Source organism: Dermacentor andersoni, chromosome 2 (genome assembly GCF_023375885.2).
Source record: "Dermacentor andersoni chromosome 2, qqDerAnde1_hic_scaffold, whole genome shotgun sequence".
NCBI lineage: Eukaryota > Metazoa > Arthropoda > Arachnida > Ixodida > Ixodidae > Dermacentor > Dermacentor andersoni.
Genome location: NC_092815.1, coordinates 210,552,007 through 210,696,185, shown reverse-complemented (window position 1 = coordinate 210,696,185; position 144,179 = coordinate 210,552,007).

The following is a 144,179-nucleotide window of genomic DNA, read 5'->3' as shown; positions in this document are numbered from 1 at the left end:
GATTCATTTTATCAAATTGTTCGCGTCATTCCAGCGTTACAGCAATGAAAAATACCCTAAACTTACCCCATCTTTCATCCCGTAAAAGATGCGCTCGACTTTCGCTATTTCATAAAATTTTCCAATTCAACCCTGTAATAAAAGAGCAGCTTCTCACATAGCCATTTTATGTTTCATCTCGTTCAGATCATAGCTTTAAAGTAGGCGTGCCGTCATGTAAGACTAATCTTTACGGTGATTCTTTCATTCCTCGAGCAAGGACGGAATGGAACCATCTTCCCACTGTCATCGCCGCCATCACAGACCCTGCTAACTTCAAGAACGCCATTCAACATACCTTTGATCAAATTCAATGTTATTTGCACAACTTGGTTATCTTTCCCCCACTCTTTTCTGTAGTGCCCCCGAGCCCTGAAAGTAAATAAATAAATAAATAAATAAATAAATAAATAAATAAATAAATAAATAAATAAATAAATAAATAAACCGATTTCCGGCAACTGACTAGGACGAAGTAAGTCAACAGCAGCAATAGCCCAGTATCCTAAAACGCTAGCATCATCGGCGGAAATAGGCACAATACAATTTTTATTTATTTATTTATTTATTTATTTCATTTATTTACTGATTTCATTAAACAAATACTGCAGCCCAGATGTGGCTAATAGCAGTAGGACAGTAAAAAAAAATTAACCATGTTATTTTTTTCATTACGAACTCTGTTCAGAAAGATGTTCTTACATTGCTAGAGATAGGTTTAGTCAGGAACATCTGCCGATACGCCAAGTTCAGAAGAATCAACCAAACTGCGTTTTAGGCCGGCGTAATAAGTATTGAGAACTTGTATAAACGCTCATTTTCCCTGTTTCTATTATTCAGCAGGACAAATCCCAAGCACCTGACTGGCCGACGTGTTGGAAGCGGGGCACTTGACATGTAGTTATTTATTAAACATTCTTATAACATTTATTAAAGCCCAGTGCTCTTGTGAACAAGGAAGTGGCTGTGGTAAAATATTCTTGTTTTCAGCCTTCAAAGCCGTGTTAGAGGCCCCATCCGGCGATTAATCAATTTTGAGACCAAAACTTTTACTACAACTGATGTCTCCAGCGAGATGACGCAGTGCCATCTACGAGATTTGAGCGAATCTTTTCGAATCCTATGAGCTACTCTGTAAAGCACGCGCCGTTATCGCAGCGACATCTTTCCTGAGAGATTCGCGCCGTACAATGCTGAAAAAAATATGGCAGTGGCTTAGCTCGGCTATGCCAGGATATACGTAGCGAAAGCTAAGGTTAGCCTTGGTTAATCTTAATTGCAAGTCCAGGTTAGTCTGGTTGTCTAGCTACGTTGCGGCGTTTAGCCAGTCGTTCGGCGCGCTGTTCGCCTACTCCTGGGCGATTCGTTTCCTCTTCATCTCGTTCCGATGTCGATTCCAGGCCTCCTCCTGCTTATCAGAATTGCCGCCGTCCATACTGCCGTCTCAAGTCTGGTTGCGGCGCACGCGACTTCTCCTTTTCAGTCTTCCGACATGCTATCAGGCATGCGACGACGCTGGCGAAGCGAGCGGAGGCGAGCGCAATGACGAGGAACGCGGTGTGACGTCATACCAAACGGGGGCGGTGGAAAGGCGCGGCGCTGCGCTGCGGCGGAACACCTGTGGTTCGGTGCTACTAGTGGCGCATGCGCAGTAGTGACTAGGGAGCGAGATAGAGAAAAATATCCGCGGCGAGGCGCGCGTTGTGACGTCATGTGCCTCCTCGGAGCATCGCCCCGGCGAAATCGCAAGTTCGCGGCCAGTAAAGCTTTCGTATTAAAAAGTTGCTCGATAACGCCGTGGTTAGCGCCCCCCTACCCCGAAATACACATTGCTCCAGTAAGATGGGCTCGAATCCAAACGGTGGCGGATAGGTTTTCCTTTAGTTCGCCCTGTGACAATGGTAGAGCTGGCAAAGACGAAGTGGCTTGACGACGACAGAAATCGTCGTTATGTGCCGTCGATGACGACAGAGGTCGTCCTCTGTGCAGTGGAACGGACAGACAACGCACAAGTGAAAAGAACTAAACAAAAATTCCCCGACTGTAACGATACCCTCGTATGCGAAATTTGAGCGCCGCTCTTTAGGTGATCTGAATTCCACCGGTTGGGGGGGGGGGGGGGGGGTGCGCAGCTCAGTGTTGAGAAAGAAAGCGTGAACAGCGGAACCCGTGGCTCTCGCGGTGCCAATACTATAGCGGCGGCGGCGCCGCAGGCGATGTAGCGCATGCGCAGTGGGTCCGAAGGCTACGCCAGTGCTCTGTTTCCATATAAGGTATCGGTGGACGTGCTCGCCGCATGCCTTAGTTTTGCCTAAGCTTCGTCCCTGTGGCTTTGAATGGTCCTGCAACTCCGACCTCCACTCGGACTTCCTCGACGTGAAGCTGCGCTTCTCTGCCGCCTTTGGTTAGGAGTGGCCTTCACAAAGGCATACTCTACATTAATTGGAGTGACTGACAGTGCAGCATGCGAGGTCTGTGACACCGAAGAAAACGTCGACCACCTGCTGTGCCACCGTCCAAGATATGCCCCAGAGAGACAAGAACTTGCCAAAGCTTTCCGAAAACTGGACAATCGGCCGCTTTCTGTGCAGGTGCTGCTGGAACACCGCCCCCATTGCCCGTTGGCCCATAAAGCGGTGAAGGTGCTTTTGTGTTTCTTAAGGACGACGGGTTTGTGCGACCATCTGTGACTATTAATTCAATTTCTGTAAGACCACACGCGTCAGCGAACTCGCTGCAATTTTCTTCTTCTTCTTTCCTTCCCTCCTCTCTCTCCCTGTGATCTTTGTTCTCTCCTTTCCCATTCCCCGGTGTAGGGTAGCCAACCGGACGTTATTCTGGTTAACCTCCCTGCCTTCTACTTTTCTCTTTCCTCCTCCTCCCCTCGTGACTTTGCAAAGTGATCATTTTTACGAATGCACTGCCTCATAAAAAATTTTAAAACATATTAAAATTGTCCGACGGCAGGATTAGAACAAAGGACATCCAGTACAGAAGGCCGGTAGTGAAACCAATTCAGCACGAACGCATAGACTAGCGGAATCACTGCAATTAGCAGTGATTATGCGTGCTTGCCGAGTCTTATTGCCTTCGGAATTAAAAACAAAGGAAGCAAAATCGCTTTCACGTTTAGGCCATTTTAAGCCCAGATAAAGGGCAATAGACGAGCCACAACAACATCCGAGTCCCTAAGCATGAAGATAAGACAAATCCATGTACTACTCCTCATTCCCAAGGCGGCTCTCTCTTTAAAGTCGCGTAGCGTTACTACGCACTTCCAGGAGTCGCCGTCCGAAGAGCGCGAACGCGTTGCCGTCATATTTACTATTCCGCTGCTTTCAATGACATTAGGCCATTCAATTCAGCCACCATCCAAATCGTTTTCCCTCCCTGTACATAAATGTGGCCAACCTAAAGGTAAAAGACAATGTATTGCCAAAATTTAAGACGCGCATGACCTGCAGTAAGTATGAATTAATAAACATATACAACGTCTGGCGAGTGCAGGCTACGGGAGAGTTGGTGAATGACTTGACAGAAGAGCGTAGCAGCGTGACCACTGCAGCCATAGTCTATCTGAAGAAGATCTCGATAACTCCGAGCTTTTCATAGTTTTAAATACATCGCCACAGGCGGCCCACCTCTTGATGTCTCACCGGTGGAGCTTGGACAGTCTACGTGCCTCAAGTTGTCTCGTGCATGCAGATGCGAAACACATCGATCCCCCTCGAAAGTATAGGGTGCGAAATTTCTCTTTACTATGAGAAAACCTAGTACAACTCGAACGAACATGCACCGTTTTATAGTATTTGAATCCTCGAAAATAGAAAGCTCAGTTAAAGACGGTAGACTACGTCAATGTATTTAATAAGCTAAATAAGTTAAACTATACGAAATACCCTGCACCGTACGGCTCACCAGAGAAGTGCGCACGTCACGAAGAAACAAACGCTTCAGATGGCTTAATAGCGATACGTCTCGACAGTTTTGATTCTACCTCCTCGTGTCGATAACAGATGGCTCACTGATGTCCCCCTAATAGCAGAATAAACAAAGAAAACAAAAAGGAGCCCCATGCATTGGGAATACCCAGAAAGGGAAAACGGGCGAAATAGAACAAGCAGTCAAAGATAAGCGTGTGCCATAGCCACGCTAAACTGAGCGCCAGTGAGCTCGCGCCTCGCATGGGCGACATCGAGTGCGCGACAATACTTGGCGGCTGCCGAACCAAAGCAGCGCCGAAAGTAGGGACGCGAACGCGCGCGAATACGGCGCTCCTAACTGGCACGGAACACAAACTTTTACGACAGCTGGGGCTCGGCCGGCGCGGGCGGTTACACTGCGCTAGCGCGCCGAGGCTGCGACCCGTAGTGGAACCCTCTTTAAGCGGAAACGGGATCGGCAACTGCTACCCCGTCCTCCGCGCTCGCCCTACGCCTTCCTCTCGAGCGGTCATAAGGGGCCCGAGCCGGCTCGGCTTGCACCGAGCAAGCAGAGGCAGTGGATCCAGGGAGCGAGCAACTGTCCCCGGGTGCAGGAAACAATAACGGCTCCCGTCGTCGTCACCGCCGACAGACTCATCGTTTTGCGAAGCGAGGGGACGGCGAAGGGAGCCAGCCCGAGGGGAGACGACGACATCGTCTCATAAATGTCCGGCCCCGTCTTGTAAGCAGGCAGCTTCTAATGAGCAGATCCTCCTTCTCGGCAGTCGAGGAGGCATCGCGAGGCTCTCTCCTCAAACCGGCCCGTGCTCGTCTCGTCCACTTCCGCGCCATCCCGATTCTCCGCGCGAACGACGCCGGCGTAATCACTTCCCCGACTTGGTTCCTTGCATTCGCGCGACTCCGAAACCCAGAGCCGGAATTCGCCCGTCGCCACCGCGCTCACGGTAGCTACGCGAGCGACAGGACGGTCTTTCTCCGCCATGCGCGCTTCGGCACCGCGGCCTCCTAGAACGCTCGCGCGAGAGGCTGGGCGGGCAGCCTCTCCTGCGCCAGCCCGTTCGTTCGGGCTGGCGGAATAAATCCCTGGCTAATCGCAGCGGACGAGAGCGCGCGGCCCGTATTTCTTCCGAACTGTTAAACTCTCGCAGCCGGGCAAAGAAAAAAACGAAATTGACAAGAAGTAGAGAAAGAGGGCCAAACACGAGGCAAGCTCTGGCGCCGAGCGCATCGATTGGCCATCGGCAGTAAAGTCACCCCACCGGCCGACTCTCCCTCGCTCTCAATCCGCAGCTCTTGGCCCGCTTCCCTTCTTCTTGGCCGTTGCTGTCCCTGCACGCTGCTGGCCGTCTATCCCGCCTTCCCTGTGGCTCTACTTCCCCCGCTCGGGCCCAACAGCACCGAGACCTTACACGACCGCTGCAGCCACGGTCCACGCCGCCTGGGGAGAATCCCGGAAACTTGAGCCAACGGCTTCACTCCAATGCGAGCACGCAGTCTCTGGTGAATTGGGAAAACGGCGAGAAATGTAGCCAGGGGACAGGAACAGCTAGAATGTGACTCTGAGGTTTCAACAGGTTGAACAAAAAAAAAAAAACAGAGAAAAGAGAGAGAAAAAAAAAAAGCGATGTATGTGGTTGGTCGAGCAGCGCAGACACGTGACGACCTCCCTGATTTGAACTGCTCCCAGTTCCTCGCGTGGTTCGAATCGATGCAGTAGTATCTCACGAACCACCCACGGTGCGCGTTACTTACTCACATGGATCCTTAATTCAATCGAAGCGGGCTAGGCAAAGTTGCTTCTTCATTCGTGCTTACGAAATCTGTTTCGTGCAGAGCTCTATACGTGGCATTCGAGGAGTGACGCTGTGTCCAGAAGGCGAGGGTCATTGCAGGGGACATTGTGGAAAGGGGGTTCGAGGGTCCCTTCCTCACTGACTCACTAGTGTCAACAGACTTCCTAGATGCAGAAGAGGCATGGATCGGTGGTTGACCACTTCACAAGTAGAGGAGAAGAAGAGGCAGGGGGACTGGAGGGCTTGTTAGGAAGCTGCACAGTGGCGTAGAATCTACATCTCTGAGGAGACCGGGAGACAGGAGGAGAGAGAGAGGGGAGTTGGTAAGAGGGAATGCAAGACAGTCAGTTCAGCGGACAAAAGCTCGCCCGCGGGTTTGCGCGTTCAAATCGGAAACGCTAAGTGCCCAGCCACGAGAAGTTTTTCCCGTCCCCCTTTAGCAGTGAGCGCGGAATCTCCTCCACGCTTTCCCGGTATAGTTTTATTGCGCGAGACGCGGAGACAAAAAAGAAATAAAGAAAGCAAACACACGAACGCACTTCGCACGCACGATATCCGCGATTAGGGTTGAGTGGCGTCTAGTTTGAGAGCAGCGCGGGCGAGGAGGGCGATGAAGACGATGGGGACCCAGCGAGAAAGAGCCCCGACGTGGCCAGGAAGAGACAAGGAAAACCATTGGCGACCAAGAGGCGGCACCGAGCGGCCTTGTCCGCGTAACGACTCCGGCCGGGGCGCCGAGCCGGAAGGGACGGAACGAGCGGACCGAGGAGTAGGGGAACGCTTCTCGCGTTAATTGCTGACGCGTCTCGAAGGAAACTCGCCGGCTGCCGACTTTATTATATGGACCAGCCCTACAGCGCGGGGAGCGGGAAAATACTAGCAATAGTTTCTGCGACCGGTCTTATTTAGTAGAGATGTGATAACAGTGGTCACTGAGAGAATAAAAAAGAAAGGTGTTGAAGAGAGCGGAGCAGCGTTTAGTATCAGTTCGTTATGCCATGGTCAAGGCAGTGCTTCAGTAACTCCTAAGCAAATGAATTTTCTTATGCCCAAATTTTGACGCACTACACGAGCGGCATGGCCGTTCGATTGTGAAAGAAACTACTTCTTTGACAGAAACATTGATAATACGAATGCTTACGATAAGCACGCCCTGTATTCACAAAATCTTTCTTACGCTAGAACTGTTCACAACAAGTGCCAGCCAATCGCGCTGTAGGATATATTATTAGTGAGAGCGGCCGGTCATAGCCAAAACGGACAAAGATATTTTATGAATTCGGCCCCAGAAGTTGAACTAACCTGCAAGCGATGGCGCAATAAAGCTCTTTAAAGGCTTCAAGGGTTGTGTCAAAGGTGAATGATTGAGCTCAGAGAAAGAAGTAAAACATGTTACACTTAACAGAAACTTTTTTTTTTAAGTAAGTATGTGCGTAGGAGATGTAGGCATCATGGGTGATACCCCATACTCCTTCTCTCTTAGACAAAACATTGTACAGCAACGATAGGCCGGCTCAACAGAAACTTCTTTTTAGCGCAGATTTCATCGCGATCGCACCGATTGCCTGCAGAGTAGATTTCCCAAAATTAAAAAAGAAACGGTAAGCGACCTTAATCTTTGACTTAGATGTCTTTTAGTGGCACTCGCACCTCGACGTTGGTGTTCTTCAGGTTAACTTTAGGCGAACGCAACGCACGAACCGAACTCGTAAGCAACTCTTTTCCATTAATTAGCCGGTTAAATATCATGGCACCTTCTTGCGTGTGACGTCATTAGTGACGTCATTACTTCCGCTTTCGAATTCCGGGTGTCCAGGAGTTTCGCCTAAGTCGTGCTCCCGTGGCAGGTGTCTAAAGTCTACGATTATGTGCTTTGGTGTGCCGTAATCAGAGATATTTAATAAATTCTTATTATTCCAGACACTTCAGTAACTCAACTTGTGACTAAACTTATGCTTTGATGTCATACCTATAATGAAACCTATGAATTTTGTACTGCACAATTTTTTTCTGATTTGCTTTGAATTTCCTCCCCGGTCGTCTCGGGAGGTGAAACGGAAGTGCTGCTAAGAAACAAGAGTGCCACTCGGTGCTCGTGCCACTAAAAAAGTGCGCCTACTTAAGTTAAACAACCACGTCCGCAATAACCGAAAAACAGCAACGCACTGCCGGAGTCGAACAAAACATGCCTGCCGTCTTGGGCATAATGGTTCAGTATGAGCTGCTTCGGCGGAATTTGAGCTGTCGTAGGCAGTGTGCGCCAAGCAGTATGAACTCCGCCAAAAGAAAGTAGCAACGAAAGACGAAAGGTCATGCAAGTGAAACGGCTCGCGGAAACAGAGTACGCATGAATGATCCCCAAAGGAAAATCCTGAGCAGAAATTTAGCGTCTTTATTTTTTTTTCCTGCACTCGAATTATACAACTGACCAAAAGAAAGAAAATATGAATAAAAGAAAGAGGGCGAGGGTAGATAGGGAAATGAGATAGCAACGTGCATTGCGCAAATCATACGGAGTCGCCTACTTCAGCATCCTTATCCGCTTTCCTACGAGGTAAGCAAGCCCTGCAGCACATCGATTAAAGGTACGCCGTACCTGCACACACGGATTACGCCGCAGCACAAGTAATGTCGGAAAACGAGGTGGAAAAACTAACGATAAAAGATAAGCCGTCGGTGGGAGCGAAGGGGCGAGTGGACGTAGAAGAGGAAAGGCAGGGGCTGCACGAAAAGAGACGGCGAAAATGTCCCGCGCACACGACCGCGCTCGCGAAGGCACAACCGAGCGGAAAACGAAGGAACTAAAGCGCGGTTCCCTTTCTTCGCCGGCGCATGCATAAGCGCGGGAACACTGAGCGCGTGCCCTTTTATCTGGCAATAAATACCTACACGACGGGGGGAGGAGGAGGGGCAGGTCTCGGGATGATTAATAGGAGAGGAGAGAGAAGCGCTCACGGAGGCCTCTCCTTCTTCTCCCCAAAAGGGAGGCTTCGGAGGCCGCCGCGATCCTGTTCTCGACGGGCGGTCGACTACGGTCGCGCAGACGTCGGGCACCCGGAGATGAAAGAAGTCAATTACTGTGCTTCCACATGGCGGCTAAGAAGAAGGAACGGCACGTAGGAGCAACGATGGCCCGGGGTGGGAGGGGCGTCGAAATCGAATGAGCTAAAAATAGATTACAGGCGTTCGGGCCGGCCCAATGCTGGGAACATAAGAGAGATACGGAGGAGGACAGCTGGCATATTCAGTGCTCGGCACTTGCGAAAGAAATGGCGAACAGATTACGCGACAGCCCGCCCACGGTTTTTCTTCTTCTTTTTTTTTTTGCGGTTCGGAGGCCGCTGGTTGTCCGGGGTCGCGGTGTCGTCAAGCACCGGACGAAAGCGCAGAAGAAAAGCGCTCGCACCATCGTCAGCGGCGTAGCGGTGCAGAAGCCCTGACCTTGCAAGCCAGAAGGTGCCTGGCAGTCCCTTCTGCTGACTTCAAGCATGGTTGCTTTTTATGCTTACAAACCACTTCTCACTACGCATACAACGACAGCAAGCTGAGCAAGTTGGTAGGGATCGATGGCACGGAAAAAAAAGAGGATAACGTATTAGGGAAACGCAGATAGGTAGCATCCTCTTGCCTGCTACTCTGCTCAAAGCGGAGGGGAAGAGAAGAAAAAGAGAGGTGATGAGGATACGCAAAGTAGGATGCGATTGTAGGAGCGTAAGAAAAAGAGGGGTGACGAGGATGCGCATAGTAGGATGCGATTGTAGGAGCGTACAGATTCGAGTCCCAAGGGTCCGCCTTGAATGTAGGCCTGTGTCGTCTAAAAATCCTCATAGTACTTTAATGGCTCGCTTCGTCGACATTATGTGTGACCATGAACCCGGAAATAGGTTTTCACTTTACGGCGTATTATTAAATGGCGCAAGCAAAGTGAATGCCCGCCTTTCACAGTCACATTTAGGACAGGAAACAAGTATGTGCTGCCCTGTCTCAGGTACATTAAACGTATCACAATCTGCTAAGTCCGCGCGTCGAATGCGATACAAATATTCCCGCGTAATGGAAACATCTAGTCTAAGCCTGAGGAGAATATTCGCAAGGCTGCGTTGGTAGGCACACGGCATCCGAAGGACGACGTGCGAAGCATACACACCAGGACCCGCATTCACATAAAGCTCTTGCACTAGAACTGTTCGTAAGAGCAAATTTCACCGAATCTTGATATTTAGCAAATTATAGCACACCTCTTAGGCGCCCGTTCCTGCGGCGAGCGTCGGCGTTGTCCCTCGTAACCGAGCGAACGAACACTGCGAAGGATGAAAGCGAACGCGGAGCGCTCGATGAAAGACATCGATCGCTTGTGAGCGCGAGGAGGAAAGTGGAAGAGGAGGGTGCAACGGCACTATTGGGAGCGAGATACACCACTGGAAAAGCTCGCGCCGCCGTCGGCATGACGTGGCATGACGTATCACGTGGGCACAGCGGCCGCGTCGGCTGCTTCAGAAGCGCCAAAACGAGCTGAAAACGAAAGTTTAAAGTCCCACCTGCGCCGCGGTTCTGATTAGGTGGTTAGGCCTTACCGCCTCGGGTGTCTGCTTGACAACATTTGAAAGTACTATAATAGGTAGGTGGCGGCCCTTAGAGGCGTGCAGCATGGTAGGCTAGTGCTCGGTACTGCAGTGCCGGCCGTACCCAACGGAGCCCGATATCAGCCTTATTCACACGTAGCCGTAGGGCAAGGAGCTGCGTGAAGCTTGGCTGGCCAAACTTAGAACCGGCGGACAGCCATCGGCTACAACTCGGGTATGCAGCGAACACAGACGCGAGGAAGATTTCTGCTACGGCACCGGGACTGCGCGATGTTCGTTGAGTAGCAGAAAACGCGCACTGAGATGCTCGCCCGCGTCTGGCAGCCCGGCTAATGTCGTGACGGTTTGGTCTATGAACTTCTTGGTGCTAGATACTGGCAAGTTCACTGGAACGGAAAGGGAGCGGTAAGAGGCACATTACAGAAAGGCATGAATATGGTCATGTTTGTGTTATGAAACAATGCACTGGATTACGAAAAAGAAGCAGAGGGAAATCGCACGCTGCGAAGACCGATAAACATACAGTGCGACGGAAGTTGAGAAATAATATTTATATGTCCAAGAATTTAGAAGACAGAAAAAGAATGAATCGTCGCGACGGCACATCACAAGTCGTTGTAGGCGTCGAAGTCTCTATAACAAAATTATTTTTCAACAGTTCTGATAGCGTCCACGCATCAATGGTTGCTAGTGTACTATCAAATTCTCACATGCTGCGGGCTAAAACCTCACAGCACGGTGCTAAAACGCGCTCACAGCGAAAGCAAAACATTGTGCGCGGACATGCATGCAGACGCGCAGTCGGTCGCCGCGAACCCGTGTGATCGCTGTGTTAAGGCTTCATTCTGTTAAGCCCCATTTGGTTATGGAGACAGCCCACGATTAGAGCATATTTCACATAGTTTACTCTCAGCGTTTGCCTACCTTTCACGCAAGAAGCCAGTTCGGGAGACTCCATCGCGGCGACCACGCGCAATGGCGTTCACTGTACGTATTCGATAAACAGATAGCGTCTGTAAACCATTCTGTGCTTTCAGTTCGCCCAAGATTATTATATGTATAGTCAAAAATATTCCTCGTTTTGAGAGTATTTACATAAGTGTCCACGAGGGCTGCCGCGTGGTGTTTTTATTGAGTGCCGTAAGAGAAACCTATGAGGAGCGCGCCGCGTGATCCCTCATACTACGCAAGGGAGGTGCTTCCAACAGATGGCGACTCCGTAACTCCGCGCCCCCAATGAGGCGGAACGCGGAGGACGATATGGCAAAAGAGTGAGAAGGAAAGGTAGTGCCGCGCAAGACGGGCTTTGGCGTCAACGATGCTGAAAGGATGGCGCCAGAGTAGCATGCGTCGTCTGTATGGAAACAGCGCTCCATGAGCGGAGGTTTGTCTGCAGCCCCTGCTGTTATTCGCGCCCACGCGTCACCCACGCGCCGCCTCTTAAGCGGGAGACACATGGTGCGATTTTCCGTGCGATCTGTCGTGCGGCGCGTCGTGTGCGACTTGCCGCATGCGGCGATTCGGGACACATGGTACGAATGACCGAGCGGCGGGTAGCTCCGCCCAGAACCGGCGCCCCTGCGTGGAAGCTCGGAATGCTGCGTAACTTCGAACGGAAAGTGAAAGCAAACGTATTTGCACAGCTCTCTTGTTTGAAACAAACGATGACAATATAAACACGCCTATGCAAGCACTGTAGACGTGTTTCCGCAAGGCCGCGTCAGCAGTAACGGCTCCTTTGACAGCCGCCGATGGCTATAGGAGCCGGCAGGCACAGCTCGCTCGGCCATCGAATCCGACACCGGTGGCGCTTGTGACACGATCGCTTGCAGCTCGTATAACGAAGCGTCTATGTTAGTCGCCACAACGTGTACACAGTTATCGTACGCTTAATTTGCAGCACATTTGATTTCATTGGCGCCGACGGAAGCGAACGAGCATGCCAGGCGAGCTTGCGATCGCTGGGAGACTGTAGGCCTAGCTCGCCGGCCGGCTATCCGAGGACGAGGGCCCATGCCGATGCGTCCGCAGCACGTAATAAAGCGCCTAAATTCATCAGCACAATCAATGCCTGAACATTTATGTTTCTCTTAAGTGAAAATACGGTTAGTTTTCTGGGTGCCGTTAGTAGCGATGAGTAAACACGCCAGTCAGGCGAGCCGCATCGTATAGACGATTGCTGGCGCATCTGCGCTGACCGCGTCCGATTGCAAATCGCGCTAACTATTTACTATATCGCACAACGTTTTATAACATGCACTCTTTCGAGGCCACTTTATTCTATCAGTTATTTCGTGTCAGAAACAAATTGCAGCTTATGTATTATTATGGGCGGGGCCGGCGAGCGAGCGCCTCGCAGCTCCGATTATGTCTGTTTTGTTTGTTTTTTTTGCTCCCTGGTCGAAACGAAGGCCTCTTTCGCCGGTGACGGCGGCACATAAATAAGCTGCAATTTGTTTCTGACACGAAATAACTGATAGAATAAAGTGGCCTCGAAAGAGTGCATGTTATAAAACGTTGTGCGATATAGTAAATAGTTGGCGTGATTTGTAATCGGACGCGGTCAGCGCAGATGCGCCAGCAATCGTCTATACGAAGCGGCTCGCCTGACTGGCGTGTTTACTCGTCGGTACTAACGGCACCGAGAAAACTAACCGTATTTTCACTTAAGAGAAACATAAATGTTCAGGCATTGATTGTGCTGATGAATTTAGGCGCTTTATTACGAGCTGCGGACGCATCGGCATGGGCCCTCGTCCTCGGATAGATGGCCGGCGAGCTAGGCCTACACAGTCTCCCAGCGATCGCAAGCTCGCCTGGCATGCTCATTCGCTTCTGTCGGCGCCAATGAAATCAAATGTGCTGCAAATTAAGCGTACGATAACTGTGTACACGTTGTGCCGACTAACATAGACGCTTCGTTATACGAGCCGCAAGCGATCGTGTCACAAGCGCCACCGGTGTCGGGTTCGATGGCCGAGCGAGCTGTGCCTGCCGGCTCCTATAGCCATCGGCGGCTGTCAAAGGAGCCGTTACTGCTAACGCGGCCTTGCGGAAACACGTCTACAGTGCTTGCATAGGCGTGTTTATATTGTCATCGTTTGTTTCAAACAAGAGAGCTGTGCAAATACGTTTGCTTTCACTTTCTGTTCGAAGTTACGCAGCATTCCGAGCTTCCACGCAGGGGCGCCGGTTCTGGGCGGAGCTACCCGCCGCTCGGTCATTCTTACCATGTGTCCCGAATCGCCGCATGCGGCAAGTCGCACACGACGCGCCGTACGAGAGATCGCACGGAAAATCACACCATGTGTCTCCCGCTTTACGATCTCCCGATTAGCCAGGCAGCCGCATTACATTTCGCTTCGATTGCAACGTGCCGCACGAGACATATTGTCCGCGTCAACCAACGTATTGTCGCGAAGAGTATAGCGCGGGCGTCTTTGCTTGCTTTCCGGGAAATTTGTGGGCTCCTCGACGCGGGGGGAAACCTTTGTACCCCAAATAACGCGGCGGCGCTGGGCATGTACTGCCGCCCGGCCGCCGCGCCTGACGTCACACGTGCACCTGACGCGTCTTCGTCCCACGCTCGGCTGTCAAAAGCTGATTAGTTATGGTCAGAGTGCTTTTGTGTACGGAGTGTTGACGCGACCATTTCTTGACCCCTTGAACTCTGCCGCTTATTGGATGATGTCGGCTTGCCTGATTGGTCGGAGTAACGAAGTAGCCCAATGGTGGAGAAAAGTGTCTCTTGGATGCTGTGTAAACTTATTTAAGGAGTAGTTCGAGTAGTTTTTGAGTGAGCAAGTAGACAGCAGCGGACGGCGCAACATCACCAGGAGAGACCAGGCCGGTTAGGCAGGCCGACGACGACGGGTATGACACCGTTTTGTTTGTAGATATTTTGTACAGTTTAAACTTACGGCAAATGCCAAGTGAATAAACCTAGTTGTGCAAATGCTACTCTCGTCGTCGTACCTGCGGATTTGGACTGACCCCTGCCAGAGCTCATCCCCATTCATCTTCGTCTCCCTGGTGAGCTGATGCGTCAGGCATCTAACGGCTGCGTCACCTCGCTACAGTATCGCGGAATGAAAACACGTATATAGATCCGCTCAAATTTCGCATTAGGGAATATCGTAATTGCCGGTGAACTTTATTTTCAGCGAAGGCAGTCGTAAATGGCTGAGAGAACTTACGAACAAGAAGCTTTGTGAATTCGGCAACAGAGAAACGACAAGGAAGATGCTTGTTTTGTCGTTTTCGTACTTCCCGTGTGCGTGTTGCGCATGACAACTTCACCGTACTATACCGCATACTGCGAATGTTGGGCCGAAGGATTGACCATAATCTGCAGGCGTTCGAACTCTAAGTAAAACAAATCGCATATAATTATTGCTCAATTTTATCCTTCCAACCATGCGCACTGGGCTGTGGAGGGCGCCATCTTTCTGCGTTTCGTATTACGCGGAAGCTTCAGTTCAACTACTATGCTGCCTATCCGAATACATGCAATATTGCAGAATCATCATTTCACATAAACCTCGGAAAGCAACCAAAACGCATCCGCCGACATGCACCTGCCGCTGCAGGTGTCGAACCCACCACCAATTGCATAGCAGCACAACGCTATTCGCGTAGTGCACCGCCTATAAGAGGCGCCGCTGATAGCGACCTAGCGGGTTCTTCCAAAAGTACGCTCGGGAGCAGTAGCAGATGACAACCCTTTGTAGGAAGGATGGCTGAAGTTCGCGGCTGCGATTTCTCCTTGGTTCGGGTGCCAGACCGCTTCTTCTACGGTGACAGCTGCAGGGAAGACGCTGGCCTCTGCGGGAGCGGGCATGAAAACGATGTTACCAGTGTTTGTGACAACTCGGTTCACATACGTGCCAGTTGGGTCCCGCGGACAAACGCAATGAATCCCATTTACACGATGTGGAGCTAATGTTAACTAGCCGCTAAGGGTTGAATAATGCGATGTCTCGATCACTCTTTTGAGCGCAGCTCTTTGGCGCCCGTTCCTGCGCTTCGCGTCGCCGTTCAACCTCTCCGTCGGCCTCGCCGCAACCAAGGTCCCGCGCTGCTCTAGCTGCGCGCATTCCTGCTGGCATCTCTCGCGCGCAGCGCGAGTCTTGCTCTCCCCTTGTCCCCGAAAGCCGGATCGCGAGTTCTCGCCTATCCTCTCGCTCCCTTCCTCCGCGCAGCTCCGTTGCGGTGACTCTCGCCGCTACCGTCTACTCCGCCCTCGCCGTCCCTTCTTCCGCTGTCGCGGCACTGCCGCGGTGGCGGCGGCAGGTGCTCCTTGCCGCCTCGCGCGTGATTTACGGCTCTCCGCTCCTCCGTCTTCGTGTCGCGTGGTTGTACGGCTCTCAGCCTTGACTCTCGCTTCCCCACTTGCGGGGTGTGCTCCTCAGTGGCATTTGTCGCCTCTGGGAGTGCTTGCGCCTGGCTGTCCGTGTTAAACGCGTAGCGAAGTACGTTTCCGCTACATTTCTTCTGCGCGTCGCACGCACGCAGAGCCATCTTGCGGCAAACACAGAAGGCCCCCTCCTCGCAGTGCATAGCGCTGCCTCGACAGCTGGCGCGCCACTCCCCCGCTTCTAGAGGACGATCCCATCGAAACGTCAGCCCCATGATCACGTCCGCCTTCATGGCGCGTCGTGGCTCGGCTGTCCGTGCCGATCACGGCGTTTGGCTCGCGTAGATCGTTTCTCCCTCCGAGACACCGAGTTCTTCGGTTCGTTCCGCTTGCTCAGGCGAACGTTAAGTCGTTGTGTGACTCAAGAGCATGCCGAGCGAATGAGTGGGCGGTGCTAACTGAGTGCGATAACGCTATCGCGTTCCACTTTTGAAGGCGAAGCTTAAACGTCCTCCAATTTTTTTATCTCATTAATTCTACCCTTGCCGTAATACTGCTTCTGTACCTCAAAAATAGCCATACCTCGTTAGTGAAGATTTATATCTCAAACGAATTCGCGCGGTGCGATGTCTACACATGTCACTGTGATCTTTCTGTAGATGAATACATGTGACATCGCCGAATAAGTGCCGTCAAAGCCACCTAAAGAGGAATAATTGCGAATTTATTGGTGGAAACACGTACACTAGTCAACGAAGTCACCAAACGAACGCGTTAATAAGAGCGCGAGTTAGCGCTGTACTGACGATGCAATTCTGCTGCATACGCCGATAAACTGCCGTTCCGCTGCAGTTATTACAATTTTGAATTCATTAAGGCAGCTGCTTGGAAACGTACAAAGCTAAAGTCTCACCAAGTTTTGAGTAAGTTCTTTTTTTCTCGAATGTTGCTAGAGAGATGCCACATGATATATTCAAAGGCACAGCAGCGCTAGCCAAAGTAGATGGGGGCTGGCGGCAAGTCCGGGTTTAGTCCTCTGTGGCGTAAGCATAATAAGAAAGAATTCAGTTGAGTACAACATTCAAATGCAAAAATAGACTACGTTGTGAAAAAAAAAAGTCACTCGGCGTGGTAAGTCTACTCAGACAGCATCGAGATGCGATGACTACCCAAACGTGACGTATACTGTTCAGTGAAGATGAAACAGAAATAACAGATGCAGGAACTATTAGCAATTCTCGCCCTGAATTACTTACTTTCTTAGCACATTTCCCAAGATACCACAATATCTGAGATGCCCTCGTGCGAAAGGAATAAAGCTGTTAAAGAAGCACTTGCCTGGTATCATTCCGATAAGACACAGCGTGATTTAGACCCTTTACAAAAGAGGTAGGGTGAAAATGTGGCACTTCAAAAAAATCAACAACAGTTATGCATGAAGCAACTGGCAACAGTTCAACATGCGCGCAGCCGCGCATAAAATAAATGCAAAAGCATGGGGTGCTTGACAGCTGGTGCGAAGATTTACCGGGCCGCATAAAACCAACAATTTCAGTTATTTCAAGTTTCGATAGCCTTAACAAACAAAACGATGGACTCGTTCAGTCGTGCTGCCCAGCTAGCGCAACGTGGTAAAGAAACGGTAAACGGTTGAACCGGCAAACGGCATCGACAACTTTAGCGAAATGCCTTTCAACAGCTTGCTGCACTAGACGAACTTCGTCGCTTACCCGTATAAATATGATCGAGTGGAAAAAACACCGGCGCCACAAAAGAAAGGATGAAAAAAAATCCCACCGAATGGCAGCGATCCATCCCGTACAAAATTGACTGTTGATTAACCATTGGTATATTGTTGGGCAATTGTTGAAACAACGGACTACAACAAATTTTCAAAAGCAGTTGAGTTCGCTCAACACTTGAACAACAATATTACCGTTGTGTGTTCTCAATAAACCATTTGTTGGGTAATTTGTGTTGATTTTTGTCGTTTTGTTGTGTAGCAGTTGAGTTTAGTATACAATAATTAGGACTCGCATATGAAGACATTCCAAAAATTCAATGCGAAGCGTTTTAACCTCATTCCTGTCACTTTGCGGCAGGTAGGTTCTTTCGACTCACTTTCATAAAAAGAACATAATGTGTGACCGATGGGGTGGCATTGAACGTCGGCCGTCGAGCCCGGGGCTCTAACCATTAGGCCACGAACGCGCGCATGCTCCTCTCGTTCGAAAGCCAGTAAGCTCTGAAATGCTTGGCGCGTGCGCCGCGTGCCACTTCCTCGTGCTGTCGCTACAGCTGGCGCTTTCAAGCGCCTATCTCCGGGACCGCCCCACTTTCGTAGCAGTTTTCGCGCTGTAGAAACTGCAGCTTAGACTAGCTTCATGATCGCCCAAGTTCATAACAATTTATTTCTTCGCCAGTATACAAATGCCATTGTCGTTTTGACATACACTAGATCGCATAGCAATTGGTACGATCCAAAATGAGCACGTTTCGGGGTGCAGAAGAATGCGAAGTTCACTCGCAAACACGGCGACTACGCGCATGTGGAGTTCCCCAAAAGTAGACACGGCGGCAGCGCGGCCGGCGATGAGACAGGCGCCGAAACGCGACGACGCTACCTTCGAGCATCCGACGCGCTCTGGGAACCGTAGGATGCAAGCGCGCACACGCTGCAAACATACACGTGAGAGATCTTCGAATTTCCTGCGACGCACCATCGGTCCGGAAAGTAAATATAGTTTTTTATCCAACGGCCGTGGTACTAGAGATCAAACAACGAACACGCTTTGAGATCGCAGCGCGCAGCCGCTATAACCATTGACAACGGTAACAGTATCACAGCTAATCGCTGTATCTGCGGCTGCTCCCGACTCTCGCTTTGCAAGAAGCGTGCGATTTATTTGAGCCTCGCGGAACTGTCGTCCTCTCGTCTCCCAAGCCTGCAGGTCCCGTATGTTCAGTTAAATATAAGAATACCAAAGGGAAATGAAAGAAATACAAATAACGGACTCTTATCATACCTTACTTGTCACCTCGTCATCTGCAAACGTGCTATAAACTATTCTATTAGCGTTACTTTTGTAAAAACAACAAATTAGAAGTAATTTTTATTTCTAGATGGCGCTACGAACGTCAAGGTAGCGTTCGGGTGTGTTTTTGTGTGCGCCCGCGGTTGCAACCATTGTAGCTTCGTATTGAGCACACTTTTGCAACAGTACACATCGTTACCGCTAGTTTCGTAGTAGCATATTTTGGTCGTAGTATTTGTTGTTTACGCTACAAATTAGGTTGTTCTTGAAACTTTATGAAGGTTAGTGGATGAAAAATTATTACTAATTAATTAGCGGTTTTTCAGTGCGGTTATTTTGTGTTTGGAAGGTTTTTATAACTAGTGAAGCTGTGAACGGCTTTCGGAGTCAGTTACTTGGTTGCAGTTGTGTGGTGGTTCACGCCTCGTGCATTTTGATGAAAGTATTTTTTTTTTTCTTTTCGGGCATCGTGACGCACATTTTAGTGAAATGCTTTAACGACGATAAGTGGGGCGTTTATCTGTTGAAGTCGTTGGCTGACGCACCTACTAGTCTTCGAATGATGTGCGAGCCTGGCTGTTTTGGTGAGCTGCGCGGCAGAGGTCATGATGCCTGTTGGAGAGAAGGCACCCCGAAACAGTCGCAGCCGAACTTCTGCAGATAGGTAAGTAACCTCGTTTTCTTGAGCACGTAGCCTTTTTTTCTATTTTGACATTGACAAGCGTGAGATGTTAAGCACAACGTTCACTTTCTTCAACCAAACCGTATGCCCAGCAAGCGATACTAACGCTCGCTGCTGCCGTCACTTCGTTTGAAACAATGGTAGGCGATGAGGCAGCGGCGCCCCACGTGCGTAAAATTGCATTGCTTCATTTGTTCCTGTCTAATGACGTTTCCTTAATTTGTATGAGAGAACACAATTGGAACATAAGGATCAGCTTCTCTGCGCAGTGATAATTTTGTACAGTGGCCACGCCATCTTTCGTGGGGGCTCACGTGGGCCGTCTAAGCGCTTGTTATCGCGTTCCGATTCGTGAGAGGCGCGCTGCCTTTCAAGGTACTTAGGCAGACACTACGAGCTCAGGAGAAGCGCAAAAATTATTGTGCAGCAGGTGTGCAGCTGTGCTACGCTTGTACCACGCTCGTACCGGAAGGCGGTGTTCCACGTCACGCTTACGCATTTCGTAAATTGCTACGGCGGCCGCCGTAGCAATTTAGGGCTCGAGGTCATGGATACGATCCCTGCAGCAGCCGCATTCCAATGGAGCGGAATGCAAAAACGCTCGTGCATTGTGCATTGTATGCACGCAAAAATTTCCAGGAAGTCAAAATTAATACGGAGTCCCCAACTACGGCCTGCATCATAATCAGATCGTTGGTTTCGCACGTAGGACATCAGAATTATTTTTTTTGTATCTGTAGTGGCTCATCGTATACCATACGGTTAGTGTGATCACTTTTTGAGCCGTAGCGGTTAAGCACGCCTCGATTTAGGTTGCGCCTAATGAAGCGGCGCACCGCAAAATATATTTCGCCTCTTTGTGATTTGCGGAGAACGGCCAAGCGATAAGTCGCAGCTTCCGCGCGGTGACTGTACACGGATACACATCGCAGATGAACAGAGGTGTGGTGACGACGTCGGCAAAGAACAAAGCCGCCGACGGGCTCGCCTTTTCGCCTGTCACCGCCAGAACTACCGCAGTAAGCATCTTTATCTAGCGCGGCGCGTTTCTGTTGAAGGCGTACTGTACAATTTTAATTGGCGATAACCGAAACATGCCACCGTTAACTGCTGCGTCTTTGAGCTGGGCCGATCCGAATGTGCGTTGCTTGGAGAAGCGAAAGGAGCGCCAATTGGCGCGTTGTCGCATCGAGCTAAGCGTCGCACTCGAGCACCGTTTGCGCGGTGAAGAATGACGCGTGCATGAAGCTAGCTCACGGCGCAGACGCTGCCGCGCAAAACGCGCAAGGGCGTGTGCGCAACGTTCTGCAAACAAATCGCATGGGATGATCGGAGACACGCCGGAGCGGCTAGCTTCAAAGAAGCGGTGCATGTTCTCACTCGTACAGGCACGCTCACGCTCGCATCAATCTCGGCGTATCTTTAGCTCATTCCTGCTGCTGGATTTCTACTCAAAGATTCGATATCTGCTTGGTATCGGCTATGCACTGTCGCGTGGTCTTTGGTTCTGCGAAAGAGCCGGGAATATTTCTCTCTGCTGTGAAACATCGCCGTGCGTGTCTTAGCTAACATTTACCGTAGTAACCAGTTTCTTCCTTTCCTCGGCGGCACTCCTAAAGAGTCGCAAATTTTTACTTGCCAGTATAGTGTGTACTTCTGTTTTGTGCGTAGTTATGTGCAGTGGTGCAGTGTGTGGCAGATTCTGAATCCGCGCAATCTCATTTTCTGTCCGCATTCCCTTCTCGCAGATTACGCATGCAGCGAATGTCCAGGTGCTAAAGTATTCTACGTCAAGAGCAGCTTGGCGTCGTGCACGAGACACCCTTTGATATGTAGCTGATTCACTATCTCTGTTGCGACTCTCCGTCAAGTGGAATTTTTAAATACTTTTTTGCTACTCTGTGGTGTACTAGCTGCCGCATGGACGCTGTGAAGGCTTACTTTCGATTCGATCTGGATTTTAGTAGTGAAGGATGATCTACCTTTTGAGGGGAGGTATTTCTTTTTGTTTGCGAGAATGTTTACCAGCCTAATCAAGTGGTACGTGCTTACTGGAAACAGCAGCGCGAACAGAGGCGGACGACGGACGACGAAATAGGTAGGAGCACACACGAGCGCAAGCTCAACTAAACGTCTACTTTTGATGACAGAGGTATTAAAGACACTGGTCAACTTGACAAAGGTAAAGAGCCGTGCATGCGTGGCAGAAACAGCCACGAGCGACCAGAAAAAAAATATGAAGAAGCCATGTCATGTAGAATAAACGAGCGTGAAAAACTAGAACTATCAGACAAATCTTTCGAAAAAGCGATATACTTGTCCGATGAGTGATACTACCCAACGAGAAATACTCTTGAGAACTGCAAGTCTTTCCCACTAAGCGCCACAGACAACTTGGTTATGCGTTTGTTTCATTTGTGATCAATAAATATTGCTTCTCGAACTCCTCTGGTGTTGCGGTATAGATAAGAAAGAACGATTGTTTCATCACAAAGACCAGAACACAAGACGACTTATGGAAGAATTATTTATTGATCGCGAAGAAAAATTCATAAGCAAGATTTCTTTGACCCTTAGTGGGAAAGAGTTGCTGCAGTATTTATCGTTAATATCACCTACACGACAAACCTTTCAGTTTTCATATGTATTTTGCTTTTGACGCACGTTTGTTCTGCAGGACATGTCTATCGGTCCTTTTTTGTTGTGCCGGGCTGTTTCTGCTGCGCATCCATGGCTTTTTCTTTGTGAAGTTAGTCAGTGTGTTTAAAATCTTTGTCTTCACGAATAAACTTCTAGTTGAGTCAGCGTTAATGTGTGTTCCTACCTTAATTCATCTTTCTTGTCTCTGTTTGTGTGGTTGTCAAATTTTAATGTACACCGAATTGGCGAAGTGTCTATAGAATTAATAAATGAAGTATTTGCGCTGTTTATTTCAGGAAGAACGCTATAGGGTCTTATCTTCTCTGTTTTCAACACTGATGTATATATTTCTAGTTCAACTTCAAGGAATCCCCTGAGGAAGCCAATAAGAGTGATAAAGTGATGATAACTTCATTTGTGTGACATTTATGAATTTTATCCATTCAAGGCATGACTTGTCACATGCCTGTAGGTATGGAAGCATTCGTAGTTTTTAAACATACTAAGCTCTACTTTTCAGTTCTCATGACGCTCCTTTGTACTGTGCTGCATTCTCCAGGTGCAGGAACCTTTTTTATGCCGTCAGTGCATGTGTTGTTCTTGTACATATTGGAGAAAAAATTGTCTTGAGCTTAAATATGCAGGTATATCACTTGTAACTTCTTTTCAACACGGGTGCTGTATCTTGCTCCGTCTTAGTTACTGCTTTGTCCCAATTTTTATGCAACTTTTATGTATCTTATGCAATAAAATTCTGGTAGCATTTTAATTACATTTTACCTGTGCCATTGAGATCATTCGTGTTTCGTATACGAATTTATTGGCGTTTTTTCCTGTCTCACCAATATGGCTGTCCAGTCACTGCAGCCTTTTCTCATCCTTTATGACTATTTCTGGTGTACTTGATACTGCAAGTGCAGGTGACCATCTATTTGGCTCTTTGGAATTGTGTTAGCCGTGTTACTACCATATTTCTGTGCTAAATAATTATTTTTTCTCTTATCGTTCAAGGTATTAACCTTGCCTTATCTCTTTATTGACTGAGGTACCCCTTAGTTGCTGGGTATAGTGAAAAAGGCCCCAAAAAGTGCTCTAATTAGCTTTGTACAAGTCCAGAAAAATTTACTGAAAGTGAGCTCACTAAATCGAGGAAATACCACCAACAAACTCTTCTGTACCTCAATTTAACATAATCAAATGGTGTACTATTCTTGACTTGTGCCAGGGAGATAAGCTGCATTCACTACACAAAAGCTTTACAACTTTATTTATGCAGAAAGCAAACCTGGCTCGTCAGAAACATGATTAAGGTGTTCACCACGCCCGACAACTTTCTAAATGATGTCTCATCAATTTGGCTAAGTTGAGTGATGTTATTTTATAAAATAATTGGACAACATGAAAATATTTATATCTCGAAGACAAGCCTACTTTGGTACTTCATTAAATCTTAATCGCGGTGAAAGACGTGTGCTAAAGCTTGTATATATTTACGTGAAGTCATTTGTTTCAAGTCTGTTATTTTGCCTTCTCACAGTCAGCCGCAACTGTTCCTGTGATGTGTTAGTGTGCGAAACATTTTAATGTAACGTATTCAGATGTCTTGTGTGTATTCACACGCAAGCAGCTTCAAGTGTTCATGTGTTGAAAGTTGGTTGTTAAAAGGGTATGCTTAAGCCCTGCCTTTTGAGTCGCTTTGCCTTCTAGTCACAACCTTAAGTCACAAGTGAAGACCACAATGATAGTTTTGATTGAAAATCATATGTATAGTTTTTTCATATGTATTTACACTGTTAAGTGCTGTAGGTACTAGCCTATGTCTCCAGGTTCGATGTAGTGATGCCTTATGTACTGTAATAATGTTTCATGGGCATGCATCTTTAGTGTAAATCAAGGTACTTCAAACTGGTCAGTCTCTCCTTTGGTTTTGTTTGTGAAAGTTATAAGCAGGCACCGGGGCATGCAAGTGTGAATAGCAAAGCAATTTCAATATATGAATAAAAATCTACTAGCCCAACGAAATGTCAATCATATTTCAATGGCGACTTCTGAAATCTCAATGCCATCTCAACTGGGCCAGAATGTTCTTTTCTGTGCTGTGACAACAATAACTCAACAGCAGGTCAACAGAACTACCACAACGTCAGTTCAATGCAGCATCAATGGTAACCCCACAAACATTCAACAAAACGAACACAAGGAGCCGTCTAACCACAATGGTATTTCAATGGTAACTTAACAATTATTCAACATTGAGACACCCAATGGTGTTTCAATTAAATTTCAGTGGCCAATATTCAAGATCCCTCAACACTCAACCCAACAATTCTCCAACAACCTTTCCATAATTCCTCAATAAAACACTCAACATTGACCAATGATAATTCAATGCCTTCTCAACAATTTTTTTGGACGGGATTGCTACCGTTGCTTTCGCTGATGAGGTTTTGCGGGGAATGATTACAACCGGACGCCGGCACATTTTTAGCGGTATTTCAGCACCCCACTGTACAATTCTTCGACATTCCTTGAAGCTTTGGCCAGTACACACATGCGAAGGGTGCTGCTTATTTCACTCTGAAAACTTGAATAAGACAGAGAAGTGCGACTAACTACGCAGAAAACTACCGCGCGCGGCTGGCTCCTTTCCCTAGTGCCCTGCGGAAGGTCACCACCAGGGACGTGTCCATCGGCGCGCACTACAATTTATAACTCAGAGGGAAGCTCATTACTTTTCGAAGCGAGATCGGGATGCCTTAGAAGACGCACCTATAAAGCGAGATATAAGACGGAAGATGAAGCATGTGCTTGCTGCGGTAAAGCTAGGGAGACTATGGAGCATGTTTTATTGGAATGTGAAGACTTCTACCTAGCGGTCGATTTAGGTGCCACTGGCCTCCTTGAAGCACTCAGCGAGGGTAGTGGAAAAGTAAACATATCCGCAGTAGGCAATAGTAAGAGGCGATTGGAGGATTGGTGGAAGAAAATGAGGGAAACGACAAAAAACGGAGACGTACAAAAGCACAGTTTGAAATAGGGGATCAGAAAATTTGGGTGGTTTAGTTCAGTGTTTTTTTTTCGTTTTTTATTATTTAACCTAGGTAGGACATTAGGCAGTATAATAGCAAAAGCTGGGTGGCGCAAACCACCACCCCGTTCCAAAGGGAACGCTCATAACATCCATCCATCCATCCATCCATCCATCCACTACGCGCATAGCCACTGAGCTACCGCGGCTTATCTGATATTATTTCAAAGGCTGCTGACGTCTATCTAGGCCGCTCGTTCCATTCCTGCTGGCGCGTCAACAAGGAAGATCGGTGCGGCACTGCCAACAATGCAACGAGAGAGCGAGACGCGGGTAACTGTAACAAAAAACGCAGACACACTTAAGTACGGGCGCTGACAGGACAAGAAAGTTGGTGACGTTTTCCTTCGTGAACGCGGGTTAGGCGCAAACGTATGGGTGGTATTCCTTTTAGTGCCTTGAGCGTAGAATGCTTTAGAAATGCTTTGATTGCGTGTACGTGTGGTTAGGCTTATGTTTTATTTTTTGTTTTATGGTCCGTTTTTCGATTTTTATAAAGTGTGAAGTGCCTTTAAAAAAGATGGTAAGGCACTGCAAGGAAATCGCACAGTCTATATAGTTTCAAGCAATTTGGTAACATACTACGCACACTATTCATCTTCCCCTTCTCCTATTTCGTCTTGTGGAGTCTCCTGGGCGCGCCAAGCCCGCGCCTTTTGCTGGACATGTTCAGTTCGTGCCCGGCCCTTGGTGACGTCTTCGGGGTTGGTCGAGGCGCGCTCGGCCTGCCGCCGCTTGCGTTGCTGCTCCGTCCTTCTCTCTCGGCGCTCGGCCCCTCGATCAGGAGACGAAGCCGGTGCGTCCATATCGCACACGGAACCCGTAGCAACTGCCAGAGGAGGTCAACCCAGCGCGCCTACTCCTACCCTCCACCTCCTCCGCGATGCTTCGCCTTCTTTCTCCTTACTCGCTTCCTTCAATTAAGGAGCGCGTTGAACCAACACCCCCTAGACAAGAAGGCCTGAGTGCTCGGCGATTGACGCTACGGAGAAGATGCCGGCGGTGCACTTGGGGATGCGGGTTGAATGAAGGGATCGCGGCTTGGTTAGCCTAGCAGCAGTATGCTTCAATTGACCACTCCACACTTTTTCTTCAGTCGAAACTGCGGAATCAGCAGCAGACACCTCACAAAGCATTTATTTAGAGGCACAGATACAAAGCAGCCTTGTAAAGCTTGTGCAAGTATTGATGCCACCAGCTTCTTATAGCGTCATATTTTGTCGTCTTTGTAATGTACGTGTTTTGTGCATTATTATTATAATTTATATATAGCCCTTACTACCATACCTATTACTTCAAGTAAATTGAATCCATAAAAACTTTTCATTCCGTGTCTTTGTACTTATGGTTTTTATGGCACGGCAATGATGAATGTAACGCACTCGATTAGCTTCATAACTGCCTATGAACAATTTTATTGGGGACACATGTACTTATTCCAATCTATATTCTGCTTAAACGAATAATTTCGCTTTCGGCACATTAATTACCGCAGTTCACTAATTTACAACAACTCAAATAAGTTTAGAAATGGGATATAAAACATTCGTGCAGCTATATACAAAGAAACAGCTACCATATTGCGCAGTTTCAGCTTTTCTCTTCCTTGCCTTAGCATTGGCATCCAACATTTTGTTATTCATCTTGCAGCAGTAGTCCTTCAATAAAATATTCGGGCTACACCACAAAAAGTGCCTTAACACAAATTCAGATTTATGTCAATCCTCGCAGGCGTCGAACTCTGAGGAATCATCACTGACGAGCAGTTCAAGCCTGAGGTCAGTGATTAAACGACGTTGGTTCGGCAGATGAATAAATTGCCCTTTCGCTTATAGTTGCTTAATAACCACGTAGTTGTGTGCAACGGCGTTGACGGCAAATATGGCTGGATAGACAAGTCCTCCCCTGTGAAGTTGTTTTACGAGGTCGTACTGTGAAACAACTAATTCTAACATTGCTGATTTAAAGGCACTTTCTCTAATTGAGCAATTAACCTTCCTGTATTTTTCAAAAGTAACTATTTAAAGAAGTACATAACATCATACCCTGGAGTGCGATGATAAAATGAAGTCTGCACGTGGTATCGCCCTAATCAGGTACTCTGGGCTTCTTGATCTTGCGGGAACTTGAATACCCCTTTTGCAAAAACCAGCGTCTTCCAGTGTGAAACCAGCGCGCTTTTTGGCGCTGGGTCGCACTGGGTACGCTGGCACTCGCTGGGACTCACTGGGACACCAGTGAGAACGCTGGATAAGAGCTGGGTCACACTGGAAGAGACGCTGGTTCCACTGCCATAACGCTGGGGCGCACTGGTTTTTACGGTACCGGCGCTGGTTCTCGCTGCAGTTCGCTGGTTCGCACTGGAAACTGCGCTGGTTGCGTTTGTGCCGCGCTGGTTCCAGTACGCAAGGACGAGCGCTGCTGAATATTAAATGCTTCATACAATTTCATCGCTTGATACTAGTCTCTTGTCCTAAATAACGCTATATTTTGGGGTTATAAAACCCTATTTCGTGTCACAGCTTGGAATAAATGTGCGTGAGCTGCCCTGTTTATTCATGCACATTTGAAACTGAAAATCACTTTCGTTTCTTTTTCATTTTCCCTTTTGACTGGGCGGATAGCTAAATTCTTGAACGAAACCACGCAAACGCAGAAGACGCCGCGTTTTTTAGTAGTTCGCACGTAACGTATGACTGGTATTTGTCGCCGTTGTCGCAGTGTTGTGGAGTGGACATGAAATGCAGAAGTTCAGACGCGCGCGAACGGACCCCGAGTTCGAAGCCCATGGCTGACTGATATTATCGCACCGATAACAAAGCTGAGGTGATTCGTGCGCTTCCACTTTCCCTATTGTACTAAAAACAGTTCTGAGGCTCAAATACACACATTTTAGCTTTCGCCAGCTATATACCCGCGCCGTGGTCGGTCCCCACCGAAGCTTAGGCCTAGCGTACCCTCCGAGTCCGTCCTCACGCTATCGGCGCGTCAAGGCTCAGGAATCAAGAACTCTAAGAAGGATAAATCACTCTATATTTCAGCTTTCGCATCGATGTTCTTAAATAAACAATTTTTTCAATTCTACAGTGCCAGCACAAGAAGCGATGACCGCCGATGTGACGCGTCATAAACACAGGTATATGTGCTATCGCCGAAGGCTCCCAGCACTAGCCTGCGCTTCTCTGACGAAGATATATGACTAGACAGGCGTGTTGACTGAAAGGCATCACTGAACTAAGGAAACGTTGCATATGCTTTGCGTGAAGAACAAAAAACGCCTATCGAAATCGGCAGTAACAGCCCATACACCGTCCCGGGTCGGCGGTTCATGTAGGACTTTTTTTCGAAGTTAAAATAGCAATCGCAAGTGAAAATCGATGTTGTGGCACTTCCAAGCATACTGCTGAATACGGACAGCAACTTTTTCTTTCTGGTGCAGGCGTGAGATTTAGTTGCTGGGCGATACCGCATCAACCGTGCCTGTACGAGACGTAGCTGTGCGAAACAAAATGCTTCTCGGCCTTGACATGGCAAATTATCCGTCCACTTTCGCCTGTTCGCGTGGCGTAGCGGTAGAGTGCCGGGTTTGGGATATGTAGGTGGACGATCGAATCCTGATCGGAGCGTTTTTTTTTTTTTCGTTTTTTTTTATTGCACTAAAACGGTCTTTGTTGCTTTCTGTATTCAAAAAAAATATATACGGCGTCCAGGCACCGCATATTTAACGCACTAGAGCTGTTTTTCGCGCGAGTAGCCAGTGCCTCCCAGCACGCTGCGCCTTCCCAGCGCCCCAGCATCCAGCGCACTGCACTGGGCCCATAATCCGGCGCACTGGGTCCCAGTGGCACTGGGTTTTGCAATAGGGACATGATTTTTCTGCCCCGATTTGTAATTGCTCCGGCAATTGAGCACGCAGGCACTTATTAGGCATATCTTGGCATGGCATTCCACATTCCGGGGCAATGAAGACTCGCGGTACACACAATCGCAAGCACAGCACAAAGGTGGAAACTACATGCGCTGGTCACGTCCAGAAAAAAAAAAAAAAATGTGCGTTCGGAAGCATGCAACAGCATGTCGAGCATGCCGGGAGTCATTTAACCCCGAAGCTCTTCAAGGAGCGGCAGTGCTCCTGGAACTAATCGAATTGTTGTTGCCATCGTCGCCCACTCGGTCTTCTCCGATTGGCCGGAGTTAACCATTGTATATCTTCCGCGCTTCATTTGCAACACATGTTCTCCGCTAGTGGCTTCGCAGCGCGCTGCACGGAACTTCTATGTAGGCTTCTTCTGCGTGACGTAGTTCAGGTATTCAGCTAGTAGTTCAGCTAGAAGGCGTTAAGTTCTCTACAGCGTGTTGGTTGAACGCGCGGCAAAGGTGGCGCTTCTTTGCCGCGCGTTCCACGCACTGCCCATGCCCATTTCATTTTCCGCACAATTGTATGACCGCGTGCCATAACCGGCGAACAATTCTTTTCTCCTTCACCTCCAGGCGCCTTCCTCCTACGGCGCTCGGTTCCCTCGCGGCGACACACATAATCTTGCCGATTTCACAGACGGGAGATGCATCCTTGAGCATAAAAATAAAAAAATCTCAGTGCCCTTCCCCTCTGTGAAGAAGGATAACCAGCGAAGCTGTGTATGTGGGCCTCTTGATGCTGAATTGCACCTCCGCCGCGGGTCGGCCCGGCACTGCACTATCTTCGGGATCGGCACAAATATGGGGAGTGATTAACGCCTGCTTCACCTCCACCGCGGGTCGGGCCGATATGTCACAATCTTCTGGATCGGTCCACGTATGGGGAGTGCTTAACACCTGCTTCACCTCCGCCGCGGGTCGGCCCGGCATTGCACCATCTTCGGGATCGGCCCACGTATGGGGAGTGCTTTACTCCTGCTGCACCTCCGCCGCTGATCGCGCCAGTATTGCACCAGCTTCGGGCCCACGTATGGGGAGTGCTTAACGCCTGCTTCACCTACGCCGTGGGTCGTCCCGGCATCGCAATATCTTCGGGAGCGGCTCACGTATGGGGAGTGAGTGCGTAACGCCTGCTTCACCTCCACCGCGGGTCAGGCCGGAATTGCACTATCTTCGGGTTCGGCCCACGTATGGGGAGTGCTTAACGCCTGCTTCACCTCCGAAGCAGGTCGGCCTGGCATTGAACTATCTTCGGTATCAGCCCACGCATGGAATGTTTTTTTCTTAAGACAAGATAATTTTCTTGGACGGTAGAGGTATACAGCTTCGCTGTAAAAGAGTTGGCAATTTCGCATGACAGGCGTAGCACTAACAGCAATACCAAAGTTTTGGATTGCGCTTCGACTCCTTGCACAGTGCTAATTTTTACTACTTGCGGATACGACATGCTGACGGAATGCAGCAGGCAAGACAACTTCTTCTGGGCAGAAGAGACAGCATCCTGGTAGCTACAAGGCGTTTGAAAACACTAGCGTCAGGTTGCAGGCGGCGCACGTCGACGCTGCACGAGATGAAAATGGATAAGAGCGACTAGAAACCGATGACGTTAGTAGGAGACTACATAACTATTTGATGCGTAAATTTCCCTGGTAGTGGGGGAACGTTAGTATTTTTGGTGGTGTAGGATAAAAGGCATACACGGCGAATGAGCTGTTTTATGACTGTTCTTTGGAATCTGCAATTGCCTAAGTTCTCACGCATAAATCGTTCAAGACCATAAAACCTGGTCAGAGCAACTTCAGCGTTTGAATAATATATAATCTAACATATCGTACAATCCATATGGACCGCCACACCAGTGCGACGGCGAAAACTCGCCAGGTGTGTCCACATGATTGCCGTCGCAATAGAAAAAGACTATATTCTCCTGATCGCCAGCCTTTCCATGTGATATTTTCGACGAAGGCCGTCATGACCGCGTCATGAGGCAAGGGTGCGGCTTTCTAGCTCTAGATCATAGTCCGTAAAGAAGGCTTGCCCACACGAACTTTTCACTTGCTGAAAAGCACCCTTTGAAGGGCGCGGAAGAGTAATGCGCTCTGAGTGGAGCTATTTGCCCCTCTTGGACCAAGATGCCATCCATGCAACTCATCCAAACTACGTGGCGCGTTATTACACAAAAATCGTTTTGACGGCAAACACACATTACGTAGTTCCTGATATTTGTCAATATGAACAGAAATATGGATACGAAAACGTACACTCCGGTACCGTGCACCAGTACCGGAGCTCATGTTGACTTTACAGATTAAAAAGCGCGCATCATTCCTCAAACAACCGCGGTGATTCCCGGGAGCGGTTCCGCGATTTCGATACATCCTTCGAAACACGACGGAAAAACCAGCGGGTCACGGGATAGCGGTCATGAAAAGAACGAAATAAACTACGGTGCGAGCAGCAAATAGAGCGAACCACCAATTCCTGGGCAGCAGGGCACCGTAACAGCTACGCGCAGTCAGGTCGTGGCGACGCCAAGCAATGCACGTTCAGAGAATGGGGAAAAAAAAACAATGGAGGAGTGAAGTTGGAGGGCCGATAATTTATGTTAAATAATCCGTCTTCGACCACGCGCTCTTCTTCTTTGTTACTGTCAGGGAAGGCCGTTTCAGAACGTGGAGGGAGGGGGCTGGATCGTAGCGGACGAATACGGCAAAAACCACGGGAGAGGGAAAAAAACGAATAAAAGAAAGAAGAGGTCTAGTGCGTGAATCGAAAGACAAGTCGGCTGGCCGGAGAGGCAGGCGTTCGTTTATGCAAAACCATAAGGCAGTCAAAAACGCATTACTCCCGGGAGTCGAGACCCGGCCGCGAGAACGAACCAGACGGCGATTTGATTTGCAACACCAGCGTGCCGGCGCGTGTGCTGGGACAGAAAGAGAGAGAGTGTGTGCGAAACAACGGGCAGTAGAGGGGGGGGGGGGGGGGGGGGTGAAAGAGGTAAGTCAAATAAATGTGCTCAAGCGAAGAAGGAAAGAAAAATGTAGCAGGCTAGAAGTTGAGTACACGGCCGAGCATGCGCGAGGAGTCAATACAGGAAGGAAGAACGCAAGGAAGACGAAGAACGCGAGAAAAGAAATCCCAAGAGAAGGAGGTGGTAGAAGAAGAAACTTCCCGACATGGAACGAGTCGAGAAACAGTCGGAACGGCAAACAGTCCGGAAAGAGGACCGTAAAAGAAGCGGGGCCAAAAATACGGATTCTACGGGGCAAACGAAGAGAACGAGATAGGAAAATAAAAAAAAAAAAAACGCATACATGCATATTAGTGGACAATGTAGCTTCAAGGCTACAGCGTTCAGGAACGAACGAGCGTGAGATACAGAAGGAAACACAACAGGCGGGACTCCGCCTCACGTTCCCGTAGGATGCACTTCGATTATTCCTCGGCCGCTTGCGTGCGTATCACTGTAGTCTGTATATATATATATATATATATATATATATATATATATATATATATATATATATATATATATATATATATATATATATATATATATATATAATGTTCTCCACGCTTCCGATATTCAAGCTGAGCGCCTCGCGTGACGACCGGAGTGTTTTAAGGAAGAGCGGCATTGCGCGTGTCTGGCTTGCACCCGAAGACCAATTCGAAACAGATGGGTTCTCGCAGGCAGAGGCCCGGACGTTTTGGTAATATGTAAAACAGCTAAGGCTATGGGCGAAAAAAAAAAAGAACACGTAGAGGAAGAAAACGAGACAACGACGAAGAAAGAAATATAACAATGCGATGCCGTAACCTTTTTTTAAAGAAAAGAAAATGTACGTAGTCTTGGCTAGGGAAGAAGAGTAAATATACGGCAGGACTAGGACACCATCAATAAAAAAATAATACCGTTATTCGTTATTCCAAACAAAAGCAAAAGGACATTGAAACATTTTGTTCTTCCGTGGTTTCTTGCTGTCCTAGTATTCTTAGACGCTTGCTCTTCATGCGTGTAACTCTTGAACAGACAAATAAGAAACGCTCGCAGCACCCTTAGAAAAACGTATGTTTCAATAATAAACTTAACCACGTTCGAGCAAGCTTCATCTCACACGGGAGCAATGGGGCTAAATCCAGAACCGTTACACAGTTTGTTGTTGCCTTTGCTAAACTGAAACTCGACATTGTGTCCTTTCACGACCACGCGGTCGTGCGCTTCTCGTATCTTCAACCCGAGTTGTATACAGAAACCGCGACAAATAACTGCCAAAAGACAATGTATGGCTGCCTTTCAGGGGCAGAATGTTGCCCAGCGATTAGTCGGTTGTTGGTTAATATAATTGACGACGTCTCGGAGTACAACGGCCTCGCCGGCGAAGCAAGTGGAAAAACACGCCAAGGAACACATTTCTTAAAGCGTAGTACGTGGCTACAGGTTGCTGCTGCTGCCTTACCGAATAGGTCAGAAGCAAAAAAAAAAAAAAAGAGATATAAAGAATTACGTGCCCGATGGCTGGATCGAAACGCCGCTCCCGATCACAGCAGCCCAACCCTGCAACCGTTAGACCGCCGTCGTACGTAAACTTCGGTCGTGTCAGCGCCAGCTATCCTTTTGAGCCGATCGCCGCGTGTGTCACATTGCGACATACGCAGCCCAGCACACAAGCAAGCGAGCGCACGACATTACAGAAGTGGCACGCCTCCTCATTTGACTCGCCATCGGTTGCATTCGCGCGACGCTTCTGCGCAACTGCGAGCGCCTGTTGACGGGTTCTTGTCCGAAGTGAAGAAACAATGCTTCGTGCTATAGCGCCGAATGGAACGCCTGTGGCGGCGAAGAAATTGAAGAACGCTTTCTGCGCTGGTGCCCGTTCTTTGAAAACGGAAGGCTCGCCCACTGCACCGCTCTGGCCCAGCTGGACGTAAGGCCTTTCTCGACGCACACGCTCTTGGGAAGCAAGAAAGTCGAAAGCTTGAGCATTTGATACATTGTTAAAGGTGAAAAAAGCCGCAAAAACACAACGTAACCAGGAAAACAAGACGACGGGACAACGCTCGACTAAGGACTGAATTTGTACTTCGGGAAAACAAAATAAGTAACGTCTGGCAGTCCTCCTCCTTCACGATGGTTCTCGCGCACACGGCGGGGGACTGGCAGAAGTTATTCATTTGTTTATGGCGAAATGAAATGCGTTGTTAGTCCGCCTTTGTCCCGTAGTCTTGTATAGCTGCGTATGTGGCGCTTTCGCTGGTCTTTCACCTTCACGATCTTGCCGCCATGGTCACGCATATCACAACTGCGGAAGGACAGAGAGACGCTGCTGCGATTTACAAAGCCAGTCGGACTGAGCGACTGTCTCTGATACAGCGCCGATAATTTGTAGTACGTCGGCGACATCAACGCTCGACTCTCTCTCCTTCTCCTTGTCGTTCCTTCCCTTCTCCTCTTCCTTCCTTACAGGATGGCCCACCGGGCTCAGTCCTGGGTAACCTCCCTGTCTGTGATTTATCTGTCTCGCTCTGTCTTTCTTCTGTGTTAGATCGCTTCAACACAGATGCTAAAACCACGGAGCACGATGTTGCGAGAGGCATAGCATTATAGCAGGAGGTCCTGGCGGGCTAGTTGGTTCATAGCTTAAGACGTTTCCTTTAATTGCGCAAAAAAAACGAGGACCCCCCAAAAAAAAACACACACCACACCACGAGCTCGGACTTTTAGCCAGTCAGAATAGAGTCATAGGTTTTTCCAGCATTCAGACTTCAGTATCTTGGATATTTTTCGGACGTGGCCCCATGACGGAACCAGAATCCTGAATAGCGCTTGAACTTGTGGAGGGACCATCCTGCGCTTCAGGCAAAAAGCCAGGACGCGGGACTGGCAAGTGGACACTGCGATGAAGTTACCACATGACTGATGCTTCTTGAAGCAGCAATTCATCATGTATGCAGCGTTTGCGAGGTTTACGTGTTAGGAGGAGTCACAGCGTCACCGTCAACCCAAAACCGCGTCGTTTAGTGGATGAGTTTGCCGGCTAGCAGAGACATAAAGTGGTAATAGTTAGTGAGCAGCACGAACTGGCGTTCAAGCCAAGAAAAATCTTGATCGTTGCTTCTGCAAATATTCGTCAGGTTTCATGACTGTAGTTAGAAGACCATGCCAAGGGCTGTGTGGTATTGCAGCTGCTTAGCGCAGTCATCCACCCTAGGTTGCTAGGTTTTCGTGACTCCTTGCTATTGTAGAAGCGCAACTTACTATTGCAGCTTCACTTAACGCAAACGTTCAGTATCCCGCTATTACGAAATTTTCGTTGGTTTAGCATTGTTATGCAGAAGTCCTTAACGCGGGGACTCATCATACAAGCGAAAAGGCATCAGACGCAATTGAAGAGCTGACAATGTAATATGGCCATATAAAATCAATTTGTCGCAACAAATAACGCGGCAATGCAAATTTTGATTTACCGTGCTTTCTTAATTTTTTTTTTTGTGTGTGGGTGGTTCTTTCCTCTATCATCCAGCAGTGACATCCGCGTAAAATGTACATATCAAGGTTGCCGCTAGACATCGGAAGCAAACGAGGTTGACTCTCTAACATGAAATCAAAAAGATATTTAAAAAAATAATAAAAAGCGATAAGAAATCTACAACACGAACATGTTTCGCGTATAAGCGTCTGTTAGCAAGAGGCAACTACACAAGATAAAACACGTGTATATTGCTCTAGAGGAAGGAAACGTCATGCGTTAGTGTACGTTTTGTGCGGTCTGATTTGATGAAAGAAAGAAAGAAAGAAAGAAAACAGGCCGCATTACTTTCTCACCCCCTGGATTCGTTCCGAACTAGAAAACAGGCTCGCGGGAAGCGAGTGCCGATGGAGCGAGACGGGAAGTCCCGATTCTGACGTTTCGTTTGAAATGCAAAATCACCGCGCTCGCTTGCTACGCGTCTCCGCGAATTTTCGATCGCCGCGTTACAGAGTGTATGAAAGTGCTTGTTTTGTTTCCTCTCTCTCTCTTTCTGTCTCTGTTTTTTTTTTTATTTCCTGCGCGTCGGCTTCGGGAAGTGGATGGCGGAACGTTGGATAGGCTAAGTAGAAACATTTGGACAGCGAGTGAAATAATAAGACCGAGAGAAAACCGATCGTTAATCTCCCGCGTCCCCAGTGTTTTGTTTTCTTTTTTCAGGAAAGGAGAACTAGTATGAAAGAAATAATATGTACACATAATTTCACCTGTGACTAAAAAAAAGAAACGAGAGAAAAACAACTTAAACCACGGACCAACAGGAAACCTTAGGTACTATTTTGTTTCTGATTTGATCAATTTACCTAAAGGACCTTCGAACGCCAGATTTCAAACGACCGTTTCCGTTATAGCGATGTATCTCATGAAGAAGACGTTCCCCGCACAATGTGATTTCTGAGAGCAGAGCAATTTTTTTTCCAATTCATAGAGTTTTCATACTGATATCATACTGATATATATCTAATACTGATTACACACACACACACACACACACACACACACACACACACACACACACACATATATATATATATATATATATATATATATATATATATATATATATATCGCCCACCTATTTGATGTTCACTGCAGGACGAAGGCCTCTCCCTAAGCTGCGCCAACCGATTCCAACTAGCGCCCTCGAATTTCCTAATTTCATCGCCCCACCTAGTCTTCTGCCATCCTCGAATGCACTTCCCTTCTCTTGGTACCCGTTCTCTAAGCATAATTGTCCAAAGGTTATCTAACCTGCGCATTACATGAGCTGCTCAGATCCATTTCTTTCTCTTAATGTCCATTAGAACACCGCCTATACGCGTTTTCTCTCTTATCCAAACCGCGCTCTTCCTTGCTCTCAACGTTATGCGTAGCATTCTTCGTTCCATCGCTCTTTGCGCGGTCCTTAACTTGTTCTCAAGCTTCCTTGTCAGACTCGCAAGTTTCTGCCCCATAAGTCAGCACCGGTGAAATGCACTGATTGTACACCTTCCTTTTCAATAATAATGGTAAGCTTCCAGTCAGGATCTGACAATGTTTGCCCTATTTTTATTCTTCTGTGAATTTCCTTCTCATGATCAAGGTTCCCTGAGACTAATTGACTTAGGTAAACGTACTCGTCCTTCACAGACACTAGAGGCTGACTGGCGATCCTGAACTCTTGTTCCCTTGCCCGGATATTCATCATTATATTTGTCTTCTGCATATTAATTTTCAACCGCACTCTTACACTCTCTTGGTTAAGGTTCTCGATCATTTGTTGTAACCCGTCTGCAGTGTTGCTGAATAGCACAATGTCATCAGCAAAGGAAAGGTTGCTGATATATTAGCCGTCGATACTTACTCTTAAGCCTTTCCAATTTAAAGCTGGAATACTTTTTCCAAGCATGCAGTGAATAACATTGGAGAGACAGTGTCTCCTTGTCTGACCCATTTCTTCATATGTATCTTCCTACTTTTCTTGTGTAGAATTAGGGTAGCTCTAGAACCTCTGCAGATACCTTCCAAGATATTTACGTAAGCGGTCTGTACTCCTCGGTTACGTAATGCCTCTATGACTGCTGGCATCTCAACTGAATCGAATGCCTTTTTCTAATCTACGAAAGAGATATAGAGAGGCTGGCTGTACTCTGCGGATTTCTCGATTACCTTATTAATAACATGAATGTGATCCATTGTAGAGTATCCGTTCCTGAAGCCAGTCTGTTCCCTTGGTTGAATAAAGTCCAGTGTTGCCCTTATTCTATCGCAAATTATCTTGGTGAATATTTTATATAATACTGGGAATCAGCTAAGGGGCCTGTAATTTTTCAATTATTTAACATCGCCCTTTTTGTGGATTAGTATAATGTTTGCATTCTTCCAGCTTTCTGGGACCCTTGCAGTCGATAGACACTTCGTATAGAGAGCCGCCAATTTTCCTAGCATTATGTCTCCTCCATCTTTGATTAAATCGACCGTTATTCCATCCTCCACTGCCACATTTCCCTGTTCCATGCTTTGCAAGGCCCTTCTAACCTCAACTCTAGGTATAGGAGGAGTTTGTGTTTAATGTTCATTAGTGTTTCGAATGGAGTTATCTTAAGTCCTCTGGGTACTGTACAGGTCAGTATAGGATTCTTCCGCTGCTTTTATATACCTTAGAGATTGCTGGTGATATTACCCTGTTTATCTTTCGGCGCATACATATTGGTTTGTCCTATGCCAAGTTTCCTTCTCACTTACTTTAGGCTGCGTCCATTTTTTACTGCTTCTTTATTCTTTCTTAGGTTATAATGTCGATAATCCCTTATTTTCGCTTTGTTGATCAGTTTTGACAGTTCAGTGAATTCTATCTTATCTCTTCAGTTGGACACTTCCATTTTTTGTCATTTCTTTATTAGGTCTTTTTTTACTTGGGAAAGCTTGCCTACTGGCTGCCTTGGTGCCTTGCCTCCCACTTCAATTGCTGCCTCTGAAGCCAGTCTCGTTATGGTCTCATTCATTACCTCTATGTCATCATCATCATGATCTCTCTCTTCTAAGACTGCATATTTGTTTGCAAGTACCAGCCTAAATTTGTCTGCTTTTACCGTTACTGCCTCTAAGTTGACCTGTTTCTTGACCAATTTTACTCTTTCTATCTTCAAATTGAGGTGAATCCTAGTCCTCGCTAACCTATGATCACTGCACTTTACCCTACCTAACACTTCTACATCCTTCACTATACTGGGATCGATAGAAAGTACGAAATCAATTTCATTCCTTGTTTCACCATTAGTGCTTTTCCAGATCCACTTTCTGTTGCTACGTTTCCTGAAAAAGGTGTTCATTATTATCAGATTATTCCTTTCTACGAATTCTACCAGCCTGTCTCCTCTAGCGTTCCTAGAATCGACGCCGTAGTTGGCAATTGTTTGTTCACCAGCCTGCTTTTTCCCCACCTTTGCATTGAAGTCAGCCATTACTACAGTATGTTGAGTTTGCACTTTTCTCACCGCGAATTCAACATCGTCATAAAACTGATATACTTCCTCATCATCGTGACTGGATGTTGGAGCGTAGGCTTGTACTACATTTAATCTATAGCTCTTATTAAGTTTGATTACGACTACAGCTACCCTTTCACTAATGCTGTAGAATTCGTCAATATTGCCCGGTATGTCCTTATGGATTAGGAATCCTACCCCGTATTGCTTCTTATCTAGGAGGCCTTTGTAGCAGATGACATGGCCGTTATTCAGCACTGTATAAGGCCTACCAGTTATTCTAATATCACTAAGGCCAATGATATCCCAGACAATGTCTGAGAGTTCCTCAAAGAGTCCTGCTAAACTAGCCTCTCTCGACAGAGTTTGGGTATTAAAGGTTATATATTGATGCTTATTTTTGATATTGATTCTTGAGTACCGAATAAGACAGTACTCAAGTATGCGCTAGGAGGTTAGGAATTAACGTTACGGATGCGGGACTCATTCACATGTCTTCGATCTGGTGCTATGCCATTTGGCATTGCATTCCAATAGCCAAGTCAAACCACAACCAAGATTTTCGGTATCCCTTCGCACAGAAAGGCCTTTCATTGCGAAACCTCTTCAGTGCCGCAAATGCATGAAACTGGGGCACCTGAGCAGCGTCTGCGAAGATCAGGAAGCATGCCCCCGTTGCGCCGAGCCCCACGCTGTAGATAAATGTGGCGCGACTGTACTGAACTGTTCAAACTGCGGAGGGTCACACGAAGCTTCATCGAAGAAATGCCCGCATATTAAGAAGCAAATGGCTATCTTGAAAGAGATGGCGAGAGATCATTCATCTCACCGCGAAGCCGCCGATAAAATCAGGAAGCGACGTTCCCGTCGCCGACGCTCCTCAAGGAAGGGTGTTGTCCCTGCGACGCGCATGCCACTTCCTACAACACCACCTGCTCCTCTGCCGCCCAAGCCAGACACTGTGGAAAGGACCGCGAAGAACAGGGCCACTGAGAAGACCACATCTGCAGAGTCTTGGCCGGTTCTACCGAAACGACAGCATCCACCGACAGAATCGCAGCAAAATTTTGCTGGACAACCCCCGACGTCTACTTTCAGTGATTTATGCTACCAAGACAGGAAGGTGGCTGATATGCTGCACTCGCCAATTAATACAATGCGCATCATACTGAACAAGCTGCAAACCCCAGCAGCTCGAAGTGCTCTGCAAATACTGGATGCACTAAACCCAGTGCTTGCTAGCATCGTTTAAGACAACTAAAGTGCTAGCATCATGGCTCGTAAATAGTCCCCTTCCGCACTGAAGTTAAAAGTGTTTCGCCAATTCATTTTTACAAATCGCTTTCCCATACTGGTCATTTGCGAACAAAATACATCAACTCCCCTCAGACTGTCCGGTTACGAATCTTTCGTCTCGTCCACATGCAGTGCGAGCACGAAAGTAATCTTCTACATCCGCACGGACTTTACATATGTCGCTAACGCGGTAGATCCTCATGACGACAACCAATATGCCTGTCTGAATATCCAAAAGAAGGATGTGTCATTTACACGAATTCGAGCCTACATATGCCCAGCGGGTCACTTTGACGGCGAACGACTCAAGAAAATATTACTGATGAACAATGGCCCCTGGGTTATCACAGGTGACTTCAACGCGCATCACCAGCTATGGGGAAGCACTAGAATTGATTCCAAAGGCAGGAGTCTCGCCTCCTTAGCTGCCGACCATGATTTGTGCTGTGTGAATGACGCCAGCCCTACGTTTTTGCGAGGCACGACCTATAGCAGCCGCTTGGACTTAACTTTGGTGTCACGGCGCTTTGCCTCGAGCGTCCACTGGTTTACGGACATTGAAACACATGGAAACGATCATATTACAACATACATAAAGATTAGAGGAGTTGAGCAACACTCCTCTACTCTCTTGCGTACAGTTGATTGAACAAAGGTTAAGAAGGATATGAATGACGCATGTCGGGAAGGCCTCCACACACTATCGAAGGTGCAATCGCAGAGGCATTGAAAACATCCATCTGCTCACTCACAAGGTCAGCAAGGCAAACAGACTTGGATATGGAACTGGAGAGGGTGCGTGCGGCACGCCGACAGGCGGAGAGGAGGTATCCGCGTACGAGGTGCGTCTTGGATCTGAGGGCTTCACGACGCATACAGAAGAAAGTCCAGCGTCGTATGGATAAATTGGAAGACAAGCGATGAAAAATTTTCTGTCAGTCGCTTGATCCCCGAAAATCGCTCTCGCACATATGGAGAACGGTTAGGGATCTGCGCTCATCTCCGCATCAAAGGACGCCCTTTGCTGCTCTAGCCCTCTACCAACTCCGCTCGGAACTTCAAGTAGCTGAAGAGTTCTGTGCACGGGTTGCTGGGTCCGTGGCCATCATTACTGACACAGCATTGAATGACATCCCTGAGGCACATGTACCAGAAATGAACGTGCCCTTTTCAGTCGAAGAGCTCGATGCTGCGTTGGCCACCTGCAGGCGTTCATCGTCACCAGGACCTGATGGCATCACATATGCTGCCCTATGCCACCTTGGACATGACGCACGCGATGTGCTGCTCAGCTACTACAAATAGTCTTGGCAGAACGGCACCGTTCCTAGACAATGGAAAACGAGGCGCTTGTTCCCCTTTCTGAAACCTGGAAAGCCTCCGCTTGAGCTCTCATCATATCGTCCCATTGCGCTTCCGAGCTGCGTCGGTAAAGTGATGGAAAGAATGATTCTTGCTCGCTTGGAATGGTACCTAGAGCGATTCAACATCTATCCGGACGCCATGACGGGCTTTCGTCAAGGTCGCTCGTCCATTGACAACGTCATTGACATCGTAACCTGGGTCCAAATCAAAAAAGCCTAAAACACCTATCAGTGGGACTTTTTCTAGATATAAAAGGAGCATACGACAACGTCGCCCATGAGGCCATACTGGACTCACTTGAGGCTGTTGGAGTTGGTTGCCGGATGTATCAATGGAATCGGGGCTATTTGACTGAGAGGTGCTTTTTCTTACAGACTGAAGACGGCCTAACTTCGGAACATTACATCTGCCGTGGTGTGCCGCAAGGTGGAGTGTTGAGTCCCATTCTGTTCAACCTCGTCTTGGTAGGACTAGCGGAGTACCTACCGCGGTCAGTTCACGCCTCAATATACGCCGACGACATTTGCATCTGGGCTTCTGCGGTGACTCGACCTCAGGTACGAGCCAGGCTTCAGCGGGCGGCAACCATGGCAGCGTCTTATCTCCAAGAACAAGGCCTCAGCGTGTCTATTGAAAAGTGCGCACTGGTTGGCTTTACGTGCAAACAAATCTCATCGTATCCTGTTTCAATCAATGGTCAAGCTGCATCCTATGCTAAGACACATCGCTTTCTGGGTATAATCATTGACCGCAACCTCTCGTGGAGCCCTCACTGCGTCTATCTAAAGAAGTTAGTTGCCATTGCTCGGGTCTTTAAATTTCTCTGCGGGAAAAAATGGGATACACCAATCCGTTCTATGATGCAGCTCTACAGGGTACTGTTTCTCGGACTCCTACGTTACAATATCCCAGTGTTGTCAAATGCGTGCAAGACGAACTTTCGCGCATTGGAGAGCATACAAGGTCAAGCCCTACGCACGTGTTTAGGGCTGCCTCGGTGCACGTCAACAGTAGAAACAATTGCCATCGCTGTGGACCATATGATACAGATACACGTAGCTGTCGACTCTCTCAGAGCGCACATTCGCCATCTGTCAAAGATCCCCGACCATCATTTGGCCTCCCTACCAGCTGAGAGACCTCAAGCAACCTTTTCAAAAGTGATTAAAGCTCATAAAGAGTGCATACCGTCATATTTTACACCGGCGACAAAGCCTTCATCTTTCCTGTGGTGCCTACGACAACCTCAAGTGAATTTTGCTATTCCTGGAATTACAAAAAAGTCCGATCATCCAACGCCGGCTCTGAAGCAACTTACGCTCCTATTACTGCACCAGACATATCATGACCACATACACATATATACCGATGGTTCGACCTCCCGTACTAGCTCAACTGCCGCATTCGTCGTTCCAGCCAAGAAGGTTACAGTTAAATCTAAATTGTCGCATACGACTACATCTACATCGGTAGAGCTTGCAGCTCTCCATGCCGCTATGATGTACGTCAGCGAAGAGCCAACAGAGAAATGGGTCGTATTTTGTGACTCTAAGGCAGCCCTTCACAGCATCAAGTCTGCATTACGTCACAGAACTTACGAGCAGATGACATCTGACATCAGGGAAGCGCACCACCATGCTCTGGAAAGAGGGCACACCATCATATTTCAATGGGTTCCTGCTCACTGTGGCATCGTCGGCAACAACCTAGCTGACAAGGCTGCCCGGTCTGCCCACGAAGATACCCACACGCGTTCAATACCTTTGGCGAGGTCGGACGCTGCCAGGGAACTTCGCCTACATGCACGCAAAAAGTCGCAAGATCTCTGGAGTTCAAGTGCTTTCAATTGCCGATTATATAAACTGGACCCCACGCTACGGCTGCAACTGCCACCTATACTTTCCCGTGGTGACGCAACCTTGCTCTACCGCTTGTGGCTGGAAGTAGCGTTCACGAACTCGTACTCCTATCGTTTGGGAATGGCCGAGAGCCCGATGTGCGATTCCTGTGGGTGCGAGGAGACCATCGAGCACCTATTGTGTACCTGCCCCCGCTACGATGTACAACGCCTCTCTCTGCCGGAAACATAACACCGACTGGACTTAAGACCGTTCACCGAGTCAAAGATACCCGGACCGTGGCCACACCCGTCACTGGCACGAAAAGCGAATCGTGCATTAGTGCAATACTTGAAGTGCACCGGCTTAAGAGACCGTTTATAGTGTCCCTGTGCATAGTGTCCCGCCCACATGCACTCAGTGCTCACTTTTTTCCCCTTTTCCTCTTTCTATTTCCCTTTCCCCACCCCCAGTGTAGGGTTGCAAACCGGATGCTCTTCTGGTTGACCTCCCTGCCTTTCTTGTCCTTGCTTTCTCTCTCTCTCTCTTTTCGCACAGAAACGAACAGCCCAGCTCCTATGCGCATAATTCGGAGATGATCTCACATCGAGCTATTTATGTCGCTAGTACGAAATGTCGCCCGATCCCGAGCCCAAAAAATTACAGAGCACAAACCTGGGAGTAACAGATACAAGCGCTGTGTATCCCCTTTGTGACGATGATCACGCGCCTTTAAAAGATGTCATGTGCACACATTGAGGGACTGGTTAAAAATCGGGTGAACGTAGGCAGAGTTATTCGGGAAAACTAACCTGGAATGGTATAACTGCGAATAAAAGAGTACTGTGTAACTAAGAAGTGAGACCAGATGAATCGATGATTATGTTAGAAAGAAATAAACTTCTTCCACCTTATCCATCCTCCTCTTGTTTGCGCCCCAAATTCTGTGCGTCGATATCGCATCTATTGAAAGCGTTGTCGGTCTTAATATGCCCATTGCTGCCCTCGTGGCACGCTGCATTCTTATTAGAGGAGAACTCGCACACTTGACTCGTCGACGTCTGTGTTAAATGAAAATCGGAACCATATAAACAGTAGACAACAATACGGGCAAGCGGCAGACCACCCTAAATAATTTATTGCAATGCTTACTAGTACGATCGAGTCTAGATTTCGCCACACAAGCCACTGATGCGTCATAACGTCATGATACACTGGATGCAGGAGCACACCCTCGGAAACCGCTGATCACCGCTAAAAATGAAAATAACAAAGAAAGAGGAAAAAAAGGACAAACGCCAGAACTCAGCGCCACTAATTTTCTGAGTATGGGACAGCCTATTTAGAAAATTCGGGTCAATGTTGCCGTGTTATCCGGATTAGTGTTGCCGTCTGACACGCCGCGGCAGGCACTCAGTCTCGATATTGCCTGGATTTGGCCTTCAATTTCGATTACGAATATCTCAAATTACCTGCGACATTTTTGAAAAAAACGGGTAAGCCATAAATTTCGGCATAGCTCACCCTGTTCGTGAGGGCTCATATGGTGCTAAAATATCACAGCGCTCTTTTCAGCAAAAATAAAAAATAAAAAAAATGCAGACTTGCGTCACTTTTCAGAGCTTAATTTCCAGCGAAGCTGTGTCCTTCCAGCAGTTGAAATAAACACTTCAGTTGCCTGTAGTTAAATCACACACTTTAAAACGTTGCCCATAGTGACAGGGCCGTTTGAAACCTTGCCAGTATAGAACGTTTACAATCATTTGGCAAAGAATGGTTGGAATTGCAGCAATTCATCCACAGGCATTTTTACACTGCGAGAATACTGGTCATATTATTTTACCATTTTGTGAAGATGTGATTTTTTAGGAGTTCGCAGTTCCTTGAAGCCAGCATGATACATTCAACGTTGTTCCTAAAACACAGTTATAACGCTCCGGATAGCCAGCTTATGTAATTTACTCCCGTAAAACACTGACAAGGGTCCGGAGCGCTTGAATGCGCAATTTATTTCAAAAGCCGCAATACACCCACCCACTTTGATCTTTGTCTCTACACATTACCTATTACGCGGTCCTCAGTTTCGCCAAATAGGAACAAGGTGCTTCTTTTAGTTCACCGAGAACAGCGGGCGAACGTCTTATCACGTATAGAAATACCGTAACAGCGAGGGCTCCTTAAGTTTTTGTAAAGGTCTTAATGATTTCAAAGTTTCAGGAAACCCTTTGCTTAAATTTCTGCTCATTTCTGTTAAATATGAAGACTGTTTAACGCAGAGTTCCTAAATTGCAGGACACATTTTACTTAATCTTCCCTCCATTTCTGTTACATATGAAGATTGTGTAAGGCAGATTTAATCTGTCCGGGCATTAGGAAACGTAGCTAATAAGGGCAGGATGACATTTGGTAACACATCTTTTAGAACTTTTTGGGGTGAACACTATTTAAAGCAGGCGGACTAATATAGTCCGCCTATATTATTGCTAAATTTGACCTTGCTGGTATTTATAATTACGCAACCGCTACTTGCAAAATTTTTCGACGCTCGTAAATGTCACTTAAATATGCTCTGGAGCGCTTGATTAGGCAATTTATTGCAGAGAACGTAATCAAGCGAAACACCATGAATTTTGTGCACACGTTACCCATGGCGTGCCCCATATTTTCACTAAATGTAAACTTTGTGTAACATCGCGTTCACTTCAGACACTGGGAAACATAGCGTAAAATGTTCACATAACACTTTCAAGCACATGTTTAAAGATCTTTTTTTCATCAAAAGTTGTTTCGTCCACGGGCATTTCAGTTCGCACAATACTGAGGCGCGAAGCGTTTCCTACATATTTGATAAATCTGATCTTGGTGGCGTTCGTAGTTGCGTCAGGGCAGCGCGCTAAATTTGGCGCCGCTCGTAAGATATTCTCATAACGCTGGAGAGCGCTTGCAAAAGTAATTTGTTCAAAAAGCCGAAATAAACCCACCAACTTTGACTGTTACCTACACGTTACCCATTACCCATTACATCGGGCGAACGTCGTATCGCGCATGCAAATACCGAAAGAAACGAGGATTAAGGAATTATTCTTAACACGCCAGATTAAGCCAGTAACGTTAAAACGTTGGGGCACATTGCACATAAGGTCCCTTCTGAGTTGTGTTAAATAAGAGAAATATGTGACGGAGAGTTCTTTCCGGGCATTGGCAAACGGCAGCTTAACAACAGCGTGACAGTTGGAAACAGTTCTTTTTGAAATTTATAGCAAAAACTGCATGCGATCCACACGCATTGAACTGCGCAAAGTTGTTTTTCATAGTTGTCTGCCCATTTTTACTGAGTTTGATCATGGTGGCGTATGCAGCTATGTCATCGCCGCGAGCTAAAATTTTGAGCCGCACCTAAAATCCAGTCATGATTTTTCCGAGCACCTACGTAAGTGATTTACTAGGAATTCTACAATCCCCACTACTTAGCGCACATTTTTGGCTTATCCTGTCCTTTACTTTAACGAAATATAAACAAGATAGGTATAGTCGGGTACAACTTTAGAAAGAAGGCGGAGCTCCGCCCAGACGACCGAAGCCGATCGCCTCCACGACTAAACTAGTCCGGCTCAAAAAACCATGCTCTTAAAACGTGTAATTCTCGGTATAAATACTTATTGGGATTGCTGACTGCTTAGGTTGAGCTCTCGTGATTGGAATGCTATATAGCGCATGCCGGATCGTGAGAGGTAAATAACCCCGTGTCTTCTATAACGCTGCCCGTCGTCTGCTTTTTAGCTTCATTGCAACGGACAAAACTGGAAAGAGCAGCTCTTCCTGGCTTTAGCGCTGGTTTACATGTACACGGCGTACTTACTACTTGTTTTCCGAGCTTAAAATGAATCAGTTGCTACTTAAAAAAAGTTCTAAGAAATGCATTTATCGAAACCATTACATACCTGGGGCGAGAAGACGATCGAAGCAGGAAAGGTGCAAAAATGCTTCATTCATCGTTTTAAATAAATATTCTTGGTTAAAAATAGCATAAGATTTATATTTTCTTTTGGTTTTGTGTTTTCACAAACCTTTTTTCAAGGATGTGATAGGTTTCTTTTTGTCCCCCCTTATTTTTTTTTGGTACCCTGACACAGTACACGAACATGCCCGCCGCTAACAGTAGGCACCAGACTTCGGCAAACTGTCCCCGTCGTAACTTCAATTTGGAGCAAAACAAAACACCATGGAACAAACAAGCAGGACGTTTGTTTGTAGCGGTGTGTCACCGCGGTATCCTGTTTTCAGATGAAGCGTCAGCGATGCTCGATGCAATCTTTTGTCGCCGGATCACGGCTCAGAAAAAACGCATGCGGCGCGAATGGTGCATCGGAAGCTCGCAATAATATTTCCGGCACGGTAGACCACCGCAAACAATTTGGGAATTCACTCTGACGAGGGGCAGACGCGCGCGACTGACGCGACTCGGCCTAGTTCGAAGCGCGGGCGGCCATTTTCTCCTCCGGCGGGGTCACCGGCCGTCCGGCTCATGACGTCAGTCTAGAGTGCACGCCCATTGGTGGAAGCTCGTGTGCATCCGCCTTGGAGGAGTAAACGCCCCTTTTTTCTAATGTTGCCGCCGACTATAGTATAGGTCACCGAGGACACTGGAGAAACCAATTGCAAACCTGGTATGCCACATGAAAAGAAGGAAAGAACGAGGATTGAAGAATTCTTCGAAACGCTTCTATTCATACCAGAAACACGATACTTACGCCACACATTACACTTGACATTCGCACTATTTTCACCGAACGTGAAGATGGCCTTTTGTGCAGCTGCTTTAAGACGTTTGGAAATATAGCAAATAACGCAGTACGACACTCTGGAACACTCGAATAAGTAACTTTCTACAAAGATTGCAGTTAAGCAACAGAGATGAAACATTCATCATTCGTCGCTCACAACACGCCTCCCAACGTTGACAAAACATAGGCATTGTGCTTTGCATAGTTCACAAGGGAGATCGGGGAACCTCAACAACATGCCCCGTATAAAGAATAAAAATTGGGGGAAGGCGAGCATTCGGTAATTACATTAAAGCACATCATTGCCCTTGACACCTCTATCTTTGGTACACGTCACGCATAGAGTGGTCTCCATTTGTCTTAAATATGAAATCTCTTACGTTTACGGCTGTCCCGCGCAAGAAGGAAATCTCTTTAGGCGTTTCATATAACGCCTTTATGCGGGCCGAAAACGAGGGGATAAGAATTTTCATTTATCCCTAATTGAGAAATACATTTCAAGATTTATCTGATTGTTGCACTTAGGAATGCTCACACTTCGTCAAAATATACATTTCGTAAGTAATCTTCTTTCTTCATAAAACCACGAAAACTGCCAAATTACTTTTTTAACGGTTATACAGTCGCTATACAGCTTCGCTGTAAAGAGAACGCCTGTACGCGACTACAGTGTAAAGTAATTTACACACTTGAAAGCGAATAAGAGTGCATATCAATCTATAATTCACAACTTTACACGTAAAAGTAGTGTAAGGGTTTGAGTTATAGATCGACTTGGGCACCATTCTGCGCATTTAAGTGTGTAAATTATTTTGCAGTGTACAGAGGTGGCTTTGCAAAGCGTCACACCCGTATTTCGACGCGTGAGGCAAAGGCGCACCTATTTACTCCATGTTTTGGGGGCGCTGCGACAGATGGAGCACGGGTCGATTACAAGCTCCGCTGTACGGAGCCTAAAATTGGGGGGGGGGGGACCGGTGGCAACTTATTTCCCGACGTTTCCCGACCAATAATTAGTTGATATTTCAGCGCAGGGGCGACTCACCGAGCGACTGAGCTGACGAAGTGTGAGCACCTTTGGTGCAACGTTTAACTAAACGGCTCGGATGGTTAGACCGCGCAACAGCTTCCGGTTTGTACCGGTCACGGTAGGGCGCCAGGCGCGGTTCGTTTTCTGGCGGCGGCTGCCGGATTCCGATGGAGGCGACATGCAAACACGGCCTCTTGCAAAGCTTGCGGTCCACGTGCTGTCTTGCTCGCGCATCCTTTCTAGCGAATTCTGCCCTCGCTACTTTCCTGACAACAATGCTATGTCACACTGACAACGGGCATGCCATTCGTACACCTGGGGCACCGGTAGCGGAACGTTCAAGATAGAAGAGGAACGCAAGATAGGTCACGAATATAGCTTGGGGACAAGATAAATCCCAAAGGCTGCAAACTTCTTGTGTGACTAAACTTATTCGGAAGTCATTCGCCAACGCTGTCATACGTAAGTCACAACTGACTTAAACCCCGCGATTTATTTAGTCTAGTTCATCGCGCCGCCTATAAGAAAAACAACAACGAAAGGAAAAGAGAAACCGTCAATTGCAGGGGAGTCACAGAGCAAAGTCATTCCCCATAAACGAACTAGCCGGGCCGAATGAAAATGGACCACTCGGCCAGAGAACTCATGAAAAGCACTCTCTCCCCCTGTCTTGCGAACTCTAACGTTCGCTCGCGAACAAAACTGTCACGAGCCGACGCACCAAAACTCCAACCTAAGCGCCGCACGCTACGTGATGCGCCACACGTAAACGCTGCGACAAGGCATTAAGATAACGTAAGCGCTACAGGAGCATTCGCACAAAACTGGCTTCATTCAGCACTGACCGAAAAATTCTCAGCGCACTTTCCTGGCTTCGTTTCTTCCAGCAAGCCCGTTTCGTTATATAAGGTCTCCCCAGCTGTCGTTATGCAATCGGTAACAAGGTTCAATTTATATTCATTCACAACGATATATAACACTGCATAGTGCAAACACCGACAAGCGTTACGGTTCTCAGCGAACAGCTATACGACGTAGGCGCCCGTTATATCTCACAACGGATGAAAGTGCAGCGACGGAATCCCTAGTACACAAAGCGTCTGCCATCGTGAAGCGCTCACTTCCGTGCGCTCGACTCTAGCTCCCATCGCGATATCATCGACGGCCGTGCACTTCCTTGGAAGCAAAGTCTCGCTTCATTTGAAGCCTTCAACTGGCGCTCTGTTCTCTTCCGTTCCTCTTCCTTTCGGACAAACCAACTCGTCCGTGTCACGCTGGCGCCGACGGCGCGCGAGCACACTCGATTAGCTCTGGTCGGCATACTTTACCTCGTTTCAGTAGTTCCGTGCACTATGGCCACAGCTCCGTTCGAGCACGGCATCATGACAGCAAAGTCATCACTATGCTGCAGTGCTCCCTCTGACACGCACGGCGTTCCTGGGAGTTAGAAGGGCTCTAAGCTGCCATAAATACACCTTTAGCACTGACATACACCCCCCCCCCCTCCACACATACACTTCGTAGAACAAAGGCGAGCGGATGCGCTTTTGAGCTGTGTTCTCGCTTTCTCTGGTACTGCCCGCAACTGGTGGCAAGCGGCCTAGATCGTTCCGCATCCTGCCACCCCTCACCCACTTCTCCTGCCAGCGCAGGATCAGTTCGGCGACGAGGCGTCTATCACCATGGCGACGACCCGGACCTCCAAGCAGACGGCAGTGGCTGCCACTTCGTCCGCTACCGCTGGTTGACCGGCTCCTGCCTTGGAAAAACGGGTACCTTGCCTAGGGCGCTCTAAACCACCGAGAGTTGCTGATGCCAAATTGAAATTATGAGAACAGTTCGGGGCACACAGGCGCGTTGTCTGGATTGGCAACATCATTACTACTTTCACCGCTTAGGTATCGTTCGGTGGCATATGAAACCTAACCGAAATTCATTTGCTCAGACCTTTAGGTATAGCTCAGGCTCAATTAACACGAAGACGGTTTTTAGAAAGTTAGCCTAGTTAGTGCACTATCGGTACAGTATAAAGAAGAAATGCAGACATGGAAGGTAGGTAAGCTCATAGACTCGACCCATTCTCCAGGCTACTCGAAGAAACTAACTTTGGTGTGCTTCTGCCCAGGGGTGCGATTTTGTAGAGATGCATTCCACGTATTTCTATTCCACTCTTATTCACCCTTCACAGCCGGCTCATCCCATTGATTACGGGGGCGGAGCGTCGCTCTGACCACTGATTAAGCGCGAAAAGCATGAAAAGGAATACCGCCGGATAAGACATTCGTACAATATGGTGGCCCTGTTACCATTAAAACAGCAAGACGAACATATTTCACGCACCCATGAAGTCGTTATTTACTGCCGCCAGCTCTAACTCGCCGTTCTTAGGCGACAGTTTCAGAAACAGGCAATTCCATTCCTACACCACATTAACAAGCTGGAGCGAGACGAAGTGTTGCAGCTTTGTAATTCCTTCTTACCCTTTCCCTCCTGTCCCCGCTCTCCTGCACATGCCTCTGCCCATTCTAAGCCGCTAAACACATCAGCGCTTGAAGCACTCCTACAGGCTACGACGCTACACGCCGTCTTTGAGTAACGAAGCAAAAAGTCTAACTTTCGGTTGCCGAATATTTGGAAGCGCCTGCTCGTTACAAGAACATCAAGAAGTAGCTCAGTTCATAATAACCATATCGTGAAATACGGGCGTGTATAAGTCTAGGTAGTTACACGCCCGTACGTACATTATCCATGAGTAATTACGTATTCATAAAGTGAACGCTAGCACAAAGTGAACGTGATAGCCGTGGCTATGGCCGTATACATGCTAAGCTTGAGGTCGCAGGTTCGATTACCTGTGCAGGCGGCCGCCTCCTGATATAGAAAGACTCGTGCACCGAGCTTCGAGTGCACGTCGTATATGAAATAGCCACATTTTCATCTTCAGCCTCCCCCAACGATGTCTCTTATAACCTCTGCGTTGCATTGGGAGGTTTAACTCCATCAACCTACCAATCAGAGAAGACGCATCGTTGCGGACATAATGTAGAAACCGTAGGAGCTGCTCAAGAACACTGGGAAACAAAGCCCGAAGCATTTTTGTACGCGTTAGTATTACCGTGCAGTAACTGATGTAACCATTGTAACCGTAATCGAGAAGTGAGACCTGATGAATATATGATTAGATTGAAAATAAATAAAAAGAAGATTAATTAAACAGCTTAGAGCTAAATAAATTTAGACGGACCATAAAGGTCGCAGTCTCGCCCGAAAGGTGAAGCATCGTTTGCGAAAGTAAATTTGTAGAGAGGTTTACGAAATAAGGATAGTTGTTTTATCGGCGTTTAAACGTGTAGACATTCGCTTACTAACTAAATTAAAGAGCATGGTGTCACGTGCGCACAAGCTAACATCGCACTCGATGACCGAAGAGACTCGCTGTCGAAACGCTGGAGGGAGGAAGGGCGGCAGCAACAGCGAGCGAATTGACCATCGTGATGCTTCAACGCAAACTAAGCGGCAAAAATAGTGCACACGGAGCTAGCAGCACTGTCCCCGTCGCCGATCGCTTTTAAGATCCGCGCAACACGCAGCAGCAGCCGGAGTACAACGCCCCCTCCCCCTCCCACCGGGACCCCCCGCGCGACGGAAAACCCTCGCTTACTCTCCGTTGCCCTGCCCACGGCCGGTCTCTAGGGGAGCGCGCGCTTTCCTCGAGACCGGCCGTGCCCTGCCCCACAGAGTTTCCTACGAGAATTACTAGAGGGAACTCTGGCGCTAGTGTCTACGGGAGCTGCAATGGGAGCGGTTGTCCTAGCATGGGAATTATGGGAAGTACATGGATTTGCCTAAACTTCATCCTTTTGGCTTCAAACCGGCTTTGCGACTTTGTAATCTCGTCATTTTCAACAGTATATTGCGTAATAAATAACTAAATAAACATAATTAAAATTGCCCGACGGGAGGATTCGAACACAGGGACTCTAGCACAGAAGCCTGATATTGAAATCATTAAGCCCCGGTCACATGTATCGACAAGCGAATGAAACGCCCTTATGAATTTATCGCGGGCATGCCAGTGCCTTGAGACGCTTGGCGCGTTTCGATTTGGCCACCTGGACAAGCTCAATCGTTGCAAATAATAGCAATTGTACGCGTTCCCGGCGTCTTCTGCACTTCGAAGAATATAGATTGCGCTGAAATATACGACGATAAGATTTATACAGCGTCATATACAAAGCCACAAGAACGTTTGAATCCACAAGCACGAAGATCAGACAAATCCATGTACTTCCCAACATTCCCATGGTAGGACAACGACTGCAGCGCCAGAGTTCCCTCTAGTAATTTTTGTAGGAAACTCTATGCCCTGCTCTGAGCGCGCGAGATCGAGCCGCCATCTTCGGCCCACCGTCGCACGCTTTCTTTGCACATACAGCATACGGCGCGCCGCGACGGCGTTATCGTCCTCGGACTTTTTATACGGAACATCAGGTCAACGGCCGAAATGAGGCTGGAGTATCCTTATAATTGCTATCACAATAATATGAATAGTAAGGAAAGTAGCAATTAGCAAGGCACATATATTGTTTGTTTGTTTGTTTGTTTGTTTGTTTGTTTGCTTGCTTGCTCCAATAATATACATTTTGCTGAGCCGCCACGTTTTCATCTTCTTTCATTTTTTGTGTTTTTAAGAAGATCTTTGTCACGTGTGAATATCATTTTATCCTCGCTCTTCGGGGTTCGTTTTCTTTTGCGAATTATCAAAAATTAACAAACATTTAGTTTAAAAGAATTTCTTACGAAGCGGCGAAAACGTAGTGCTCACGAACATTCCACTACTGAGAAGGCACGTGCGCACATTATCTTTTCCGCGCGCAGATAAGGTAAAATACTCGCAAGCGTTTCGCCGTGCGTGCCATCCTGATGATACTAGCACGGCACTCAACTTTCTTTCAAAGAAACAAAGAGATACATTGCGAAACAAAGCATCACGTCAAAGGGCAAAACGCGGATTCTCAAAGGGGCCCATCCTCGTATGAGACGCAGCGGCAGTGATAGGAAAATTTACCCGCGAAATCCCTCGGGATTGCGACCCTCGGAATACAGGAAAACACCGAGGGCGCCAGCTCGTGCTTTCCGTGGCACACATAGGAACAGCTCGCGAGTCAGCAGCGTATAGAAAAAAAAAAAAAAAAAGGACGGCAGGAACATGGTCCATGATCGATCGAACACGCCAGTCGTTCAGAACTCGCGCAGAAGCAAAGCGCGCTGTCACGCCACGCTTGCCACGAACGCCGACGCAACGGCTAATTGCCGACCCGCGGATCTACAGCAAACAAACAAACAAACAAAATGCCGAAAACAAACGCGATCGTCGACTCTCTCGCTCATCACACGCCTCGCCCCACCCACCCCTATGAGACAGCCGAAAGCGGGACATTCTGCTACAGGAAGCGGATATGTACCACGTGGGACTCCGGTGCGGTTTTTCCTCGGAGTAATCAACGATCGAGCCAGGAGCGTGCGATACACAAGGATGGCAGAGAGTCTCCTGACAAAAGTGCTGTGACCGGAGGGCGCGTCAGCGCAGTCCCACACTAAACCTGCGAAATGCGGCGCCGTTTCAGAACACGCGAGTTGGCTAATGACTCGCACGCGTTTGCAATCAGAAACCTCGCAAGGGACCAAGATCAGTTAAAAAATAAAGGAAAAAGAATGCGCCCGCTAGTGTCTCAAACTATTATCCGTGCTTTGTGCTTAAACAAACTATTTATATATTTTTTTCTGTTTTTCTTACATGCAGCCTTGAAAAAGAGGAAGTAAGAAACCATCATCCCCGGTTCGATTCGGTTCAGTGTCGAAGAATAGGAAAAGAGCGGTACAAGCCTAATTTATCAACCCGGCCATGGGGGAGGAACGTCTACAGCGTTCGCACACTTGTAGAAAAAGTTTTATTGGTTTTCTGTGTCGTTTGGTAGCTACTATAGTAGAGAATAGGATAGAGCGGGAAAGATCGGCCTCCAAGCGGCAATCAAGCGAAACGACATCTGCACCGAGGATGTTAACATAACCGAATACCCACCTAACGCTCGATTCGCTGTCTCCGGTCCGTAATGACCTTTCGCTGAATTGTAACCTGCTAAACCCACCGCTTCGCCGAAAACAGTAGTCAAGCTTCGCCGGACATTACGCCTGTTCGAAACGACGACGACGCCAGCGGTGTTTGTCATGCTTCCGGCGGAGAACAGGCTCGGCGCCTTTCACGCTAGAGTGTTCGATCTATAAAGCCCACAGCTATGGCGAAGGTACAAATGCTGTAGCCGTACCATTCGGTGAGTGGTGTCATTTTTTTTTACTCTAGACACGGCAGCAGAGTGGACCACTTGCATACTGTCACTTAACGAATTTAGCTGTGTACGCCGTCATGTCTCTGTTACAGTAAACAGGTAGTCACATAATGGGTATTGAAGCGCGCGGACTGGCAGCGAGTTATATATGAAGCACGGAGGAGTGGGTACGGACCCTTTGACTGGAATTAAATTAAATAAATATAAATTAGAAATGTGAGGTCTCAGGAAGAAGACAATTGTGGTGCGGCTCAAGGTCCACCGTAGCAGGTTTCGCTTGAATGGGCGCCCCTTGTCGTGCGGCTGACACAACCGCGGTCAGACCATTTATGTAGTCCAGCGGAGTTGCGATTACAAGTTTGAACGAAATTTATCTTGCGAGCGCGGGCGGGGGAGGGGCGTACTCTGTAAGTGTCCACCTAATATACTGCCCACTTTGACCACCGCTGATTGATTGGAGCTGAACCAGCGAGAAGCAAACTGGCCGTGGGCACCTGTTTCTTTCTCGCTGGTACCCCAGCCCAACCAATCATCACTTCAGCAGCAAGCGAAATCAACAAGTCAACTAGGTGGACATTTACAGAAAACCCTCTGGCTTGCACTTTTAGGCGCAATTTCCTTGAGCTTGAAGGCAACGAAATTTACTCAGCAATGTGGCGTTGGAGACAGCTTCATCAGCCGCGGCGCAGATAAAAGAACAGGTGTTTCTTTTTCTTTTTCTGCTTTTACTACAGACCTAGCAAACAAGCTATTGCACTGCGGGAAGAACGTTCAGGTGCGTTTTATTTAATATATACGAAAAATGTGTGTCGCATGAGTGATGCCTTCTGGGTCTCCCCTATTTCCGCACTAAAAGAGCGGGACAAAGAATTTTCAGGCGCAATTCATCCTTTGGGGATGTTAATCGTCGTTAATGCCATTATCATTTGATTGGTGGCGCAAATGTAAATTTCTGGAAGGAGATTCGTTATTGAGACAATTGGAAAAGATTCGTACTGTGTTAGGCAACTGCGAAACTCGTCTGCAGGGTTCGCACTGAACATTCGACTCGATATGCAACGACAATTCCAGGACATTGTTACGCGAACGAGGTTGGCATTCCCCCGCCCTCGTCACGGAGCTCCCCAGTGGCCGTACCGTCCAGCTTTCCACCATGAATCCCGGTGAGGACACCTCGACTGCATGTACGCAGCACCTCCACCAACATGAACGCGAACAAGGAATGAAACACGGAAGACTATTTACAATGGATATTTACAAAAACAATTGCAGTGCTGGCCAGTTCAGCCGACAGTTCGAGACCCAGGAGCAGTTCGTCTTTTTCGTCCGGGGCACCCGTGCGCATCGTCCAAAAGAAACGCGCAATATGCACGTAGCTATATGAAGGATGACAAAGGCCACATTTCAAGGAGGAGGAAAGAAATCTTATTCATACACATGCACTGGAAAATAGTTTATATTTCTGTTAAAGATAACACGAGCAGTGGCATGGTCAGGTGGCTGTTGGGGACTCGGTGTTGACGCCCGTTATTGCGAATGGGTCGCAAGCCCCAAGGGTAGCGTTGGCCTGGCGGCCTGGGGCACTGGAAGCATCCGAAGGTCCCGGCAAAGCAAGAGAAGACTGGTAACAGAACAACTTGTTTATTCTAACATAGCAAAAGAGCGGCCGGTCAGGTCGACCGAAGTGAGAGACGGGAGAGCACGTAACTCAACAGAAGAAATCGGAGCCTCTCTCCTGGCGTCCGGGGGCAGCTGCTCTTATACTCTCGGCGTCGCGGGCCAGAAGGAAGGTCACGGGATGAGCCCACGCGACGGCGGAGCATGAGCCCACGCGACGGCGCGCACGGTCGAGCCGAGAGACATGTTGAGCCGAGTGTAGTGACGCATCGCCAACCCGCCGACGGACAGACCTCCTGGCTCCTCACTTGGGGAGCTCCGCTCCCCGGCTGCCGCGCTTTGACAAGCGTGGGCACACACACACACACGCACACACGAAGACACGTGGCACTGAAACACGCCTGGACACGCTTGGCGGGGAGGCGTTGCGGCGGCGTCGAACGGGCCAAAATGTCCGCCGCTTTGAACGAAGCCCCGGCGTCCGTTGCATACGCGCCGGCATTACCGCGCGTTGTAGGCGAAACGTAACAGACCGCCCCGCCGGGGGAAGGAGATCCCGATGGTCAGGGGACTGCATCCGCTGTCCGGAGGGATGTCGCTCGATGATGCTCATAACCGAAGTCGGGCGTCCTTTGGCGTTTCTTGAGCGCAGCGCACAGAGAAGGCCTCGTTCTCACAGGACACTGCAAAGTGACTTCGGGAGAGTGGACATTTTTGTTCTCGTTTCCGGCAAGCGTTAGAACTACGCCGAAAGTCAACCGCTCAGTCAGCAAGCATGGCACAACCCTCACTAAGCCCTGCCAGGCTCTTCCCCCTTTTATACTGCTGCCTAGTTCCTTACAGTAGTTTAGCAGCACTCAGAACGCGTCCACAAATCGGAAAATTGCACTAGAAAGCACATCATCACTTTGAAACACTACACAAAAGCAATAAGTTAAAAAAAATCCTGCCTCAGGAAGAAAAACATCCGTAACAAGCAATTTTGAGGCTGATTCCCACGTTAGGGGCTTCGACTTAAGCCATCGGCGTTACCGTTGAGACTCCCCTTTTTGTAACGCACCTCAAAGGAATATTGTTGCAAAGCGAGGCTCCAGCGCAGGAGGCGGCCATTTTTGGGAGAGATGGTCTGCAGCCATTGGAGAGCGCAGTGATCCGTTTCAATGATAAACCTCGAGCCGGCTAGGTAACATGACAATTTCTGAACGGCCCACACGATACACGCACACTCTTTCTCGGTGGCGCTATACGCCTGCTCACGACTCGTCAGCTTACGACTAGCATACAGGACGGGGTGTTCTACTTCTCCATTTTCCCGTTGGCACAGTACAACGCCCATGCCTCGCTCACTAGCATCACACTGAACAACGAACCCTTTTGTGTAGTCGGGCGATCGTAGCACAGGCTGGCTTGTTAGGGCGCTCTTTAGGGCGCTAAAAGCTCTTTCCTTTGTCTCATCCCAGACGACTGTTTGCGGCTCTGTCTTTCTTAGAGCATCCGTTAGGGGAGCCGCGATATCAGAGTACCTGGGGATGTACCTCTGATAGTAGCCGGCGACACCTAAGAACGACCGAATATCGGTCTTCGTGCGCGGTAGCGGGAAGTCTCGCACAGCGGCCACCTTTATTTCAGAGGGGCGGCGACGACCCCGGCCAATCACGTGACCGAGGTAGACAACCTCGGCCTGTGCTAACTGGCACTTGGGAGCCTTGACTGTCAAGCCCGCATCGCGCAGGCGGGTTAGCACTGCCCGCAAGTGCGCCATATGCTCAGGCCAGGATGCGGAGAATATCGCTACGTCGTCTAGATACGGTAAAGCGAATTCTTGCTGTCCCCGCAACACTTTATCCATGAGGCTTGAAAAGCAGTATGGCGCGTTCTTCAAACCAAAACTCAAAACTTTAGGACGGAATGTCCCCATTGGTGAAATGAACGCCGCATACCTACTAGCCTCTTCTGTAAGTGGAACCTGCCAATAACCCCTGACAAGATCTAGGGTGGAAATAAACTGAGCGCTACTCACTCTCTCAAGGCGCTCCTCGATGTTAGGGATCGGATAAATTTGATCCTTAGTGATGGAATTAAGCCTGCGGTAGTCGACGCAAGGACGAGGTTCCTTGCCCGGTACCTCAACTAAAATCAAAGGGGAGGTATAATCACTCTCACCCGCTTCAATAACACCGAGCTGTAGCATTTTCGTTACCTCAGCCTCCATAATATCGCTCTGGCGGGGTGACACCCGGTACGCCTTGGATCGTACTGGCTCTGGGGAGGTAAGTTCTATGTCATGAGTAAGGACAGAAGTCCTACCAGGCCTCTCAGAGAACAGACCTTGAAACTCTTGTAAGAGCTGGTGTAGTTCGGTTTTCTGCTCAGGCGACAGCGATGCTTTACTTATTAAGTCACTAATGACTTGATCGGTGTCTTTCCTGTTCGTCACTGAGCCTAGTCCCGGAAGCTCGACCGGAAGCTCTTCTAACTTTCCCGCATCGGGAATTTCCTCTCCAGTATCTGGTGCCTTTAACGCTACAGGCTCAATTTTATTCAGTTCGGGCGTGCTCTGAATACCAGCTTGCTGCGCCTCTGACCCTTTCTCATCGTTCAATAACGTCGGCCCCGCAACTACCGCCTTTGCAGCGAGCTCCCGAACCTTCGATCTGGTTAAGGCCTGAACGCTAGCCTCACCAAACAAAAGCCCCTTCTCGCGCAGGAGGTGATCGGACCTGTTCGAAAATAGGTACGGGTACTGGGGGGGCAGCATAGATGACACTGCGGCCTCCGTCTCAAGTGCTCCGAAAGGTCCTTCAATAAGCACTTTTGCTACCGGCAGACACACGCTATGAGCTTCCACTGCTTGCTTGATCCATGCGCACTCGCCCGTGAACATATCGGGTTCTACGTAAGAGGGGTGAACTACATCCATTGTAGCTGCGGAATCGCGAAGCACTCGGCACTCTTTCCCGTTCACGAGGAGGTCTCGCATGTAAGGCTCGAGAAGCTTCATGTTCTCGTCAGTGCTGCATAAAGACAAAAACACGACTTTTGTTTTGGTTTCTGGACACTGCGCCGAAAAGTGACCCGGCTTCTGGCACGTATAACAAATGCGCGCTTGCCTCGTCTCGAACCGCTTTCTGCGTTCGGCTTCGGTTGCCGCCGTCTCCTTACGTTCGGTCGGACTGCTTTCACTTGCATCCGAACTACGTGTGTCCCCCTTTGCTCTCATGGGTGTGAACTTCGGCCTCTCAAACTTGGAGCCAAATTCACCCTTTTGACCGTCCTTAGCTCCGCGAGCCCGACGCGTCACAAACTCCTCGGCTAGCTCAGCGGCTCGAGCCACCGTACTAACGTCTGGCCTATCCAAGACCCAGTACCGCACGTTCTCAGGTAACCGACTATAAAACTGTTCTAGCCCGAAACACTGCAGAACTTTCTCGTGGTCACCAAACGCTTTCTCTTCTTTGAGCCACTCCTGCATGTTTGACATAAGCCTGTACGCAAACTCTGTATATGACTCACTTTTGCCTTTCTCATTTTCCCGAAACTTCCGACGGAACGCCTCCGCTGACAGCCGGTACTTTTTTAGCAGACTCGATTTCACTTTGTTGAAATCCTCTGCCTCCTCTCTCTCCAAGCGAGCGACTACGTCGGCCGCCTCGCCGGGTAGCAAAGTGAGCAAGCGCTGTGGCCACGTTTCCCGAGAGAACCCCTGCTTCTCGCACGTTCGCTCAAAGTTAACCAGGAACAAACCAATGTCCTCTCCAAGCTTAAACGGCCGCATCAGGTCAGTCATTTTGAACAATACTCGTTCTCCTGCACCGTGTGCCTGACTTCCATTACGAGCGCGTTCCATCTCTAACTCGAGACGCTTCATTTCCAAAGCGTGTTGACGGTCGCGCTCTCTTTCTTTCTCTTGTTGCTCTCGTTCTATCTGTTCTTTACGTTCGCGCTCATCTTTCTCTTTCTGTTCTTTAAGTTCACGCTCCTGTCTTTTTGCCGTCTCCCTCTCCTCAATGGTCTCAAGGCATTCCGACAGCTCGTCATCCTCAGCTTCTAACTCAAGAATAGCCCTTAGCAGTTCTGGTTTTCTGAGTTTGTCTGAGACATCCAGACCCAACTCTCTTGCAAGCTCCAGCAATTTCGGTTTGCGCAACGACTTCAAATCCATGGCTGCTCTGAATGCTGCTTTCTCTACTGCCTACTATTGTCTTGCCGCAAACTAACCCGGCAGCAACGACAACCACAATTACCAGCTCTGTTTCTGACACTAACACAAGCCTGGCAAAACTCAGAAGAAGAAAGTCCCGCACTCACCAAACCTCGCAGCCAAGACTTCAGCGCAGTCGTTCCGCTGCAGGCAACCAGTCATCACACAGGGCTCGTTGCACTGCTCCCGGATGGTCGTTGTGCTGCTCAGCATACATTCAACCGCATCTCTTCGCTGCTGGCCTCCGTTGTCGCGATCTCACCGCTGGCAACCAGCTGTTGGGGACTCGGTGTTGACGCCCGTTATTGCGAATGGGTCGCAAGCCCCAAGGGTAGCGTTGGCCTGGCGGCCTGGGGCACTGGAAGCATCCGAAGGTCCCGGCAAAGCAAGAGAAGACTGGTAACAGAACAACTTGTTTATTCTAACATAGCAAAAGAGCGGCCGGTCAGGTCGACCGAAGTGAGAGACGGGAGAGCACGTAACTCAACAGAAGAAATCGGAGCCTCTCTCCTGGCGTCCGGGGGCAGCTGCTCTTATACTCTCGGCGTCGCGGGCCAGAAGGAAGGTCACGGGATGAGCCCACGCGACGGCGGAGCATGAGCCCACGCGACGGCGCGCACGGTCGAGCCGAGAGACATGTTGAGCCGAGTGTAGTGACGCATCGCCAACCCGCCGACGGACAGACCTCCTGGCTCCTCACTTGGGGAGCTCCGCTCCCCGGCTGCCGCGCTTTGACAAGCGTGGGCACACACACACACACGCACACACGAAGACACGTGGCACTGAAACACGCCTGGACACGCTTGGCGGGGAGGCGTTGCGGCGGCGTCGAACGGGCCAAAATGTCCGCCGCTTTGAACGAAGCCCCGGCGTCCGTTGCATCCGCGCCGGCATTACCGCGCGTTGTAGGCGAAACGTAACATGGCGTACGATCGTTGGGCTACCCGAACAGAGAGAATCACAAAGCACGGAGCGCCGGACGGAAGGAACGAAATGGACGCTTTGGACGTTTGTTGTGCGACTCCCGGTCAGCCACATGATCCCTTTTTATTACATAGACCAGTGACGTCACTGTGACGTAGAAGTTACTTAACGTGACTCAAAGTGGCCAGACGAAAGTGCTGGCATGAGCAGAAGCGAAACTGGAACTGATACACCACGACACAACATCATTTTCCTGAGCTGCAATATCTCACAGCTAAACAATCGCTGAGCATGACACACGCTTCGAGCTCTTCAAATGGCTTTTCAAACTTTGCCTTACCATTGTAATGATGTCATTCAGCTTCTAGCATGACTGCAAATACCGTACGGCGTCAGCCGACATACTCGCCAAATTAAAGCCAAATGGCACAAACTTACTTACCGCTAGGCGTTCTAGAGCTTAAGGCTCGAAAATGGCGCCACGGTGGCTGCTGTGTCAACTAAGTTGCCAAACAGCAATTATAGTTGTACAGCTCGGTCGCTTCATCTAGCTTTGTCTAGCTCCACGATGGAAATGACAATTTAAGCATTCCTGTCGTTGGTGGCTGGGTACATGCCACATCGCACCGCTTGGCGACAATCTGGAAAGACAATATCTAGCATAATTTCCCGATAGACAGTGTCCGTGGCAAAGCCCCGATGCAGACTTTGTTACTTTGAATGTTCGAAAAGTCGCCCCCAACCACAGTTTTCAAGAAATTCAAGGTGCAGCACATTTGTATTCAACGAGTTTTAAGAACCCTTGAATCTCGTTTTCTAAATTCAAAGGTGCGCAAAGATTTGAAGGTTTACGAGCTTTGAGTCGATATGGTATGAAGGGTGAGAGATGTGAGAATTACACATTATATATACATATATATATATATATATATATATATATATATATATATATATAGAGAGAGAGAGAGAGAGAGAGAGAGAGAGAGAGGCGAAATTTATGAGGTCCCACGTGATACAGTTTAAAGATTAACTGAGAGAACTAAGAGCAACTACGGAAACGCGTCATGTGTGAGCCCCGTACTGCAGCCGGGCTCCTCTAGTGCTTCACTCTGGACAAGCTGAACCATCTAGCGGCGCGCGTGTGAAGTTGTCCTCCTTTTGCGTGGCCTCCGAGATTGCAGGCGTGGCGCAGGTGCGTGCTAACATTGTGTTGAGGCTCACGGCTATGAATGTAAAATTAGCGTACTGAGCGCTAAGTGTGATGATGAATATTGCGGGACACAATTTCGAAGTATCGAATAAAATGAGAACTTCCAGTACAATTGTTCTTATTTTCCATTATAAACATAAGCATAATCGTTAATTATGTACTAACTGACTTCACTTGCTCGCCAAAATTGTGTCCGCTATAGGGAACAAACTGTTTCTGCCAGTACGATTTGCGTAGCTATAGCATAGTGTTTCTATAAATATTACGAACAGTTCAAATCTGAGGACCCTGTATAGGTGGCAATTGTACAGAGGCTCGCACTATGCAACAGCTGAACCTTTTAAGCATATTAGTTACTTAAGTTGATTACAGCAGGAATAGCATTTGTTTTCTTTGCGTCGACTTTACGCACGCACAATGTCGCAAAAATAGTTTTTTGAACTACACATTGCCGCAGGTCACAAAGCACAGTGTCTTTATGCGGCAAGTAGCAGTACCGCGTTGTACTCGAGAAGGACGTGCATGAAGCAGGCAAGCACAAAAGAACGCCTCTTTCTTTTCTTTAGGGTGCTCGTACTCTCGAGCGGCCCGGTCATCGTCTTTGTCGTTGTCAGGGCGTAGTTGGCACAAACCATGACGCGGCATTACCCTTCCTCCAGAGCGAGCATCGTCCCGATGCTCATCAAACGGTAGTTGTTAGACTCGATAAACAGCTTGTCAGTGTCCACATTATTCAGAAAGACACGGCTTCATGCGCACCACGTGCACTACTTCAGCACATGTTGACGGCGTTTGGAGCACCACGAACCGTCACGCACGACCTCGTAATTCACGTCGCTAATAGGCGCAGAACCTTGCATGGTCCGAAGTATCAGCGACTAAGTTTCTCAGAAAGGCCTCTTCGTCGTACCGGATACCAAGCCCAGACCCTTTACCCGTGTGCATAGGCGACGAATTGGTGGCGGAGATTGTATCGTCGGGCGTCACGTTCTTGCTGTGTAGCGATTCTGAGGCGCGTGAGCTGTCGTGCTTCCTCGGCGCGCTCAGTGAATTCTGCGGCGTCTGCATCTGAATCATTGCAATCATGAGGCAGCATAGCACCAAGCATGGTAGTGACTTCTCCACCATGGATCAAACCAAACGACGTCATTTTGGTTGTTTCCTGGCGTGCCGTATAATATGCGAATGTGACGTACGGCAATATTTTGTCCCAATTCTTGTGCTCCTTATCGAAGTACATGCAAAGCATGTACGCGATAGTCTTGTTGAGGCGTCCTGTAAGCCCATTAGTTTGTGGGTGATAGGCTGTCGTCCTCCTATGCGCTATGCCACTGAGCGCAAGCACAATGCGCAAAAGGTCAGCTGTGAATATGGTTCCTATGTCGGTTATGACGACCGCCGGAGCACCGTGTCTCTGGAGAATGTTCTGAATAAAGAACTGTGCCGCTTCAGCTGCAGTGCTGCTCGGAATCGCCTTGGTTTCTGCGTATCAAGTAAGATAGTCCGTCGCGACTATGACCCATCTTTGCCGCTGTGAGATATTGGAACGGGGCCAACAAGGTCCATTCCAATTTGAGCAAACGGCGTCCATGGTACTGCAACGGGTTGCAATAGTCGAGCGGGTTTAGTAGGTGGTACTTTGCATCGCTGGCACTCAAGGCAAGTTGTAACAAAGTTTCACTTCTGCTGCGAGCATTGGCCAGTAACACCTTTCTTTGATTCGTGCCAATGTTCACTTGTAGCCGAGGTGGCCCAAGGGGGCTTCGACATGGCAGGCTCGCAAGATTTCGTGGCGGAGATTTTTGGGAACTACCAGCAGATAGCTCTTCCCTGTTGAGAGAAGTTCTTCCTGTAGAGAATTCCATTACGCAAACATAATGAAGTGTTACGTTTGACCGGCGGGGGCTGGCGATCTTCCAGGAAGCGACCAACGGAAAGGCGCCACCATGTCTGCTGCGGCGACAACTTGCTTTGTGAAGACAAGGATGAGCCGCGTCAACCGGGGGACGGCGCCGAGATGTCTGGACGCAGTCGGCGGAGCAAGTATTGTTAATGTCTACGCCGATACCGTCATGGTCTGATTGGAGCAGGGGAATTCCTGGAACGAAATGCTTTGCGGTGCCGTCTCACGCACTTAGAAGTCGTCGGTCAATGGACAGACGCGGCGGCCACTGACTGGAAGGTCGAATCTGGGATAAAGAGGCGCCTGCTCGGGTCAAGCGCCGTGTCTGCGAGAACCCACTCACCTCGGTATGGTCAGTGTAACCTGCGTGGAAGTGAGTGCGTAAACCCTCCCCCTCAAAGGCGGGTCGGCTACGATGTATTTGGATTCTGCGTTTGGTCGAACAGCCGTCTTTCCTCACCTAGGGACCTAGGTAGGACAGAGTGTACTTAAGGAGCCGTTGGCGGCTCCTCAGTGTGCATTCCTCTTTAGGTCATGTTAGACTGATGAACTATACGTTCTCATGTAGATACCGTAAATAAATCCCATATTCCTCGTTCTCCATGAGAACAAGCCCCTCCTTTCAAAAACGTCCTCAGCGTGGATAAGTTGGAAGACGGCATGGGCCAGCTACCATCTATCTCATGCCCGACCCCAACCATCACAGAAGATAAGCTTCCTGAATATAACCTCGACATATTTGTAGCTCGCCCTTCTAAGAACGCTATGAGTGAGTTGAGCTCCCGGTCATCTTCCTGCTGCCGAGAGATAGCGGCCGCATCAACAACTCCCAAAAAAACCTGCGTATTCATCCTCGTCAGCGCCACGCGTTTCAATCGGTAACCTCGAGAGGCAGTCGGCATGTAAGTGCTGCCTTCCGGATTTGTAGACTATTGTCATGTCGTATGCTTGAAGCCGTCAGCTCCAACGGAACGTAGAGAAGGATCTTTCATATTGCTAAACCAACAAAGGGAATTGTGGTCGCTACAACTTGAAAAGCGCAGCCGCACAAGTACGGGCGAAACTTCGCGACTGCCCATACGACAGCCAGACATTTCTTCTCCGTGGTAGAGTAGTTGGACTCAGCATGTGATAATGTTCTGCTCGCATAGACAACTACTCGCTGGGCACAGTCTTGCCCCGGAAAGAAAACAGCGCCAAGGCCGACGTTGTGTGGGTCGCTGTGTGGATAGCTGCTCATGCATCCTCGCCAAAGTGAGCGAGCACAGGCAGAGTTTGTAGACGCTGCCGTAAATCGTTGAATGCCGTTTAGTGCTCCTCTCCCCATACAAACGCAACGTCTTCTCTTGTGAGACGGGTGAGTGAAGAGGCGAGGTGCGCAAAATCCGCGGTAAATCGCCGGGTAATAGACACAGAGAGCCAGCGGGTTTGCAGAGCCAGGAAGCGTCTGACGGACTAATCCGTAGGCCGTAGGAACTTTGCGACAGCTTATCCGGGTCAGGCCTAACACCGTCTTGACTAACGACATGACCAAGGAACTGAAGTTCTCCAACCCAAAAGAGTCATTAAACTTACGATCATCAATGCAGAACCTCCACGCACCAACTATCTTTTTTACAAGCACTACATGTGATGCTCAAGGATTCTTTGATGGCTGGATTACATCATCCTGTAGCTTCTACTCGACCTGCTGCTGTATTTTCGCACGTTGTTTCTGAGCCACACGATACGGGTTCTGTCGAATGGGTCTTGCTGTCTCCTCCGTGATGATGCGGTGCTTTCTCAGCGGCGTTTCAACTACTCGCGACGTAGAGGAGAAGCAGTCCTTAAACTCCTTGAGCACTCACATCAGATGGTGTCGTTCTGTAGGCGTTAAGCCCGGGCCAACGTCAACAGCGGGTGTGTTTGGTGTTTTACGAGCCTTGGCTTCTTCTTGCATGGCAAAACAGTCTTGAGCGCGGTCGATTTCACCAAGGCATGAGACAGCGGTGCCTTTACTGATGTGCCGACGTTCGTTTGCGAAATTTGTCAAGAGCACCTACGTACGCGCGTCGACTAAGATGATGATGACACGGGCGATGACAACACCTTGGCGGAATAGAAGGGCAGTTACATGTTCCGCTACTGCGTCTTCCTCATACTGTGCGCCGACACTGACGGAAACAAGTCTGCATGATAGCGGCGGTATGCACACGCCCTCGTCGATAACACGCAAGGCTCGGCGTTGGGGTTCTGTGCCATGGGTAGTGTCTTTATCAGGGGAAAATGTTACCACACCGTCGCGTATGTTGACAACGGCACCGTATTGCCTTAAGAATTCCATTCCTAATATGAATGATTTGCAGCACTCCGGCGGAATCACGAATGTGGCGGCAAAAGCTACATTCCCGATCGTGAGTCCTGCAGTACACTTGCCTGTAGGTGTCCTCATCTGGCTTCCAGAATTTCGAGTGTAAGAGCCCGTCCATTCCATTCTGACTTTCTTGAGTTTGTCTGCCAGCGGCTCGCTCATTATAGAAAAGTCTGCACCTGTGTCGTCTAAAGCCGTCACTTCGTGCCCGTTAATCGTTACAGCGAGGTCGGCAGTCACAGCTTTGTCGGCGCCGTGCTTTTTCGGCAACAGTGGGGAATTTTCGGCAACTTCAGGACTTGCAACCTTCCCCCCATGGGTCACTGTTTTCAGTTTCCTCGCCGTGGGCCAGGAAAACCTCGGCTGTTCGGCGTGGAAAAACGTGCTGGAGACGGTGAGCGCGCCCGTATATTCGATGGGCCCACTTGCCGGCCTGCGTGGCTGTTATCGAAAGAGACACAGCTTTCATCAAACAGGCAGCGCGTAGTGGCATGTTAAATGAGTCCAGGCGGCGCGTAGCAGCAAACGATAAATGTGTCCAGGCTCTCCACAATTATAACACAGTGGTCGCCGATGTAGAGTCCGCCATATGTAGGTGTTGCATAGCTGGGGTCGCCTTACAGTTTCCCGCTGGGACCAGGTTGCGACGGGAGGTCGTTCACGGTACTGTGGTTCCGGTATGGAAGACATGGAACGACTAAGAGCATCTGCATAGCTGTATGCGTTCGGCTGGTATGGCAGCTCGGAAGGCGATTGACGACAAACCGCGTCTGCGTAGCTGTAGGCGTTCAGCTGCTATGACATATCGGAACGTGGTTCGGAAGGGACAAACGCCTCACGGAGTTGCTGGCGCACCACTTCAGCGACGGAGGCGACCGTGAACTCCTGCGGCGGCGGTGCATGTGCTGATGGTGCGTGCACTAGCGTTCTCCTCTGCAATTTCCTCACGCAAAATCTGTCGGATCAGTTGGCGTAAGCAGGTCTCATCGGCCGCGGCGAGTGCTGCGGCTATTGCCGGTGCCCCTGCGACGAAGCGATCGTACTGTTGGTACCGCTGCTGCAGCGCCAAGTCGACTGTCATGGCCTCCTTAACGAACTCGTCCAAGGTTGTCGGCGGATTGCGCACAAGGCCAGCAACATCTGCTCTTTGACGCCCCTCATGAGATGGCTCAGCTTCATTGCCTCGGACATGTTGGGATCTGCGCGGCGAAACAAACGCGCTATATCTTCGGTAAACATGGTGATAACTTCATTTGGCTGTTGGATACGTGACTCAAGCAGGCGTTGTGCGTTTTCACGTCGATTTGTGTTCTCGAATGTATCGAGTAACCGACGGCCAAGCTCGTCCTACGTCGTCAAACTTCCCTCGCGGTTTTGAAACAAGTCCTTGCATCGCCTTCAAGGGCGAAATAGACGTTGAAAGGCTTCTGGTCGGGGCGCCAGTGATTAGGTCTAGCTACGCCTTCAGACTGCTCCAGCCAGTCTTCTTTATCTTCGTGCACGTCACCGTGAAAGGCGTCGGGAAACCGAAGGTCTCGGACCGTTACATGTGTTGGGCTGTTTTAAAGTGCCATTTCTTGTGTTGGGGTGGCCGCCGACAGAACTGATACTTGTAAGAGACCAAATTCGGGGCTCAAACCATGATGGCGGCGGCTCATGCGGTGTACAGGCGTCTCGGTGCGTGGGTGTCTTGTGGGACTGGATGCAGGGCTACTCGAAGGAGTACCGATCATGAGGCCATGGTACCCCGCACTCCCCCCAATGCCGCAGGTCACAAAGCACAAGGTCTTTATTGCGGCAAGTAGCGGTACCGCGTTGTACTCGAGAAGGACGTGCAGAATGCAAGCCAGCACAAAAGAACGTCTTGTTCTTTTCTTTATCGTGCTCGCACTCTCGAGCGACCAGGTCGTCGTCTTTGTCGTCGCCAGGTTTTAGTTGGCGCAAATAGTGACGCGGCAATATCATACTCCGTTTATAGTGTACATGGCCAAGTTACAACTTGAAGTCTATGTATAACTGCTCTGTCACATCGGTTGACCCAGTTTTGTAAACGTTAAACTGTAGCCCCCCCCCCCCCCCCGACACACCCCTGCCCTCCTTCTACCAACTCCTCCCGGAGTCTTTTAGAGACACCTACAATATTACAAACTTTTCCACATAATACTTCATACGCCTTAATAGTTCTATTCCCATTGAAAGAAATAAGAAACTGGTGGCACAAGAAATATGTGCAGCGAAAGAAAGCGAAAGAAAGGTTGCAATGAATATAGCCAAGCATAGGTCTGCAGAATTAGTAGTAAATGATAATGGGTACAGTAAGGTCGTGCGAGCTGCGAACACCAATATATGCGAAGTAATCACCTTGACACAAATTACTCGCCAAATACTGCGAGACAGAAGAGGCACGACAAGCATTAACTTCGCGTATCGGCTTGCTGTGGCGCCATCGACTTGTTAGCGTACACTGAGCCTCGGTTGATAGGTTATTGCTCAGGTAAGACTACTATTGCCTCAAGTTATGAAGGAATGAAACAGTGAACCTAGCGAGTCTCCAGAACATCTCCAGAACACGGGGAAAATGCGAAACAATACATTGCAGCTCGCGTCGCGACACTAAATTCTTAGCATTGAGACTTCGGCCTCCCCCCAAAAGAAAGAAAAAAAAAGGAAGACAAGAAACTTAAGTTGTCATCTTGACATTCACTCATTCACCCTTTCCTGACAAATTAATAAATATACCTTTTAAATAGTAGTTTCTGATTCTAAAGTGGATTAGTGTTTCTATATAATGTCCATTTCAAGTTTCTGATAAACGAAATTGTACTCACTAATCAACCACACCTGCGACACACACAAGATAAATCGGCGAGAAACGCTGCAGAAATAAGAAAGGAAAAAATGAAAAAAAAAAAGGTAGGGAGCGGTCTCGCAAAATGTAAACCACCAAAGCGGCGAAGTTCATTTCTATGAGATCAAACGAGCGACTCGGTGAACTGGGAGAAGGAGCAGGCCCTCAATCGCTTCTCGTCACGGCCTTCGGGACACAACGGTCGGCGTTCAAACAAGAGGCTGCCCCCTTCAATCGTACTGATGGCTGCAAGTTTAGATCAACATCACCGCGAATGGAGAGTATAAAACGTGGACAGAAAAAAAAAAAGGCCGAGCACGGAGTTTCGGGAAGGGGCGTTTCGCAGCGGCAGAAAAGGGGGAACCGGGAAGGGCTCACCACGCGCACTCCAACGTTACCGCTCAAACAGGCCCCAAATGTGCCGGAAGTTTTCTCAAATCCGGACCTCGAGCGCGACGGTGCACCAAAGTAAAGCCTGGGGCGGAGACACCGATCTGTGCAAAACGGCGGGTAAAAGAAAAAGAAACGCAACGAGCCAAAAAAGAAAAGAAAAAGCGTGGGGATAACAAAGATAGGCCTTGCTGTATGTGTTTGCGCGCGTTTGTCGGCGACCGAGTGGCCAGCCAAGAGTGGGTGGCGGCGGCGGTGGCTGGGCGGTCAAACGAGCTTCCTTTCCATCCTCGCCCGCCAGCGAGCTTCTCGTCGCGATACGTCACCCCGTGCTATTTCTCTCTTTCTCCCCACATCTGCGTCGCAAACCGCCTCCTCTCAATCCCGCTTCACGTCCCGATTGTTTGCACAGGCGACGCGTTCCACAAAGGGTGAGGAGGAGGGGAGTCCTTGTCCGGTTTGCCTGCGTTCCACCCCTCTCGCCCTCATTCCGTCGTGTTCCCGCCCCACCTCGGCCGCCCGTCATCCCCTGGGTGTGTGTATCCCGTTCGGGAGAAAGAGGCAGGCAAGCACACGAGACGCGCGCCGATCAGGCTGGCTGGCGGCCGTGTTTGCGCAGAGCTTAGCAAACGCGATGCGACGGGCCGCCAACACTTGGCGGCGGCGGGCGCTGCCAAAGCCTCGACGGCGCCCGAGCGCGGCGACGAGACGACTGGGATGGAGGCGGCGTGCCAGACGCCGAGTAGGCGCCCCGAAGAAAATGTCGCGTCACTCGGAAGATATCGACATCTAGCGCATCTCTTCGCTCTATAAGTACACTAACACTTATAAGCCCTATTGCAGCGTCGGTGTCACGCGGGGGCCGCGAGAACTGGAGTTCACGTGAGCAAGAAACGACGGAAAGACGTTCATTTAAAAACATCTAAACAGCTGCGAATAAGAACCCATGATATTGCCGCAATAATACGGGCGAGAGCCCTGCCGAAAGCAAAGGTAACACTTAAAAAAAATAACTTGGAAGTATAGCTATGAGAAAACACAGGAAAAGAAAATAAAGACAACGCGTCCACACTGTCGCAAAACGCCATAGCAGTTCGCACAACAGCTGAAGCAGGGATCGTGCCGCGTTGTTTGCAGTGCATGAATGAGCTTATGTCTGAAATCAGCCAGCGCCCCAATGCACATAAGTTTCTCTTAATGAGAACCTTTGCTCACGGGCGGGTCACTCACTCGCTTTCGCTAATAGTAATTTCGCTTTCGTCACTGGTTGACGCCTGTCATTGCGAACCGTTCTGGAGCACACAAAATGTGGCAGTCCTCGAGAAGGCTTCTTGAGTTCCCAATAATTAGGCACATGGTAGAAAAGACAACTGCTGCTGCACAAGCAGAAAAAGAGAGAAAGAGTGGACGGTTCCGCGTTCTGCTCTTTTGTTCTCTCTTCCATTTTTCTTTTTCTTTACAGTTAGCAGCGCTGATAGCTAATACTGTCGAAGACCGCAGATTCACTCCTTAATGCATTTGAAGTAGACACCTAAGAAGCAAAATAGCATCGGTGAATTATTCATGTTTGACAAGAATTCTTGTGAGCGCTTGCGTACATTAGGTCACATAAACAATGAATGCATCATCGATGGAGATAAATGTGCCTTTAGGAACGACACACAACATGAAGCTGTTTTTATGAAACTGTGGAATCTTACTTGAATTCTTGTTGCTTCCTGTACAGAATGCGTAAACAGCCACCGCATTCCCTATCCACAGAAATGTTGGTCGTTGGCTCGTCCCGCAGCAACATAAGGTAATCACGAGTTCATCGCCATCAACGGTTTTTAACGTTCTTCGAGCCTCCGCTGACAGACGATCAGCGTCAGACTGTTGTGCAATGCGACATAACGAGCTGCGCAGAAATACAATCATTGTTCTCACTGAAAACGTTCCTGCACTTCAAATATGTTCGACGAGGGCGCTCCATCCGTTCTCCACTGCCGTGACCAGCAAGCAGACTCTGCCGCAATAAGTGTCGTTTTGCGGGGAAAACAATGCACAAAGCCGGGACGCAAGCGGAAATGTGGGAAGACAGGAGGTGAAACGAGATGTCCCCACGAGCAAGACGGCACACACGGTGACACGTAGGATGTCGTTTACAATTTGAACATCCTAATGGCCAGGCTAACCTTGCGAGGGCAGCCTGGCGGTTAGCCTTGCGTTAGCCATCACTAAAGAAGCTTTCCTTGCCTCTTATCCCGACTTTCCGGGCGCTGCTGTGATGGTCCTGGCGCGCGTGCCACTCGGTTTCTTGGGAAACCACCAAACTGCCGCGGCAGCGTTGCACAGTTTGTGCGTATGGCAAGCGCTGTGCTTCCTTTGCTATGCGACAAAAAATGCAGGTACTGGGGCTGTGGGGTTCGCGTGCTGGGCTGTGATAGTGTAAACATCACAAATGTCCATAGCCTGAAGAGAGCGCTTGGAGCTAGCGTCTCAACAGCGTGCCGGCCACGTATGCAGAAGGAGCACGTAAGCACACGCCAGCAAAATGGATCCAAAGCATGCACTGAGCGTCGCGGACACCCAGGCCAGAAAGAAGTGTCGCGCGGAACAGGACTGTCTTCGCTAGGCAGCGAAACGTGGTGCAGACCGCGAGTGTCTGTATACGATGTATACATGCAATTATATGAATCGAGTTACGTACAGCCCCCAATTGAGTTAATGTTAAAGACTTCTGCCATGATGCTATGTGCCATGTGAGGCAATGATAATGTTCAGCTCTCAGATATTATGAACAATGACGCACAACAACGCTTCAAGCAAACAAGTCTCTGTGTGTTCTGTGGACTACGCAGACAAACAGCAGTGGTGCACGCAAGGTAACGTGTAACATCAACTCACCCCTCTCGTACTGGACTAAATGACTGAAGAAATTACGCGTTCGCCCCCAACATCACCGCTAATTATCGTCAGTCAAAGCAAACAGCATACTAAGCTTCGCTTACATCGATTCCCACAGTGCGTGAGATCCGGCGATGTTTATAAGCTCAAAATTTCTTTTTACTGCGCGTACCGGTAATGATGTCGAGTTTGAGCGTAATGCTCTTGTGCAACAGTGTAGCGCAAGGAACATTTAACTTTTGTTGCTGATAGGCCGAACATGTACCGAGACCATATTTCGAAACTTCTGCCAACGATTTAGCGTGGGCTCGTACAGTCACTTACTCCATGCGTCACTGGTATCCTCGTCGCTGCGGTTGCGTAATCGTTGTCGTCTTGCTGGCGTCTCCATAGCTGTACTCACCCTGCCGGTGTCAAAATATTGCAGCCGTAGTAGTTGCCCTCACTGTGCCGCGTCCATGCCGATAAATGTTTTGCGCGATAAAATACTTAGGCTAATAAAGCGTCTTAATACGCGGCATTTCTTTCTTGCTTCACTTTGTTTTATTAAAATGAAAGTACAGAACGCAGTCAAGAACGAATATAGCAGACCTTTAGCAAGCTTAGAGTGCAGAGATATTACTTATACCTCTGCGAGACGACAAAATTTCGTGTCATTGCAAAATTCCTCAATGACACTGATGACTCGGCGTCAGTGTCATACGCTGCCAGTCACATGATAGAGAAAGCGCTGTAACACTCCCCGCGCAGAGCAGTTGAAGGTGAGTATGTTCTGCGAGCCGACTTCGGTTTTCCCAGCATCTTCCAAGTTCGTGGTCTCTACAAAAGCACTCTTATGTGTTCAAGCAGTTTAAGAGTTATAAAAGGAAACAAAATCCGCCTCCATTCCACCCTTTGAAAGTGTATGTTACAGAAGCTGGCGAGGACGTCATAAAGGTAGCAGCACTACAACTGACGTGAAACGACGTTACACAATCACTATCATTACAAGCGACGTACGTCACGTACGCAAGCAGGTGCGCGCAATTTTAGCACACGCCCTCATTCTTCTACGCCCTCCACCAAGCGCAAGTGCCCTATTATACTAAATTGACGTTTCAAAGCAAATTGCATCAGAAGATGCGTACAGTTGGACTTACACACAAGCTGCAGACATGATTGCTTCGGATTGTTATTCGAATGTGAGAGAAAACATAAATCTGTTACGCGAAAATTGAAACACAAAGCCCTTTTCAAGCTGCTGTTTGAGGTCTATCTGAGTGGGCGGAGCCGTTAGGTGGCGGCGCCGTTAGTACCGCATATATCCTCATTCTTGTAAGCCCTCCGCCTGGCACAATTGCGCCATTGAAATAATTGAATTTCTAAACAAAAAAGTTACGTCAGAAAATTTGTAAAGTCCGACTTACACACATCCTGCAGACATGATAGCATCGAATTGTAATTCGAATATACCTGAGAACATTGTTCTGTTACACAGAAACTCAAACACAAATCCCTTTTCCAGCCGCCGTTCTTTGGGGGCGAGCACGCCACGAAAGAGCCCGTTTAACTAGAGGCTAACAGCTTCACTGTGAAACACCAAGCAGTGGTATTTTTTCACGGTTATTATACAAACTACGTTTGTTTGAATTAATAACATATCCCGCAGAACACGCCTAAATATGATGCCGACGTTAATGCGAAATTAGCATTGAATCAATGTGTCGGCACACCGTATTACAACTGCCTAAACGCGTCACGTATGAGGTGCGTGTGCAGTCGGTCTGCTCTCTCGCGCTTCCCTCCGGACAGGCAGCACCATCTAGCGGCTCCACAGCGAAGCATGGCGTGAGTGTGAATATACATTCAGAAAAGATTGTGTGAATAAATATGAGGTGTGTTCGACTCCGTACAGCACCGGGGAAACTTATATGACTTTTTTGTCATTGAAGAGCGGGACCTACGCACTGACTCATACGAAGTGAGCCAAGTAGGCGTGAAACAGGTTTATTGAAAAGCGACGCCCGCTTTGAGGCACATACCCGAGCAGCGGCACGTACCCCGTGACGCAAGTTAGTGCTAAATAGGGTTATTGAAGAATGGCACATGCACAGTCGCAAATACCCAGTGGCCCAAATGACATCAAAGAGGTTCATTGAAGTGTGGCACATGCGTAGTTTTAAATGCCCAGGGATCGGAGATGGAGTGAAATAGGTTCATTAAACAGCGGCACACAAGAACTATAGCACATATCAGTGACAAAAGTTGTGGTGAAACGAGTTGACTGATGAGTGGCGCACGCCGAATCTCACATATTCGTCACCCAAGTTGGCCGACAATTACTTTCGAACCCGGTTCCCACATTACAGCAGCCCACTGCTAACGACGGACTAGCCAGGGACCAATGTTGGCGGGAAAACGGTTACATACATACATACATACATACATACATACATACATACATACATACATACATACATACATACATACATGCATACATGCATACATACATACATACATACATACATACATACATACATACATACATACATACATACATACATACATACATACAATGCTGAATGAAGGAGCATTGTTAAGAATGGCCGTACGGAGTGACAACGTGCCAGCTTTCAGCCCGCTGCATGTGTTCCAATCTGGCCGGACGAGGCGCACTTCGGAGAACTGCGAATGGCCGGTAGCCACGTGGCGCGCGGTCAGCTCAGGAATGTGGTACTTGGCCGCGCCACCCGGGACAAAGCAGAGTTCTACGACGCCCTCTGACGTCGGCTCCGGCCCTTTTCATCTCTGTGTATGTGCGGCACGTGTATGTGAGCCCTCATCCTCCTCCAAGTCGACAGCCCTCATCCTCCAAAAAGGCGGGTCATCTTGAATGACGTCGAGCAGAGAGCTTATAAGCAGCGATTGTCGGCTGCTAGGGTGTGCTCGTCGTAGTGAGCTGCGTGCTCGTTGTCATGCTAGAAATATACTCGTGAGCTGTGTGCTCGTAAGCTGTTTGCTGTATCTTAGTCTTGCGGGCGCCATTTGGGAGTCACGCTAGACTGTCGATATATTACCTGTTTTAAATGTAAATGCTGCAAATAAACCCTGCTCGCCTAGCCCTGTCGTCCCAAGTTCCTCCGATCGTCCTACAAGCCCGACGCCAACTCTAATAGCATGCCGTCGACCGTGGCGGTGAAAAAGATAATGCAACTGAGGGATGTGAGACCACAAAGTAGTTGAAGTACCGTTTTCAAACGCTGCGTTTACATTCCTCGGATCTTAATCGACAGAAACTACCTCAATATACATTACAAGTACGTGCCCAGGTTTTAGACCCGATAGACATTGTTCCTGAGATCTCTCTTCCTTTAGGGAGTCTAAGAGTTAAATAATTAACCATGACTGCGCTGGTTGACTGCGGGGTTCCAAGCTTCGTGAACGCTTATGTGGACCAATTTACTTTCCACATTCTAGTGCTTTGCTTTTCTAAAGCCAATATCCCGTGTGTCATTAGTAAGTGCGAAACGCTGTCAGGCTGCTCTATTCAAGTTTCAACAAGCATTCCCCAAACTCTCACCGACCTCGCAGTCTCCTGGGCGTTGCGGTTACCTAGATGAAAGTGGCCATTCAATACAGCAATAAAACACCATGATGCTTCCCAGTAAGCGAATACAAGCACTCTCGGGTTCTTCGGGAACTGCTTAGGCGTGGCTTCCACCAGCGTCGGTGGTGCCAACGGTATCAATATTTGTATTACAACAAATGTTTGAAATGTTTCAGGCTAGTGCACCTGCTACGCTTGTAAACTTCCATATTCGATGCAAGTTACCGCGTGTGCTGTGTTTTACTTGAGATCTCTTGTGCTCGGAGAGTGCTTCTTTTGTTAACCGTTTGTTAAATGTTTTCAGCTCACCAAGGTTTCAGCCTGCGGAACCACTTCTCCGCGTGCTCTCGCGGATGGGCTCCGGGCGACGTGCCCCGAGCGCTCGGCCGCAGCTTGTTGGGAGTCGACGGGAGAGAGAGACAGATAGAAAGAGAGAGAGAGAAAAAATACGGGGGAAAGAAAATGGGTAGGCAGGGAGCCGCACGGTAGCCGAGCGCGGGCGACGTCGCGTCCAGGGCATTGTGGCACGGAACGTTATACGAAATGCAGAGGAGGAGACACAGAGACGGGAACGGGGAGGGATTACGGGCCGGCGACGTCGACGCCGCAGACCGGATTGCGCGGGCATAAACCGGCTCCAGACGGAGAAGCCGAGAACGACGCCCGAGCCTGAACAGAGAGAGAGAGACCCCGAAAATACATAAATAAAAATCGGAAGTGGAGAAGAGAGAAGAACAGGCGAGCCAACCAAATCCGCGAGGCAGTGCAGGCTGTGTGGTACACGCACACACGCATAGCAGCGGACGCAAGCAAAAACTTGACGATGCACCAAGCGCGTGCACTTTCGGCGGTCTTTGGAGCCACGCGCTGACAGAGAAACAACAAGTGCACGCGGAGTGCGGGGCCTGAATAGCGCACGCATAGGAAGAACAGAAAAGAACGGGGCAACCGCGAAAAAAACAACGCGAGGACAACCGAGAACGAGGGATTTGTGCTGCTGAGTGCGCCTCCCGCGGCCTTAAGCTCCAGCTCTCGGGGCACGGCTGCCCGAAGTCTAAACGTTTGGAAAACCCTGCACGCTTGTGCGGCTTCGCAGGATACTAAGCACCGTTAATAAGAATTAGCGTTCTTTATTAATCATTGCTTCCTTTCTCTTCTCCGAAGTTGGCTTCCGCAGGAAGAGCTCTCTCGCCGCCTTTGTGACGTCAGTCGGTTCGCGGCGAACCTCTATAGCTTCCGTCGTCTCGTTGTTTATCCTCGCCCCCGTCTTTAATCTTTTCCTCGGAACTACGCCTAGCCAAGCGATCAATGAGAGACAACCATTGCATGAAAAGAACCTTCCGCAACTCATCTAAAATAAAGAACAAAAAGAGACACAAATAAAGAAAGAAAGATAAAGAAAGAAGGGAATTGTATGGAACGGACATCGCAGCCTGAGTGCTGCTATAAAATTCATAGCTTTCTCCAAGTCCTATCGGGCAGCCCTTCAAGATCTTGAATGGGTATTTATAATAATAGCAGTAACAATAACGCTAGTTGCTTTTAATTCGGTGTCGGGAGAACCGCATCAGTAGCCACTAATAAAAAATAATTTCTAAAAGCAGTCCTTACCCATGACAACAAAGATATCTTTCGTAATTTTTTTATTTGTTTTCTTTCTTTAAGAATCGCAATGCCCGATCATGTCGTGGTTTATTCTTGTGCTACAAAATGACGCACTGAAATAAATTCACAAGCCTGCCTAAGTGGCTCAGGGGCTGTACGGCGCTGCGCTTCTCAGTTCCAGGTCACGCGTTCGATACCCGACTGAGGCGGCCCAAATATGGCAGGTGCAGAGTGCAAAAAGCACGAACCCTACTGCTCACCACCCACAAACGAACGGTCTACCCGAGCCTCTCAACCGAAATCATACGGACGCGATTCCCAGCTTGCCGTTCATTACCTTCACCTATAATTCTTCTTCAACTTGCGGACTCGAGGAAAATTAGCGGCGCCTGTTCGACGCCCATCATTGCGGTACCCACTACACTTCGGGGGCCTTGGTTCTTCTTTCGTCACCGTCGAGGCGCGTTAGCCTCTCGGAGAAGTTACTTTAGCGCTGCTCCGGCCCTTGCCACGTCTTGCGCCAGGTGACCGACGTCACGTACGAAACCGATCCTCTTGATCAAACCGGGGCTGCGGCGCAGTCTACATCGAGCGTCTTAAGCCGTATCATTCGACCGCCGCATCACCAGCACCGGGTAGGTGCTCTAGCAGCCGGCAGTCATGTGACAGGCTGATGAAGAAGACATTGAATATCAGTCCGAAGAAGACGACGTTCTTGGACTTCGCGAGTTAGCCCCTCACCATTGTGCTTGTTCTGCGGCTGTTGTCTTGTAGGCGTTTTTCTGCAATAAGAAAGCGATTACCGGAAATCCCGCTTTGCAATATTGGCCTAGATATATCTGTACCTGTGATCCTATCTTTTGGAGCCTCTAATACTGGGTTCAGCCACAAGAATGCTTGCTTCGCAGTCCAAAATTACCTGATTGAATATCATCGATTACCATGCTAGACTGATCGTTCGGCCTCCCCAACATAGATTTTTTAATTATTTGTTTATTTGCCATTTATTCATTTGCCTATCATTAGTTGCATTTCTCATTCATGGTTTTCTTCTGATTGCTTTATTCCTCTCACAAGAATTTTACTTTCTAAGTTCGTTCAAATTGTTAATTCCCTTGTTTGTATACACCTATTGAACCACCCGATCCATGGCCAATCCCCGACTGTCCGCGGATGCGCCACAACCACTCAGGTCAACGACAACAGGTCCTCTTTCCTCTTTATATATATATATATATATATATATATATATATATATATATATATATATATATATATATATATATATATATATATATATAAAATCTTGTTGTCTTCGTTTCTCCGTACGATTTTATCCGCAAACACATCCGCCGAGAGAGCGACTGACCCACCAGCAGCCAGGCAGCCACGCCTACCCGGGGATGAAGGCAAAAAAAAAAAAGGCTTCACTCGAAATCCTGATCATTGTTCTCGCAGTAACCACAAATTTGTGTCGTTGATTTGGATTTCATTGTGGCAGTACACCACTCTCCACAGGGAAATATCGAATCGAGTATGTCAATATTTGAAATTCATAATAACGTTGATTGTTCGGGCTCAAGCTCTTATACCGACTCGTTTCGTTTCCAAATGAAACGGGCATGCTAATAAAGGCAGTTAAAGTACGTTTAGAGAATTTGACTTTCCAGAATAACTCCCGGGTTCGTGCTAATCGGGAGAACTGCTTACCCATTGAGCCGCCGAGGGTTTTTTGATTGAACACAATAGCGAGCCTTAACACGAATTCTAGCGGTTTCTTTGCTCCTTCACTACTTGCTTCTGGTAAAAAAAAATCTATTGAGGAATTCTCAATAGTTTTAGTTACTTTATGGTGGTTCCATTTTTTTTTTTTTTTTTTTTGCAACTGATTGCCTGAAAGTAATTGACTAAGAAATCAGAGTGCGAAACAAATAAAGCCGAGAAAGTGCGAAAAAGAAATAGCATAAGATCAGAAAGGACGACAGGCGTCTTCGAAATACGATAAACGATTAAGAAAGAGAATTGAGGCATCACGTAACATGTTCTGTTTGATATCATGATTATCTGGCTACCGAAAGAAGTACGGCTCACAAACGCATTGCACGGCCGGCAATCGTCGAAGGCGCTCACCCAAATTGTAGCCAGTCCGTGCTAGACGAAGTGATCCTGTTGCTGAGAGTTTGTTCTCCGTCACCAGTATTTTCTGGTAATTCTCGCTTTCTTCCGGGGGACGCTGTTCCCTGCTCGACGGGAATGGAAGTGGAGCCACCCGCACTCCCACCTGATTTGGCGTCGCCCACGTCGGCAGCCTCAAGGAAGCGGAACTGCCTCTCGACCGACAGCGAGGCTACCCTGGTACACTCGACCGAGAGTTCCGACGACGACTACGTGACTGTCCTGAGTCAGAAAGCAAAGCGGCGGTTGCTGAGGGCCTCTGCGGACCTACCTGCTATGAGGACTCCGCAGAGTTCGCCGAAGTGCACCATCCTTTTTCTTACCTGTGCGACCCTCCGACAACATGAGGTTCCTCAGCAGGCAAGTTGCATCGGTTGAACTCGAGAGACTGTTGACAAGTGGCATTGAAGGCGTCCGAGTCAACCCTCGGAAGAATGTTGTTGCGGTAGACATCGCTCAAGCGTCGGCGTTAGATCCTCTGCGAGCTGTCACTGTCCTCGGTGGCATGAACGTTTGTACCATCATCCCGATGAGAAAAGAGGCTACTACAGGCGTCATAGATGACATTGATGCGGCTATCTCAGGCGAGGATTTACCACTTCTGACAAAGCCTGCCAATCATGGGACCCAAATACTGCAGGTGGCCCGTCTTGGAAATTCCAGATGCGTAAAGATTGTCTTTAAAGGTGACTGCCTTCCATCGCATGTGAAAGCAGGTCATTTCCGACATGCTGTCCAGCCCTTTGTTCCCAAGCCACTTGAGTGCAAAAACTGCCAGAAATTCGACCACGTGAGCGCCTTCTCTGGAAAGTCTGCTATATGTTCCCGCTGTGCAGCACAACACTCAGCAGACAACTGCAGGTGTCCAAACTTTCAAGGGCCCCACGACGCCTCATGAAAGGAATGTCCAAGCGTTAAGAGAGAGCTCGCCGTCTTGACGAAAATGGTAAGGTACCGGTCGACTCATCGTGAAGCAGCTGCTGACGTCAGGCGACGTCGTTCTCGTCGCAGACGCTCATCAAGGAATTATGCTCTCCTCACACAGAATACGCATGCCGCAAATCTTCTTGCTGTTGAATCCGCTCCAAGCCCAGTGCAGAATGTGTCCAATCCACGTATTGATAATGGAGCAGCTGAAAAGAATGCCGGGGATGAAGCATAGCCACCACTGAAAAGGATAAGCCCTGTGGAAAACCCCCAACAAGAAGTGGTACCACAATGCTCCACCCCTCACCCAGATGAGCTGACAGAGCATGAGCGCCGAATTGTAAAAAATGATCAAGTCTTTGATAAATGCGATTCGCAAGCTTGTGGGCAACTCGAATACGTCAGCAGCCCGAAGCGCAGTGCAAGTGTTGGATGCCCTGAGCCCAGTGCTTGCAAATCTTGCGTAAGCACAATGGCTCTTCCACTGCCTTCCCTCCGTGATGAAGTGCGTAGTGCGACAATTTTCAAGTGGAATGCGAGAGGACTTAAATCACGGATTTCATGTTTCCGCCAATACGTTTTTACGAACCGATTTCGTATAGTGGTAATATGTGAACCAACGTGTCAAAAGCGCTAAGACCCTCTGCATACGAAGCCTTTATGGCATCGACATGCAGGCAATCCAGCAAAGTAATTGTTTACATCCGTACAAAACTAACTTACATTCCCCACTCGGTGCAGCGTCATGATGGAAACGAATACGTGTGTCTCCGCATTGCAAAGAATAAAGTGGCCTTCACCCTTATCGGTGCCTACATCTCCCCATATAGTCGGTTCGACGGCGAGCGATTGCGAGACATCCTGACGGCGACCTCTGGGCCCTGGATTATCACGGGAGACCTTAATGCTCATCACTTGGCTTGGCGAAGCTCCAGAATAGATTCCAGGGGCCGGAAACTTGTGGAATTGGCTTCCGACCACGAACTCAGTATTATGAACGATGGCAGTACAACGTACTTGCGTGGTTCGACCTATAGCAGTTGCTTAGATTTGACTTTGGTGTGACGGCATCTTGGTCAGAATTTTCAATGGTTCTCTGACATCGAGACTCATGGCAGTGACCGTATTCCCACCTACTTAAGAATCACTGGATTTGGAAGCTTCTCCTTTTCTACTTCCCGACAAGTAAGGTGGTCAACATATAGGACAAAGGTGGAAGAGGCATGCAAAGAAGGATTTACCTGAACCATTGAGAACCTTATTACAAGTGTACTGGAATCGTCTAAGTACTCCTTTACATCCGCTAAAAAACGTACGGATTTCGACATGGAACTTGAGCGATTTCGAACGATTCGCAGAAGGGCCGAGAGGCGATACAGGCGCACCAAGTCAACTCATGACCATAGAGTCGCTCGACGTGTACAGAAGAAAATCCAACGTCGTATGGACAGGCTGGACGAACAGCGGTTGAAGGCGTTCTGCGAATCACTTGACCCCCGTAAGCCACTGTCTGTCATATGGAGGACGGTGCGCGGCCTTCGCTCGTCTCCACAGCAACGACACCCATTCTCAGCCCTAGCCCTTCATCAAGGGCGCTCGCAGGTTGATATAGCCGAAGATTTGTGTGAAGATTGGGGGCAGCGTGGTCACCATCAATAGCGAAATTCTGGGTGAGGTTCCTGCGACACGCTTCCCAGAATTGAATGTGTCCTTCTGGCTTGAGGAATTGGACGCTGCTCTGGCCCCACATGCAGGCGCTCATCGTCGCCAGGACCAGACGGCATCACCTAGCTGCTTTATGCCACCTTGGTGAAGATGGTCGAGGTAGACTTCTGGAATGTTACGACCAGTCATGGAATGATGGCGTCGTTCCTGAGCGGTGGAAGTCTAGCAGCTTGATACCACTCCTGAAGCCTGGAAAGTCGCCACTTGACCTAGCGTCCTACCGACCCGTTGCGCTGTCCAGCTGTGTTGGCAAGGTCATGGAAAGAATGATTCTCACACGCCTAGAGTGGTATCTTGAGCGCCACAACGTATACCCTGAGGCCATGGCTGGGTTTAGAAGAGGCCGCTCCTCTATTGACAACGTCATTGACCTCGTGACGTCTGTACAACAAGAAAAACACTGCAAGCGTATATCGGTTGCACTTTTTCTCGATGTGAAAAGCGCCTATGATAATGTAACGCATGAAGCCATCCTTGATGGCCTGGAAAATAATGGAATTGGTGGACGCATGTTTCGGTGGATTCGGAGCTATCTATTCAAAAGATCCTTCTTTGTGTACAGTGCCAATGGCCAACAGCTGACCATTATACTTGCTGTGGCGTCCCGCAGGGTGCGGTTCCTAGCCCCAATTTGTTCAACCTTGCAATTCTTGTACTTGCCGACATTCTACCACATACAGCAAATCTCTCCATATATGCTGACGACATATGCATGCGGGCCTCGGTAGTAATACGTCTCCAGGTGCGTGCACGGCTCCAAAAAGCAGTTACCCTAACATCATCGTACCTGCGAGCTCAAGGCCTCAGATTTCGACTGAGAAGTGCGCCTTAGTCGCTTTTACCCACAAGCCCACGACCTGGTAGCTCATTTCTATTGACCACCAAACAATTTCATACGCAAAATCTCACCGATTCCTAGGCGTTGTTATCGACAGAGACCTTTCATGGAGCCTCCACATCTCATACTTGAAGAAGAGGCTTACTTCTATCGCCCATATACTAAGATTTCTTGCTGGTAAAACGTGGGGCACATCCGTGACATCTATGCTTCAACTATACAGGACGCTCTTCCTAGGATACCTGCGATATAGCACACCAGTGCTGTCCAATGCTAACAAAACTAATATCCATGTCCTACAGAGCATTCAAGGCCAAGCCCCTTCAAACATGTCTGGGGCTACCTGAAAGTGCTTCAACCGAAGCAACAATTGCCACCGCGGGAGACCCCCCAATATTGACCTATATAGCTATCGACGCACTCCGGGCGCATGTTCGCCATATATCCAGAGTGGCTGACCACCATCTCGCTCGCTTGCCTGAGAAAAGACCCAAGGCAGCGTTCTCCAGATCAACTGCGGCTAACCGGCACTCGTTGTCATTAAGGCACTCACGCGCAACAAGAACGCGATCCCCTCTCTGTGGTGCCCGAAAAAGCCTCCTGTGTACCTTGCTGTTCCACGAATAGTGAAGAAAGCTAGCGTGACCACCGCGGCTCTCAAGGAGATCACACTATAACTTTTGCATTGTTCATACGCCAACCGAATCCATGTTTACACGGACGGTCCCTACTCGGAAAATTCGACGGGCGCCATTGTTACACCATCTCAATCGGTCGTCATCAATTTTATGACTTCACGCGTAACGACATTTACAGGTTCCGAACTGGCTGCTCTTCGCGCTGCTGTCGAAGACATTGAAAAAGAACCGCCCAACAAATGGGCAATATTTTGTGATTCGAAGGCAGCCCTCCAGAGCTTGCGAGGTTTACGAAGTGGCAATCATGAACAGGTGGTGTCTAAAATCATCCAAACTTGTCATTGCGCTTGTGAACGAGGACGTGATATTATCTTTCAGTGGCTGCCGAGCATTGTGGCATCGTTGGTAATCACCTCGCCGATGACGCTGCCCGACGTGCCCAGGATGGCGCACCGACACTCCTTATACCTTTATCGAGAGTGGACGCTGCACGAGAGCTTCGTAGTCTCGCTCGTACCATCACGTTAAGTTACTGGCATTCACCACAGAACTCTAAGTGTCGTTTATACAGCCTCGACCCATCCCTCAAACTTAAATTACCAGGAAATCTTTCAAGACGAGACACAGCACTGCTGTGTCGGCTGTGGGTAGGAGTAGCATTCACCAATTCCTACAGCTATCGTATTGGTATGGCGGACTCACCAATGTGCGCGAAGTGCAAGTGTGAAGAGACCATCAGTCATCTTCTGTGCCACTGTTCTCGTTTTGATAACCAACGTAAGACTCTCCAGTGTGCTTTGAATAGACTGGATGACAGGCCATTTACAGAAGCAAAGATCTTGGGAGCCTGGCCTCACAGTTCATTAGCCCAGAAAGCAGTTCGAGCGCTTTTTCACTACCTGAAGGCAACAGACTTGAGTGCCGGACTATAGACATCCTACACCAAACTTAGTGCATGTGAAAGTGTGGTATAGACTCATGTATTCTCTCTCTCTATTTCACTCCACATTCCCCTCCCCACGTGTAGGGTAGCAAACTGGACTCAGTCTGGTCAACCTCCCTGCCTTTCCTTCTTCCCTTCTCTCTCTCTATCTCTGTCCGTGCTAGAACAGCTGCACATATTACGATGCACGCCGTAGCTGAAAACAAGTGTCCAAGTGCCTGACTGGAAGCATCTAGCGCGACCACGCAACAATGAACGCTTGCCTCGGAAAACAGCACATTCCGAAGACGAGGCGGGCGCTAGCAGCCCACAAGAAAGCGGAGCGATACGAGTAGGTTGCGTAACTCGATGAGAAAATAGAAAATAAATACCACGAACAGAGATGGGAAGGATTAGGCGGAACAGTGATTTCAGCCCTACAGTAGAATAAAGAACAAATGCGCAGCCGCTGCAACGTTCTGAACAGTGCCGCTGCGACGAGTGAAGGAGACTTGCGCAAGGAAACCCACGACCTCGGCAAAATAGGCGACGAAAAGAAAGAAGCCGACAGGAGGAAGAAGAAAGAAGTGCACGAGGGGGGGCCATTAATCAGCGGCGTCGCGACCGCCGTGTCCCCAGTTGACGCGCCCGGCCCACCTCGCTAAGAGGAAAGCACCCACCCCCTCTGGCCCACCGGAGTCCAGCCGAACAGCTTCCGAGGCTAGGCTCCGCGCCAGTTACCGCCACTACTACAGCCGCCGATACTGGGCCGAGTCTCTTCAGCCGCTCTCGCAGAAGCCCTTCCCTGCTCGTAAAGGGACGCGGCGGAGAATGACCCCCCGACGCTGGCTGGCTACTTTGTCTCCACCGTACTCGACCTCCAGCGCAAACTCCGAGCTCGCTTTTGCGCTCGCCGCTCACTCGGGGCGCGCCTATCGCCCGGGTTTCGGCTGCCTTTCTTTCCTCCTTTGTTGCCCGCGACGCCCTTATTCTGGGCCCTCATCAGCGTGCGCCAACACTCACGCCTCTTTTTGAAACCCAGAGCCGTTCTGACCGGAAGAGCAGGCGATGCGCCCATCACCTCATTCTACGACTAGTGTTCACACTTGCCTCGCATCATTTCGTGAAGAATGAAGGATTCAAACGTCATCTCATAATCTCAGCTGTAACGCCAAGGATTGAATTGTTGAGGTTTAGAGAGAGAGAAAAAAAATGAGACAGAGAGAAGGCGGGCGTGTCAACCAGCAAAGCATTCGGTCGGTTCCCCAACGATGGCGAAAAACAAAAGGAAATAGAGAAAAAACAGAGAACGGCGGTCAATGCGGGCGAGATTTAGCATTTCGAAGCAACACATGTTACAGTGCGAGGCTCCGGAATGTTTCGAAAGCGGGGTGTTGTTTGAGGCACCGCACAACACTTGAGCTTTTTGCGCACCGTTGCCTACACCACTTATGTGGCCTGCGAAGGAACCACGACCTCGTGCTGAGCTGTAAAATGCCGTCGCCACAAAGCCAGAGCAGCAGGGAAGGATAACTTAAGTAAATGCGAACACTACTGCGACACCAGCAATATATCACGAACAATATCGTACTACAAACCCTCTGGGATGCATAAATTAGAAAAAAAGAAGAAAAATGAACTAAGGTACTGCACTGGGAAGAACAGTTTACTCAGAGCAAGTTCCGTCGCTCAGCTTAAGACTTCACCAGTAGAGCCGAGGTTGAAACCGCATGCGACGGCGTTCTCTAGGCGAGTTATATGTGAGATGCCAAGAAGCATCAGTAGAGAGCTTTAGATTAGAGGACGTAGGTGGCTCGCGTAAGCCAAGACTCCTAAGTCTGCTTGGGTTCGCCTGGGACCCAAGCTGTTGGCGTATGCGAGCAGAAGGCGAGCCTCTTGCATACCCAAATCCGCTCTGCAATACGACTGATGGTCCACTACACAACGTGCTGCAAGCAGGCACAGAGAAGCCAGTTTTCTGGATAATTTGAGAGAGAGAGAGAGAGGTTGGGAGGCTAACTAGATTTTATCCAAATTTCCACACACGAGGGGAGGAGGATGAGAGAGTAAAAGAGGGAGAGAGCGAAGACAGTGATGAGGGTAATTTAACAGGTCCGGCAAGAGCCTGCGTGCTCACTGCAGGTTTCCTACAGCACAAAACTAACGACATCATGACATTAGTTAACGACATTAGTTGAAGTGTTAACGCAAATATACCGGTCAACGCTCATTTTTTCATACTTCGATAAAGATTTTTGACAATGTCCCTCACAAATGCCTGTTCCTAAAGCTCTCGTGCCTTGACCTTGAGCCTTTTGTTTTTGAATAGATTCGTGCCTTCTTAACTAACTGCCCGCAATTCGTTTAGACAAATAATCAGCCTTCTCCCCAACATCCTGTTATTTCAAGCATGCCTCGGAGGACGGTCCTTGACCCATTGCAATCCCTAACGTATATCAGTGACTTACCACATAACATTTCTTGCAACATGCTACGCTTCGGTGTGGACGGCGTCATTTATCATCCAAATGATAAAATACATGGTATTCGCTCACTTCAATGTGACCGTTATCATATCGAAAGCCGGTGTAACAGGTGCACGATGTGTTCAGACACGTGCAAAGCATCGCTGTTTCCCTTTCATCGGAGGCAATGCTATCGATCGCCAAGATATGTCATTTATAGCTCTGAAATTTCATACGTAAATACATATAACATGGTCGATGAACGTTACCAACGAAGCTGACCGCATTCTTGACTGTGTACGTCGTAACGTTTACGTAGCAACTCCCGTCAGAATGCTGGACTATCAGACGTTGGCGAGAGCTGAACTTGAACACCAACAGTTTCTATTTTCCCGTGTATTTAGATGGGAGCTCCCGAGCTAGAGCTTCCGCCTAAATCCCCATTGCAGTGCAGCCGTAGTTGGAGGACGGACCTTAATAAAATGTTAGAATCTGCGCGTAGGCGCGCAGCACGACTTGTTTCCTCAGATTACCCAAACCAGTTGTGCGTCCCCGAACTAAGGTGTCGTGACAATCTAGCAAGCCTTTCATCGCGCTGCAGCAGATAGCTTGCATCTGCCTGTTCTTCAAGCTTCGACAAGTGCCACCTAGTTTTTCCGCCGCCGAGGCAGCCCATCGTCATGCAAATCGCATCAATCACGACTAAGCTGCGTACCCATGGTCTGCTCGCACCACAGCGCACTTTTCTTCATATTTTGCCAAGAGATCACGAGACTGGAATGGCCTTTGCCTTGACGTTGTGCTCAACTCCAATATCGGCGACTTAAAGCGACGATCGAGCAACTGCACAGCGTTGCGAGCAACTGTGCAACAGCGCCACATGACCACCAGGATGGCAATGTGACGATGAAGTACTTAAGTCTAAAATCTTATTGAAATAAAACAGTTACGAGCTTGCGCCTCTGTCGTCTGTTCTTTCTTAGTACTGGTGTTACTGCGCATTCAATGTGATTTAGTACCAACTCGCCCAGCTGTAACTAGTTCTAACACTTTTAATAGTCTACCCGTCGTGTAAAACCGCTTCACTGGGACCTTCGAGGTATTGCATACAGGAATTAATAAATAAACAAATAAATCAATAAATACAAAACGTGTACCGTTAAAGCTAGCACGCTAGTGGCTAAACGTCGAGGCTACATTCATATCGACACGTTATTGAATTCCATGCGCGAATCCATGGGACTCTCGCGAAATGATATGACATGCAATAATACTGCAGTGTGGGCGAGTTAGTCATCATTTATTTATTTATTTATTTATTTCAAGATTACTGCCAGCCTCTGGTTAGAGGCCTTAAGCAGGAGTGGTTACATACATGACGAACAAGACTGAGTACAAGGTGTGAAGCGTGAGCAAAATGAAATAGCACTGAATTTGAAAATATAAGCAGCGTGTCATTTGCGAAAACGTAGCAATTAGCGCTAACAATGTGAAATTATTCCAGAAGGAAATGTAAACTGCTCTTAGCGCCAAGTTCACAAACACTTAAGAGACAGAAAAACTAAACTAGAATAATATAAGCATACCATTCGTGGTAAACGATTACAGAACATACATCCTGTCAGAGAAATATAATGTGGTAGTGTGTAAAAATGTGTAGCCGTGGCAGAAGCATCAGAAAACACGTGCGTTCAGCTATGTGGAATGTATGTAGCTATTTAGATATGTAACAGCGCACAAAAACAGGACGAATAAGAAGAACTACACACACCACCAGCGCACCACTAGCACTGGTAATGTGCATCGTCCTTCATGTCTGTCCTGGCTTTTGTGCGCTGTTTATATATCGAAATCATGAGGCACGCTCTCAAGGGTTAACTCCAACAATGATAAAGAAGAGCAGAGTACGGCACAATGTCGGGGCGATAGGGCGGGATGAAAGCACACTTCACGCAGGACAGCGGCCTTTATTTGCTCGCGTATAGGTTAACATAGGTCAATAGACCGACACTGAATGACGGTGCTCCACGAACAATCATACCGAAGAGACAATGCTAACATGCTTCCTTTCTGCATCAGCATAGAGCGGCACCGGTCCATCTTAGGCGGTAAGCAGTCGAGATTACGAAAAGAAAAAGAAGGCAGGGAAGAAATTGATAGAACCAGAGTCATTACATGCATATTTAGAGAGAGGTTTCAATGAAGATAAAAACAGAACAAATGAAGATAGGCAAAATGCAAGACTGCAACAGACATATACAGGGTGTCCCAACCATCAAGCACCAAGATTTAAAGGTATCTAGTGAGGCGAGTCTAGCAGTGCTATTGGAGAAGTTAGAGGGCAGTAAATGGGATATAATAGGGCTCAGTGAAGTTAGGAGGCCAAAAGAAGCATATACAGTGCTAAAAAGCGAGCACGTCCTGTGCTACCGGGGCTTAGCAGAGAGACGAGAACTAGGAGTCGGATTCCCGATTAATAAGAACATAGCTGGTAACATACAGGAATTCTATAGCAATAACGAGAGGGTGGCATGTCTTGTGAAACTTAATAAGAGGTACAAAATGAAGGTTGTACAGGTCTACGCCCCTACATCTAGTCATGATGACCAGGAAGTCGAAAGCTTCTATGAAGACGTGGAATCGGCGATGGGTAAAGTCAAAACAAAATACAGTATACTGATGGGCGATTTCAATGCCAGGGTAGGCAAGAAGCAGGCCGGAGACAAGTCAGTGGGGGAATATGGCATAGGCTCTAGGAATAGCAGAGGAGAGTCATTAGTAGAGTTTGCAGAACAGAATAATATGCGGATAATGAATACCTTTTTCCGCAAGCGGGCTTGCCGAAAGTGGACGTGGAGGAGCCCGAATGGTGAGACTAGAAATGAAATCGACTTCATACTCTGCGCGAACCCTGGCATCATACAAGATGTAGACGTGCTCGGCAAGGTGCACTGCAGTGACCACAGGATGGTAAGAACTCGAATTAGCTTTGACTTGAGGAGGGAACGGAAGAAACTGGTACATAAGAAGCCAATCAATGAGTTAGCGGTAAGAGGGAAACTAGAGGAATTCCGGATCAAGCTACAGAACAGGTATTCGGCTTTAACCCAGGAAGAGGACCATAGTGTTGAAGCAATGAACGACAATCTTATGGGCATCATTAAGGAGTGCGCAATAGAAGTCGGTGGTAACGCCTTTAAACAGGAAACCAGTAAGCTATCGCAGGAGACGAAAGATCTGATCAAGAAACACCAATGTATGAAAGCCTCTAACCCTACAGCTAGAATAGAACTGGCAGAACTTTCTAAGTTAATCAACAAGCGTAAGACAGCGGACATAAGGAACTATAATATGGATAGAATTGAACAGGCTCTCAGGAACGGAGGAAGCCTAAAAGCAGTGAAGAAGAAACTAGGAATAGGCAAGAATCAGATGTGTGCGTTAAGAGACAAAGCAGGCAATATCGTTACTAATATGGATGAGATAGTTCAAGTGGCTGAAGAGTTTTATAGAGATTTATACAGTACCAGTAACACCCACGACGATAAGGTGAGAGAGAATAGGCTAGAGGAACTTGAAATCCCACAAGTAACACCGGAAGAGGTAAAGAACGCCTTAGGAGCTATGCAAAGGGGGAAGGCAGCTGGGGAGGATCAGGTAACAGCAGATTTGTTGAAGGATGGTGGGAACACTGTCCTAGAAAGATTGGCCGCCCTATATACACGATGCCTCATGACCTCGAACGCACCGGAATCTTGGAAGAACGCTAACATAATCCTAATCCATAAGAAAGGGGACACCAAAGAGTTGAAAAATTATAGACCGATCAGCTTACTGTCCGTTGCCTACAAAGTATTTACTAAGGTAATCGCAAATAGAATCAGGAATACCTTAGATTTCTGTCAACCAAAGGACCAGGCAGGATTCCGTAAAGGCTACTCAACAATAGACCATATTCACACTATCAATCAGGTGATAGAGAAATGTGCGGAATATAACCAACCCTTATATATAGCATTCATTGATTACGAAAAAGCATTTGATTCAGTCGAAACCTCAGCAGTCATGAAGGCACTACGGAATCAGGGTGTAGATGAGCCATATGTAAAGATACTGGAAGATATCTATAGCGTATCACAGCCACCGTAATCCTCCACAAAGAAAGCAACAAAATCCCAATAAAGAAAGGCGTCAGACAGGGAAATACGATATCTCCAATGCTATTCACAGCATGTTTACAGGAGCTATTCAGAGACCTGAAGTGGGAAGAATTGGGGATAAAAGTTGATGGAGAATACCTTAGTAACTTGCGATTCGCTGATGATATTGCCTTGTTTAGTAACTCAGGAGACCAATTGCAATGCATGCTGACTGACCTGGAGAGGCAAAGCAGAAGGGTGGGTGTGAAAATTAATCTACAGAAAACTAAAGTAATGTTTAACAGTCTCGGAAGAGAACAGCAGTTTACGATAGGTAGCGAGGCACTGGAAGTGGTAAGGGAATACATCTACTTAGGGCAGGTAGCGACCACGGATCCGGATCATGAGACTGAAATAACCAGAAGAATGAGAATGGGCTGGGGTGCGTTTGGCAGGCATTCTCAAATCATGAACAGCAGGTTGCCACTATCCCTCAAGAGGAAAGTGTATAACAGCTGTGTCTTACCAGTACTCACCTACGGGGCAGAAACCTGGAGGCTTACAAAAAGGGTTCTGCTGAAATTGAGGACGACGCAACGAGCTATGGAAAGAAGAATGATAGGTGTAACATTAAGGGATAAGAAAAGAGCAGATTGGGTGAGGGAACAAACGCGGGTAAATGACATCTTAGTTGAAATCAAGAAAAAGAAATGGGCATGGGCCGGACATGTAATGAGGAGGGAAGATAACCGATGGTCATTAAGGGTTACGGACTATATTCCAAGGGAAGGGAAGCGTAGTAGGGGGCGGCAGAAAGTTAGGTGGGCGGATGACATTAAGACGTTTGCAGGGACAACCTGGCCACAATTAGTACATGACCGGGGTAGTTGGAGAAGTATGGGAGAGGCGTTTGCCCTGCAGTGGGCGTAACTAGGCTGATGATGATGATGATGATGAAATACAACGTAGCTGGACACAACCATGGTAATGTTTGCAGTCGCTTGGAGATACTCAGATTATTTCTCGCAATGCGCCCAATTACGTAATTAGTCTTAATAATTAATCAATCAACTTCTCAAATATTATAGTTAGATTAAAATACCGGCGAGAAAATTGTAGAACAGCATGAAAAACTTCCTATACAGCTTTGTGTTGCTCGATACTTGTTACGTAAAGGTGCTTTTGCAAGCGCGAAAGAAGCCCGCGAATACACGCAAAATTGTCGCGCGACTGGCCGCTTCAGGCAGCTTGCGCGTATTCGCGGGTTTCTTTCACGCTCGCAAAAACACCTTTACGTAGCAGGTATCGAGAAACAGAAAGCTGTATAGGGAGTTTTTAATGCTTCTCGCAATTTTCTCGCTGGCACTTTTTATCGAAATAAAATATTTGAGAAGTTCATTCATTATTTATTATGACTCATTATGTAATTAGGCGCAATGCAAGAAAATATGTAAGTATCTCCAAGCGACGGCAAACAACATTACCTTGGTTCTGGCCAGATGCGTGGCATTTGCACGTTTTTAAATTTTGGTGCACGATAGCTGTGATACCCTGTGCGTGTGTCCGTGCGCGCGCGCGCGTGTGTGTGTGTGTGTGTCTGTGCGTGCGTGCGTGCGTGTATGCGTGTGCGTGCGTGCGTGCGTGCGTGTGTGTGTGTGTGTGTGTGTGTGTGTGTGTGTGTGTGTGTGCGCGTGCGTGCGTGCGCGTGCGTGCGTGCGTGCGTGCGTGCGTGCGTGCGTGCGTGCGTGCGTGCGTGTAATACCTCAAGCAGGCTAGGTGACTATTGTCAGCGCGCCGTTTTGAAGAGGTTGCCAATCACCATCACCACCACGGCGCCTTTGTATACGATTTATCTGTGCGCAGTGTGCGCACAGCCTGGAGTAAATATCATCTAGTTTGGTGCTGTGGCAGTAGCACTCCGTTAGTCAGCGGCAGCTATAGCTGTGTGAGATCTCACATTAACACGTAGATTCGGTCCGTCGGCTATCTGGCTGGCTGGCCCAGAGTTGGTCGGCCAGGAGCAGGCGGCGGAGGGCCGCCTCCCGCCTGGCCGAGGCAGTATCGGGGATAGTGTATGTTGCCGTCTCCTCCCAGAGCATGTGCGCTAGCGTGGCTACGTTCCCGCATGCGGGGCAACCGTCGTTAGGGAATACCTCGGGATAAATTGCGTGCAGGGCGCTGAGATTAGGGTAAGTTTCCGTCTGCAGTAGTCTAAGCGTAACAGCCTGAGACCCATTAAGTTTGTGGTGAGGGGATGGGTACACTGTTCGCGCGAGGTAGCCCGTACAAAAATGAATGTTGATTAACCATTGATGCATCGTTGGGAAATTGTTGAAACAACGAACTTCAACAAATTTTCTAAAGCAATTGAGTTCGCTCAACACTTGCACAACAATATTACCGTTCAGTGTTCTCAATAAACAATTTATTGGGTGATTTGTGTTGATTTTTGTAGTTGGTGTTTTGTTGTGTAGCAGTTGAGTCCAGTATACAATAATTAGGACTCGCATATGAAGACATTCCAAAAATTTAATGCGAAGCGTTCCAGCCTCAGTCCTGTCACTTTGCGGCAGGTAGGTTCTTCTTTCGCCTCGTTTTCATAAAAATAAAATAATGTGTGACCGATGGGGTGGCATTGAACGTCGGCCGTCGAGCCCGGTGCTCTAACCATTAGGCCACGAACGCGCGCATGCTCCTATCGTTCGAAAGCGAGTAAGTTCAGAAATGCTTGGCGCATGCGCAGCGTGCCACTTCCTCGTGCAGTCGCTACAGCTGGCGCTTTCAACCGCCTATCTCCGGGACCGCCCCACTTTCGTAGCCGTTCTCGCTCTGTAAAAAATGCAGCGTTAGACTAGCTTCATGACCGCCCAAGTTCATAACGATTTATTTCTTCGCTGGTGTACAAATGTCATCGTCGTTTTAACATACACTAGATGACATAGCAATTGGTACGATCCAAAATGAGCACGTTTTGGGGAGCAGAAGAATGCGAAGTTCACTCGCAAACACGGCGACTACGCGCATGTGGAGTTCCCCAAAAGTAGACACGGCGGCAGCACGGCCGGCGATAAGACAGACGCCGACACGCGACGACGCTACCTTTGAGCATCCGACGCGCTGTGGGAACCGTAGGATGCAAGCGGCGCACACGCTGCAAACATACACGTGAGAGATCTTCGAATTTCCTGCGTCGCACCCTCTGTCCGGAAAGTAAATATAGCTTTTTTTATCCAGCGGCCGTGGTACTAGATCAAACAACGAACACGCTTTGAGATCGCAGCGCACAGCCGCTATAACCATTGACTTCAAAGAGTTTCTGATTCAGAAACAGCCGCAACAGTATCGCAGCTAATTGCTGTATCTGCGGCTGCTCCCGACTCTCGCCTTGCAAGAAGCATGCGATTTATTTGAGCCTCGCCGAACTGTCGTACTCCCGTCTCCCATGCCTGCAGGACAGGTCCCGTATGTTCAGTTAAATAGAAGAACACCAAAGGGGAATGAAAGAAATACAGGTCACGGACTCTTACCATACCTTACTTGTCACCTCGTCATCTGCAAACGTGCTATAAACTATTCTATTAGCGTTACTTTTGTAAAAACAATAAAATTAGAAGTAATTTTTATTTCTAGATGGCGCTACGAACGTCAAGGTAGCGTTCGGGTGTGTTTTTGTGTGCGCCCGCGGTTGCAACCATTGTAGCTTCGTATTGAGCACACTTTTGCAACAGTACACATCGTTACCGCTGGTTTCGTAGTAGCATATTTTGGTCGTAGTATTTGTTGTTTATGCTACAAATTAGGTTGTTCTTAAAACTTTATGAAGGTTAGTGGATGAAAAATTATTACCAATTAGTGGTTTTTCCGTGCGGTTACATTGTGTTTGAAAGGTTTTTACAACTCCATACGATAGTGAAGCTGTGAACGGTTTTCGGACTCAGTTAGTTGGTTGCCGTTGTGTAGTGAATCACGCCTCGTGCTTTTTGATCAAAATATTTTTTTCTTTTCGGAAATCATGACGCACTTTTTAGTGAAATGCTTTAACGACGATAAGTGCGACGTTTATCCGTTGAAGTCGTTGGCTGACTCAGCTACTAGTCTTCGACTGATGTGCGAGCCTGGCTGTTTTGATGAGTTGCGCGGCAGATATCATGATGCCTGTTGGAGAGAAGGCACCCCGAAAGAGTCGCAGCCTAGCTTCTGCAGATAGGTAAGTAATCTCGTTTTCTTGGGCACGTAGCCTTTTTTCTATTTTGACATTGACAAGCGTGAGATGTTAAGCACACCGTTCACTTTCTTCAAGCAAACCGTATGCCCCGGAGCGAAACTGCGCGATACTAACGCTCGGTGCCGCCGTCACTTCGTTTGAAACAATAGTAGGCGAAGAGGCAGCGGCGCCCCACGTGGGTAAAATTGCATTGCTTCATTTGTTCCTGCCTAATGACATTTCCATAAGTTGTATGAGAGAACACAATTGGAACATAAGGATCAGCTTCCCTGAGCAGTGATAATTTTGTACAGTGGCCACGCCATCTTTCATAGGGGCTCACGTGGGCCGTCTAAGCGCTTGTTATCGCGTTCCGATACGTGAGAGGCGCGCTGCCTTTCAAGGTATTTAGGCAGATACTACGAGTTTAGGAGAACCGCGACAAATAATTGTGCAGCAGGTGTGCAGCTGTGCTACTTTTGTACCACACTCGTACCGGAAGGCGGTGTTGCACGTCACGCTTACGCATTTCGTAACTATGGCGGCCGCCGTGGCAATTTGGGGCTCGAGGTCCTGGATACGATCCCTGCAGCGGCCGCATTCCAAAGGAGCGGAATGCAAAAACGCTCTTGCATTGTGCATGCACGCAAAAATTTTCAGGAAGTCAGTATTAATACGGAGTCCCCAACTACGACCTGCCTCATAATCAGAGCGTTGGTTTCGCACGTAGGACATCATAATGATTTTTTTTAATCCGTAGTGGCTCTTCGTATACCATACGGTTAGTGTGATCACCTTTTTATGCCGTAGCGGTTAAGCGCGCCTCGATTTAGGTTGCGCCTAATGGTGCGGCGCACCGCAAAATATATTTCGCCTCTTTGGGATTTGCGGAGAACGGCCAACCGATAAGTCGCAGCTTCCGCGCGGTGACTGTTCACGGATACACAGCGCAAATGAACAGAGGTGTGGTGACGACGTCGGCAAAGAACACAGCCGCCCGCTCGCCTTATCGCCTATCACTGCCAAAACTACCGCAGTAAGCATCTTTATCTAGCGCGGCGCGTTTCTGTTGAAGGCGTACTGTACAATTTTAATTGGCGATAACCGAAACATGCCACCGTTCTCTGCTGCCCCTTTGAGTTGGACCGATCCGAATGTGCGTTGCTTGCAGAAGCGAAAGGAGCGCCACTCGGCGCGTTGTCGCCTCGAGCACCGTTTGCGCGGAGAAGAATGACGCGTGAATGAAGCTAGCTTATTGCGCAGACGCTACCGCGCAAAACGCGCAAGCGCGTGTACGCGACGTTCTGCACACAAATCTCGTGGGATGATCGGAGACACGCCGGAGCGGCTAGCTTCAAAGAAGCAGTGCTGTTCTCACTCGTACAGGCACGCTCACACTCGCATCGCTCTCGGCGTATCTTTAGGTCATTCCTGCTGCTGGGCTTCTACCCAAAGATTCGATATCTGCTTGGTGTTGGCTATGCACTGTCGCGTGGTCTTTGGTTCTGCGAGAGAGCCGGGAATATTTCTCCCCGCTGTGAAACATCGCTGTGCGTGTCTTAGCTAACATTTACCGTAGTGACCCATTTCTTCCTTTTCTAGACAGCACTCGTACAGAGACGTAAATTTTTACTTGCCAGTATAGTGTGTACTTCTATTTTGTGCGTAGTTATCTGCAGTGTGTGGCAGATTCTGAATCCGCGCAATCTCATTTTCTGTCCGCATTCCCTTCTCGCAGGTTACACATGCAGCAAATGCCCAGATGCTAAAGTGTTCTACGTCAAGAGCAGCTTGGCGTCGTGCAAGAGACACCCGTTGATATGTGGCTGATTCACTAGCAAACTCGCATCTCTGTTGCCACTCTCCATCAAGTGGGATTTTTAACTATTTTTTGTGCTGCTCTGTGGTGTACTAGCTGCCGCATGGACGCTGTGAAGGCTTACTTGCGATTTGCTCTGGCTTTTAGTAGTGAAGGACGGGCTACCTTTTGAGGGAGGTATTTCCTTTTGCTTGCGAGAATGTTTACCAGCCTAACCAAGTGATACGTGCGTACTGGAAACAGCAACGCGAACAGAGGCGGACGACGGACGACAAAATAGGTAGAAGCACACACGAGCGCAAGTTCCGCTAAGTTTATTTTTGAAGAAAGGGGTATTAAAGACGCTGGTCAACTTGACAAAGGTAAGGAGCCGTGCATGCGTGGCAGAAACAGCCACGAGCGACAAGAAAAAAAATACGAAAAAGCCATGTCACGTAGAATAAACGTGCGTGAAAAACGAGAACTATCGGACAAATCTTTCGAAAAAGCGAAATATTTGTCCGATGAGTGATACTACCCAACGATAAATACTCTTGAGAACAGCAAGGCTTTCCCACTAAGGGCAACAGATAACTTGGTTATGCATTTGTTTCGTTTGTGATCAATAAATATTGCTTCTGGAACTCCTCTGGTGTTGAGGTAAAAAGCAGAAAGAACGGTTGTTTCATCGCAAAGACCAGAACACAAGAGGACTTAGGGTCGAATTATTTATTGATCACGAAGAAAAATTCATAAGCAAGATTTCTGTGACCCTTAGTGGGAAAGAGCTGCTGCAGTATTTCACCTTAATATCACTTACAGGACAAACCTTTCAGTTTTCATGTGTTTTTGTTTTTGACGCTCGTGTTTGTTCTACAGGACATATCTATCGGTCGTTTTTTGTTGTGCCGGGCTGTTTCTGCTGCACATCCATGGCTTTTTCTTTGGGAAGTTGGCCAATGTGTTTAAAATCTTTGTCTTCACGAATAAACTTCTAGTTGAGTCAACGTTCATGTGTGTTGCTACCTTAATACATCCTTCTCGTCTCTGCTTGGGTGGTTGTCAAATGTAAATGTACCCCGAATTGGCGAAGTGTCCATAGAATTGATACCTGAAATATTCGCGCTGTTTATTTCAGGAAGAACGCTATAGGGTCTTATCTTCTCTGTTTTTAACACTGATGTACATTTCTCTAGTTCAACTTCAAGGAGTCCCCTGAGGAAGCCAATAAGAGTGATGGTAACTTCATTTGTGTTAGATTCATGAATTTCATCCATTCAAGGCATGACATGTCACACGCCTGTAGGTATGCAAGTATTCGTACGTTGTAAACATACTAAGCTCTAGTTTTCGGTTCTCATGACGCTGCTTTGTACTGTGCTGCGTTCTCCAGGCGCAGGAACCTTCTTTTATGCCGTCAGTGCATGCGCTGTTTTTGTAAATATTGAAGAAAAAATTGTCTTGAGCTTAAATATGCATGTATATCACTTCTAATTTCTTTTCAACACGGGTGCTGTATCTCCCTCCATCTTTGTTACTGCTTTGTCCCAATTTTTTTGCAACTTTTATGTATTTCATGCAATAAAATTCTGGTAGCATTCTAATAACATTTTACCTGCGCAATTGAGATCATTGGTTTTTCGTATACGCATTTATTTGCGTTTTTCACTGTCTCACCGATCTGGCTGTCCAGTCATTGAAACCTTTTCCAATCCTTTATGACAATTTCTGGGGTACTTGATATTGCAAGTGCAGGTGACCATCTATTTGGCTCTTTGGAATTGTGTTAGCCGTGTGTGATTACCAATTTTCTGTGCTAAATAATTATGTTTTCTCTTATCGTTCAAGGTATTACCCTTGCCTTATCTCTTTATTGACTGAGGTACCACTTAGTTGCTGGGTATAGTGAAAAAGGCCCCAAAAAGTGCTCCAATTAGCTTTGTGCAAGTCCAGAAAAATTAATTGAAAATGATCTCACTAAATTGAGGAAATACCACCAACAAACTCTTCTGTACCTCAATTTAAAATATGCAAATGGTGTACTGTTCTTGCAAACCTGGCTCGTCAGAAACATGATTTAGGTGTTCACCATGCCAGACCACTTTCTAAATGATGTCTCATCAATTAATAGCTAAGTTGAGTGATGTTTTATAAAATAATTGGGCAACCTGAAAATATATATATTTCGAAGACAAAAAGCTCAGACAAGTCTACTTTGGTACTTCGCTAAATTTTAATCGCGGTGAAAGACGTGTGCTAAAGCTTGTATATATTTACGTGAAGTCATTTGTTTCAAGTCTGTTATTTTGCCTTTTCACAATCAGCCGTAACGGTTCCTGTGATGGGTTAGTGTGCGAAATATTTTAATGTAACGTATTCAGATGTCTTGTGTGTGTTCACACGCACGCAGCTTCAAGTGTTCATGTGTTCAAAGTTGTGGTTAAAAGCAACTTAAGCCCTGCCTTTCGAGTTGCTTTGCTTTCTAGTCATAAACTTATGTCGCAAGGGAGGACCACAATGATCGTTTTGATTTATTTCATATGTATAGTTTTTTTCAGATGTATTTACACTGTTAAGAGTGCTGTAGGTACTAGCCTATGTCTCCAGGTTCGATGTAGTGGTGCCTTATGTACTGTAATGTTTCATGGGCACGCATCTTTAGTATAAATAAAGGTACTTCAAATTGATCAGTCTCTCATTTGCCTTTGTTTGTGAAAGTTATGAGCAGGCACCGCGGCATGCAAGTGTGAACAGCAAAGCAATTTTAATACATGAATAAAGATCCACTAGCCCAACGAAATGTCAATCATATTTCAATGGCCACTTCTGGAATCTCAATGCCATCTCAACTGGGCCACAACGTACTTTTCAGTGCTGTGACAACAATAACTCAGCAACAGGTCAACAGAACTACCACAACGTCAGTTCAATGCATTATCAATGGTAACCCAACAACCATTTAACAAAATGAACACAACGGACCGTCTAAGCGCAATGGAATTTCAATGGTAACTTAACAATTACTCAACATTGACACACCCAATGGTGTTCCAATTAAGTTTCAGTGGCCAATATTCAAGACCACTCAACAATCAGCCAAACAATTCTCCAACAAAATTTCCACATTTCCTCAATGAAAAACTCAACATTGACCAATAATAATTCAATGCCTTCTCAATAATTTTTTTGTACGGGAGAACTGCTCGGTAATTTCGCTGTACGTAGTGGGCACGTCCCTGCTCTCCGCAGCCTCATTCTCACCTAGCCGTTGCCCGGTACCGGAGCGGTCGGTTAGCGTGCGCGTGGCCTCGTGCCCATAAGAAAAAGCCAGAATCACGCAGCCACCTTGTTCTATTTGGTTAACCGTTAAGCTAAGTTGACGCTGTAGTTATGTTTTCGCCGCTAAGTAAGTTAGTAAGTAAGAAAGAAAGAAAAAAAGAAAGAAAGAAAGAAAGAAAGAAAGAAAGAAAGGATCCACATAGATTTTACTTGCCAAGAATTAATTCATAGGCTCTGTATCTGAAACACAAATCCAAATGAAAATTGACTCGACGCAGAAGAAAAATAAACTTAAAGGAGAAGAACGGTGCCATGTTGATATCACATAATATTTTCTTTCTCCTTCCTCCCATTGCCTGCTCCCTCTTTTCATCAATTTCTCTCTTCGTTGGTCTCTTTCTTTCCACGCACTAGAGTCATAACGCTGAAGACAGCTTTCGGCATTGAAGGTATCACTAACCTTCAAGAAAAAGAAAGAGAGTTTATGACAAAAATATATCGCGGTCGAACCTCTGCCGCGAAATTCCATTACGGGGAATCTCTTAAGCTATGCGCCGCTTTTCTTCTTCGGCGCTGAATTCACCGCTGCTGCGTGTGCGATGTGCGACCGGTTTCTGCCGAACTTCGCCTTAGCCGCATCCAGCATTGTGCAGTAACGGTAGGCAGGCAAGAGCAATCGCACAACACGTGTCTTAGTCGTCCAATCACAAAAAGAGCAGAAAAAAAATTTGAGAAGGAAGGAGGAACACAAACTGAAAACGACAGCTCTTATATAGCGGCAGGCTTTCCGGACAGTTCCCGATATAGATCTCGGCAGATGCAGAGAAAGCGCGGGAAAACCTCCCGCACAGCGGTCTTGCAGGTTGTTTCTTTTTTTTTCCTTTAGTCATCCCGGCGAATCCGCAGCATTATCTTGCGCATCTCTTTCTTTTTTCAATGCCGCCCGGGGTACAGAGACAATCTAGAGGGAGATACGGTCTTAACCACGACGTCGACGACCAAATAATGTGCGCCAGGATCCACTTTCGCGACGCTAATAATAGCGCTGGAGCTAAAAACGTGGCCAGCCTTGTCCTGCTTGATGTAATGCGCATTCTGGGAGACGGTAAGAGGCTACCACGCTTCTATTTGCGAACGCGTACATAAATAGCTCCCGCTAGCACGACGAGTGGAAATGCCGAAAAGGACGAAGAACAAGATAGGCGCATATTATTGCGTGCATACCCCACCTCTGCATTCCTTTTCCCCTCAATCCCCACAACGTGCTGCTTATTCTTGAACATGTGCTCGTATTAACGCTCCTGAACTCTGACGAACACCATACAATGCTGTAACAGTAACACGTCGTTAGCGAACCGCAGCAATTGCTGGCCGAGATCATTATCTACTGGTCGCATCATCTGAACAAGAACCGTACCCGCAAAAAAGAGACAGACAGAAAAAAAGGTTACCGACGTTTGCGATACTCCCTAATGCGAAATTTGAGCGCAGCTCTATATGTGTTTTCATTTCACGATATACTGGCTGGCGCGGACAACGTGACTCGTGGCACGTTTTAAAGGGAGCGAAAGGTGCCGCGACTACCTCGTTAATCTGTAGATCACGAGAACCAGAGCGTGGGTGACGCATGAGGCGCGATTTACAGCAGCCTCCTGCGACAAATGTGCCAGACGACGCGCGCTAGACTGGCGCCATCTCGTAGCCATCGTCACCGCAATCTCCTCTCCGCTCGTTCGTTCACTCGGTTACGTGCTCCTTCGCTCGGTAACGCCGCCGCCGCCGCCGACACTCTCCGTAGGAACGGGCGCCTAAGAGCTGCGCTCTAAAGCAATCGCAAAGCGTGGCAATCGAAACAAGCGCGAACGAGACCAAACCAAGCAAACCTAACAAGCGCGAGAGAAAGCTGACGCGAGCAGACGACAGTACGAAAAGAGCCGTCCGGTTGAGACCAGATACGAGGACGCATCGAGCAGTCGGGCGGGTTCGCAGGACACCAATTTCCGGCGCGCACGTGACTGAAGGGGCCGCTCTCATTGGTCTCCGCCGTTCGCGGCTTTTATCTCCCGCTCCGCACTTCACTCTTTCATCTTTCGCTGCGCTCGTTCACTCGGCTATGCCGCCGACACTCGCCGCGGGAACGGGTACCTAGAAGGTGCGCTCTAAAAAGACATGAAGGGACCAATTAATGCTGCTTATCGCCGCACACGTGCGACGCTGGCTGAAAAGAAGCATCACAGAAGGATAAGCGGCGATTGTACAATTCACAAGCCCCGGTTCCTTCTCGCAGACACATAGCCGTTCATCGTTGCTGATTCACTTAGAGGTGCCTGCGGTACATCTGGCTACTTCGCTGCGTTTCACAGCATACGTGAAGCCAAGTATGCCTGCTCAGGAGGACAGCCTTTCAGCCTAATTGATTTGATACACTTACTGGGACCATGTGGCTTAGGCGATTCGGAAATGAGAAAAGACAATCATGGTGATAATTGATAGCTAGCGAACCGCCAACGTATTTATTTCTCTCAGGTAAAAGCACGCCTGATCGCGGCAACGCGGTGGGATAGATGTCTCCGACGACCACGATCAGCCACCCAGGCCTTTGCAGGCCCTCTTCATCGTGACTACTCCAGTTCGAAGGCGCACAATAGTCAAAATCGACAGCGAGATGAGCATCGCACAATACGGAAACGCTGTGGCTGGAGACAAAGTTCATTGACGCCATTTATGGCTATGTTTCAGTATACCCGACATAGGCGGCTACATAGACAGCCAAGTGGACAGCGGCTATGTTCAATATCATTCTAATTTCTGACGAAGCCTGCGAAAAAGACAGCTGCACGAAGACAAAAACTATGCGGGCTACTTTGCTGCCCGAGCAAGCTGGCGGCCGAGGAGAACGCTTCGAAACGGGAGTGTCGTCTGCACCCAGGAAAACATATCGCGCTTTCATTTGCATCTAATGTAAGCTACGTTGCGGTTTTAGTGGGTTTGCAGACGCGAAATTTTGAAATACAGCGACAATATACTGTTTTCGTACCGTTGTCTTGTGAAGCGTTTTGCAATTGCGTTCCGTTACTTGGACTCGAAGTTGTCGTCTCAGCAGTGAAAATAGGCTGTCTTCAACAGACATTCTTTACAGGCTTTCCGCGACGTGCGATCGCCTCACGTGGCAGAAGGAAATATGAGTATGGGAGAGGACAATTAAGCCCAGTCGTGCACACAACAATAGTGGACAACCGCATGACGGCGTGAGGACTTCTGAGGCGGGCTGCTGTGCTATGATTAAAGTTGTTCTCGCCAGTCAATATATTTGCGATTCGCGGTTCGTGCGAGATGCTACCTGGTACGGCAGTCAAAGGGGTGAAAGGAATGCCTACCATTAACAACGTAGTCGGCCGTTTCGAAAGGAAATCTCACAACAGCTAGTGAAGCACTATCCTTGGAAGATACATGTAAATGTAACAACAAATCACGTCTGGCAGTTCTCGCCTTATTTTAAGCCGCGCGGCATGGCATAAAACTGTAACACAATAGACTGGAAATAAGAGGAAGCTTTAGTTCTGGGCCAACTACGATTTGTCTATTCAAGTACAAGCAAGTAAACCACGGAAACGCTTTTGTGAGACAGCCGCTGGACTCATTTGAATGAGATTTGTTACAATCGAGATACAAAGTTAAGTTTTAGTATCTCAAGCAAGCAAAATTTGAATTAAGAACTTCAAATTGTTTACTAAAATTATTGAAGCATGAAGTTTACAGATCCGTACCTCTGCACCAAAACAAATGTCGTAGTTCTCTAAACCGCATCTCTAAGAGCCTCTTAAGTGGGCGAACTTGATATAGAAATTAAAAGCTTACATAAAGTTCTCGCAATATTTACGGGGCCGTTGCTATATTCCAACTTACAAATTAGTGGTATATTTTCGATCGGTGTATAACACATCAATTTTCTCCCATTTAGATATTTTATTACGTGAAGTTTACATAATTGTCATATCATGTTTATTGCTCAGTTATATTTGTAAACTTGAAGCTTGAGTTTACGAATAATCTGAAATTTCAAAGTTTCTTTTTTTTCCAATTTAAGCCCGCAGTGTTATCCCGTCCAATAAAGAAAGAAAATAAGTGTGACTGTGCGTAATGTGCTGGTTATTCTTAGAAATCTGGGGCCATATTCACAAAGCTTTTCGATCGTAAGTGCTGTTTTTCATTGGCTGATCGCCTTCGCTAATAATATGTCCTACATCACGATTGGCTGCGACGGGCGCTTTTAGCGTTAGAAGGTTTTGTGAATACGGCCGTGTTTCAGAAGGCTGATGGAGACTCATCGCATGTTCGATTACCCGCCCTCGCGGTAAACATTGCCCTAAATGAATGAAGCAACAACCAAATTCGAAGCATCGCGCGCTTTTGGCATTTTCTGGCTTCATTCTGCCGCCCCGGCGTTCGATGCGGGCAGATCCTGGTCATCACGACGAAACAAACGACTGCGATCCTCCACGGGCATCAATCTCGTGCCCTGAGCAATCTCGTGCCCTGAGAGGAAACATGGCCTGCTCACAGCCAGGTGCCCGCATGCCAGATAAAGACGACACCAACGTTGAGAGACCTACGTGCGTTCAAAGCGCAGATAGCAAGAAATGGGCACGCAATGCCTCGCCAGTGGCGTTATGGCGCAGAAGGAAGCGCGCCTGGACCCACGGGAGTTTGCGACCCACCATGGGCACCATTCATGCGACCGTCGAAGACGAATGGTCTAGAACGCCTCCATTCCTTCCTCTAAACGCCGAATTGGAGAAAGGCCTTCCTTTCTCCTTCGTTTGTTGGTTTGTTCCTTTCTTCCTTTCTTTCTTTCTTTCTTTCTTTCTTTCTTTCTTTCAAAAGACCCATGCAAATGTCCGGCCGTCAAACCAGCCACTCACAGCAGCGGTCTAAAAAAAAGCATATGACGGAGTTCACTTTTGAACCGCAAGAGAAATGCTAGTTTCAAGCGAATCACCCTTCACTTCAAAGCAGAAGGGCAATTGTTATTTTGTCGTTCATGCATGAAATCTTGGAATGTAGCGAGGAACAACAGGAAGGAAAACTAGTTGAGGTAGGTGCTGTCACGACGTTGCTTGAACAACGAGACTATAAACCGGCAATGACAACCCCAGCGCGCGTCCTGCTTTTTCTTTCTCTCCTTCCTCTAGCCTGTCTTCGGAGTGGTTACTCCTAACATGCTGACGCGCGCACTAGTAGTCATTGCTTATAGTTTTCCCGTGATCGTTCGTCACCGTCTAACAACTCTTGCACAGTTATCGCGCGGCGCAAGGCGCGCCTATGTGGATCCGAAATTGGAAGGATGTTGTCGCCCACTCGATGGCGAGATTCTTGTCTAAACAGATCGCGGGCGCGACGCGAGAAGTGGCGTCTATTCTCGGACATACGCGAACACCACCGATTACGCTGGAATGTAGGCCGATCCATATATAATTAGCCGATGGACTTGACCCGCCGTTCAGATTTGGACGACCGACTACCGTGTTCGTCGCCATCTATTGTGCTTTGAGCGCCCATTGTTCTTTCTGCGCACAAGTTCGCCCAATAAGCAGTTAGATTCGTGACTCCTCGTTCTTAGAACGGTCTGCTTTTTTGCAGTCACCAACAACAACGTGACAATAGAGAGGTTTCGCTTGTCCGGTATTCCGGTAAAACGCAAGCGGACGGGGCGTTGGGACCTTGGGGCGGAGGCGTAAACGTGAGCGGTCTGCACGGTGCAGCCACCTGGTGGCGCAGTGCTCAAAGAGACAGAAACAGCTAATATTGCTGTACCTAAGTGCATTTTACTTTGTTGCGGGTGAACGTTTTTGGCAGTAACACGATTACGCCAGTGTGGAAAATTTACACCAGCAGTGAAGAAGAATACGCTCGGTTAATGCAATATTAACTGTTTCTGTCTGTTAGTAAGTAAGTAAGTAAGTAAGTAAGTAAGTAAGTAAGTAAGTAAGTAAGTAAGTGGTCCTGATCCCTTTTGACTCCGAGCAGGCGTTTGTCAACGCCACAGGAGATGTTGAAAGTACAAAAAGGAAAGAAAGTAAGGAGAGAAAGAACATAAAACACAGTTTTGTCACAGTCTGTGAGTCCGTTTGAGCACTGTGCCACCAGGTAGCTGCACCATGCAGACCGCTCACGTTTACGCCTCCGCCCCAACGCCCCGTCTGCGTTTTACCGGAATACCGGACAAGCGAAACCTCTCCAATACTTATACGGACGCCTGCGTTGCCAATCGGGGCAAAACTACCTCTTCATGGAGCCCTCTTCTTCACTCGATATCATGGAGGAGGATGCGACGCAGCCTAGCTAGAGCACGGTCTCGGACACGCGTGTTGAAAATGATCGTTCCTCCTCACCCTCTGCATCCGGTCATAAGAAAACCGACAAACGTTCACTCTCCTCTGTCGATGCGGCTTTCCCGAAAACCTGCGGTACCCCTATCCGCTAAGAACGATCAGTGTACACCTCATACTTCGAGGCGATGCAATGACATTAGACCGCAGGTCCTTTTTCGGAGTTCGAAGTCATGGGGCAAGCGGCAAAAAAAAAAAAAGAAAGAAAGAAACCCGCCCCACGAATGCGCGCGTTGATAGCTTTCAAATGGAATTTTATCGTAATGGGCATTGCTGTGCAATGCCCATTACGATAATAATAATACGATAATATTACGATAATAATAATCACCACCAGCCAGATCTTTTTTTCATGTCCACTGCAGGGCAAAGGCCTTTCACGGCGATCTCGAATGGTCCTAGTCATGTGCTAGCTGACTCGAACTTGCGCCTGCAAATTTCCTAATTTCATCGCCTCACCTAGTTTTCTACCGTCCTCGACTGCGCTTCCCTTCCCTTGGCACCCATTCTGTAACTCTAATGGTCCACCGCTTATCTAGCCTACGCATTACATCGCCTCTCAGTTCCATATTTTTCTTTTAATGCAAACTAGAATATCGGCTATCCCCGTTTGCGCATTGATCCACACTGCTTTCTCGCTTTCTCTTAATGTTAGGCCAAACATTTTTCGTATTATCACTGTTTGCGCGGTCCTTAACTTGTTCTCGAGCTTCTTTGTTAATCTCCAAGTCTGTGCACCGTATGCTAGCACTGGTAAAATGCAATTATTGTACATTTCTTTTTTTTTCAAAAGCAGCGGTAAGCTTCCAGCAAGGATCTGGAAATGCCTGTCGTATGCACTCCAACACATTTTTATTCTTCCGTAAGTTTCCTTCTCATGATCAGAGTCGCCTACGAGTAATCGACCTATATAAAGGTGCTCCTGCACAGAATCTAGAGACTGACAGGCAATCACTAATTATTGTTCCCTTACCAGGCTATTGAACGTTATCTTTGTCTTCTACATATTAATCTTTAACCCTACTCCTACACTTCCTTGGCTAAGGTGGTTAAGGTTTTCATTCATGTGTTGCAATTCATGCGTGGTATTGGTGAACAGGACAATGCCAATTGCAAACGAAAGGTTGCCGAGATATTCGCCGTTGATCTTCATTCCTACGCGTTCCCACTCAAATAGCTTCAATACTTATTCTAAACATGCAGTGACTAACATTCGAGTGATTCTGTCTCTTTGCCTGACCTTTTTCTTTATAGGTATCTCTCTACTTTTCTTGTAGAAAATCAAGGTAGCTGTGGAATCTTTGTAGATATTTTCCAAGATATTCACGTATGCGTCCTGTACTCCTTGATTACGTAACGCCTCTATGACTGCTGGTACCTCTATTGAACCAAATGCCTTTCTATAATCTATGAAAGCCATATAGAGAGGTCGATTGTACTCCGCACAGATTTCTCAATTACCTGATTGGTGACATGGATATGATCCACCGTAGAATATCTCTACCTGAAGCCAGACTGTTCTCTTGGCTGATTGAAGTCAAGTGTTGCTTTGATTCTGTTTGAAATTACCTTGGTAAATATTTTATACAACAGTGAAAACAAGCTAATGAGCCTGTTTTTCTTCAATTCTTTAACAGCGTCCTTCTTATGGATTCGTATAATTTTGATATTCTTTCAATTTTCTAGCGCACTTCAAGTCATGTACCAATACACTACTTCAAAAGACGGGTCACAAGGAATACATACTAGAGAGTTATTATTGATCTACTATGTAGCTGCATAACGCAGCCTGGTGTCGACGATACTAGAAAAGGTAACGGTAAGGCTCCCCATATAGGTCATCAGGTAACCAGTGCCGGTGACACGACGATTATACGATCACTGCATTTCAATGAATGCATCATTGCTGATATTTTTCACCAAAACCATCCTACCGATAGCTCGTCGCGTAAATAGTAGAGGTAGGGAAAATAGAGCTTACGCCTGGTTGTTCGTTGGTCCTTTGTTCAAGCAGGAACTAATCACACTGGGCGCCGTAGCTCCGGGGCTACGGCGTTGTGCTACTGAACACGAGGTCGTGGTTTCAATTCTTCGCCGCAGCGAGCGCGTTCCAATGGGTCCATAATCAAAGCGCTCGAGTGACGAGCTTTCGGTGCACGCTAGAGCACCGCTGCTGCTGCTCAAAGTGCTCCCGAATTGAACAGTGACCCTCGAGCCTAATGAAAGTATACAGAATGGCACCAACAACAACTGCAGTTAAAAAAAGAACACGCCCCATTATTCTATATATAAGTTTTTAAGTCCAGTTATATTGTTGAACAGTGCCATTGGGCAAGATGTAGCGCCTTTTCCCATAAGAATAGTTTCCATTTCCCGCTTTCTATTTATTTATTTATTTATTTATTTATTTTCTAATATGAATACAGCACAGTGCTACATACTCATGTGACGAGGCTGAAGAAGACATAGAACACCTTCTTCTACACTGTAAAAATCTCGATTCTCCCCGCAAGAATCTCTCGAAAAACCTACATGGCTTGGATAGACGGCCACTATCCTTATTAAAAACTTTAGGGTTCATGGCCGACAGAAAACATTCAAGAAATCGCTACGCGCGCCTTAGTACCATTTTTGGAGGAATCAGAAATGTCACGAAATATACTAAGTCACACTAGAGTTATTGCTTGCATTGTTATTATTAACAGGAACCATTATTTACATGTTCACTGTCTCTTCGTGTTCATGCAGCATTTGTTGTATTTAGAATGCGGCATTCAAGAAGGACCTAATTCGCAAGTGTCCAACATCTTCTGTGTGAAAATCTTGGTTTTGTGAACATTTCTGCCGTGCGAACTCGTGTGTTGCGTGTGAACATCTCGGTTTTGAGTATTTATGCCATGTGGACTCTTCTGTTACGCGAACATTTATTGATATTGCAGTACTGAGTCTTAGCATGTTAATGCTCGTTCATGTGTTCATTAGGTCAGTTTTGTGATTGTTAACAACTTTCTGACGATAACTATCATGTAGGAGAAGGAGAGTAGCCGGCGGCACACACAGGCCCCGACCTCTCCTTAAAGGCATTCATTTAAAAAAAAGTTACGTTATACTGCCACTCATGACGACATATATATCAGCCAGGCGTCAGTTATACTCGAATGCAAAAAAAAATCCAGTTTATCACGCAAGCTTGGTGATATTTAGGCTTTGCGCTATTTTTATTGCCTCGTTTATATTTTTATTTTTTCAGTTTCCACGCAGTTTGCGCAGTGCACACTATGCTTTGACCCCCCCGCTTCCCCTTTCCTGGAATAGTTGTGACGCGTAGCTTCGATAAGATTCATTTGATGGTGCAGCAGTTTCTCCGGGTTGTTTTCTCTGCCCTTTGTCAGCGTCTTGTCGCACTGCTTGGAACTTTCTTCAATATGGATTTAAGGCAGTCCTTCCGTAGCGAAGGAGGCCAAGCCAGGAAAGATCGACAGGTCACCACGGTGCGAGTGAGTCACTGAAATCAAACGCACAAGAGCAAAAAAGAGCCTTCGCTGTCTTTGCTCCACGCAAACAGTCGCCTAGTTCCATTTAGCTTTCCTCCATCGGGAAGCTGTGCTTCAAGTTCAGACGTAATCAGCTCATCGCTGCGGTCTTCTCCCTTGCCGCGCTCCTGCGCTCCCCCGGTAGTCCCGCGAGGCGGGCCGGTATAAGTGCTGCGGTTGATCGGACCGCGTCGCCTGGGCAACGGAACGGATTCGGGACCGAGTTCGGCGGTCTCCTCCGTTGCTGCCCCGGCGACACTGCCACTGCGCGCCACAATTAACCCAGCCACCTCCCCCGCTCGAGCGCATGCTACCAGCTGTCCTGGCGTGTGCCTTCCCTGCCGAACGCAGGCGCGTTTAGGTTAATGGCCCCTTTCCGGGCCAACACAGCGGCGTCACTCCCCTCTGGCTCTCTTCTTTCCACTGTTCAATCTTCTTCCCTGTCTCTAAAAGGGTTCTGGCATTTTTCAACAGGTCGCCAACTTCGCAATCACTGGCTTCAGTGAGAACGCACTTGAAGACGACACTGACGCAAGTTCGTGCATGCGTTCGTTCGTTTTGCATGTGGATACGTGCGCTTTTTTGTGTGCGTTCGTTTGTGTTAGGGAAATCGAGCGAGTGTCTTTCGGCAGCTAGGTAGTCGTGCGAAGGAAGCAAGGAAGGAAAAAGTGGAGAAGGAAAGGCGGGGAGGTTAACCAGTTTAGCTTAACCGGTTTGCTACCCTACACATAGGAGAGGGATGGGCGAGATGAAAGATTGGGAAGGGGGAGAGGGAGAGAGAGCACATAGCACAGCACACACACATCGTGCGCTGGAGTCTATCAATCTGGCATGGTACATGATATCACTGTCACAGCCGCTTGTCCAATCCCGTCTCTTTCAAAAACCGAAGTAGTCCCTTCGTCGCCTTCACCTGCGATGTCTTCTGTCGGCGGCATGTGAAAATCGTATCGAGGGACAATGGTCTAGTGTCAAGGTGCGCTAAAACAGATGCCAGAGACTCTCGCTGAACATTATATTCAGGACAGTCGCACAGAATGTGTTCCAGCATCTCCTCGCAAAGACAGGCATTGCAGAGAGCGTTGTCGGCCATTCCAATGCGGAAGGAGTAAGATTTCGTGAAAGCCACCCCTAGCCATAAGCGATAAAGCAGAGTCGCCTCTCTTCGGCGGAGTCCAGTTGGCATATAGAGACGCATCAAAGAGGGCAGGTGGTATTGACGGTTGCTCTGGTTGGTCTGGCTGTTTGGTGTGCACCATGGAGAGCGTGATCTCCTGTGCAAGCACTCGAAGTCTGTTAGCTGCGTCGAATCGTGAAAACGGTATGGCCTCTTCTTGTGCGTCTTCAAGTGCTGCCCGAGCGGCATTATCGGCGTCTTCGTTTCCAGTGACACCGCAGTGACTTGGCAGCCACTGAACCGTTACGTGGTGTCCTTTCTCCTGTGATGTATGGAGTAGGCATCTAATATAGAATACGAGCTGTTCGAATGGCCCGCGACGCAGAGCTGATAGTACACATTGTAGGGCTGCCTTTGAGTCGCTGAAGATTGACCATTGTCGAGGTGGCTCCCGATTGACGAAACGAAGTGCCGCGCGAAGAGCAGCTAGTTCAGCAGATGTCGATGTTGTTGGGTGGTCAGTCCTAAAGCTGATGGTAATAGCTTTTGCTGGGACAACCACAGCACCGGACGAACACTGGATGTTTGTGGAACCATCAGTATAAATCTGTTCACTGTCCGCGTACCTCTCGTGCCGAAGAAGCAGAGACAGTTGTTTCAGCACAGGCGACGACAGTTCAGACTTTTTCCCGATTCCTGGTACACTGAGATGGACTGTGGGGCTGATAAGACACCAAGGGGGTATCGATGGTTAAGATGCAGCGGTGTAGCCCGAGGGAAGTTTTTCGTTGTACTTGATGATAGTTTTAGAGAATGATGATTGGTGCCTGTCTGAAGGTAGTGCTGCAAGGTGGTGATAGGGGGCACGTGCAAAATGTCAGATGTGCATTCTCAGGGCTTCCACCGTAATGTGAGTTCGCATTGGATGGTCCCGAGCAATCGCTATAGTTGCCTCTGTTGACGTGCATCTGGGCAAACCAAGGCAGACTCTGAGTGCTTGAGCTCGTGCTGCCTGCAAAACACGAATATTTGTCTTGCAGGTGTTGTTCAGTACAGGTAGACTATATCTTAGAAAACCGAGAAAGGGAGCTCTGTAGAGTTTAAGCATTGCGTCTACTGACATCCCCCACGTCTTTCCTGTCAAGCATTTAAACAACTGGGAAGTTGCTGTGAGGCGCCGTTTCATGTAGGCCACGTGCGGGCTCCAACAGAGGTCTCGGTCAATAATTACGCCAAGGAATCTGTGGGTTCGGACATAGGAAATGGTCCGCCCATTGATTGAGATGACATAAGGCGTCATCGGTTTGCGAGTAAATGCTACTAGTGCGCATTTTTCTGGTGATATGCTGAGACCCTGTTTACACAAGTAGTTCGCTGTCAAAGTGGCCGCTCTTTGAAGTCGCGCACGTATCTGAGGACGTGTGACTGCCGAAGTCCAGACACAGATGTCGTCAGCGTATATTGAAATTTTGATGGTAGTTGGCAAGTATTCAGCAAGTCCAACAAGAGCGAGGTTGAATAGCGTCGGGCTGAGAGCACCGCCTTGAGGAACGCCCCTGCTGGTATAGCGTCGCGTAGTTGGGCCATCGTCAGTTAACACAAAGAATGATCTTGCAGATAGGTAACTTGCAATCGACAAAAAAACTCGAACACCTAGGCCAACCGTCGCAAGGGCGTCGAGAATGGCATCATGTAATACGTTATCGTATGCCCCTTTCACATCTAAGAATAAAGCTGCAGATTAACGCTTACGGGACCTTTCGTGCTGGACATATGAAACGAGATCAACTACATTGTCGATGGAAGAGCGGTCACGTCGGAAACCAGCCATGGAAATCCGTTCCATTATCTTTCCTACACAGCTGGCCAGCGCTATTGGGCGGTAAGAGGTGAGTTCTAATGGGGATTTGCCCTGCTTTAAGAGTGGCACCAGGCGGCTTACTTTCCATTCGTCAGGAACATTTTCCTCCTGCCATGGAGTTGTAAAGGCTCAACAATTCTATCCGTGCGGACTCTCCGAGATAGCACAAGGCCCGGTATGATATACCATCGGGACCCGGAGATTATGAGCGCCTGCAGAGAGCTAGAGCCTCTTCGAGCTCCTCCATTGTAAAAGGAAAGTCCATGCGGCAATCACGGCAATGGGGGACGTCAGCTCGTGCTGGAGGATCTGGACGAGTCGCTTGGTCTGCGATCCGCGCACAAAAGTCTTCGGCGACATCGATGTCTTGCTGCCATTTGGAAGAATTTTTCAACTTGGTTCATTAACAGCAGAGAGAGAATGATTGAAGTGCCGCGAACACATGATTTCAGGAGGCGAGCGTCGCCGCCTATATAGACACTCTCTCGACTTTCCCCGTTTCGCCTGTGTAAGCGAAGTTCCTTCACTGCGTTCTCCCATACAGGAGCCGAGGGATCGCGCGGCGGGTATACCCTACCGTCTTATTTTTTCACCGTCACCGGCACACTTCCGGTGACGGTGTCGCGCGAGCTGTTGCGCTTGTCTCGTTTCCTGTAGCGGACGATAATGCGCGCTTTACGCGAGAACACGTGATTAGCGGTATGTCAGTGCCCCAGCACTGAGCCAAACGCGAGAGGATGAAAGAGCATGATCACAATGCTGGAACACAGTAGAAAATTACATATAGTTTCGTTCTCTGCGCGCGTGCAAACATCAGAAAAAGGAGACGAAACGGAAATTAATCTCTCTTACTACAGTGCGAAGTAAAACAAAAGCACCCAGACATTCGGTCTGTATTTTTTATTATTTCTCTAAACTTTAATTAGTCCACTGAAGCAACAGATTCAACAAATAACTGATGCTGCCTTGAATAATTATCTAAGTCTGCGGAAGAACGATATGTGCTGCTGCCTAACCGCTATTTCACACTAACGAAAGTCGACGAGAAGCATCAAATTAACGAGGGCAGAAAGCGCCCGTGATTGCACTGCCTCTCAGGCGCCGAGCACTTTAATTGAAGATTCAGCTGCTGTTACTTGAAAATTAAACTAATTATAGGGAAACTGGATACCGGAAGTAATGATGCCGGGTAATGCAGCTTCAAGCTCCTTCGCGTAATGGAAATTGACGGCACGTAGGCTCAAAGGGTCTAAAAGCAAATGTAATTATTGCTCTGCATTAAGGTGTCGACAGAGCATTATGTCCAAGTACGTCCAGAAGTGATATAAGTATTGTGCATCTGCTAAGCAGTGTAAGTATCCCTATAGCATTAGAAACGATGCGCTAAAAAAAAGGAAAATAATTTTGCCCGGCCTCCGTTACCAGACGACCCTGTAGTTTGTACAGCGCACGGCTTACCGTAATCTCACAGGATATGATGTTTCAGAGACTGCGATCAGACTAACATGACGTTGTTGCGGCACAAAAATGTGCCTGGCCGCACGGTAAACCATTCCGTCGGGCAAAATATAGGTGATGGAATGAAAACAATGAGAAGTGTTACCGTGTCAGGAACACTTTCCGACGCCTGCCCCGACAAGCTTGGGCTCCGCTGTGTACGGGCAGCGCATGCTGGAAGCATCCGCTGCGCCAGGGTTGCCGCTGGTAGCCACATTGGGCGAAATGCTTAAAGACCCTGCCTTGCGACAGAAAGTTCGCGTTCACTCCCCGGCTATTTCCTGGCTACTTTTGAATTACATTTTGGCTCATTTGGTAGGTCGATTTCGCTACTTATTTCAAATCAGATAATCAGCATGCAGAAAGGTTACCTATCGTTTGCCACCTTTGCTATCGTGATAGTTGCAAAGCGCATCTGAAATCACATGCACATGAAGCGACAAGAAATGATGACGTTAAATGATCAAATGACAAGATGGCTCGCTATTGTGTACTGCATCGAAGTAAAGTAACGCAGTATCATGCCTTCACAGAGTTCTTTAACAAAGTGGATTAGCGCAACGACGACGTGCGGATCTTGACAACGATGCGGCATGACCAGAAAAACACACGATTACCGTGTTTGCTGCAGTATGTGATCCTTGTTGAATATGTGAGCGACCGAGCGTGCAAGCGGTGGCTCATAAGACTTCGGTTGTTTGCGCACTTGACTGGGCCTAGGATTGCGTCTTCTACGTCTTACCAGGAGTTACAGGTAGGTGGTTATGCTTTTAGTTTGATACGCCTTTAGAGATGCATTAACTTTAAGTACCTCGGCGCTAGCAAAGTTAAAATGAAAACTTTGCATCTATACGTTGCTCTACATGCAGGGGCTCCCCGAACGAGCCGTCACTGTGGCCTGCCTTGAGGACGTCGTTGGCCGGGACAGTGATAATATCCCGCAACCATGTCCTGTTATTGATTATTCGAGTAACGTAAGTCGATTGCCTTTTTTTTTCGTTTATGTTTAAGTGCGTTGAATGTTAACTTAATGTTTGCCACTTTACGCGCCGTTGTGTGTAGCTCGAGGCATGCTTGCGCAAATTTTTGTATTTGTCATTTATATAACGTGGGGGAACACCATGAGAACTTTCAAGTTTCCAGCAAACGCACGTGTGAGAAATGCTTGTCATTTCCATAACGAGAGCGCTTTGTCGAAAATACCTCGATCTTCTGCTTTGCGCTCTCGCGAAATGATTTATTTGCGGATGATTGTTTAATTTGCTCAGATGTAAACTGCTGCCGGGACGAAACCACACTAAATTATGCGCCGCAGGTTGTCGCGGCCTGGTGCGCGAAGAATAAATTCAAAATTAACTTTAGCAACAAACGATACATACTGTTGCATAAGATGACTAAACACATGTTAGCATTTGACTATGATAATGGCGGACACCATCTAAGCCAAGTTTAGTCGTTTAAACACCTTGGCGTAACAACATCTTCCACTGTAAATTGGAAAACACACATGAATGACATTCGCTCAAAAGATGAGAAAGTTGCGGTTTCTCAGAAAGAAGTTAAAATTCGCTACTCGGAAGGCGAAGAGAAGAAGTATTTTAATGAATGAAAAATGTAGAGAGGTCGGCCGGATAATGGAGCATCTGGCCTGCTACTCTAAGTAAGGGAGGGGGAAGAAGGGAAGAAAAAGGGTCACATTGGGGGATGATAATGGGAGGAAGGAGGTGAAGGACATATTACACAACTGGTATCACAGGCGTGAGTCCAGGCCCGTGTCACCTAGGAAACGTGAAAGTGCACGCATTGTCTCTGTCGTCTGCCAACTCTGTGGCCATGCGCCTAGCAAGAGGTCCTCAGACAGTGGTCTATTGTGTAAATGTCTCAATGTATCTGCCATTGTCAGTCTTTCGCGCGCATACTCAGGGCACACCACGAGCACATGTTCTATAGTCTCTACAGCGCCACACACTGAACAGTGAACACTGAACACTGAACAGGCGAAGTTAACCGCAAATGCAACCATTGTGCGTGCCTTGTTAGAATCTGCGAGCGCCATATGGGATCCGCACCAAAAATGTTTTAGACAAGATTCAAGAAACCCGGAGAAGAGCGGCTTGATTCATATTATCGAGGTACAGACACACAGATATATATATATAAAGAGGAAAGGCAGAGAGGTTAACCAGATATCAGTGTCCGGTTTGCTACCCTACACTGGGGATGGGAGATCGGGGTTAAAAAGAGGACAGATAGGAAAACGTTAAAAAAAGCACGCTCTCACGGAGGCACACACACACACACACAAGAGGCGTTCCAGTTAAAAACTTTCACAAAGGCCGGTAAATCGCAAAAAGCGCAATAGTGCTTCCATGGCCTTCTTCTGTGACGGTTGGTCCTTTCGATGATGTAAAATTATTTTCTCCGATAACGGTTGGTCGTCCAGCTGGTCAAGTTCGTGGCGAAGGCATTCGCTCTGTGGACTGTACTGCGGGCTGGCGCACAAAATATGGTCAATCGATTCTTCATGGCCGCAGTGGTCACAGGTTGCGGTGTCGGTCATCCCTATGCGGAACGCATAGCTTTTGGTAAAGGCAACGCCCAACCACAGTCGATATAAAAGCGTGGCGTCTCTACGGCGAAGCTGTGATGGCGCTCGAAGACTTAATGTGGTATCAAGTGAGTACAGCCGCGTATTTCTTAAATGTGGCTCATTCCATTGCGACGCGGTGCACTGCCGAGCAACTAGGTGGTGTAGGATCACTTTGGACGAAGGTTCATCCCTAGTGCTGCCACCAGTTGTTGGATCTGGAGGACAATCCCAATTGCTGTCCCCCAGATTTTGCACCTTGGCGTTGGGTGCGGGAGTTGGCCGAGTAAATACAGCGCCCTGCATGGGGGACGCCGCGGCACCTATAATGTAGAGAAGTATGGCCTTCCTCGGTGCTTACAAAAAGGATCGCATGGAGAGATAGCTCCGCATCCACTGAAACATCCGACCACCCACTCCTACCTATGCGAGAGCAGAGAGGATGGCTTCATGCGTAACGTTGCCATACGCCCCTTTGACGTCGAGGAATAAAGAAGCGCAGAGACACTTACGGCATTTCTCATGCTGAATGTAGGTGACCAGGTCGACGACGTTATCGATCGATGATCGACCACATCGAAAGCCCGCCATGGCATCCGGGTAGGTGTTGTGGTATTTCAAGTACCACTCCGGGCGTCCTAGGACCATCCTCTCCATTACTTTGCCCACAGAGCTCGCCAAAGCGATTGGGCGATATGATTGAGAGTTCAAACAGCGACTTGCCAGGCTTCAGCAGTGGAACAAGGCGGCTTGTCTTCCAGGTTGGTAGCGTGCCATCTCTCCAAGATTCATTGTACAACTCAAGGAGAACACCACACCTCTCGCTCGCTCCCCCAGGTGACACAGAGCTCGGTAGGAAATTCCGTCAGGTCCTGGCGCTGTTAGGGTCGGCCTGCAGGGGTACTGCTCTGCAAACCTATTTCAGCCCGCTGCACGTGCTTCGATCGACCCGCGGTGGTGGCGCCCTTCAGAGAACCAGCGAGGACGACAGCGCTAACCGACCATGAACTTCCTTCAGAGAACTACGGACTGCGGCAGCGTTAATCCACCATGCGCCTCGTTCGGAGAATCGGTGACGGCAGCAGGGCGGGCCACGTTTGGCGCCCAACGTATCGTTGGTTGATTTGCCGGGTCTTCATGGTCTCTCTCGGCAGCAAGAAGAGCTTCCCTAACAAAAGGGTGCTTTGCGGTACGTGGGCCCCAGGATTCGTCACAGTCTGCTGACACTCGTGGCGACTACAGGAAAAAGGCAGCTCTGGAATTTAGAGGCGCAAGATAATGGGCAACCGGCGGCCACGCTGCGGGGGTCAGCTCGAGGAACCGACGCGCCTTTCAAGACTCAAGATAATGGACAACCGGCGGGTCGACTCCGTTAGCGTTTGACGCTGCGAATCGGCGGTGAACTGACGTTTTTCCCTCACCTAGGGAACTAGGGACCAGTGGAGTGTTTATAAGCAGCTGTTGTCGGTTGCTAGAATGTGCTCGTCGTCGTGCTCTGTGCTCGTGTTCGTACTCGTAAGCTGTGTGCTGTATGTTCATCTTGCGTGCTCCATTTGGGAGCCACGCTAGACTGTGGACGTATCTCTTGTTTAAAATGTAAATACTGTAAATAAACCCTGCACGCATAGTTCCTCCCAAGTTCCTCTCTACGACCTACAACCCCTTCAACTGGTGGCAGCGGCGAGATCGTCCGACAACTCCTACAACTGTATGCCAGCGGTGGGATCGTCCGACAAATCTAATAGCGCTGATGTGCGGCTACACAAAGCTAATGCTGCCTTAAGTTCGTGGATTGAGAATGGTAGATCCATTCGGAAAACTACTCGAAGGCGATGGAATGTTGGTAGCTGTGAGTTGGCCGGATAATCTGGCACAGAAATCCTCTGCCATGTCAATCTCCGATCTCTTTTGAGAGAGGGCAAGAGCCTTGAATGGGAACCGCTGTACGGGGAGTGTCCGGAGACCGCGCACCGTCCTCCATAGTTGCGATGAAGGCTTGCGCGGATCTAACGACTCACAGAAGGCAGTCCAACGTTGCGATTCGAGCTTGTCTAACCGGCGCTGTATCTTCTTTTGCGTGCGCCTGGCGGTCCGTAAATCGTCCATTGTTTTCGTACGTCGGTATCTTCGTTCAGCACGTCGTCGGATTGCTCGAAGTCGTTCTAGTTACACATCAAATTCCGTCAGTTTCGAAGAGCATGTGTGAGTACGCATAGTGTCTTGCACAGCGCTCTTGATTGCCTCTTCCAAGTCGAAAGATGGATTACCGTCGCAGTGTTCTTCCATGATAGACAGAAATTTAGACCAGTCCACTCATTGGATTCTGTTACTGATATGCTAGATGATCTTCAACTTTCACAACTTGCCGAATGTAGAAGAATCGCGAAACTAAAATTCTTGTTTCAATTACACTGTAATCCCTTTCATTTGAATGCGAACCTTTGCTTAAAGCTACGTTCCTCACGCACCGGAAGAAGCTCCCATAAGAACAATTCGACCCTATCACAACGCGAAAGAATTGCTTTAAATATTAATTATTTCGTAGAACAATAGAAGAGTGGAATTCACTAACCCCCCTCAGTGATTCAGTCAGTCTCATTGGAACAATTTGAAGAGTCGCTTTCATCTCTTTTCCATTGCGGCAAATAATGTTTTAGGGATACCTCGTACTACTGATTTACAACACGTTGGGGCACTGTTTCTCCATTATTCCATTATTTCTCGAGCACTATTAATTTGAATCCTTTGCCAATTTCCTTCCTTTTACTTTGATTTTTCCTTTTATTTGGTGTCGCATATGATTTTTGTTTGCTAAACCACCTTGTAATATATTATGCGCTATATTAGTATTTCCACTTTCTGATCTGTTTATCATTTCCATTATTTAATGTTCGGCTAAAGTGCTGCTTCTTATTTATCTATTGCATTATGTATTTTGTGTTTATTTACCCTCCGTGTAACCACCCTCTGGTCAACAGCATTCATGAATGAATAAATATATAAATTGTGGCTAATTCTGCATTGACGTGTCATACTTTTCGCATTCAATATAACGAAGTTCAAGACTGTTCTTGTTGAGATTCTAACATTTCTGATTGAGCTTGTGGAATAATAATAAAGGGGCTATGCCAACAAATACATACATGCATACATACATACACCCGTGAACAAAGTAAACGGACCAGGGATAGCGCGATAGAAGTAATTTTCTCCTCTGTCTTTGAGTGCAACTTGAAATGAAAGGCTGCAGTCCAAACTTGGTATTACGAATTTTCTAGTGCATTCGTCAGTTTACGTTTATGCGTGTCAATTACGAAGAAATTGTCTTTTTTTTCGGCGACCCTGTGGTCCGTATACTTTTGCTCACGGGTGTACATACATACATACATACATACATACATACATACATACATACATACATACATACATACATACATACATACATACATACATACATACATACATACATACATACATACATACATGCATGCATGCATACATACACGTACCTGAAGGAAACTTGGAATTGTGACTTGTCAGACATCAAGCTTAACCCAACTTCACTGTGCCAAATGCAAGTGAACTAGGTCATTCATTGGTGTTTAACCGAGAGTGCAGTCTAACAATGTCATATATGCATGCGATATATACTTATGCGAGTTCAAAGTACAATGCCGTCATATACTGATGCAATATGCGCATGAATCACGCGCATCCGCATGTGATGAATATACCGAATGTCAAGCGTTACCGTAGGAAGATCTCAGACTAGAAGACCACACAAGTGGAGTGTAAGCAGGAAAGTCAACAAACATTACAAAGCAACCACGCAGCATACTAGAGAATATTAAATATTAGACTAAGTCAAAGTAATAAATGCAGTTGGAAACAATACTGAGTGTACCAGCTAACGTTAGCCAAGCGGTTCAATGAAAAAAGAATGGTTAACAAACATTGCCCAAGATACGTCTTTAAGACCTACGGTATTCGATCGTAAGACCTCTCACGACGGAACACCGCAGGTCCTTACTTCTATATTGCACGGTGTTTTTTCTTCTTCATATTTTCTCCTTCGTTGAATAGCTTGGCTATCGCTAGGACACATGGCATAGATTCCGCGTAGCATGCTATCCATATACTTTTTTTCCCGCCACTTTTCGCACTACACACATTCGGGTGGACGGGTCACGCGGCGTAGCGCACCCTGCAGGTAACATGCGCAGGCGTTTCATGGTGCGGCCCGCCGTGGTTGCTTAGTGGCTATGGTGCTGGGTTGCTAAGCACGAGGTCGCGGGACCAAATCCCTGTCACGGCGGCCGCAGTCCGAAGAGGGGCGAACTGCAAAAACATCCGTGTACTTAGATTTAGGTGCACGTTAAAGAACCTCAGGTGATCCAAATTTTTCCGCAGTCCCCCAGCACGGCTTGCCTCATTATCAGATAGTGGTTTTGGCACGTAAAACCCCATGTTCTTTTTTTTTTTTTTCGTGCGTGGCGCGTTATCTACAGCAAGGGAAGCCAAAGGAGAGCCAAGCAAACAGCTGAAGCACTCGACTGGCCCTCTCACTGACGCCTCGCGACAGGCAGCAACGCCAGCGATAAGAAAGCGAATGAGAGCGGTGTAACAAAAACGCGCAAGACCACGTCGCGTCATCCACAAGCGACGGGAAAGCCGCGAAAAGGCTACTAGGAGAAGCAAAAGCTGCCAGTAAAACAGCGAAGCGTCGGTCTAGGAACCGAAGGCCACGCGAAGACCGAATAAAGGGCTCGGAGCACGATGCAACAGGGGTGCGGAGAGTGGTGCCAAACGACTGCCACAGCGGCGGCGGGAGATGCCGCGCCGGCACCGAGCGAGCGGGAAAGCGGGGTCGACGACAGTGCGCGGGTGCAGCGCGACGTCGAGGTGCCGAGCGAGCGACGAGCCTCGTCGCGAGCCGAACCCCCGGAGCAGTCTCAATTTCCGCTCTTTCAGAAATGACGCGGCCGCCCGCTCGCCTGCCTGTCGCGCGACCCGGCAACCGCTCTACTCTCCCCTCTCTCTCTCCCTTTCTCTCTCGAGCTACTTCTCGCACTCGGCGCGAGCGAAGGCCGAGCGCCACTGACTGCGCCAGCTCCACCGGGCCAAGAAGGAGCTACTGACGCCCGCAACAGCGGCGGCAGCCTCGTCCGTGGCGCGCACTCGCTCTTCCGCCGGCGCTTCCGATTCGCCTTCCTGAGCTTCCCCCATCCAGAACTACCAGAGCTCTCTCTCGCTCTTTCCTCGAAGAGAAAAAAAAGAGAGAAAAGCGGCTGAACTCTAGTTGAACACAAACGTGTGTCGCGAACCTTGCTTTGGGCCAGTCGAGGAAGCTCGCGTTTGACTCGGAAAAGTTCCGCACCGCGTGGCAAGCGCTGGCTGGTGCGCGCGTGCTCTTGCGTAAGTCGGGCGCGAGGCCCGGCTCTCTTCTGCACGCTCGCATAGTGCAGCCAGCGCTGGAGCACAAATGCGCGAACATGCTAGCATAGATTAACGCTCGGAACAATATAAATTAGAGCAAAACCGGAAGGAGGGCGCTGGTATATATATGCGTACTTCGACGTAAACAAATCTGAGCCCCTGCTGAAGATAAATGAAGTGTCTCGGTATAAACCGAGATATAACCAAATAAACCGCCCGAATAACACTAGAATACTATCGTGCCCATAAGCGAGAAACTACTTGCAACGACTGCGGTTGCTTGCGTGGGCCTAATGTCAAATGCCAGCGCGGCAGATACGGAGTGGCCTATGTCTTTGTCAGCGACGTTCCGGAAGAGCATCAAGTACTTGACTACGCCGCTGCCAAAGCCTTAGAAGTGTAACGCGTAATGCGGTATAATGATTGCATTCATGGAACGCGGCTAATCATTAAATATGCTATATCTTAATATGACAGGTTGAAATCGCGCACCGAATGAAGCACTCTACATGAGACGCGAAGCACGTATCTGTTTTAATCGCACAAATAGCAATGGGTGCTCAAGTGGCATCACAAACTACTCACGCATGCGCCAGTGAGCCCAGCTTAGAGCGGCAGAGCTGTCAAAGGACACAAAATGAGTGCGTCGTCGAAAGGGTCAAAATCACTCCTCGCATCATGCTAGATTGCGCGCTTCTACGCATTTGACAAAGGTTGAAGCCTGGTTCTCAGGGTGTCTACCAAGTTGACATTCCCAAACGCCGAGTTTTCCAGGTTTTCCCTGAGCACGTGTGCACAATTCCCTGAATGAGCCAGAACTTTGTTTTATGTCAAGACAGGTTGACAGCATGTTGCCCGATGCTGTCACTCTCTAGTTAGAATGTTGAAAAAAAAAAATGACTTAATCCAGTTTGAATAGTAAGGAGTAATATCTATTTTATTTAAAAAGAAAACAGAAGGAAGGTGACAGTAAAATGCACAGAGAAAAAAATAGTAAAACCCATTCCAAATTGAGTCGGACATTTTCAAATACGAATGAAAAGGAGATGCATACATAAGTAAATATTTTTTAATATGAGTTATTTCTATGAACTCTTAGCAAGCTCATCGGTATGAGGCCTGAACTTTGTCACAACTAAGATTCTCTCTCAGCAGCTGGGAAGTAAACCTCAACTGCCCGGACATACTCTCAGCCCGTACACAACATCTCACTGTTCGGTTTCAATGCTTAATAGAGTTTATTTTGGTTTGAATGAGGGATACCTGCATCTCGGCGTCAGCCAACATTTTGTTTTTTGAGTTCAGGCTCCTTCAATGAGGCAGCGGCACGCTTCCTTTCCCGTTAATTCCTCAGTGCGTCGGTCTTTTTTGTTCTCATCCTCCTTCTGCAACGCGTTCACCCCGCGAATCATTTGAAGCATCTTCTTGGTCAGTTGTACCGTCAACGTCCGATTTTTCGGACTCCCTAGGGGCCGCAAAAACATCCGAAAAATCGGGCACTCCGAAAAAAAATGAATGCATGTCTTTAACTGCCCTTAAGGGCTAAAATTGCCGCAGGCACGTCCGAAAAAGCTCTCAAGGCCAGCCAGTACACTTATTAGGCATATCAGTGCTCGTACTGTGACAGGAGACGGAGGTGCATGCGTGTATAATTAAGGAATACATACTGTATCCCGTGGCAATTGCTCCTTCCCACGCTTGTTATGCTTCACCGCATAACAGGACTCTATTGAGGCGAAGCAAACTTTCAGCGACTGGCATTACGCTTAAATGATATTGCGCGACAAAAAACGACACGGACCTGAGAGAAGACGACACACCAACGCGCTGTGCTCTGCGAGCTTCGGAGCCAATCGCGAGGATTACAAAGGCGGAATTGGTGCCATTGCTGAGATAGGTGAATTATTTCAATGAAAAACACGGCACCGCACGGCACGAAACTTAATAACGAACGTAGAAGCAGCTAGGCCTAAGGTTGCCGCGGTGGTGGCTATGGCTGCCAGCAGATCTGCGTGCGAGAGTTTCGGTTCGAGGCGGCGAGATAATCAAAATGGCGGCGGCGGTGGTGGGTTTGATTAATGCCATTTCAGACCTGCAGTCAGGGCAATATACATTGACTATATTGAGTACGTGGTGGTGCCGCAAAGCCATGCGGATTTTCGGGCATGTTCGAAAAATTGGGCGTCTTGAAAATCAGTCGTGAACTACTCTGGCAATACCTTGTGCCTATGACTTGGCGTCAATGACGATTCGTTGCGATTCCTCAGTTACTGGAGCCAGCATTAACACGACGTTAGTTCCCTTTCAATAAAGTTACAGCTAATTCTCCCTGATAGAAGCACAAGTTCCCCGAGTTTTCCCCGAGTATTTCCACACTATTCAAATTCCCTGAGAATTCACGGTTGTCCCGGTTGGCAGACACCCTGGTTCTCCATTGTCGCTTCTGTGTGAACGCAGGGAGCACCTCGGCCTTCGGCGTGGAGTGCTCGGTGTGCCCAATTTCCGGCGACACGGTCACGCTGCGGGCGTGCGCATGAGTAGCGTGCGTTGCCACGTGACCGCCACCTCCCAGTTTCATGATGCTACTAACCAATCTCCGAAGCTGCCTTACGTTATCGAAGCTCGCCGCCACACTAGACGACTGTTGCAGCACACCCGTGACCTACTGCGATTACACCGTGCACGCCTTTCTCGTGCCGAGCTTACCAGCCACATCACCCTTGTCCACAGACGCGACTACAAGTAGCTGCCGCTGCCTTGACGTGGTACTTGTGATCTAAACCTTCAGTTCGTGAGCCGACAACTAGGCTGCTGCTCAAGTATACTTCGCCATGCAATAAAGGCATGCTGCTCAAACAGCTGAACTTCTGGACGCTGCGTTTTTAATCCACGGGCGGCAGTCTTGCTCTTCAGTAAGAAGGCACGAAAGCGAGAACGACCCTCAAAAGAGGCGAACAGGAACAAAGATCATTTGCGCCTTTTGCCTGAAGATGCTAATTTGGGGTGCCTAAATTTCCATCCTAATATTTTAAAAGATTATGGAAATAATTGCCTCCTGCGCTCTAGAGAAATTGAGGTTTGAGAGGCAATTTCCGGGTAAACAGCAACCCACTAAAGGGGAAGAAAAAAAAGTGAGACAATGTTTTCTATCAGGGTTCTCTTAAAGGGGCACAGAAAGGGAATTTTAAGGCGAGCAAGATTCAAAGATCAAGCTTATGTAATAACGAATTCGCGATGCGTAGCGAGAAAAGCGCTTGTGTAAAATAAAAAAATAAAAATGTATATCGGACTGGCGCCATCTATATTGCCTATGGTACTTCACACGTGACATCTCCACTGGCTGATTCACAGAGAGCGGCAGGGAGGGAAGTCCCATGGACTTTGCGTCAACTCATCCGTTTTGGAGCGAGTGATTCACAAATGAGGAGCAGCAGCTGGAAATTTTCTACACAGCAAGGTGATAAATTTGAATACAGAAAACCATGTTACACTTGCATACGAACGATCCATCGATTTAATTCGGCTTAATCATTTCCTTTTGCGTCCCCCTATAAACATACGACTCAGTCACTGCTGCGCGTAATAATGGAACAACTCTTCGGTATCTACATCTTAATTTGTTCACGATCGCGAGTCGGCCTCTAGAATCTGCGCAGGGGCCGTATTCTGTAGCGGTTCGCTTTGGAACCGCTTCGGTCTGGCTGTTGCCATTGGTCGGCACTTCGTTGTGGTCATCCCTGGTTGGCAGGACGACAAATTTTGTTGACGTCACACAGGTTGTCAATCATCTGGAAAGGAACCGGTTCCCTGCTACGAGAGGAACCGCGGAGAAGTGGTTCGCTCGAGAGTCGCGCGCGGTGGCGAGCATGATGTCGAGGGTTGCTAGGGCAACCGTGGCTGCCGGCTAGTCTCGCGCCAGCTGACGAGCCGGCACCTAGACGAGACGAGACGGAGACAGCAATGGCGGCTCCTTTGGTTGTGCTAGGTTGTGCTGCTGGTGAGCGCCGAAAGACAACGGTGCAACGAGAGGCAACGACGCGACGCGTTTGGCATGGCCGAAGAGTTTCGAAGGCATTTTAGGCTCTCCAAAGACATAGTGCGACGTCTTTGCGATGAGCTGGAAGAACATCTCGGACCTCAAAGATTTCGTGGTGTCGACACTACGATGAAAGTGCTGTGCGCGCTGCGGTTTTTTGCCACCGGGAGCTTTCAACAGTGCGTCGGGAGTGAAGAAGCGATTGCAGTGTCGCAGCCTTCGGCCAACCGGATCATTACAGCCGTCGCCAAGGCCATTACGGTTGTGGGCAAAGAAAAAGGATGGGTTAGATTCCCATCCACGGCGCAACAGAAAGCCGCCGTCAGCTGTGCTGGCCCAACACACACGACGCCTTTGCTAGATAGGGGTGCTCCTCGACGAATCAAACGAGTATTTCGCGCTGCCTCGCTGAAACATGAGGACCCAGCCGCCTGTCCTTGTGCGACGACATCGTCTCGGTTTCGGCGCGCGAACAAGTCCAAAACGTAAACAAAGCGAGGCAAGTTGTTTGCATAACGTATGGCACACCACCTAGCGACTAAATAACAAAACAACACGAATAAAATTACAACTCCCACTAGCCGTCTGCGCCGCAAGCTCACATTTATTACTGAAAATTATATTTGCAAGTGTTCTATACAAACCAATGTTTTTTTATCAAACCAGTAACATCCTTCAATTGCTATACCATCCCCCGAGTACAAACAAAAATGATGACGTGATCTTCCGGCAGACCACCGCTCGTTGATTGGTTCCCCTCACGCCGCCCCGTTCCACTCTTTCTCCGAGTGACGTAATCCAGACGTAACAGCCAGACCGAACCGGTTCCAAAGCGAACCGCTACAGAATACGGCCCCAGGAGTACGTTTATCTACGTCAATTACTCACAGCGGATCCTAATCATGAGAAAGAAATTTACAGAAGAACGAAATGTGTTGAAGTCCATACGGCAGTCATTACCAAATACTGATAGGTAGTTTACCACTGTCGTTGAGAAGAAAAGTCCAGAATAATTTAATTCTACTGGTGCTAGCCTAAGGCGCGGAAACTTGGAGGATTACAAAGAAGCTCGAGGACAAGTTAAGGACGGCGCAAAGAGCTATAGACCAAAAAATGTTGACGCGCCATCCCGCCCCTGCAAAGGTGGATATCCAGCAAAGCCGTTGCAAAACCGCCACTACAACTGCTGAAGGGGGATAGTGGTGAGCCATGAAATGTTTATTGATGGTTGGAACGCTTGTTTTCAGCTTGTTCTGTATTGAAACGTATGCTGTTCTGTGTGTTGTATGGGTGCTTTCAATGGGTGTCGGAAACCGAGCATACCAATACGTCCGAAACTTTCTCACCGACCGGAAGTGCCGGATCAAAGTCGGCGAACATGAAACTGACATTATAGAGCTGGGGAGCCGAGGCACGCCGCAGGGATCCGTCAGTTCCGCTTTTCTCTTTAACGCGGCGATGCGCGGGCTCCCGGACCTGCTGTGCTCTATCCCCGGGCTTAACCACAGCCTCTACGCTGACGACGTGACGTTATGGGCAGCGGCGGATGATCCACAAACTCTTGAAGAGATCATGCAACGCGGCATTGACGTCGTACAAGCTTATGCGGAGTCGAGGGGCCTGGCGTCCTCCTGATCAAGCCCGGCAGAAGTAGCTGTCCCAGGGGATTAACACGGAGAAGGCGCTTCCTTGAACTTAAGGTCGGAGAACTTATCATCCCGGAGCGCGCCAGTATCAAAATATTGGGGCTAGAGTTTCAGAGAACGCTGCGCTGCGGGCTCATGTTAAAGAAACTTCAGAGGGCGACCAACTACACACTACAGCTCATTCGCCGGGTGGCTAATCGGCACCGCGGCATGGGCGAGGGCGATCTGCTTCGACTTGTGCAGGCATACAAAACCAGCAGAACCATGTACTCGACACCATATGTCAAACTCGCAGCCACGGACTTAGCCAAATTAAACACAATGATCAGACGAAGCACAAAGGCAGCCCTGGGCCTTCCGGACCACGCGGCCACCGCAAGGCTAGAGGCCTTGGGCATGCACAACACGATCGAGGAGCTCTTAAACTCTCCCCACACAGCCCAAGTCCGTCGTCTCTCGCTAACCCCGGCTAGCCGCACAGTCCTCCGGAAGCTCAGTCTCGAGGCCATCCCCGAGATTACAGAGTAGATGACGATTCCGCGAAAGGTCAGGGGGCATATTTATGCCCCACCTCTACCCCGCAACATGGATCCCGAGTTCCATCAGGGCCATCGGCAGGCCCGTAGTGAAGCCATTTGGCGACGCCACGGCTCGCAAGATGGAGTGGTCTACACAGGCGCAGCCAGACACCCTCGCGGCGACCTCATGACCGCGGTGGTAGCGGATCACAACGGAGGATTGATAGAACACACAACAATCACGGCTGGCCGAGTGGTGGAAGCGGAGGAAACCGCGATTGCCATGGCCATGCATGCGGAACCGAATACCGTCATCAGCGACAGCAAGCAGGCCATCGGCAATTTCGTCCGCGGTAGAATTTCCAAACAGGCGTACCATGTCCTCACACGACGCCCCCTAAGCGGCTTGAAAACCCTCGTGTGGACCCCCGCTCACGCGGCTGTGCCCGGCAACGCGTCGGCTCACAGTTTGGCTCGAGATCTCGCGCGCCGAGCCTCGTCCGCGGATGCGGACGGCGTGAATGAGGAGGAGAGACACGAGGAACCCTGCGAGACTTATTATGAAATAGCCCATCGGTATCGCTTGAGGCGTCGCGCGCTCCCACCACCGGCCAAGCAACTCGATAAAACGCAAGCGGTCGCGTTTCGGCGACTTCAGACAAAAACATACCCACACCCAAAGTACATTAACAAAATCACAGGGGGCAAGGAAAGCGACCAATGTAGGCTCTGTTCAGAAACAGGAACACTCACACACATAATGTGGGAATGCACCTCGCTGCAGTTTTCACATCCCCCCGTCAGCAGCGAGACTGATTGGACAGCCTGGCTCAGTTCCGGGGACGTCGACCGACAGCTTGAACTGGTGGACTGGGCGGAGAAGGCCAAGAAGGCCCAGGGCCTTACTTGAGCCCAATCCCTCAGCCACGTCCCCCTTACCCTTCCCCCTTTCAATAAATTTTATCACCACCACCACCTACAATGAAATCACCAAACACTTTTACTTTACTTGGGACGACGTCCCTTTACGCCCTCGCACCGCAAACTAAACAGGCCGTAGGGGCTAACGCTACGCTTCTTAAGAACACTTACCTATCCCAACCCCGCCACCTTACACATAATCTACCCGGACGTCTACCCCAACTATGCGTGCCCGACGTGCGGGGTCACGGCGATACTCGCACACGTGCTCTGGGAGTGCACAAACGCTCCGCCCGACTCTACCTACGACAAGTGGGAGAAGACCCTAAGGAGTCCGCTCCTAGGAGACTAGCAACGGGCCGTCCAGCAGGCTCGCGCAGTGGCCGCCAGCTATATACTCCTTGTCGGTCCCTGCGTGAGAGACGCCCACTGCGCGCTGATGTGCGTCGTGCAGGACCTTTATTAAAGTTTGTCCAATCCAATCTCTTCAGAAGCGCTCTCACTTGTGCGCGCTTTGTCTCTGTAGCTTCCTTGATAGCGACAGAAAGTTGTACGCGAGTATAGATATGTCCCACTAGTAATGCGCCACCCTGCAATGACGAAAAAGATCCCTTAAATTTCTCCCACGCTCAGCGGAACTGAACCTAGGTCACGAGGGTTACTCAGGGACGACGAACAGACGCTTTAGCACGCCGCGCCACAACTGTACTAGGTATGCGCTACTTTTCAACGAACGTCTTTCACGCCAGCGCCTTGGAGATCTGCGCTCTTCAATGAATCCATCGCCAACTTAAGTCACGAAGTATGCGCCACTGGGCTTGGGGCAAGCGAAGGGACAGTTCACAGTGTTCGCAGGCACCAGCCCGACACGCTACTCGTTTCGGAGGTCACGCGCGGATTTCTCGGCGGCACCACTAGATGGTGCAACGTGTCCAAAAAAAGACGCGAGAGAGGAGCACGGTTCCTGCCTGGCGTATTTTTAAGCACTCGCACGTACCGGCGCGCCATACATTTTAGGAGTCCACGCGCAAGCTTTGCGGCGGCGGTGCTAGGCGCGAAGTGTTCTCATGGAAGCGCGAAAGACCCGCTGCAATACACGCCAAACACGTAACTCGCTTCGACGGTGGTAATATGTTGTTTCCCTCATCATCATCATCAGCAGCAGCAGCATCAGCCTGGTTACGCCCATTGCAGGGCAAAGGCGCTTCCCATACTTCTCCAACAACCCCGGTGATGTACTAATTGTGGCCATGTCATCCCTGCAAACGTCTTAATCTCATCCGCCCACCTAACTTTCTGCCGCCCTCTGCTACGCTTCCCTTCCCTTGGAATCCAGTCCGTAACCCTTAATGACCATCGGTTATCTTCCCTCCTCATTACATGTCCTGCCCATGCCCGTTCCTTTTTCTTGATTTCAACTAAGATGTCATAAACTCGCGTTTGTTCCCTCACCCAATCTGCTTTTTTCTTATCCCTTACCGTTACATCCATCATTCTTCTTTCCATAGTTCGTTGCTTCGTCCTCCATTTAGGTAGAACCCTTTTCGTAAGCCTCCAGGTTTCTGCCCCGTAGGTGAATACTGGTAAGACACAGCTATTATACACTTTTCTCTTGAGGGATAATGGCAACTTGATGTTCATAATCTGAGAATGCCTGCCAAACGCACCCCAGCCCATTCTTATTCTTCTGATTATTTCCGTCTCATGATCCGGATCCGCCGTCACTACCTGCCCTAAGTAGATGTATTCCCTTACCATTTCCAGTGCCTCGCTACCTATTGTAAATTGCTGTTCTCTTCCGAGAGTGTTAAACATTACTTTAGTTTTCTGGAGATTAATTTTTAGACCCACTCTTCTGCTTTGACTCTCCAGGTCAGTGAGCATGCATTGCAATTGGTCCCCTGAGTTACTAAGCAAGGCAATATCATCAGCGAATCGAAAGTTACTAAGGTATTCTCCATTAACTTTTATCCCGAATGCTTCCCAATCCAGGTCTCTGAATAAATCCTGTAAACACGCTGTGAATAGCATTGGAGTGATCGTATCTCCCTGCCTGACGCATTTCTTTATTGGGATTTTGTTGCTTTCTTTATGGAGGACTACTGTGGCTGTGCAGCCGCGATAGAAATCTTTCAGTTTCCCTACATTGATTCAATACTAAACGCATTACCGTCCACAATCATTTGGGGTCTGCCATTTCTTTATTTTTTTAGTTTAATCATGCCCATCAGTGTGCACATGTTGTATCAGATGGGGAGTTCTCACGGTTTTCTTGACGTCGCGTGCCACACAGGCGAAGTGGGGGTGGCTCATAAATTTTTTCAACAGTCGTGGAGGCCTGGTAACGGACATGGAATAGAAATAGTTTGGAAAAGCGTTACGTTCAAGCGTCCCAGACTTCGTCGACATACAGCTAAATAAGACACTGGACGGTTCATAATTGGCACAGTTTTCCTTCACATCCGGGGTCTCCACGATCACCCGACTATTTTAGGCTGAAGCGGATTTACCTGCCAAATCAGTAACATGCCTCAACTGCTGGAACAAAGGGTTGGAAAAGGGTTACCTAATTTATCACAGAAGAAAGCAAACAATATTGATATTAATGCCACTGCCGAAATCAGCGGTATATGGGGGTGTTTCTTTTCCTGTGTCTATATTCTACTGTTCTTTTTTCTATTTCCTTTAGTGTCTTTTTCATGGTCGTTTCTGTTTTGTTTGTTATTTATTTTGTATTCGAATTTGTGATCTTATATTATATTGGTGCGTGCGTGCGTGCGTGCGTGTGCGTGTGCGTGTGTGTGTGTGTGTGTGTGTGTGTGTGTGTGTGTGTGTGTTTGTGTGTGTGTGTGTGTGTGTGTGTGTGTGTGTGTGTGTGTGTGTGTGTGTGTGTGTGTGTGTGTGTGTGTGTGTGTGTGTGTGTGTGTGTGTGTGTGTGTGTGTGTGTGTGTGTGTGTGTGTGTGTGTGTGTGTGTGTGTGTGTGTGTGTGTGTGTGTGTTAGGCGTCAAAGAGGTCGCATTAAAATTACTGTCTTTAAGAATTGGTCCCTTAGCGAATTTCCTACCACACCCCACGACCCCTACCCCGCTTTGCGTCATGTTGCCGACGCGGCCTATGCGAAAGATACCATCGAAGCTACAACGCCATGTGCTGGCCAAGCAGCAGAAAGCCCACATAGCAACTCTAGCCGCCTCCGTTCTTAAACTCGCTTCTCCGCATTGTGAGTCAATATACAGAAAAGCACGCTTGCCGTAACTGAAATCCACCAACCCTATTATTCCAGCAACGAGCGCAGTGATTATTCAATTTCACGCGATGCACACGTCGACCTTCATCTAGTCTTCAAGCGCATTACTGCTGTTTACTTTTTCAATTACTGAGTTCCAGTCTGATGTCTAAACAAAAACAATTAAGATTAGGAATTTTCGGTTTCATTCCGTATCAGAAAGGTCACTGCTGTTAATTATATCATTTATTGAGTCCAATGTTCTCAGCAACCGGCAATGTTTGCATTCTAGCAGCTCCTCAGTTTCCTGTCGAATCTACATAGGTTTTCGTATTATGAAAGCCGACAGCTACGGGTTTAAGCAAGAAAGTACCTACCTGGTCAATAAAGCGTAAAACAATCGTAGGTGCAAGAAGTAAAGACGCTAGCCCGTCGAACGCGGCGCTGTGAGCGTAACATCACAGAATGGCAATGAATACGTACACGTTTTAACCAAAACCAAGAAGACGTACTCATTCTTCTTATAAAAGAAATCCATTCGCGCGGTACGTGTCGAAAGGTGGAAACTCGAGACAGCGCCGATGTTGGATGCCAGCACTTTGAGCGCCGTTCTTTGGGGTGTTTATCGAAGCTCATCTCCGGCACCCGGCAGCAACATCAAACGTACATATGACGGAAGAAACGATGCAGCAAGAAGTACAGGGCACGTGCGAATTCGTGCGAAAAAAAGAAAAGGAAGAAACAACAACAAGATCTGAATCACGGCCACCGAAGGCAAAGCGGAGAAGGCGCGGGCCAGAAGAGAGTGAACTCAAACTGCTTCCCGCCGTTTTAAAAAAGCAATGACAGAGAAACGAAACAGCAAAAAGAACAAAAAAGCATAAGACGCGACCGAAGGCGGTTTGTTTTTCGACACCGCGGGGCGCGAGCGAGCGCAGTGATCCGACCGCCTAGTTAAATATTTCTTCTCCTCCACCGACCGGGACGCGCCCCGCATACACCACCTCCATTTCACCGAACCCTCTGCGCTGTTTTATTTCATTTATTTTTTTTTCGTGTTTCTCCGTGTAACGTGCTTGTGCTTTTGTTTTTCCTCGCATTACTTTCCTATCACGGCACGCTTGCACACTTCTCACACCGCGGCTTCGCCTGCTCCCTCCCGCTCTTCCTCCGCCTTAGCCACATCGTCGCATAGATCTCTCATTGCAGCCACTTATGTATGTACGTACTTTCTATCCACGTGTCGCGTTTTTACACGGCCGGGCCGCTTTTAAATTCGATAACATCGATCTGCCGCCGCCCCCTCGAGGCAGCCACGCCGAATCCAAACGGCACATCGAAGAAGCCCGCGTGGTCGAGTGAGAGGGGAAGGAGGAGGGAGAAAGAGAAACGAGCGGAAGGCCGGTTCGGTGCGGAGAGGCAAACGAGTCGCGAAACAGCGAGTCGGGGAAACACAAGAGAAAGCGAATGAGCAGCCGCGGAGGGACGACGCAGGGGGTGGCAAAGAAAATTCCTCCCAAATAAAGACACGCGAAGCGCGGCCCGTTCTTCAGAACCGGCCGTCCCTTGCGCTGGCCGATGGGGCGGCGTGCAGAGGGTTGCGAGGTGCCTTCTTTTGTACACGCGCGTTCGTGAAAACGTGTGCCCGCGCGCAAGTATTCTTCATCGTCTTAATTTCGTTTCGCACAACTTTTGGGTGTCTGTGCATGCCAACGCGTGTTTGTCGTGCGAATGCGAGTGCGTCTCTCCTTGTGCATATTGAGTATGCGCGCGCACGTGTGTTTGTATTTTTGCGTGCGTACTTGCGTGCGTGTGCACGTGTGTTTGCAGACTCACTAACACCGACAATAATCACAAATATCCCAAGCAGACAAAAAGAAAGTAAGAACTGCTACGGAGCGCTCATTCTCGGTGCGTTACTGGCACATACAATGTATTGAACAGAAACGGCAGTGGTCGTAGCAGGGTTCGAAGCAAACCAGGAAAGGAGGCAAGAGTGGCCGGCGAAGGAAGGAAACTCGAGATAAATCGTTCGCCATCACAAAGAAAGAAACAGCACATTTGGCGAGCGAGAATCTGCCGAAGGAAACGAAGCCGGCAGCGCCCCCGCCAAACACCAAGGTGGAAGGAAGTCCACTTCCTGTGTTTGTTTTCGCCGCTCCGGCGATAATTGGAAAAGCCAGCCGCCGGTCTCGGCACGCGTGCTTGAGCACACGGGCGTTTTCGCCGTTTTGCTTCTTCGCTCGCTCGCTTCATCGCGCTTGCTTGTGTTCCTGTTTCGCCGCCGGCGCGCGGCGGAGCAACCGCATAGCGGTGCCATTGCCGTTGCTGCGGCGTCAATTTTTCACCTCCCTAATTCGACCTCGCAGGGCAAGCAGCAGGAGCCACAAAGCGACAACAGTGGCGCGCAGCTCCCTTTCCGTCGCTTGACGCTTTCCAGCCTTCCGCCTCTGTTCTCATAGATTCGTCTCTCTATCTCTCGCTCACCTGCACAGTATTTGCTCATAAAGATACGCGCCATTCAATGCCATCCGCTAGGCGTCGCTACTTGATATATCTCTTTCGGTAATTTCGTCATACGCATGCTTACTCGTGCGCCGACAGCCCGAGACACCTGCTTCCTTATAAGCATTCCTCACTTTTATTTTATTTTTTTATACCGCCTAGTGCCGTGTTATCTTCTACGCCATTTGAAGAAAGCCCTGATTTTTCTTTTCGTCATCTTGAAAAAGCAGCGGGGATGTGCGAACGGCCGGAACACGCGCAATGAGCTTAGAAAGAGCACACGAACACGCGGCGCCACAAATTTACGGACGCGTCCAATTACCAAGTGGCGAACGACCGCCCGCGAGAGAGGGAAAGAAATGGAAGGCAAAACAAAAACAGTGTCGCCGAATGTCTCCAGGGGACGCTGATGCTGCGGCTGCTTCCCACTAATCGTCGTCGTTCGCGAGGCTGCCCGGCCACGCTTAGCTTTCGCTGTTTTCCTCGAAGGCCGTCTACATAAACAAACAGATTTCTCACCGAGGCGGAAAATTAAGGCGGCAGCGGGCGGAACCGCGCTGTGCCGGCGGCTAATAGAGACTCTTTAAGAGCCCGGCGTACACGGCTCCTCGTCGTCGCACTGACATCGGGCTTAGACTAAGCCGATTGCCGTGGCAACAACGCTGGTGCGTCTTTCGCGCTCTCTATTCGAAACACCCGGGCACGGATCCGCAAAACGCTTCTTCCGCTAAGTACTATCCGTGATTCGCTGGTGCCTTGGCCTATCACCTGACTGTACGCTTCGATCGTTATCGCCCACGGTAACGGCGTTGCCGCGGCGCGATGCGCGTTTACGTAGAAGATGTCTAGGCCGGGATGGCATACCGTAATTATATTTTAATGCTTCGTCGTCGCTCGAGCGGTACTCCATCGTTATCAACAGGATCGCCCGCTGTGAAGCAGTGGACAGCAAGGAAGAAAAAATTATCAAAAAGAAATACACAGTGGCCGATGTTTGGATATCCGAGCAACTAGTAGATCGAAAAGAGGAAAGTGAGGAACGGAGCCTCAGGAAGTCCTACATTCTGGGCCTGTGTTCACAAAAACCTCTTACGCAAGACTTGTCCGCAAGAGGACATTTCAGCCAATCCTGTTGCTAGGCATCTAATTAGCGAAGGCGGTCGACCAGTGGCCAAGAGCCCTTACGAACGAAAAGCTTTGTGAATTCGGCCTGTGGTTTCCTCATGCCGGAAATGTACCGAAAACGTAGCAAACGCTTCACTCTATCGGAGCTCATTATTTCTCATATTCTCTGCTATAGACGCGGTGGCACAGTGCATGGATTTCGCAGGCAAAAACGAGCGGCGCATGGAAATTGTTCTTGAGAAGGTGGCTATTTGTTGGTGCGCAATTCTTCGACGTCATTCGCGTGAAAACAGCGTCGACGGCACAAGAGAGGCGCACCGGACAATGATGATAATCGGCCACAAAAACGACGCATATACCCACAATCAAAGATGCCTGAATCAGGCAGTTGGTGGAAAGCGATGTTGAAAGCACTGATGGCGTCACTGCAAGAAATGATGCCGCGACGACAAGGCCTCACATAATAGCTAGCACAGGTTAAACAGCTGTCGAGCGCCCGATATATGGACGCTGCAAAATGGGCAGGGAAAACTTTCACTTAGTTCGCGTCATTTCGCTCGTGGCCCCTCTTGTACAAATGTCTTGGCCACGGAGTTGGACGACCGCAGCTATAGCCTTTAAAACGACTCATCGAGCCTAAAAAGAAAGAAATGAAGCCTTTAACGCCGCAACTTACCTATCATCGGCGACTCAAACGTTGATATTATATACGAACATGAAATCACAGAGAAGGTGTAAGGTAACTATATTTCAAAGTCATTGAGGTCATTTGAAATGCCACGCTCGAAATACGGCTTTCATCGAAATGCTCCAACTTCTTTTAACAGTTCATTCAAATCGGTTAAGCGGTCATCTAATGAAACCCCTTGGAAGTTTCAAGTGTACTCGAATAGGGAAATCTGTTGGCACTGCGCTAGAGCTTAATCCTAATATACGCAACGCTGTCATTGCTTTCGGTGGGTCTTGCAAAACTAACCTAACTAAAACATCCAGAATTCCTGTTATATCACTTTCGCAAGTTTCAGGTCGTGCGTGATAGCTCATTTCTTTGGATGGCAGAGAAAAGGCTAAGCGAGCGAAAGCTGCCTTGGAGCTCCCTTAACACTTTGAACAACCATTTCATAGAGGTTATGCGAAGGTGGCATAAGCGTTTAGCCCTTACTCATTTCGCAGTCATCGGCAAGGCCGGAACAATCCTGTCGGAACAATAGCAGCTGCACTCTGTACGGCAACGAAGAGAGGACAAGCAAGAGCTAGGAAGCCCCGATAGCGAGACTTCCGCGCTCGTCAGACAACGCGCGCGGAATCGCGTGAATCGGTCGGCAGCAATTCCTCTTCAACGGCGGGTCTCATATGTATGCATATAATACACACGCATGGGGGAGCTGCTTTGTCCTCGATACCGACTACTTCCTCTCGCTCGCTGGCTTCTGGCCCGTTCACGGCTGAGGGTATGTAGCGTAGAGGACGACATCTATTCACAGGCGGGGAGAATAATTGCGCTTTAATCACCGGCCAAGACAAAAGAGGCGCGACGACTAGGGGACACGATGAGGGGGGCGATCATTGTCGGCGTTTCATTTTCTTTCTCGTTGTTTTGTTTTCTTTCCTTTCTTTATTTTGTTCCACGTTGGTGTGCCTCTTATGCTTCCGATTCTCTACTCGCACTTTTGTTTTTTTAACGAGCGTTTCCTTAATTCTGCGAGGAGAGAACAATGACGGCGACAGCACTGCAGCGCTGTCGATTGTGGCACCTCGCAGCGGCGCAGACGGGACAAAGGAGGCACGGTATTCGCCGGCGAGTCTGAAGTGCGGGCACCTAGCGCCATCTCTCCCCTACGAGATCGAGAATGTTTGAAGCGCCGGTGCAGAAACGATGCATCAAATACGAAAAAAAATGTCGACCGTCTAAGCCATACGCAGAAGCTAGATGTAGCTATGCGAAGTAGGGCTAATTGCGGCGTCGACGCGCGCTAATTACCGCACTCATTTCTTTTTATAAATCGTTGCCACTGCTACGATGGAGCACGTGTACGCAATTCGCATTGCAGTTGCAGGCGTTCCGTTAGCCCTCGCTGGCAGAGACAATCACATGGTGTCATTATTCCACAACAACAAGCGAAGAATGAGAAGAAGGGGAGCCGAGAGGCCCAATTTTCGTTTGTCACAGCCACATGGAGCCAACAACCTACGGAACGAAGGAGAGCAGAGCAGAAACCAAGTGGTGTTTCCCTAAAATGTCTAGATAACAAAGAAAGGGGAAATGAAAGTGGACGTAAAGAAAAGAACACTTGCTGCAGGTGGGAGTCGCACCCACAACCTCCACAGTACACGTGAGTTGCACTACTAATTGTGCTACGGCGGCTGCTGCTCCCAAATCCCCATTCCGGGGTGTTTGTGTATGCGTACTATATGTGGCCTTGGAAATGTTTGCCGTTGTCATTCATGGCCCCTTGCGACGTAAGCGAGTACTCCACATTGCTCTCGTGATAGTATCCATGTTTTTCATACCCATGTGAGGCTCTTTGATGGAGGGCTCCTGATTAATTTTGAGTGTCTGGATTTCTTCAATGGTTTCCTAAATCAAGTACTTGTAAAGCCCATTTCCAGCCATAGCCGGTAGAGGCATATGGTATGAATACAATGTCCAGCGCCTCTATCTTTAGAGCGCACTGAAACAGCCTTCCACCAGAACGTTCTTAAAGTCACGTTTTTGGAACAGCGGCCACATAAGTGGTCGGCGCAAAACTCCCGTCGCAAGCTGCTGCAGTTCCTATTAGTGCGCTCGCTTGCGTGGCTATCTATGTCTGGTCGTGCTGTACATCTTCAAGCGCGCGCCCAGCGATGACTTTCTTCCTGTCACCCTTAATTCTACACCTTTTAACGCGACAGCGTTAAGGGCCGGTGTTGGCGTCCGGCGCCGGGCGTCGCGTGAGCGAATATTGCAGCAAATTTTCTATCTGGCACTACAGTTCTTCTATCATTAAGTTGCTCATAGCTCGTCTTACAGTCATTACAACGTTATTCCTCGGAATTTCGAAAATGACAGCCCACAAACAGGTGTGATGAAACAAAACACCGACAGCACACGCCTTTTATGTTAAATCTTCCTAGACTGGAATATTAAAAGTGCGAAGCAAAAGTTAAGCAAGTGTTACACGTTTGTAACACGTTAAGGCAAAAGCCTGGTTGAACACAAGCACACTTTTTGTTGCGGTTACCATACGTCGATGAAGAATTGTGGACTGTCCATCGGAGCGCACGACAGAACTCGCCAAATTTGCCGCACCTACAGGTAGTAGGCCAGTACCGTCAGCACCTTTGCAGAGGGAGGGGCAGTATGGGAACGCTGGCGTGATGAGCGGTGTTGGAGCCACCTGCGGAAAAAGACGACAACGACGAACGCGCGAGCAGTGGCGAGAGCGCGTCTCTGTGACCACGTGACGTGCGCAATCAGGCACGCACTAGGCACACTCCTAGTAAGCCGGAACCGTGGAGCAGCCGTGGCTTCAGGGAAGCATGCTCGCCTGGCACCTCGGAGGCCTGGGCTCAATTCCTACCTAGAGCAATCTGTAGCAAATTTTCTTTTCTAAGCCACGAATTTGTTTACTGGAACCTCCCTGAGAAATGTGACGTCAATGCGAGCATTTGTTCACGTGATTTTGCTCTTTGCGAGGTCGGCCATTTTTCGTGACGGCTCAGCTTCGCCAAGGTCACCGCCAACATGGACGCACCTAAGCCTTTCGCCGTAATAACAACCTCGGCCCATGCAAGAGGCCGTGTTCCTACCGGAAACCTCGCCTCCGTGTATGGAGTTCGCCGCCAGCATGTCCCTGTAAACATTACGGTTACATAATGTGCAGTTGCCGGGAAGAGCGAGAAGCAGTCAGGGATCTTTGAATGCTATGGCGTCGCACACCTAAAGGCGAAGCTTAAGCGTGGAACTGCTTCAATGCTTACCCCCCCCCCCCCCCCCCCAGCTCATACGTAACACTTCTTTCGCGGCACATAAAAGAATCACCTAGATGTAACGCAAACTCTTCTAGATCGCAGTTTTATACGCCTACAAGAACCAAGAACTACTTCTTCAGGCGTCAATGATAGCCACCGATTTCATTGTAATTCTTATTTTTTCAAGTAAATCTTGAAACCATAATACTTTATTCCCGCGATGCACAGTCGTAGATAGCCCCCTTGTGCACTTGTAGGCTGCTGCCGGAAACATCAAAATCCTGCACGATGGGTCTAAGGACCCTAATCTGCCGAACAAACGTGTAAATGCGATCGAGAAAAATGGCGCGACGGGTAACGTGTCGGGTCATTGTGGTATGGCTATGGAGGCACGCGCTACCTGAGCTGTAACTTTGAAAAACGCTCACGATGTTTGCATTAATGGCGCTTAATGTGAAGCTTTCTTACCAAGCTGATTTGGCAGCCCAGCTTTACAGACAGCCCCCTTTCATGTAACATCCCTCTCTTTCCTTCTGTCAGATTCAAGATTGCTCGCTGTCCTTTTTATGCCTATAATAAATAAGCACGGTTAAGGTTTTCCTGCCACGCTCGTCACACATGCTGGACGCGTGCAAAAGCACTGAACTCATCCTCACTTTCAGAGATCGGAGGTCCTTTTCCAAACGGAATCTAGCGATAAGGTCATGCGAGAGTTCATCGTAGCTCTAGCACAGTGACCCAGCCCATTAGTGCATTAAAGGTAGTCTCGGTCGTAGCGTTGTTGATGAGGTTACGTAACATAAAAAAAGCCAGCTAATCCCACGCCCCGTGGGAAACGATGCTGAGCGAAGCAGTGTGCGGGGAGCATACCAAGTTAACGAAACGACCATGAGAACACTAAGACGCAGGCGGTTGTTTCATGACCTACACGGTACGCATGTCACGACATTCATGTCATGACCTATCATTAATGTTCGTCATAAACTCTTGTCATACTATGCCAATTTTGGTACACACCAAGTTAACGAAACTAAGAGAGCACCAAGACGTAGGCGGATAGATTGATAGATACTGTCAAAGTGGAAAATGTTCGCCGAGAAATGCTTCGAATTTAAAACAAACGAAAGTGCAGTAAGAACCGCGATCGCACTGCGCATGGGCGGGAGCAATAATGATTGAGGGAGTGTTTAGAGGCTTCAGGGGCGCAAAGGCGGCACGGATGCGAGGAAAGCTTCACGTAGCAACACACGCACGGAGCACGAGTAGTTAGCGCAGTGGATGCTGGAGCTGACGAACGCACACAGATACACGTCGTGTTCTGAGGCTCCGCATATTGTAAGGTTTTATAGACGGCAAAGAAGCAGACGGAGGCAAAAACTGTGGGATAATAATTGAACTCTTATTCGTGTAAACTTCTGCCCACCAAGACCACAAACGCTGAAAGCACAGCGATAGAGCCAAGCAC